We start from the raw sequence: 144,179 nt of genomic DNA, 5'->3' as shown, positions 1-144,179 counted from the left end.
TGATATTACTGATCGCTGTGATATTACTGATCGCTGTGGTGCGCTGTGATATTACTGATCGCTGTGATATTACTGATCGCTGTGGGACGCTGTGATATTACTGATCGCTGTGGGGCGCTGTGATATTACTGATCGCTGTGGGACACTGTGATATTACTGATCGCTGTGGGACGCTGTGATATTACTGATCGCTGTGGGACGCTGTGATATTACTGATCGCTGTGGTGTGCTGTGATATTACTGATCGCTGTGGGACGCTGTGATATTACTGATCACTGTGGTGTGCTGTGATATTACTGATCGCTGTGGGGCGCTGTGATATTACTGATCGCTGTGGGACACTGTGATATTACTGATCGCTGTGGGACGCTGTGATATTACTGATCGCTGTGGTGCGCTGTGATAATACTGATCGCTGTGGTGCGCTGTGATATTACTGATCGCTGTGGGACACTGTGATATTACTGATCGCTGTGGGACGCTGTGATATTACTGATTGCTGAGGGACGCTGTGATATTACTGATCGCTGTGAGACGCTGTGATATTACTGATCGCTGGGAGACGCTGTGATATTACTGATCGCTGTGGGACGCTGTGATATTACTGATCACTGTGGGACGCTGTGATATTACTGATCGCTGTGGGACGCTGTGATATTACTGATCACTGTGGGACGCTGTGATATTACTGATCGCTGTGGTGCGCTGTGATATTACTGATCGCTGTGGGACGCTGTGATATTACTGATCGCTGTGAGACGCTGTGATATTACTGATCGCTGTGGGACGCTGTGATATTACTGATCGCTGTGGGACGCTGTGATATTACTGATCGCTGTGGGACGCTGTGATATTACTGATCGCTGTGGTGCGCTGTGATATTACTGATCGCTGTGGGACGCTGTGATATTACTGATCGCTGTGGGACACTGTGATATTACTGATCGCTGTGGTGCGCTGTGATATTACTGATCGCTGTGGTGTGCTGTGATAATACTGATCGCTGTGGTGCGCTGTGATATTACTGATCGCTGTGGGACGCTGTGATATTACTGATCGCTGTGGTGCGCTGTGATATTACTGATCGCTGTGGTGCGCTGTGATATTACTGATCGCTGTGGTATTACTGATCGCTGTGGGACGCTGTGATATTACTGATCGCTGTGGTGCGCTGTGATATTACTGATCGCTGTGGTATTACTGATCGCTGTGGGACGCTGTGATATTACTGATTGCTGTGGGACGCTGTGATATTACTGATCGCTGTGGGACGCTGTGATATTACTGATCGCTGTGGGGCGCTGTGATATTACTGATCGCTGTGGGACGCTGTGATATTACTGATCGCTGTGGGGCGCTGTGATATTACTGATCGCTGTGGGACGCTGTGATATTACTGATCGCTGTGGGACGCTGTGATATTACTGATCGCTGTGGGACGCTGTGATATTACTGATCGCTGTGGTGCGCTGTGATATTACTGATCGCTGTGAGACGCTGTGATATTACTGATCGCTGTGGGACGCTGTGATATTACTGATCGCTGTGGTGCGCTGTGATATTACTGATCGCTGTGGGACGCTGTGATATTACTGATCGCTGTGGTGCGCTGTGATATTACTGATCGCTGTGGTGCGCTGTGATATTACTGATCGCTGTGGTGCGCTGTGATATTACTGATCGCTGTGGTGCGCTGTGATATTACTGATCGCTGTGGTGCGCTGTGATATTACTGATCGCTGTGGGATGCTGTGATATTACTGATCGCTGTGGTGCGCTGTGATATTACTGATGGCTGTGGGACACTGTGATATTACTGATCGCTGTGGGACGCTGTGATATTACTGATCGCTGTGGGACGCTGTGATATTACTGATCGCTGTGGTGCGCTGTGATATTACTGATCGCTGTGGTGTGCTGTGATAATACTGATCGCTGTGGTGCGCTGTGATATTACTGATCGCTGTGGGACGCTGTGATATTACTGATCGCTGTGGTGCGCTGTGATATTACTGATCGCTGTGGTGCGCTGTGATATTACTGATCGCTGTGGTGCGCTGTGATATTACTGATCGCTGTGGTGCGCTGTGATATTACTGATCGCTGTGGGACGCTGTGATATTACTGATCGCTGTGGTGTGCTGTGATATTACTGATCGCTGTGGTGCACTGTGATATTACTGATCGCTGTGGGATGCTGTGATATTACTGATCGCTGTGGTGCACTGTGATATTACTGATCGCTGTGGGATGCTGTGATATTACTGATCGCTGTGGTGCGCTGTGATATTACTGATCGCTGTGGGATGCTGTGATATTACTGATCGCTGTGGTGCGCTGTGATATTACTGATCGCTGTGGTGCGCTGTGATATTACTGATCGCTGTGGTGCGCTGTGATATTACTGATCGCTGTGGGACACTGATATTACTGATCGCTGTGGGACGCTGTGATATTACTGATCGCTGTGGTGCACTGTGATATTACTGATCGCTGTGGGACGCTGTGATATTACTGATCGCTGTGATATTACTGATCGCTGTGATATTACTGATCGCTGTGATATTACTGATCGCTGTGATATTACTGATCGCTGTGATATTACTGATCGCTGTGGTGCGCTGTGATATTACTGATCGCTGTGGTGCGCTGTGATATTACTGATCGCTGTGGTGTGCTGTGATATTACTGATCGCTGTGGGACGCTGTGATATTACTGATCGCTGTGGTGCGCTGTGATATTACTGATCACTGTGGTGCGCTGTGATATTACTGATCGCTGTGGTGCGCTGTGATATTACTGATCGCTGTGGGACGCTGTGATATTACTGATCGCTGTGGGACGCTGTGATATTACTGAACGCTGTGGTGCGCTGTGATATTACTGATCGCTGTACGACGCTGTGATATTACTGATCGCTGTGGGATGCTGTGATATTACTGATCGCTGTGGTGTGCTGTGATATTACTGATCGCTGTGGGGCGCTGTGATATTACTGATCGCTGTGGGACGCTGTGATAATACTGATCGCTGTGGGACGCTGTGATATTACTGATGGCTGTGGTGCGCTGTGATATTACTGATGGCTGTGGTGCGCTGTGATATTACTGATCGCTGTGGTGTGCTGTGATATTACTGATCGCTGTGAGACGCTGTGATATTACTGATGGCTGTGGTGCGCTGTGATATTACTGATCGCTGTGGGACGCTGTGATATTACTGATCGCTGTGGGACGCTGTCATATTACTGATCGCTGTGGTGCGCTGTGATATTACTGATCGCTGTGGTGCGCTGGGATATTATTGATCGCTGTGGGACGCTGTGATATTACTGATCGCTATGAGACGCTGTGATATTACTGATCGCTGTGGTGCTCTGTGATATTACTGATCGCTGGAGACGCTGTGATATTACTGATCGCTGTGGTGCGCTGTGATATTACTGATCGCTGTGGTGCGCTGTGATATTACTGATCGCTGTGGTGCTCTGTGATATTACTGATCGCTGGAGACGCTGTGATGTTACTGATCGCTGTGGTGCGCTGTGATATTACTGATCGCTGTGGGGCGCTGTGATATTACTGATCGCTGTGGTGTGCTGTGATATTACTGATGGCTGTGGGACACTGTGATATTACTGATCGCTGTGGTGTGCTGTGATATTACTGATCACTGTGGTGCGCTGTGATATTACTGATCGCTGTGATAAGACTGATCGCTGTAGTGCGCTGTGATATTACTGATCGCTGTGGTGCGCTGTGATATTACAGATCGCTGTGGGACACTGTGATATTACTGATCGCTGTGGGGCGCTGTGATATTACTGATCGCTGTGATATTACTGATCGCTGTGATTTTACTGATCGCTGTGGGGCGCTGTGATATTACTGATCGCTGTGATATTACTGATCGCTGTGATATTACTGATCGCTGTGGGGCGCTGTGATATTACTGATCGCTGTGGGACGCTGTGATATTACTGATCGCTGTGGGGCGCTGTGATATTACTGATCGCTGTGATATTACTGATCGCTGTGATATTACTGATCGCTGTGATATTACTGATCGCTGTGATATTACTGATCCCTGTGATATTACTGATCGCTGTGATATTACTGATCGCTGTGGTGCGCTGTGATATTACTGATCGCTGGAGACGCTGTGATGTTACTGATCGCTGTGGTGCGCTGTGATATTACTGATCGCTGTGGTGCGCTGTGATATTACTGATCGCTGTGGGGCGCTGTGATATTACTGATCGCTGTGGTGTGCTGTGATATTACTGATGGCTGTGGGACACTGTGATATTACTGATCGCTGTGGTGTGCTGTGATATTACTGATCACTGTGGTGCGCTGTGATATTACAGATCGCTGTGGGGCGCTGTGATATTACAGATCGCTGGAGACGCTGTGATGTTACTGATCGCTGTGGTGCGCTGTGATATTACTGATCGCTGTGGTGCGCTGTGATATTACTGATCGCTGTGGGACGCTGTGATATTACTGATCGCTGTGGTGCGCTGTGATATTACTGATCGCTGTGGGGCGCTGTGATATTACTGATCGCTGTGGTGTGCTGTGATATTACTGATGGCTGTGGGACACTGTGATATTACTGATCGCTGTGGTGTGCTGTGATATTACTGATCACTGTGGTGCGCTGTGATATTACAGATCGCTGTGGTGCGCTGTGATATTACTGATCGCTGTGGGGCGCTGTGATATTACTGATCGCTGTGGGACGCTGTGATATTACTGATCGCTGTGGTGCGCTGTGATATTACAGATCGCTGTGGGACACTGTGATATTACTGATCGCTGTGGGACGCTGTGATATTACAGATCGCTGTGGGGCGCTGTGATATTACTGATCGCTGTGATTTTACTGATCGCTGTGGGGCGCTGTGATATTACTGATCGCTGTGATATTACTGATCGCTGTGATATTACTGATCGCTGTGATATTACTGATCGCTGTGATATTACTGATCCCTGTGATATTACTGATCGCTGTGATATTACTGATCGCTGTGATATTACTGATCGCTGTGATATTACTGATCGCTGTGATATTACTGATCGCTGTGATATTACTGATCGCTGTGATATTACTGATCGCTGTGGGACACTGTGATATTACTGATCGCTGTGGGACGCTGTGATATTACAGATCGCTGTGGGGCGCTGTGATATTACTGATCGCTGTGATATTACTGATCGCTGTGATTTTACTGATCGCTGTGGGGCGCTGTGATATTACTGATCGCTGTGATATTACTGATCGCTGTGGGGCGCTGTGATATTACTGATCGCTGTGATATTACTGATCGCTGTGATATTACTGATCGCTGTGATATTACTGATCGCTGTGATATTACTGATCGCTGTGATATTACTGATCCCTGTGATATTACTGATCCCTGTGATATTACTGATCGCTGTGATATTACTGATCGCTGTGATATTACTGATCGCTGTGATATTACTGATCGCTGTGATATTACTGATCGCTGTGATATTACTGATCGCTGTGATATTACTGATCCCTGTGATATTACTGATCACTGTGATATTACTGATCGCTGTGATATTACTGATCGCTGTGGGACGCTGTGATATTACTGATCGCTGTGATATTACTGATCGCTGTGATATTACTGATCGCTGTGATATTACTGATCGCTGTGATATTACTGATCGCTGTGATATTACTGATCGCTGTGGTGTGCTGTGATATTACTGATCGCTGTGGTGTGCTGTGATATTACTGATCGCTGTGGGACGCTGTGATATTACTGATCGCTGTGATATTACTGATCGCTGTGATATTACTGATCGCTGTGATATTACTGATCGCTGTGATATTACTGATCGCTGTGATATTACTGATCGCTGTGATATTACTGATCGCTGTGATATTACTGATCGCTGTGATATTACTGATCGCTGTGGGGCGCTGTGATATTACTGATCGCTGTGGTGTGCTGTGATATTACTGATCGCTGTGGGACGCTGTGATATTACTGATCGCTGTGGGGCGCTGTGATAATACTGATCGCTGTGAGACGCTGTGATATTACTGATGGCTGTGAGACGCTGTGATATTACTGATCGCTGTGGGGCGCTGTGATATTACTGATCGCTGTGGTGCGCTGTGATATTACTGATCGCTGTGGGACGCTGTGATATTACTGATTGCTGTGGGACGCTGTGATATTACTGATCGCTGTGGGACGCTGTGATATTACTGATCGCTGTGGGACGCTTTGATATTACTGATCGCTGTGGTGCGCTGTGATAATACTGATCGCTGTGGTGCGCTGTGATATTACTGATCGCTGTGGGACGCTGTGATATTACTGATCGCTGTGGTGCGCTGTGATATTACTGATCGCTGTGGGGCGCTGTGATATTACTGATCGCTGTGGTGCCCTGTGATATTACTGATCGCTGTGGTGCGCTGTGATATTACTGATCGCTGTGGGGCGCTATGATAATACTGATCGCTGTGGTGCGCTGTGATATTACTGAACGCTGTGAAACGCTGTGATATTACCGATCGCTGTGGTGCGCTGTGATATTACAGATCGCTGTGGGATGCTGTGATATTACTGATCGCTGTGATATTACTGATCGCTGTGATATTACTGATCGCTGTGATATTACTGATCGCTGTGATATTACTGATCGCTGTGGGACGCTGTGATATTACTGATCGCTGTGATATTACTGATCGCTGTGATATTACTGATCGCTGTGATATTACTGATCGCTGTGGTGCACTGTGATATTACTGATCGCTGTGGGATGCTGTGATATTACTGATCGCTGTGGGATGCTGTGATATTACTGATTGCTGTGGTGTGCTGTGATATTACTGATCGCTGTGGTGCGCTGTGATATTACTGATCGCTGTGGGACGCTGTGATATTACTGATTGCTGTGGTGTGCTGTGGTATTACTGATTGCTGTGGTGCGCTGTGATATTACTGATCGCTGTGGTGTGCTGTGATATTACTGATCGCTGTGGTGCGCTGTGATATTACTGATTGCTGTGGGACGCTGTGATATTACTGATCGCTGTGGGACGCTGTGATATTACTGATCGCTGTGGTGCGCTGTGATATTACTGATTGCTGTGGTGCGCTGTGATATTACTGATCGCTGTGGTGTGCTGTGATATTACTGATCGCTGTGGTGCGCTGTGATATTACTGATTGCTGTGGGACGCTGTGATATTACTGATTGCTGTGGGACGCTGTGATATTACTGATCGCTGTGGGACGCTGTGATATTACTGATCGCTGTGGTGTGCTGTGATATTACTGATCGCTGTGGTGCGCTGTGATATTACTGATCGCTGTGGTGTGCTGTGATATTACTGATCGCTGTGGGACGCTGTGATATTACTGATTGCTGTGGGACGCTGTGATATTACTGATTGCTGTGGGACGCTGTGATATTACTGATCGCTGTGGGACGCTGTGATATTACTGATCGCTGTGGGACGCTTTGATATTACTGATCGCTGTGGTGCGCTGTGATAATACTGATCGCTGTGGTGCGCTGTGATATTACTGATCGCTGTGGTGCGCTGTGATATTACTGATCGCTGTGGGGCGCTGTGATATTACTGATCGCTGTGGGACGCTGTGATATTACTGATCGCTGTGGTGCGCTGTGATAATACTGATCGCTGTGGTGCGCTGTGATATTACTGAACGCTGTGGGACGCTGTGATATTACTGATCGCTGTGGTGTGCTGTGATATTACTGATCGCTGTGGGACGCTGTGATATTACTGATCGCTGTGGTGCCCTGTGATATTACTGATCGCTGTGGTGCGCTGTGATATTACTGATCGCTGTGGGGCGCTGTGATAATACTGATCGCTGTGGTGCGCTGTGATATTACTGAACGCTGTGAAACGCTGTGATATTACCGATCGCTGTGGTGCGCTGTGATATTACAGATCGCTGTGGGATGCTGTGATATTACTGATCGCTGTGGTGCGCTGTGATATTACTGATCGCTGTGATATTACTGATCGCTGTGATATTACTGATCGCTGTGGTGCGCTGTGATATTACTGATCGCTGTGGTGCGCTGTGATATTACAGATCGCTGTGGGACGCTGTGATATTACTGATCGCTGTGGGACGCTGTGATATTACTGATCGCTGTGGGACGCTGTGATATTACTGATCGCTGTGGGACGCTGTGATAATACTGATCGCTGTGGGACGCTGTGATATTACTGATCGCTGTGGTGCGCTGTGATATTACTGATCGCTGTGGTGTGCTGTGATATTACTGATCGCTGTGGTGCGCTGTGATATTACTGATCGCTGTGGTGCGCTGTGATATTACTGATCGCTGTGGGACGCTGTGATATTACTGATCGCTGTGGGACGCTGTGATATTACTGATCGCTGTGGGACGCTGTGATATTACTGATCGCTGTGGGACGCTGTGATATTACTGATCGCTGTGGGACGCTGTGATAATACTGATCGCTGTGGGACGCTGTGATATTACTGATCGCTGTGGTGCGCTGTGATATTACTGATCGCTGTGGTGCGCTGTGATATTACTGATCGCTGTGGTGCACTGTGATATTACTGATCGCTGTGGGACGCTGTGATATTACTGATCGCTGTGGTGCGCTGTGATATTACTGATCGCTGTGAAACGCTGTGATATTACTGATCGCTGTGGGACGCTGTGATATTACTGATCGCTGTGGTGCGCTGTGATATTACTGATCGCTGTGGTGCGCTGTGATATTACTGATTGCTGTGGTGCGCTGTGATATTACTGATCGCTGTGGTGCGCTGTGATATTACTGATCGCTGTGGGACGCTGTGATATTACTGATCGCTGTGGTGCGCTGTGATATTACTGATCACTGTGGGACGCTGTGATAATACTGATCGCTGTGGTGCGCTGTGATATTACTGATCGCTGTGGGGCGCTGTGATATTACTGATCGCTGTGGGACGCTGTGATATTACCGATCGCTGTGGTGCACTGTGATATTACTGATCGCTGTGGTGCGCTGTGATATTACTGATCGCTGTGGTGCACTGTGATATTACTGATCGCTGTGGTGCGCTGTGATATTACTGATCGCTGTGTGACGCTGTGATATTACTGATCGCTGTGGTGCGCTGTGATATTACTGATCGCTGTGGGGCGCTGTGATATTACTGATCGCTGTGGGACGCTGTGATATTACCGATCGCTGTGGTGCACTGTGATATTACTGATCGCTGTGGTGCGCTGTGATATTACTGATCGCTGTGGTGCACTGTGATATTACTGATCGCTGGAGACGCTGTGATGTTACTGATCGCTGTGGTGTGCTGTGATATTACTGATCGCTGTGGTGTGCTGTGATATTACTGATCGCTGTGGTGCGCTGTGATATTACTGATCGCTGTGGTGCGCTGTGATATTACCGATCGCTGTGGTGCGCTGTGATATTACTGATCGCTGTGGTGCGCTGTTATATTACCGATCGCTGTGGTGCGCTGTGATATTACTGATCGCTGTGGGGCGCTGTGATATTACTGATCGCTGTGGTGCGCTGTTATATTACTGATCACTGTGGTGCGCTGTTATATTACTGATCGCTGTGGTGCGCTGTTATATTACTGATCGCTGTGGTGCGCTGTTATATTACTGATCACTGTGGTGTGCTGTGATATTACTGATCGCTGTGGTGTGCTGTGATATTACTGATCGCTGTGATATTACTGATCGCTGTGATATTACTGATCGCTGTGATATTACTGATCGCTGTGGTGCGCTGTGATATTACTGATCGCTGTGGGGCGCTGTGATATTACTGATCGCTGTGGGACGCTGTGATATTACTGATCGCTGTGGGACGCTGTGATATTACTGATCGCTGTGGGACGCTGTGATATTACTGATCGCTGTGGGACGCTGTGATATTACTGATCACTGTGGTGCGCTGTTATATTACTGATCGCTGTGGTGCGCTGTTATATTACTGATCGCTGTGGTGCGCTGTTATATTACTGATCACTGTGGTGTGCTGTGATATTACTGATCGCTGTGGTGTGCTGTGATATTACTGATCGCTGTGATATTACTGATCGCTGTGATATTACTGATCGCTGTGATATTACTGATCGCTGTGGTGCGCTGTGATATTACTGATCGCTGTGATATTACTGATCGCTGTGGGGCGCTGTGATATTACTGATCGCTGTGGGACGCTGTGATATTACTGATCGCTGTGGGACGCTGTGATATTACTGATCGCTGTAGACGCTGTGATATTACTGATCGCTGTGGGACGCTGTGATATTACTGATCGCTGTGGTGCGCTGTGATATTACTGATCACTGTGGGACGCTGTCATATTACTGATCGCTGTGGTGCGCTGTGATATTACTGATCGCTGTGGGACGCTGTGATATTACTGATCACTGTGGTGCGCTGTGATATTACTGATCGCTGTGGGGCGCTGTGATATTACTGATCGCTGTGGTGTGCTGTGATATTACTGATCGCTGTGGTGTGCTGTGATATTACTGATCGCTGTGGGACGCTGTGATATTACTGATCACTGTGGTGCGCTGTGATATTACTGATCGCTGTGGGGCGCTGTGATATTACTGATCGCTGTGGTGTGCTGTGATATTACTGATCGCTGTGGGATGCTGTGATATTACTGATCGCTGTGGTGCGCTGTGATATTACTGATCGCTGTGGTGTGCTGTGATATTACTGATCGCTGTGGTGTGCTGTGATATTACTGATCGCTGTGGGACACTGTGATATTACTGATCGCTGTGGTGTGCTGTGATATTACTGATCGCTGTGGGGCGCTGTGATATTACTGATCGCTGTGGGGCGCTGTGATATTACTGATCGCTGTGGTGCGCTGTGATATTACTGATCGCTGTGGTGTGCTGTGATATTACTGATCGCTGTGGGGCGCTGTGATATTACTGATCGCTGTGGTGCGCTGTGATATTACTGATCGCTGTGGTGTGCTGTGATATTACTGATCGCTGTGGTGTGCTGTGATATTACTGATCGCTGTGGGACGCTGTGATAATACTGATCGCTGTGAGACGCTGTGATATTACTGATCGCTGTGGGACGCTTTGATATTACTGATCGCTGTGGTGCGCTGTGATATTACTGATCGCTGTGAGACGCTGTGATATTACTGATCGCTGTAGGACGCTGTGATCTTACTGATCACTGTGGGACGCTGTGATATTACTGATCGCTGTGGGACGCTGTGATATTACTGATCGCTGTGATATTACTGATCGCTGTGGTGCGCTGTGATATTACTGATCGCTGTGGTGTGCTGTGATATTACTGATCGCTGTGGTGCGCTGTGATATTACTGATCGCTGTGGTGTGCTGTGATATTACTGATCGCTGTGGTACGCTGTGATATTACTGATCGCTGTGGTACGCTGTGATATTACTGATCGCTGTGGTGCGCTGTGATATTACTGATCGCTGTGGGACGCTGTGATATTACTGATCGCTGTGGGATGCTGTGATATTACTGATCGCTGTGGTGCGCTGTGATATTACTGATCGCTGTGGTGTGCTGTGATATTACTGATCGCTGTGGGATGCTGTGATATTACTGATCGCTGTGGTGCGCTGTGATATTACTGATCGCTGTGGGACACTGTGATATTACTGATCGCTGTGGGGCGCTGTGATATTACTGATCGCTGTGGGACGCTGTGATATTACTGATCACTGTGGTGCGCTGTTATATTACTGATCGCTGTGGTGCGCTGTTATATTACTGATCGCTGTGGTGCGCTGTTATATTACTGATCACTGTGGTGTGCTGTGATATTACTGATCGCTGTGGTGTGCTGTGATATTACTGATCGCTGTGATATTACTGATCGCTGTGATATTACTGATCGCTGTGATATTACTGATCGCTGTGGTGCGCTGTGATATTACTGATCGCTGTGATATTACTGATCGCTGTGGGGCGCTGTGATATTACTGATCGCTGTGGGACGCTGTGATATTACTGATCGCTGTGGGACGCTGTGATATTACTGATCGCTGTAGACGCTGTGATATTACTGATCGCTGTGGGACGCTGTGATATTACTGATCGCTGTGGTGCGCTGTGATATTACTGATCACTGTGGGACGCTGTCATATTACTGATCGCTGTGGTGCGCTGTGATATTACTGATCGCTGTGGGACGCTGTGATATTACTGATCACTGTGGTGCGCTGTGATATTACTGATCGCTGTGGGGCGCTGTGATATTACTGATCGCTGTGGTGTGCTGTGATATTACTGATCGCTGTGGTGTGCTGTGATATTACTGATCACTGTGGTGCGCTGTGATATTACTGATCGCTGTGGGGCGCTGTGATATTACTGATCGCTGTGGTGTGCTGTGATATTACTGATCGCTGTGGGATGCTGTGATATTACTGATCGCTGTGGTGCGCTGTGATATTACTGATCGCTGTGGTGTGCTGTGATATTACTGATCGCTGTGGTGTGCTGTGATATTACTGATCGCTGTGGGACACTGTGATATTACTGATCGCTGTGGTGTGCTGTGATATTACTGATCGCTGTGGGGCGCTGTGATATTACTGATCGCTGTGGGGCGCTGTGATATTACTGATCGCTGTGGTGCGCTGTGATATTACTGATCGCTGTGGTGTGCTGTGATATTACTGATCGCTGTGGGGCGCTGTGATATTACTGATCGCTGTGGTGCGCTGTGATATTACTGATCGCTGTGGTGTGCTGTGATATTACTGATCGCTGTGGTGTGCTGTGATATTACTGATCGCTGTGGGACGCTGTGATAATACTGATCGCTGTGAGACGCTGTGATATTACTGATCGCTGTGGGACGCTTTGATATTACTGATCGCTGTGGTGCGCTGTGATATTACTGATCGCTGTGAGACGCTGTGATATTACTGATCGCTGTAGGACGCTGTGATCTTACTGATCACTGTGGGACGCTGTGATATTACTGATCGCTGTGGGACGCTGTGATATTACTGATCGCTGTGATATTACTGATCGCTGTGGTGCGCTGTGATATTACTGATCGCTGTGGTGTGCTGTGATATTACTGATCGCTGTGGTGCGCTGTGATATTACTGATCGCTGTGGTGTGCTGTGATATTACTGATCGCTGTGGTACGCTGTGATATTACTGATCGCTGTGGTACGCTGTGATATTACTGATCGCTGTGGTGCGCTGTGATATTACTGATCGCTGTGGGACGCTGTGATATTACTGATCGCTGTGGGATGCTGTGATATTACTGATCGCTGTGGTGCGCTGTGATATTACTGATCGCTGTGGTGTGCTGTGATATTACTGATCGCTGTGGGATGCTGTGATATTACTGATCGCTGTGGTGCGCTGTGATATTACTGATCGCTGTGGGACACTGTGATATTACTGATCGCTGTGGGGCGCTGTGATATTACTGATCGCTGTGGGACGCTGTGATATTACAGATCGCTGTGGGACGCTGTGATATTACTGATCGCTGTGGGACGCTGTGATATTACTGATCGCTGTGGGGCGCTGTGATATTACTGATCGCTGTGGGGCGCTGTGATATTACTGATCGCTGTGGGACGCTGTGATATTACTGATCGCTGTGGTGCGCTGTGATATTACTGATCGCTGTGGTGTGCTGTGATATTACTGATCGCTGTGGGACGCTTTGATATTACTGATCGCTGTGGGGCGCTGTGATATTACTGATCGCTGTGGGACGCTGTGATATTACTGATCGCTGTGGTGTGCTGTGATATTACTGATCGCTGTGGGACGCTTTGATATTACTGATCGCTGTGGGGCGCTGTGATATTACTGATCGCTGTGGGGCGCTGTGATATTACTGATTGCTGTGGGGCGCTGTGATATTACTGATCGCTGTGGGACGCTGTGATATTACAGATCGCTGTGGGGCGCTGTGATATTACTGATCGCTGTGGGGCGCTGTGATATTACTGATCGCTGTGGGACGCTGTGATATTACTGATCGCTGTGGGACGCTGTGATATTACTGATCGCTGTGGGACGCTGTGATATTACTGATCGCTGTGGTGTGCTGTGATATTACTGATCGCTGTGGGACGCTGTGATATTACTGATCGCTGTGGGACGCTGTGATATTACTGATCGCTGAGGGACGCTGTGATATTACTGATCGCTGTGGGATGCTGTGATATTACTGATCGCTGTGGTGCGCTGTGATATTACTGATCGCTGTGGTGCGCTGTGATATTACTGATCGCTGTGGTGCGCTGTGATATTACTGATCGCTGTGGTGCGCTGTGATATTACTGATCGCTGTGGGACACTGTGATATTACTGATCGCTGTGGTGCGCTGTGATATTACTGATCGCTGTGGTGCGCTGTGATATTACTGATCGCTGTGGGGCGCTGTGATATTACAGATCGCTGTGATATTACTGATCGCTGTGATATTACTGATCGCTGTGATATTACTGATCGCTGTGATATTACTGATCGCTGTGATATTACTGATCGCTGTGATATTACTGATCGCTGTGATATTACTGATCGCTGTGATATTACTGATCGCTGTGATATTACTGATCGCTGTGATATTACTGATCGCTGTGATATTACTGATCGCTGTGGGACGCTGTGATATTACTGATCGCTGTGATATTACTGATCGCTGTGATATTACTGATCGCTGTGATATTACTGATCGCTGTGATATTACTGATCGCTGTGATATTACTGATCGCTGTGATATTACTGATCGCTGTGATATTACTGATCGCTGTGATATTACTGATCGCTGTGGTGCACTGTGATATTACTGATCGCTGTGGGATGCTGTGATATTACTGATCGCTGTGGGATGCTGTGATATTACTGATTGCTGTGGTGTGCTGTGATATTACTGATCGCTGTGGTGCGCTGTGATATTACTGATCGCTGTGATATTACTGATCGCTGTGATATTACTGATCGCTGTGATATTACTGATCGCTGTGATATTACTGATCGCTGTGATATTACTGATCGCTGTGGGACGCTGTGATATTACTGATCGCTGTGATATTACTGATCGCTGTGATATTACTGATCGCTGTGATATTACTGATCGCTGTGATATTACTGATCGCTGTGATATTACTGATCGCTGTGATATTACTGATCGCTGTGATATTACTGATCGCTGTGATATTACTGATCGCTGTGATATTACTGATCGCTGTGATATTACTGATCGCTGTGATATTACTGATCGCTGTGGTGCACTGTGATATTACTGATCGCTGTGAAACGCTGTGATATTACTGATCGCTGTGGGACGCTGTGATATTACTGATCGCTGTGGTGCGCTGTGATATTACTGATCGCTGTGGTGCACTGTGATATTACTGATCGCTGTGGGACGCTGTGATATTACTGATCGCTGTGGTGCGCTGTGATATTACTGATCGCTGTGAAACGCTGTGATATTACTGATCGCTGTGGGACGCTGTGATATTACTGATCGCTGTGGGACGCTGTGATATTACTGATCGCTGTGGTGCGCTGTGATATTACTGATCGCTGTGGTGCGCTGTGATATTACTGATTGCTGTGGTGCGCTGTGATATTACTGATTGCTGTGGTGCGCTGTGATATTACTGATCGCTGTGGTGCGCTGTGATATTACTGATCGCTGTGGGACGCTGTGATATTACTGATCGCTGTGGTGCGCTGTGATATTACTGATCGCTGTGGGACGCTGTGATAATACTGATCGCTGTGGTGCGCTGTGATATTACTGATCGCTGTGGGGCGCTGTGATATTACTGATCGCTGTGGGACGCTGTGATATTACCGATCGCTGTGGTGCACTGTGATATTACTGATCGCTGTGGTGCGCTGTGATATTACTGATCGCTGTGGTGTGCTGTGATATTACTGATCGCTGTGGTGCACTGTGATATTACTGATCGCTGGAGACGCTGTGATGTTACTGATCGCTGTGGTGTGCTGTGATATTACTGATCGCTGTGGTGTGCTGTGATATTACTGATCGCTGTGGTGCGCTGTGATATTACTGATCGCTGTGGTGCGCTGTGATATTACCGATCGCTGTGGTGCGCTGTGATATTACTGATCGCTGTGGGGCGCTGTGATATTACTGATCGCTGTGGTGCGCTGTTATATTACTGATCACTGTGGTGCGCTGTTATATTACTGATCGCTGTGGTGCGCTGTTATATTACTGATCGCTGTGGTGCGCTGTTATATTACTGATCGCTGTGGTGCGCTGTTATATTACTGATCGCTGTGGTGTGCTGTGATATTACTGATCGCTGTGGTGCGCTGTTATATTACTGATCGCTGTGGTGCGCTGTTATATTACTGATCACTGTGGTGCGCTGTTATATTACTGATCGCTGTGGTGCGCTGTTATATTACTGATCGCTGTGGTGCGCTGTTATATTACTGATCGCTGTGGTGCGCTGTTATATTACTGATCGCTGTGGTGCGCTGTGATATTACTGATCGCTGTGGGGCGCTGTTATATTACTGATCGCTGTGGTGCGCTGTTATATTACTGATCGCTGTGGGGCGCTGTGATATTACTGATCGCTGTGGGACGCTGTGATATTACTGATCGCTGTGATATTACTGATCGCTGTGATATTACTGATCGCTGTGGTGTGCTGTGATATTACTGATCGCTGTGATATTACTGATCGCTGTGGTGCGCTGTGATATTACTGATCGCTGTGGGGCGCTGTGATATTACTGATCGCTGTGGGACGCTGTGATATTACTGATCGCTGTGGGACGCTGTGATATTACTGATCGCTGTGGGGCGCTGTGATATTACTGATCGCTGTGGTGCGCTGTGATATTACTGATCGCTGTGGGACGCTGTGATATTACTGATCGCTGTGATATTACTGATCGCTGTGATATTACTGATCGCTGTGATATTACTGATCGCTGTGGTGCGCTGTGATATTACTGATCGCTGTGATATTACTGATCGCTGTGGGGCGCTGTGATATTACTGATCGCTGTGGGACGCTGTGATATTACTGATCGCTGTGGGACGCTGTGATATTACTGATCGCTGTAGACCCTGTGATATTACTGATCGCTGTGGGACGCTGTGATATTACTGATCGCTGTGGTGCGCTGTGATATTACTGATCACTGTGGGACGCTGTGATATTACTGATCGCTGTGGTGCGCTGTGATATTACTGATCGCTGTGGGACGCTGTGATATTACTGATCGCTGTGGTGCGCTGTGATATTACTGATCGCTGTGGTGTGCTGTGATATTACTGATCGCTGTGAGACGCTGTGATATTACTGATCGCTGTGGTGCGCTGTGATATTACTGATCGCTGTGGGACGCTGTGATATTACTGATCGCTGTGGGACGCTGTGATATTACTGATCACTGTGGTGCGCTGTGATATTACTGATCGCTGTGGGGCGCTGTGATATTACTGATCGCTGTGGTGTGCTGTGATATTACTGATCGCTGTGATATTACTGATCGCTGTGGGGCGCTGTGATATTACTGATCGCTGTGGTGTGCTGTGATATTACTGATCGCTGTGGTGTGCTGTGATATTACTGATCGCTGTGGGACGCTTTGATATTACTGATCGCTGTGGGGCGCTGTGATATTACTGATCGCTGTGGGGCGCTGTGATATTACTGATCGCTGTGGTGCGCTGTGATATTACTGATCGCTGTGGGGCGCTGTGATATTACTGATCGCTGTGGTGCGCTGTGATATTACTGATCGCTGTGGTGTGCTGTGATATTACTGATCGCTGTGGGACGCTGTGATATTACTGATCGCTGTGGGACGCTGTGATAATACTGATCGCTGTGAGACGCTGTGATATTACTGATCGCTGTGGGACGCTGTGATAATACTGATCGCTGTGAGACGCTGTGATATTACTGATCGCTGTGGGACGCTTTGATATTACTGATCGCTGTGGTGTGCTGTGATATTACTGATCGCTGTGGGACGCTGTGATATTACTGATCGCTGTGGTGTGCTGTGATATTACTGATCGCTGTGGGACGCTGTGATATTACTGATCGCTGTGGTGTGCTGTGATATTACTGATCGCTGTGGGACGCTTTGATATTACTGATCGCTGTGGGACGCTGTGATATTACTGATCGCTGTGGGACGCTTTGATATTACTGATCGCTGTGGTGCGCTGTGATATTACTGATCGCTGTGATATTACTGATCGCTGTGGGGCGCTGTGATATTACTGATCGCTGTGGTGCGCTGTGATATTACTGATCGCTGTGAGACGCTGTGATATTACTGATCGCTGTGGGACGCTTTGATATTACTGATCGCTGTAGGACGCTGTGATATTACTGATCGCTGTGGGGCGCTGTGATATTACTGATTGCTGTGGGGCGCTGTGATATTACTGATCGCTGTGGGACGCTGTGATATTACTGATCGCTGTGGGACGCTGTGATATTACTGATCGCTGTGGGACGCTGTGATATTACTGATCGGTGTGGGACGCTGTGATATTACAGATCGCTGTGGGGCGCTGTGATATTACTGATTGCTGTGGGACGCTGTGATATTACTGATCGCTGTGGGACGCTGTGATATTACTGATCGCTGTGGGACGCTGTGATATTACTGATCGCTGTGGTGTGCTGTGATATTACTGATCGCTGTGGGACGCTGTGATATTACTGATCGCTGTGGGACGCTGTGATATTACTGATCGCTGTGGTGCGCTGTGATCTTACTGATCGCTGTGGGACGCTGTGATATTACTGATCGCTGTGGTGCGCTGTGATATTACTGATCGCTGTGGTGCGCTGTGATATTACTGATCGCTGTGGGACACTGTGATATTACTGATCGCTGTGGTGCGCTGTGATATTACTGATCGCTGTGGTGCGCTGTGATATTACTGATCGCTGTGGGACGCTGTGATATTACTGATCGCTGTGGTGCGCTGTGATCTTACTGATCGCTGTGGTGCGCTGTGATATTACTGATCGCTGTGGTGCGCTGTGATAGTACTGATCGCTGTGGGACGCTGTGATATTACTGATCGCTGTGGTGCGCTGTGATATTACTGATCGCTGTGGTGCGCTGTGATATTACTGATCGCTGTGGGACGCTGTGATATTACTGATCGCTGTGGTGCGCTGTGATATTACTGATCGCTGTGGGACGCTGTGATATTACTGATCGCTGTGGGACGCTGTGATATTACTGATCGCTGTGGTGCGCTGTGATATTACTGATCGCTGTGGTGCGCTGTGATATTACTGATCGCTGTGGGATGCTGTGATATTACTGATCGCTGTGGGACGCTGTGATATTACTGATCGCTGTGGGACGCTGTGATATTACTGATCGCTGTGGTGTGCTGTGATATTACTGATCGCTGTGGGACGCTGTGATATTACTGATCGCTGTGGTGCGCTGTGATATTACTGATCGCTGTGGGACGCTGTGATATTACTGATCGCTGTGAGACGCTGTGATATTACTGATCGCTGTGGTGCGCTGTGATATTACTGATCGCTGTGGGACGCTGTGATATTACTGATCGCTGTGGGACGCTGTGATATTACTGATCGCTGTGGGACGCTGTGATATTACTGATCGCTGTGGTGCGCTGTGATATTACTGATCACTGTGGGACGCTGTGATATTACTGATCGCTGTGGGACGCTGTGATATTACTGATCGCTGTGGGACGCTGTGATATTACTGATCGCTGTGGTGTGCTGTGATATTACTGATCGCTGTGGGACGCTGTGATATTACTGATCGCTGTGGTGCGCTGTGATATTACTGATCGCTGTGGGACGCTGTGATATTACTGATCGCTGTGGGACGCTGTGATATTACTGATCGCTGTGGTGCGCTGTGATATTACTGATCACTGTGGGACGCTGTGATATTACTGATCGCTGTGGTGCGCTGTGATATTACTGATCACTGTGGGACGCTGTGATATTACTGATCACTGTGGTGCGCTGTGATATTACTGATCGCTGTGGTGTGCTGTGATATTACTGATCGCTGTGGTGCGCTGTGATATTACTGATCGCTGTGGGACGCTGTGATATTACTGATCGCTGTGGGATGCTGTGATATTACTGATCGCTGTGGTGCGCTGTGATATTACTGATCGCTGTGGGACGCTGTGATATTACTGATCACTGTGGGACGCTGTGATATTACTGATCGCTGTGGGACGCTGTGATATTATAGGTTGGGAACATTGCCAGATTTGGTATATAGTTAGCGAATGAAGTCTACAATCAAGATACTGGAATTATGATAAAAGACTTCAATGTGTAATAAAGATTTAGACTATTTCTAAAGCCTGCTTTACACGTTGCAATTAGTTGTACAATCGCATTTGCGATGTGAGACGCCCAGATTGCATACGGGATCTTAAGAGATTGCACGTAGGTCGTTCATTTGCTGTCACACGAGCGTTAGTAGTCTATCAATTTTGTGTGTGATCCTTTAGATCATGTGTTCTGTGACGTATGCATTGGGCACCCTTTTTTTATTTTTTATTTATTAACTTGCCAAGCGTGTGTAATGTGTAGGGATGCGTTTTTACTATGTCATCTGCCATTCAGCTCTGCTACATGGCCGCTGACAGCAGACACAGACAGCCATGTAGCAGAGCTGAATGGCAGATGACAGCAGACACAGACAGAGCCGCACAATCAGAATGAACTCGGGTTAACTTAACCCGACTTCATTGTCATGCTGCGGCTCTGTCTGTGTCGCGCCCTGATTAGCGGTCACCTGTGAAGGATTCACCGGTGACCGCTAAACTCCTGAGTAACTGAATTGAGCAGCCCTCTCTCATATACTCTCCGATCCCCGGCCCGGCGCTGCACGGCATTCACACTGCTCCGGTGGCTTTTACTATTTTGAAAAAGCCGGCCGCCCATTAAACAATCTCGTATTCCCTGCTTTTCCCGCCCACCGGCGCCTATGATTGGTTGCAGTGAGACACCCCCTCCTCGCTGAGTGACAGGTGTCTCACTGCACCCAATCACAGCAGCAGGTGGGCGTGTCTATACTGTGCAGTGAAATAAATAATTAAATAATTTAAAAAAACGGCGTGCGGTCCCCCCCCCAATTTTAAAACCAGCCAGATAAAGCCATACGGCTTAAGGCTGGTATTCTCAGGATGGGGAGCCCCCCAGCCTAACAATATCAGTCAGCAGCCGCCCAGAATTGCCGCATACATTAGATGCGACAGTTCTGGGACTGTACCCGGCTCTTCCCGATTTGCCCTGGTGCGTTGGCAAATCGGGGTAATAAGGAGTTAATGGCAGCCCATAGCTGCCAATAAGTCCTAGATTAATCATGTCAGGCGTCTTCCCGAGATACCTTCCATGATTAATCTGTAAGTGACAGTAAATAAACACACACACACCCGAAAAAATTCTTCATGCAGCAGAGCTGGAAGCGACGCTGGAGCATCCTGGATTACGCCGGACATGGAGGGCTTTTTCGGGCTTATTAAAGTGGTGAACAAGGGTATAAGTTTGTGTTTTTTATTTCTAGTAAAGAATTTTTTCGGGTGTGTGTGTGTTTATTTACTGTCACTTACAGATTAATCATGGAAGGTATCTCGGGGAGACGCCTGACATGATTAATCTAGGACTTATTGGCAGCTATGGGCTGCCAATAACTCCTTATTACCCCGATTTGCCAACGCACCAGGGCAAATCGGGAAGAGCCGGGTACAGTCCCAGAACGGTTGGATCTAATGTATGCAGTAATTCTGGGCGGCTGCTGACTGATATTGTTAGGCTGGGGGGCTCCCCATAACGTGGAGCTCCCCATCCTGAGAATACCAGCCTTCAGCCGTATGGCTTTATCTGGCTGGTTTTAAAATTGGGGGAAACCGCACGCCGTTTTTTTTTAATTATTTAATTATTTATTTCACTGCACAGTATAGACACGCCCACCGGCTGCTGTGATTGGGTGCAGTGAGACACCTGTCACTCAGCGTGGGGGCGTGTCTCACTGCAACCAATCATAGGCGCCGGTGGGCGGGGAAAGCAGGGAATACGAGATTGTTTAATGGGCGGCCGGCTTTTTCAAAACAGTAAAAGCCGCCGGAGCAGTGTGAATGCCGTGCAGCGTCGCGCCGGTGATTGGTGAGTATGAGAGAGGGGGTAAGAGGGATAGACTGACATGGACAGAGAGAGAGGGACAGAGATAGTGACCGACTGACAGAGATTAGTGAATGACAGACATTGTAAGGCGCTTCAGAACGCAGCTTTTCAGCTGCGCTCTGAAGCGGACCTTTTTTAAGCTGCGGTGCAGAGCGCACACCTGCGCACATAGCCTCAGACACCAAAATCGTATGAGGGATGTCACACGTTTCAATTGACTAGGTTCGTGCAACAAAATGCTCAATTCTAGACAAAGATACGATGTGTTTGCGATCAACGGTTTTGCGTTCAATCCTGATCGCACGTAGATGCCACACGCAGATACCTCACAAACGATGCTGGATGTGCGTTACTTACAACTTGACCCCAACGACGGATTGTGAGATATATTGAAGCGTGTAAAGCGGGCTTTAGTCCAACTGATTCTACAAAAAGGTGCCAGAACAAAAAGCCGCTATCCAGACGTCCTAGAGGTAAAGTCCTAAATCAGATTGTCACTCAACACCTCAGGACTGCAGCGGATGATGATCCTATGATGCCAAGATGGACGATGCTATTATCAAGTCCCAGTGATTTGTATCACTTGTAAGGGTTCACAATAAGGTAGTCGGGAATCTGTAACCCTGATACCTGTTCTGTGTATTACGGCTATTCTAAGCTATGGTTGCTGCCGGAAACAGGGAAGTGTCAGTTAACCCCTGCCATACTAACCAAAGTCGTCACAACACCTGTTCCAGAACTGACACTAGGAGGCACGGAGGATGCCAGAAATATCCAAGCCAAAACAATCACTGATATTGGGGAGACCAGCCAGAGAAAACACTGCCGGCAGCCAAGAAGGGCGCTCAATACCGTGAAATCCTAGGTGCATTGCCCCCTGGGAAATATGCAAATCAAAAAAGTCTGTGGAGCCTCTGTTAGGAGTCTCGACACAGAAACCAGCCAGATATCCCTCTGGGAAGGACCCAGCCAAGGAGTGGTTTTTTTTAGGAAACCACCATATGAAGTGGCCCTTTTTCCCCGAGATTTGTGATTGTTTTGTCTTGTTGGTCTACTAGGCATTGCTCCCACCTGGCCAGAATCCTACTCCACACTGATGAGGGGCAATACCCCGAAATAGCTGTCTGTGGGTGGATACCTGGCCTTGGTATTTCCCTTGTCATATCTTTAAACTTGTCAAAGAGTTGGATATTGACTAGAAGGGCCACTTCATATGGTGGTTATGGTGGTTTCCTAAAAAGAGCCACTCCTTGGCTGGGTCCTTCCCGGAGGGATATCTGGCTGGTTTCTGTGTCGAGACTCCTAACTGAGGCTCCACAGACTTTTTTGATTAGAAATATCCAAGCGACCAGTGTACGTCCATCTGACACTGCACAGATACCAGAAGCTACAATATGTTTCATTTATGGAATCTGCTTTCTTGTCAACATTTGATTTATGAACTTTGATTAAAAATATAGACTTTTCCATAAAAAATAAAGTTTGTGGAGTGAACAATAATGAACGCAATAATGGACTGTATCATATCTGTACGCAATCATCTATTCCAAAGGATTTATTATCTAAAGATTGTGTTTATGCTGAAAATAATCAGACATCAGATGAAGATGAGAAGACGCCACATGACGACCAGATGTCATCTGGTCGTCATGTGGCATCTTCTTATCTTCATCTGATGTCATCTGGTCGTCATGTGGCATCTTCTTATCTTCATCTGATGTCATCAGATGAAGATGAGAAGACGCCACATGACATCAGATGAAGATGAGAAGATGCCACATGACGACCAGATATCAGATGAAGGTGAGAAGACGCCACATGACGACCAGATGACATCAGATGAAGATAAGATGTCACATGACTACTAGATGACATCAGATGATAAGACTCCACATAACGACCAGATGACATCAGATGAAGATAAGAAGATGCCACATGACGCCCAGATGACATCAGAAGATGAGAAGATGCCACATGATGAGCAGATGACATTAGATGAAGATAAGAAGATGCCACATGATGACCAGATGAAGATGAGAAGATGCCACATGACGACCAAATGACATCAGATGAAGATAAGAAGATGCCACATGACGCCCAGATGACATCAGATGAAGATCAGAAGATGCCACATGACGACCAGATAAAGATGAGAAGACGCCACATGACGACCAGATGACATCAGATAAAGATGAAAAGATGCCACATGACATCAGATGAAGATGAGAAGACGCCACATGACGACCAGATGACATCAGATGAAGATTAGAAGACACCACATGACGACCAGAGGACATCAGATGATGATCGGAGCTGTTTGCATCGTTTTAGATTTAGGGAAGTATAATTATGTATTTTATATGATTAGCAGTCATGGCTTACCATAACATGAATCTATGTTATTATATTACTGAACATATAACAATAATGGAATATTGATTATCATTATGGACATTTAAACACTATTGCCAAAGAAGGAAGCAGATCTATTATTTGAATGATGAATTTATCCACTTTGAGGGTTCCATTCAATATACAGTACAGACCAAAAGTTTGAACACACCTTCTCATCTCTAGAACAACTATTAAGAGGAAACTTTGTGCAGCAGATCTTCATGGTAAAATACCTGCTAGGAAACCTCTGCTAAGGACAGGCAACAAGCAGACGAGACTTGTTTGGGTAAAGAACACAAGGAATGGACATTAGACCAGTGATAAATCTTTGCTTTGGTCTGATGAGTCCACATTTGAGATCTTTGGATCCAACCACCATGTCTTTGTAGAAAAGGTGAATAGATGAACGCTACATGCCTGGTTCCCACTATGAAGCATGGAGGAGGAGGAGGAGGAGGAGGAGGAGGTGTGATGGTGTGGGGGTGCTTTGCTGGTGATACTGTTGGAGATGTATTCAAAATTGAAGGCATACTGAACCAGCATGGCTACCACAGCATCTTGCCGCGGCGTGGTATTTCATACGGTTTGCGTTTAGTTGGACCATCATTTATTTTTCAACAGGACAATCACCCCTCCAGGCTGTGTAAGGGCTATGTGACTATTAAGGAGAGTGATGGGGGCTACGCCAGATGACCTGGCCTCCACAGTCACCAGACCTGAACCCAATTGAGATGGTTTGGGGTGAGCTGGACCACAGAGTGAAGGCAAAAGGACCAACAAGTGCTAAGCATCTCTGGGAACTCATTCAAGACTGTTGGAAAACCATTTCCGGTGACTACCTCTTGAAGCTCATCAAGAGAATGCCAAGAGTGTGCAAAGCAATAAGCAAAGCAAAAGGTGGCTACTTTGAAGAACCTGAAATATAAGACATATTTTCAGTTGTTTCACACTAAGTATTTCATTCCACATGTTTTCATTCATAGTTTTGATGTCTTCAATGTGAATCTACAATTTTTAGTCATGAAAATAAAGAAAACTCATTGAATGAGAAGGTGTGTCCAAACTTTTGGTCTGTACTGTATGTGTTACTCACAACAGGGGGCATGTTAGGCTGTGAAATCCTAGTTTTCATGGTTAATACACCTTACATATATAGATATTAGCTGAAATTGTGGATATATGTGTCTTGTGTGTATAATTTTGGTAAAGGGTTGCATCATGCAAGGACAGAACTTCCTAAGATGGACAAAAGCAGCTGCAACTAAACATATAAATACTCCATCACATGACACTCAGGGGGGCCACACTTACTGGGGGGATTTCAAGAACACAACACATGCTGTCAGGGCTCCGGCATGACACACTTTGACTTAAACCCATTCAGATCCAAGCAAAGATGGATGATGAAAGGAAAACCTGTACTGGTTTAGTAGAGAAATGGACTATTGTCTTCTAGAACCTCCAAAGAAGCCATCAGATAAGATCAAGGGAAATACTTTTGTCTTCAGTTTTTGTAACCTAATTTTTATTCTATATAAAATAGTTTTTTATTTATAAACCTTGAAGTCTATCTTTCCTGCACCTCATCGCATTCTTAAAAAAATATATATCGGGGGGCATGGCCAGCAGACAGCATGAGCGGTCGCATCTGAGAGCAGCTCTGCAGTCCAACGCCTGTTATCGGAATTAATCCTGCCGTAATCGGTAACCAAACGTATCATCAGATTCCCCCCGGTGCGGTGAACATTTTGATCTGTGACATAAGTAGGAATCGCAGCGCAGCGGCGACAGAGAAGCTGAGAAAATTCGCTAGCGACCCCCAACAAGATGGCGCCAGCAAGCATGCAGCGCGGGACGCCAACGGGACGGAGGAGGAGGATGGCATGGATGCCGAACCCGAGGGAGAGCAGGAACTGACCCTGCAACATGTCTCTGCACGACTCCTCGCGGCAATCCAGGACTCTAAAGTGTCGCTAACGGGGAAGATCGAGGAGGTGAAGATCGATGTGGGCCTCCTCAGACTGGACCTGCAAAACCTCCGAGAGCAGGTCAAGGAGACGGAACAGAGGATCTCCACTCTGGAGGACGACGCAAGAGCGACGCCCGGTAGGCTATCGTCCCTGGAGCAAGCGGCAAATAACTGGGAGCAGAGGGCTGACGACCTGGAAAATCGTTTACTTCGCAACAACTTGAGAATCCTGGGGATGCCTGAGAGAACGGAAGGGAGCGACCCATGTAAGTTCATGGAAGCTTGGCTTACAGAAACCTTCCCTGATGCGACGTTATCCGCGGCCTTTGCCATAGAGAGAGCCCATCGGGTCCCAGATAAACCTCCTCCCCGGGTGCGCAACCTAGGCCACTCCTGGCTCGGCTGCTGAGCAGCAGAGATAGAGACGCTATCCTGAGTGCTGCGAGACGCACGGGACCGATATCGCACAATAATGCATCTATATCGATCTTCCCAGATTTCTCTGCTTCCCTTCAGAAAATGAGAGCTTCTTTCATCCAAGTGAAGAAGCGCCTCAGGGAGCACCAGATGGCCTATTCCATGATTTTTTCCAGCCCGCCTTAGAGTGGTTCATCAGGATCGCTCCCTGTTCTTCACCTCTCCTGCGGAAGCGGAGGACTGGATTAAATCACTGAAGCTTGGAAGGAAACGCTGAAGAGGACCGGGTTCTTGTGACGTCTTGGGGATCGCTATTGAGTGTAGTTTGCGACTCTCCTGACCTGCAACCCCACAATCTTGTTATTCAGGATGACAGCGAAGATGCAGATCCGGTTTCTGTGCGAGGGGATCAAGGTCGTTATTGCGGATGGCTTGCGCTTGGTTTGCGACTCCTTTATTTTGAAATACCATAGCCTTGAGCACCGGAAAGGGAGCTCAGATGCGGGCTGGATTCCTGGATCGCTGCTGCGTTCGGCTAGCGTCTCCCTGGATACAGATGCCTCATTCGTCGGGAAGGAAGCGCTGTTGTGGATCTGGTCCCTGCAATGCTTTAAGGAACATTACTGCGTCCAGTATACAACTCCGTTAGGTTGGAACGCCACAGCCTTCAACGTTTGAAAGGAAATGTGGGTGAGGTCCCGGCTCATGGGATGTTTGCGGTTGATGCTGCGCCTGGGTTGCGATCCCGCTGATCCGGAACCCTGCGGCCGCGGTCGTTGCTGAGTCGTCCTAGACGCCCATGCTACAGAGATCCTTGGCTCCTGACCGGGAAGCTCGGAGTCTCACCCTCCGGAAGGGACTCTGGCCCGATCGCTATTTCGTTGCGCGGCAGCGGAGCACGGAGGACTCGAGATATTTTTTTCAAATCATAGGCTGGACTGGATCCTTACTTTGGAATGTTATAGCTTGCATCGCAGTTAAGTCTAATATTGCGTTCTAATAATAGGACTTTATTAAGTTTATGGTTACCGTATATTATTGTTATACATGCCTTATTGCTTTCCTCATACCTCTCCCCTTCCCCCCCTTCCCACTTTCCCATCCCCCCAATCTCATCTAACATCCCAATATCCTTCCCCCTCAACCTCCATCCATCACCTAATCCTATCAGTTCACACTCACCCCACCCCACCCCATCCCCTCTCCATTCCGTGGCCTTTGGGCCTCTTCTATCATCTCCTTCTAATCCATATCATGTACCCCCTAGTTATCCTCTCACACCCCCAGCCCCAACTCTTACTCATTTTTCTTCCTTTCCCTTTACATACCCTATCCCCAGCCACTTCCCCATCTCCCCCACTCTACATTTCCCCCTCTGCCCCTTGCCACGCATTCCGATACCTTTTTTCCTATCCCCCATCCCTCTTCCTCTCCTTAATCCTCCTTAAATCCCCTTTCTCCCCACTACCCTCCCCCCTCTTCCTTACCAATCCCTTTATCCAATCTCTACCACCTCCCCCTCCCCCCCATTTTTTTTTCTCTCTACTCTCTTTCTCCCTCATCTTTTTCCTTCTCCTCTCCTCCCCCTCTCTCTCTCTCGTTTTGCTTCTTACCTCCTCTCTTGGCCCTTTACTCCCCCACTTTTATAATTTCACATTTCATTTAATTTGGTTAATAGATAGTTGTAATAAGTTGGACTGCAAGAGTGGCTCAGGTCCTTGATTGAGGACTCCCCCATACAACACCGAGCCACGTTAGTTAACCCTGGACGTTTCTAGGGGAATTTCTCTTCTGGTCACACTACTGAATCTTTTCTTGGCGTCTGCGTTGGGCAGCAAAGTGTCTAGTGTTTAGGGGTACGTTTACCCAAGTTAAGCTGTAGGTTGAGAACTTGACATACGTTATTCAGTTTCACAGGTGATATTTACTAATGGTTATAAATTTAATGACATGGAACGTTAGGGGACTGGGCACGGCCAGGAAGAGGGCGGCAGTGTTCTCACACATCAAAACTTCCAAAGCTCAGATTGTATGCTTACAGGAGACTCATCTGCTGTCTGAGATAGTTAGATTTCTTAAAAAGCCATGGGTTCAGTGGTCAGCTCACTCTACTCATTCCTCATTTTCCAGAGGGGTATCGGTATTGGTTCATAAATCACTGCGTTGAGATCTGGGAAAGGTAGTAAAAGATCCTGAGGGTAAATATGTATTTGTTCAAGCCCACATAGACGGATCAATGGTGGTGATCCTAGCCATCTACATTCCTGCCACGATGGGCACTTCACTTCTATATGAGGCGGCTAAGTTTGCTTCTCAGTACCCTCAGGCACTGGTATTCTGCATGGGTGACTTTAATTTGATCAATAACCCCGGACTGGATAGATTCAGTACCCAACAGGCCTCTATCCCTCAAATGATACAAACCAGATTGAGTGCATTCCTCCAAGAGGTGGGGTGGTGTGATATGTGGCGACTCCATAACCCAGCTTTGAGGGAATATACCTGCTACACCCCTAGGAAACACTCCCTATCCAGGATTGACTACATATGTGGGAATGAGAGGGTTTGCTCTTATATACAAAAGGTATGCCATTTACCTAGATCAGTTTCAGACCATTCTCCGGTAGTTGTGAGCATTCAATGGGAGGGATGCACGGCACATAGATTATCTCGGAAAATTAACCCCTGGTGGCTTTCACTCTTTGGAGCCAATGATAGGATTCCTGACCAAATGAAGGCATGCACTGAGATGAATTCTATTGAGGAAAATCACTCAGCTTATTGGGACGCATTCAAGGCATACCTAAGGGGCTGTTGCCAATCTTCCATCTCATACACCAAGAAACAAGCGGCCAAGTAAGAGCAGGACTTGGCTGCTCAAAATAAATTATTGGAACATAGATTTATCTCTGACCCGTCTGAGGAAAATAAAACCCGTTGGCTACAGGCTGGAAGGCAATACCTTCTATTCCTACAGGACAAGGCCAAAAGACATGTCTTCTTCACGAACCAGAGATACTTTAAGCAGGGAAACCAGTCTAGTAGCCTATTGGCATTCCTGGTGCACCAATCCAATAGCTCACCCATGGTTCTCAGGATCAGAGCTTCGAATGGTGAAATTGTCACCTCCGTCAATGACATTTTGGAGGTGTTTTCGGCCTTTTACAGGAGCTTGTATGAGTCCAGGCTGACTTCCTCGAGGGAGGAGATCTCTGAATATCTGCGAGACCTTAGGCTTCCCAGATTGACTTCGGATCAGAGACTGGTTTTGGATGAGATCATTAGTCTGGAGGAATTGCAGGAAGCGATGGGGGTCCTTAATAAAGGTAGGGCATCTGGTCCTGACGGACTCCCGATAGAGATTTATACTAAATACCAGGGGGAGATTACCTCAGCCCTCTTGGAAACGATTGAGGCTTCATTCTGGATGGGTCGGTTGCCCGACTCCTTGTACGAGGCCACCATCGTTCTATTGTTGAAACCGGATAAGGACCCCCTGGACTGTGGCTCATACAGACCAGTCTCATTGTTAAATTCTGATTACAAAATACTTATGAGAATTCTGGCTACTAGACTCAATAAAGTGATCTCCTCCATAATACACAGAGATCAATCTGGATTCATCCCGGGCAGGAGCACCTCGGATAATCTGAGGAGGGCGCAGGTGATCTTAAAGACCGGTGCAAAGATGGATGAGGATTGGGCGTTGCTCTCATTGGATGCGGCTAAGGCCTTCGACTCCATAGAGTGGCCTTATCCGCTGGAGGTGTTGCGAGCATTTGGATTCGGCAATAATTTCATTCGATGGGTTGAAATTATATATAAAGCGCCGACGGCCAACATTCAGGTGGGTGGTGGCGTGTCCGAAACCTTTTCCCTGGGGAGGGGAACCAGGCAGGGGTGCCCTCTGTCTCCCCTCTTATTCGCCTTGGCCATGGAACCATTGGCGGTGCGCATTCAGGCGGACCCAGTGTACAAGGGATTGAGGCATGGAAAGGGGGAGGAACGTCTGTCACTATATGCGGACAACCTCCTGCTTTTCGCTTCCAATCCGGACTCCTCCATTCCTAGAGCCGTGGAACTAATTGATCAGTTCAGGGAGTTCTTGGGCCTGGTGATAAATTGGTCAAAATCATATCTCCTATTCTTATCCAACAGTAGAGATGATTCGATAGATACATACATATGTAGAATACCGGTAGTCGACCAGTTTAAATACCTGAGGATTATATTAACGAAAAGCCCAACAGAGATGATTGCTAGAAATGTTGCTCCTCTCCTAACACACTTTGGGGACAAATTTAACAGGTGAAGCCAACTCACCCTTTCCGTGGCGAGAAGGATTAACCTCCTTAAAATGATAGTACAACCGAAGTGTCTGTATATTACCCAGCATATCTTTGTACAGAATCCCCGGTCCTTTTTTCGCTCCATGGATTCCTTAATGATTACCTTTGTCTGGGGCTCTTGTAGATCTAAAATCCAATTAGCTAAACTGCAAAAGCCGAAAGACCTGGGGGGTATGGCCCTTCCTGACCTATATATATATATATATTATTTAGCTGGACAGTTAAAATATCTGGGGTACTGGACATTGCCTGGTGCGGGTAGCTCCCCGGAGGGATTCCTGGCGGATCTCGCGGGGGTGGATTTCCTATGACCCCTACTATCAGACTACAAGCGAGCCCCTGAGGGCCGGATTCTTCCCCTTCATAAACTGGGGGCCAAGATTTGGAAGGAAGCTAAATCCATCTTTGGATTTCAGGATGTGCCCATTGAGACCCCTTTATGGGGCAACTTGGACCTCCCGCATTTCTGTGGATTGCCGGGCTTTGCGGGGTGGAGTCGTCGTGAAATAATCTTCCTGAGCTCAATAGTCCATGATAATGAGCTCTGTCCCTTTGCGCAACTGCAGGCTGAATATGATTTGCCGGACTCTCATGGGTTCCAATACCTTCAGGTCAGACATGCTTTCCGTGCTCAATTCTCTGGTTGTGGAGTTAGATTTTCCTCATTCCCGATTATAGGAATCATTAGATCACAGGGCCCCGGGGGCCTAATCTCCAAATTATACTCATTCCTTATCCAGGCCAAGGCCATGAATAATCCTCTATCCGTTATGGGGAAATGGAAAGCCAAAATTCCTGAGTTAGATGATATATCTTGGGACGACATTGTCGAATCTCACACCTTGGTTTCTCCTGCAATTAAAGAGGTGGTGCACCCATATTTTTTTTATTGTCTAGATCGATATTATATTGAGAAACAATGTTTCTCTCAAATACCTTGTGTTGGCAATACTGCCTGTGAGAGGCGCTATTGCAGACCGCTGTTCCCCGTCCAGTGTCGTACCCGTCACATCCATGCAGCCGGCTGCATTCTGAGCCCATCTGCTCCCTGCTCCTCCTCCCTCTTCCCTCCCAGCACAGCGCGTCTCTTGCTTGCAGCGTTCTGCGAGGAGGGAGGGGGAGCAGGAGACGTGCTGTGCTGTGAGGGAGGAGGGAGGAGAAGCAGGAGACGTGCTGTGCTGTGAGGGAGCAGAGAGCAGATGGGCTGTGATAGCAGTGAAACACCGCTCAGAGTCTGGAAGACTGCAGCCGGCTGCATGGATGTGACGTGTGTAGCGTTTGACGGTGACGTCACTGGACGGGGATCAGCGGCCTGCAATAGCGCCTCTCACAGGCACTATTGCCAACACAAGGTATTTGAGAGAAACATTGTTTCTCAATATAATATCAAACTAGACAATAAAAAATATGGGTGAACCACCCCTTTAACAATAGACTTATTCAACTATATCAGAGCTATATCACTCCTGTAAGATTAAACAAAATGAATAGTACGGTTACGGACATGTGTGGGAGAGGTGGTGCAGATTTTTGGCACATGATATGGGAATGTTGTTTTGTCTACTCCTATTGGAGAGAGGTTACCTTTGCGCTTTCCTCAGTGTTGGACAAAGTGGTCCCCATGAGCCCGATCTCTTGCTTGTTTGGAGTATTGAATGCTAACTCCTGGTCCCAATCCGAGAATCTGCTAATTAAGAAGGTCCTGTTCCTGGCCCGAAAGGGCATAATACTAAATTGGATGAATCCCCGACCCCCATCTAGAGTTTCTTGGATTGCCCTTGTGAATGCTATAATCCCTCTAGAACAATTTGTGTTCAAGAACAAGGGCTCCTTAAATAAATTTGAGAAGATTTGGGGCGGGTGGATGAGATCACCCTTGACTGGGGGTTTGCCCGGTTCCCTGGCTACCAACTTACAAGGCCTTTTGTCTTAAAATCCTCTTTCTAGCAGGCTACACACTCGGGCGGTCGAACCCTATGGAGGGTATGGGTTTCCAAGCTAGTGGTGTGACACAATCCCCAACACTCGGTATATGTGCACTGTGTACATACATTACATTACTGATCCTGAGTTACCTCCTGTATTATACTCCAGAGCTGCACTCACTATTCTGCTGGTGCAGTCACTGTGTACATACATTACATTACTGATCCGGAGTTACCTCCTGTATTATACTGCAGAGCTGCACTCACTATTCTGCTGGTGCAGTCACTGTGTACATACATTACTGATCCGGAGTTACCTCCTGTATTATACTCCAGAGCTGCACTCACTATTCTGCTGGTACAGTCACTGTGTACATATATTACTGATCCTGAGTTACCTCCTGTATTATACTCCAGAGCTGCTCTCACTATTCTGCTGGTGCAGTCACTGTGTACATACATTACTGATCCTGAGTTACCTCCTGTATTATACTCCAGAGCTGCACTCACTATTTTGCTGGTACAGTCAATGTCTACATACATTACTGATCCTGAGTTAGATCCTGTGAGAGGAACCCCACAAAGTTGGGTGTGACTAAAGTACAAGACAATGTAACAGCAGAATAGAGACTGCAGCTCTGAAGAGGACTGGATGATAAGAAGTGATGTAAGAGCAGAATAGTGACTGCAGCTCTGGAGGTGACTGGAGAAGAAGGTGTAAAGTTAATGTTGGCCAGGACAGAGGAAGGAGTACATAAAGTTTCAGATCTGGGAGAGGGGGCTTTTATTCTGCGGCTCCACCTTTATTTTCTAGGGCACACAGCACACGGGAGTCCGAAACGTTATACACACTGTACACCACCAGACAATGAGAAGTGCCTATGGATCCGCTCGTATCGCTGCAGCTCTTTCTGTGACACAGACGGCTGGAGACGCTCAGCTGCTTGCACCAAATGCTCCAGACGAAGGACAAGCTCCGTGGCCTCTGCACCTGCAGAGAGGATGGAGCGAGAAGTGAGAACAGAACAGCTGCGGCCTCCGCACTGAGGAGACAGCACCGACCGGTAAATATACAACTCCTTCATGAAGTAACACCAGCATCACACACCGGCCCGCTCACACAGCTGAGGGCTCTGGAGGCACAGACTGGAAGTACATCAGCAGCTGTGTGCACAGGAAGAAGACACAACACACACGTCCCCCTATAGGTGGGGGTCTCAGGTGACACAACACACGTCCCCCCCATAAGTGAGGGCACATCACACACCGACCCGCTTACACAGCTGAGGGCTCTAGAGGCCAGTTCTGGAAGTACATCAGCAGCTGTGTGTACAGGAAGAGGACACAACACACACGTCCCCCTATAGGTGGGGGTCTCAGGTGACACAACACACGTCCCCCCCATAAGTGAGGACACATCACACACCGGCCCGCTTACACAGCTGAGGGCTCTGGAGGCCAGTTCTGGAAGTACATCAGCAGCTGTGTGCACCGCACGAGGACACAACACACACGTCCCTCCATAGGTGGGGGTCTCAGGGAGGACACATCACACACTGGCCCGCTTACACAGCTGAGGGCTCTGGAGGCCAGAACTGGAAGTACATCAGCAGCTGTGTGCACAGGAAGAGGACACACCACACACGTCCCCCCATAGGTGGGGGTCGAGCACACACCTCTCCCCATAGGTGGGTGTCTCAGGTGAGGGTCGGCTAATTTTAACAGTGAGAGATATAATATCAAAAATAAAATCCAGAAAATCACATTGTATAAATTGAATACATTTATTTGAATTTTGCAGAGAGAAATAAGTATTGGATCCCTCTGGTAAAAAAAAGACTTAATACTTGGTGGCCGTCCCCTTGTTGACCCCCAGCAGTCAGGCGGTTTTATAGTTGATGATGAGGTTTGATGTCAGGAGGAATTTTGCTCCGCTCCTCATTGCAGAACATCTGTAAATCATTAAGATTTTGAGGATGTTGCTTGATAACTCAAAGCTTCAGCTCCTCCATAAGTTTTCCAAGGGATGAATGTCTGGAGACCGGCTAGGCCACTCCATGACCTTAATGTGCTTCTTATTGAGCCACTCCTTTATTGCCTTGGCTGTTTATTTTGGGTCATTGTTGTGCTGGAAGACCCAGCCACAATCCATTTTTAATGTCCTGGCGGAGGGAAGGAGATTGTCACTCAGGATTTTACGGTACATGGCTTCATCCATTGTCCATTGATGGGGTGAAGTCGTCCTGTGCCCTTAGCAGAGAAACACCCCCAAAACAATGTTTCCACCTCTATGCTTGACAGAGGGGATGGTGTTCTTTGAGTCATAGGAAGCATTTCTCTTCCTCCAAATGCGGTGAGTTAATGCCAAAAAGCTCAATTTTTGTCTCATCTAACCCCAGCACCTTCTCCCAATTACTCTCAGAATCATCCAGGTGCTCACTGGCAAACTTCAGGCGGGCCGGCTGCACATGGGCCTTCTTCAGGCGGGCCGGCTGCACATGGGCCTTCTTCAGGCGGGCCGGCTGCACATGGGCCTTCTTCAGGCGGGCCGGCTGCACATGGGCCTTCTTCAGGCGGGCCGGCTGCACATGGGCCTTCTTCAGGCGGGCCGGCTGCACATGGGCCTTCTTCAGGCGGGCCGGCTGCACATGGGCCTTCTTCAGGCGGGCCGGCTGCACATGGGCCTTCTTCAGGCGGGCCGGCTGCACATGGGCCTTCTTCAGGCGGGCCGGCTGCACATGGGCCTTCTTCAGGCGGGCCGGCTGCACATGGGCCTTCTTCAGGCGGGCCGGCTGCACATGGGCCTTCTTCAGGCGGGCCGGCTGCACATGGGCCTTCTTCAGGCGGGCCGGCTGCACATGGGCCTTCTTCAGGCGGGCCGGCTGCACATGGGCCTTCTTCAGGCGGGCCGGCTGCACATGGGCCTTCTTCAGGCGGGCCGGCTGCACATGGGCCTTCTTCAGGCGGGCCGGCTGCACATGGGCCTTCTTCAGGCGGGCCGGCTGCACATGGGCCTTCTTCAGGCGGGCCGGCTGCACATGGGCCTTCTTCAGGCGGGCCGGCTGCACATGGGCCTTCTTCAGGCGGGCCGGCTGCACATGGGCCTTCTTCAGGCGGGCCGGCTGCACATGGGCCTTCTTCAGGCGGGCCGGCTGCACATGGGCCTTCTTCAGGCGGGCCGGCTGCACATGGGCCTTCTTCAGGCGGGCCGGCTGCACATGGGCCTTCTTCAGGCGGGCCGGCTGCACATGGGCCTTCTTCAGGCGGGCCGGCTGCACATGGGCCTTCTTCAGGCGGGCCGGCTGCACATGGGCCTTCTTCAGGCGGGCCGGCTGCACATGGGCCTTCTTCAGGCGGGCCGGCTGCACATGGGCCTTCTTCAGGCGGGCCGGCTGCACATGGGCCTTCTTCAGGCGGGCCGGCTGCACATGGGCCTTCTTCAGGCGGGCCGGCTGCACATGGGCCTTCTTCAGGCGGGCCGGCTGCACATGGGCCTTCTTCAGGCGGGCCGGATGCATGAGCAGTGGGACTTTGCGGGCATTATGGTGTAATGTGTTACCAATGGTTTTCTTGGTGACAGTGGTCTCCGCTGCCTTGAGATCAGTTACAAGTTCCCCCGTGCAGTTTTCAGGTGATCTCTCACCTTCCTCATGATCCTGGAGACCCCACAAGGTGAGACTTTACATTCAGCCCTAGATCGATAGCGATTGTCAGTCATTTTGTATTTCTTCCATTTTCTTACTATTGCACCAGCAGTTTCTCCTTCTCCCCCAGAGTCTTTATACAGGGGACAATATAAGCACTGTCTGTAATGCAGGTAACAAAGTGATTAGGAGCGACTAAGTGTCTGTAGCCAGAACTCTTAATGGTTGGTAGGGGATCTACTTATATTGGTATATTGGTAGGGGAATACTTATTTCTCCCTGCAAAATGCAAATTTATATAATTTATACAATGTGATTTTCTGGATTTTATTTTGGATAGTCTATCTTACTGTTAGAATTAACCGACCCTTAAAATTATAGACTGTTCATGTCTATGTCAGTGGGCAAACTTACAAAGTCAGCAAGGGATCAAATACTTATTTCCTTCACTGTAGGTGTGGATCTCACTGGTGAGGGCACATCACACACATCTCCACATAGGTGGAGTCTCAGTGGTGAGGGCACACTACATAAGTCTCCCTATAGGTGGGGGTCTCAGGGGTGAGGGCACACTACACACATCTCCACATAGGTGGGGGGTCTCAGTGGTGAGGGCACATCACACACATCTCCACATAGGTGGGGGTCTCAGGACTGAGGGCACATCACACACACATCTTCACATAGGTGGGGGTCTCAGTGGTGAGGGCACATCACACACATCTCCACATAGGTGGGAGTCTTAGTGGTGAGGGTACACTACACACGTCTCCATATAGGTGGGGGTCTCAGTGGTGAGGGCACATCACACACATCTTCACATAGTTGGGGGTCTCAGTGGTGAGGGCACATCACACACATCTCCACATAGAAGGGGGTCTCAGTGGTGAGGGAACACTACACTCTTCTCCCAATAGGTGGTTATCTCAGTGGTGAGGGCACACTACAAACGTCTCCACATAGGTGGGGGCCTCAGTGGTGAGGGCACACTACACACGTCTCCCTATAGGTGGATATCTCAGTGGTGAGGGCACACTACACCCGTCTCCACATAGGTGGGGGTCTCAGTGGTGAGGGCACACTACACACGTCTCCCTATAGGTGGATATCTCAGTGGTGAGGGCACACTACACACGTCTCCACATAGGTGGGGGTCTCAGTGGTGAGGGCACACTACACACGTCTCCCTATAGGTGGATATCTCAGTGGTGAGGGCACACTACACCCGTCTCCACATAGGTGGGGGTCTCAGTGGTGAGGGCACACTACACACGTCTCCCTATAGGTGGATATCTCAGTGGTGAGGGCACACTACACACGTCTCCACATAGGTGGGGGTCTCAGTGGTGAGGGCACACTACATATGTCTCCACATAGGTGGGGGTCTCAGTGGTGAGGGCACACTACACGTCTCCACATAGGTGGGGGTCTCAGTGGTGAGGGCACACTACACACGTCTCCACATAGGCGGGGGTCTCAGTAGTGAGGGCAAACTACACACGTCTCCCTATAGGTGGATATCTCAGTGGTGAGGGTACACTACACGTCTCCACATAGGTGGGGGTCTCAGTGGTGAGGGCACACTACACACATCTCCACATAGGTGGGGTCTCAGTGGTGAGGGCACACTACACGTCTCCACATAGGTGGGGTCTCAGTGGTGAGGGCACAACTACAAATGTCTCCCTATAGGTGGATATCTCTCAGTGGTGAGGGCACAGTACACACGTCTTCACATAGGTGGATATCTCAGGGGTGAGGGTACACGACACACACGTCTCCATATAGGTAAGGGTCTCGGAGTTGAGAGCACACCACACATCTCCACATAGGTGGGGGTCTCAGGGGTGAGGACACATCACACAAGTCTCTACATAGGGGGATGTCTCAGGGGTGAGGGCACATCATACAAGACTCTAAATAGGGTGGGTATCAGGGGTGAGGACACACCACACACACACACACACACACGTCTCCACATAGGTGGGGGTCTCAGGGGTGAGGGCACACTACACACGTCTCCACATAGGTGGGGGTCTCAGAGGTGAGGACACATCACACAAGTCTCTACATAGGGGGGGGGGGTCTCTGGGGTGAGGGCACACCACACACACAGGTCTCCCACTTATAAGCTAAAACCTGACCTCTTTCCACTGTCCCCTGCTGCAGAAGATGTTCCTCACCTTCCTGTAGGTGGCGGACCTGGTCTTTGATGGCGCTCATCATGGCGTCTGCGCACAGAGCATACAGGTCGGCCCCAGTCAGTGCAGCAGGACAGGATTGTAAGACATGAGTGAGGTCCACTGCGGGGTCCAGAGAGAACCTGCCAGAAACTGAGTCATTAGTAGGGATGAGCGAAACTGAACTGTAAAATTCGGTGTCTGTAGAGAACACCTTGTGTCCGATGCTGAACAGCAAACACCGGATTATTACTGTACGTCCAAATCCTGTTCAGATTTGTCACCCGAATAAAGCTTGTTAAAAGACTGCAGTGCACTATTAGTAAGATTTTAGAAAGTGGGCACTTCAAGAGCCGTGGCAGCCATGCTAAGTATTGGCTATATAGAATAGGGAGAGTGCGACGTAAGAGTGACTCACAGTGATAGGTGCAGTGAGGAAAAAGAAAATACATTGTAGGGATAGGGCGGTGTGGGAGTGGCGGACAGTGATAGGTGCAGTGAGAAAAAAGAAAATACACTGTAAGGATAGGACGGTGTGGGAGTGACAGACAGTGATAGGTGCAGTGAGGAAAGAGAAAATACACTGTAGGGATAGGACGGTGTGGGAGTGAGGGACAGTGATAGGTGCAGTGAGGAAAGATAATACATTGTAGGGATAGGACGGTGTGGGAGTGAGGGACAGTGATAGGAGCAGTGAGGAAAAAGAAAATACATTGTAAGGATAGGACGGTGTTGGAGTGAGGGACAGTGATAGGTGCAGTGAGGAAAAAGAAAATACACTGTAAGGATAGGACGGTGTGGGAGTGAGGGACAGTGATAGGTGCAGTGAGGAAAGAAAATACATTGTAAGGATAGGACGGTGTGGGAGTGAGGGACAGTGATAGGTGCAGTGAGGAAAAAGAAAATACACTGTAAGGATAGGACGGTGTGGGAGTGAGGGACAGTGATAAAAGCAGTGAGGAAAGAAAATACACTGTAAGGATAGGACGGTGTGGGAGTGAGGGACAGTGATAGGAGCAGTGAGGAAAAAGAAAATACATTGTAAGGATAGGACGGTGTGGGAGTGAGGGACAGTGATAGGAGCAGTGAGGAAAAAGAAAATACACTGTAGGGATAGGACAGTGTGGGAGTGAGGGACAGTGATAGGAGCAGTGAGGAAAAAGAAAATACATTGTAAGGATAGGACGGTGTGGGAGTGAGGGACAGTGATAGGAGCAGTGAGGAAAAAGAAAATACATTGTAAGGATAGGACGGTGTGGGAGTGAGGGACAGTGATAGGAGCAGTGAGGAAAAAGAAAATACACTGTAGGGATAGGACAGTGTGGGAGTGAGGGACAGTGATAGGAGCAGTGAGGAAAGAAAATACATTGTAGGGATAGGACGGTGTGGGAGTAAGGGACAGTGATAGGTGCAGTGAGGAAAAAGAAAATACACTGTAAGGATAGGACGGTGTGGGAGTGACAGACAGTGATAGGTGTAGTGAGGAAAAGAAAATACATTGTAAGGATAGGACGGTGTGGGAGTGAGGGACAGTGATAGGAGCAGTGAGGAAAAAGAAAATACATTGTAGGGATAGGACGGTGTGGGCGTGACGGACAGTGATAGGAGCAGTGAGGAAAAAGAAAATACATTGTAGGGATAGGACGGTGTGGGAGTGACGGACAGTGATAGGTGCAGTGAGGAAAAAAGAAAATACATTGTAAGGATAGGACGGTGTGGGAGTGAGGGACAGTGATAGGTGCAGTGAGGAAAGATAATACATTGTAGGGATAGGACGGTGTGGGAGTGAGACAGTGATAGGTGCAGTGAGGAAAAAGAAAATACATTGTATGGATAGGACGGTGTGGGAGTGAGGGACAGTGATAGGAGCAGTGAGGAAAAAGAAAATACATTGTATGGATAGGACGGTGTGGGAGTGAGGGACAGTGATAGGAGCAGTGAGGAAAAAGAAAATACATTGTAGGGATAGGACGGTGTGGGAGTGACGGACAGTGATAGGTGCAGTGAGGAAAAAAGAAAATACATTGTAAGGATAGGACGGTGTGGGAGTGAGGGACAGTGATAGGCACAGTGAGGAAAAGAAAATACATTGTAGGGATAGGACGGTGTGGGAGTGAGGGACAGTGATAGGTGCAGTGAGGAAAGATAATACATTGTACGGATAGGACGGTGTGGGAGTGAGACAGTGATAGGTGCAGTGAGGAAAAAGAAAATACATTGTATGGATAGGACGGTGTGGGAGTGAGGGACAGTGATAGGAGCAGTGAGGAAAAAGAAAATACATTGTATGGATAGGACGGTGTGGGAGTGAGGGACAGTGATAGGAGCAGTGAGGAAAAAGAAAATACATTGTATGGATAGAACGGTGTGGGAGTGAGGGACAGTGATAGGTGCAGTGAGGAAAAAGAAAATACACTGTAAGGATAGAACGGTGTGGGAGTGAGGGACAGTGATAGGTGCAGTGAGGAAAGAAAATACACTGTAAGGATAGGACGGTGTGGGAGTGAAGGACAGTGATAGGAGCAGTGAGGAAAAAGAAAATACATTGTAAGGATAGGACGGTGTGGGAATGAGGGACAGTGATAGGTGCAGTGAGAAAAAGAAAATACACTGTAAGAATAGGACGGTGTGGGAGTGAGGGACAGTGATAGGTGCAGTGGGGAAAAAGAAAATACATTGTAGGGATAGGACGGTGTGGGAGTGACGGACAGTGATAGGTGCAGTGAGGAAAAAGAAAATACATTGTAGGGATAGGACGGTGTGGGAGTGAGGGACAGTGATAGGTGCAGTGAGGAAAAAGAAAATACACTGTAGGGATAGGATGGTGTGGGAGTGACGGACAGTGATAGGAGCAGTGAGGAAAAAGAAAATACATTGTAGGGATAGGACGGTGTGGGAGTGAGGGACAGTGATAGGTGCAGTGAGGAAAAAGAAAATACACTGTAGGGATAGGATGGTGTGGGAGTGACGGACAGTGATAGGAGCAGTGAGGAAAAAGAAAATACATTGTAGGGATAGGACGGTGTGGGAGTGAGGGACAGTGATAGGTGCAGTGAGGAAAGAAAATACATTGTAGGGATAGGGCGTTGTGGGAGTGACAGACAGTGATAGGAGCAGTGAGGAAAAAGAAAATACATTGTAGGGATAGGACGGTGTGGAAGTGACAGACAGTGATAGCTGCAGTGAGGAAAAGAAAATACATTGTAGGGATAGGACGGTGTGGGAGTGAGGGACAGTGATAGGTGCAGTGAGGAAAAGAGAAAATACATTGTAGGGATAGGACGGTGTGGAAGTGACAGACAGTGATAGCTGCAGTGAGGAAAAGAAAATACATTGTAGGGATAGGACGGTGTGGGAGTGAGGGACAGTGATAGGTGCAGTGAGGAAAGAAGGGAATTTTGTTACTTACCGTAAATTCCTTTTCTTCTAGCTCCTATTGGGAGACCCAGACGATTGGGTGTATAGCACTGCCTCCGGAGGCCACACAAAGCAATTACACTAAAAAGTGTAAGGCCCCTCCCCTTCTGGCTATACACCCCCAGTGGGATCACTGGCTCACCAGTTTTAGTGCAAAAGCAAGAAGGAGGAAAGCCAATAACTGGTTTAAACAAATTCACTCCGAAGTAACGTCGGAGAACTGAAAACCATTCAACATGAACAACATGTGTACCCGAAAAACAACCAAAAATCCCGAAGGACAACAGGGCGGGTGCTGGGTCTCCCAATAGGAGCTAGAAGAAAAGGAATTTACGGTAAGTAACAAAATTCCCTTCTTCTTCGGCGCTCCATTGGGAGACCCAGACGATTGGGACGTCCAAAAGCTGTCCCTGGGTGGGTAAAGAAATACCTCATGTTAGAGCTGCAAAGACAGTCCTCCCCTACTGGGAGGCAACTGCCGCCTGCAGGACTCTTCTACCTAGGCTGGCGTCCGCCGAAGCATAGGTATGCACCTGATAATGTTTGGTGAAAGTGTGCAGACTCGACCAGGTAGCTGCCTGGCACACCTGTTGAGCCGTAGCCTGGTGTCGTAGTGCCCAGGACGCACCCACGGCTCTGGTAGAATGGGCCTTCAGCCCTGATGGAACCGGAAGCCCAGCAGAACGGTAGGCTTCAAGAATTGGTTCTTTGATCCATCGAGCCAGGGTGGCCTTGGAAGCCTGCGACCCTTTGCGCTTACCAGCGACAAGGACAAAGAGTGCATCCGAACGGCGCAGGGGCGCCGTGCGGGAAATGTAGATTCTGAGTGCTCTCACCAGATCTAACAAATGTAAATCCTTCTCATAACGATGAACTGCATGAGGACAAAAAGAAGGCAAAGAGATATCCTGATTAAGATGAAAAGAGGATACCACCTTCGGGAGAAACTCCTGAATGGGTCGCAGCACTACCTTGTCCTGGTGGAAGACCAGGAAGGGAGCCTTGGATGACAGCGCTGCTAGCTCAGACACTCTCCGAAGAGATGTGATCACTACCAAAAAAGCCACTTTCTGTGATAGTCTAGAAAGTGAAACCTCCCTCAGAGGCTCGAAGGGCGGCTTCTGGAGGGCAACCAGTACCCTGTTCAGATCCCATGGATCTAACGGCCGCTTGTACGGGGGTACGATATGACAAACCCCCTGCAGGAACGTGCGTACCTTAGAAAGTCGTGCCAGACGCTTCTGAAAAAAGACGGATAGCGCCGAGACTTGCCCTTTAAGGGAGCCGAGCGACAAACCTTTTTCTAACCCAGATTGCAGGAAAGAAAGAAATGTAGGCAATGCAAATGGCCAGGGAGACACTCCCTGAGCAGAGCACCAGGATAAGAATATCCTCCACGTTCTGTGGTAGATCTTAGCGGACGTGGGCTTCCTAGCCTGTCTCATGGTGGCAACGACCCCTTGGGATAATCCTGAAGACGCTAGGATCCAGGACTCAATGGCCACACAGTCAGGTTCAGGGCCGCAGAATTCCGATGGAAAAACGGCCCTTGGGACAGCAAGTCTGGTCGGTCTGGTAGTGCCCACGGTTGGCCGACCGTGAGATGCCACAGATCCGGATACCACGCCCTCCGTGGCCAGTCTGGGGCGACGAGTATGACGCGGCTGCAGTCGGATCTGATCTTGCGTAGCACCCTGGGCAAGAGTGCCAGAGGTGGAAACACATAAGGGAGCCGGAACTGCGACCAATCTTGCACTAAGGCGTCTGCCGCCAGAGCTCTGTGATCGCGAGACCGTGCCATGAAGGTTGGGACCTTGTTGTTGTGCCGGGACGCCATTAAGTCGACGTCCGGCCTTCCCCAGCGGCGACAGATTTCCTGAAACACGTCCGGGTGAAGGGACCATTCCCCTGCGTCCATGCCCTGGCGACTGAGGAAGTCTGCTTCCCAGTTTTCTACGCCGGGGATGTGAACTGCGGATATGGTGGAGGCCGTGGCTTCCACCCACATCAGAATCCGCCGGACTTCCTGGAAGGCTTGCCGACTGCGTGTCCCCCCTTGGTGGTTGATGTATGCCACCGCTGTGGAGTTGTCCGACTGAATTCGGATCTGCCTTCCTTCCAGCCACTGCTGGAAGGCTAGTAGGGCAAGATACACTGCTCTGATTTCCAGAACATTGATCTGAAGGGTGGACTCCTGCTGGGTCCACGTACCCTGAGCCCTGTGGTGGAGAAAAACTGCTCCCCACCCTGACAGACTCGCGTCTGTCGTGACCACCGCCCAGGACGGTGGTAGGAAGGATCTTCCCTGTGATAATGAGGTGGGAAGAAGCCACCACTGTAGAGAGTCCTTGGCCGTCTGGGAAAGGGAGACTTTCCTGTCCAGGGATGTTGACTTCCCGTCCCATTGGCGGAGAATGTCCCATTGAAGTGGGCGCAGATGAAACTGCGCAAACGGAACCGCCTCCATTGCCGCCACCATCTTCCCGAGGAAGTGCATGAGGCGTCTTAAGGAGTGCGACTGACTTTGAAGGAGAGCCTGCACCCCCGTCTGTAGTGACCGCTGCTTGTCCAGCGGAAGTTTCACTACCGCTGAGAGAGTATGAAACTCCATGCCAAGATACGTCAGTGATTGGGTCGGTAACAGATTTGACTTTGAGAAGTTGATGATCCATCCGAACGTCTGGATAGTCTCCAGTGCAACGTTCAGGCTGAGTTGGCATGCCTCCTGAGAGGGTGCCTTGACAAGTAGATCGTCCAAGTAAGGGATCACAGAGTGTCCCTGAGAGTGCAAGACTGCTACCACTGCCGCCATGACCTTGGTGAACACCCGTGGGGCTGTCGCCAGACCAAATGGCAGAGCTACGAACTGAAGATGGTCGTCTCCTATCACGAAGCGTAGAAAGCGTTGGTGCTCTGTAGCAATCGGCACGTGGAGATAAGCATCTTTGATGTCTATTGATGCTAGGAAATCTCCTTGAGACATTGAGGCAATGACTGAGCGGAGGGATTCCATCCGGAACCGCCTGGCGTTCACATGCTTGTTGAGCAGTTTTAGGTCCAGAACAGGACGGAATGAGCCGTCCTTTTTTGGCACCACAAAGAGATTGGAGTAAAAACCTTGTCCTTGTTCCCGAAGAGGAACAGGGACCACCACTCCTTCTGCTCTTAGAGAATGCACCGCCTGCAGAAGGGCATCTGCTCGGTCGGGATGTGGGGAAGTTCTGAAGAACCGAGGCGGAGGACGAGAACTGAACTCTATCCTGTACCCGTGAGACAAAATGTCTGTTACCCACCGGTCTTTGACCTGTGGCAGCCAAATGTCGCAAAAGTGGGAGAGCCTGCCACCGACCGAGGATGCGGAGGGAGGCGGCCGAAAGTCATGAGGCAGCCGCCTTGGAAGCAGTACCTCCGGTTGCTTTCTTGGGGCGTGAGTGAGACCGCCAGGAATCTGAACTCCTTTGCTCTTTCTGAGTCCCTTTGGACGAGGAGAATTGGGACTTGCCCGAGCCTCGAAAGGACCGAAACTTTGACTGCCACTTCCTCTGTTGAGGTTTGCTTGATCTGGGCTGGGGTAAGGAAGAGTCCTTACCTTTGGACTGTTTAATGATTTCCGCCAATTGCTCACCAAACAGTCTGTCTCCAGATAATGGCAAGCTGGTTAAACATTTTTTAGAAGCAGAATCTGCTTTCCATTCTTTTAACCACAAGGCTCTGCGCAAAACTACAGAGTTGGCGGATGCCATTGAGGTACGGCTCGTAGATTCTAGTACCGCATTGATAGCGTAGGTCGCAAACGCAGTCATTTGCGTAGTTAAGGACGCCACTTGCGGCACTGCTGGACTTAAGAAAGAGTCCACCTGTGCCAGACCAGCTGAAATAGCTTGGAGCGCCCACACGGCCGCGAATGCTGGAGCAAACGACGCGCCAATAGCTTCATAGACAGATTTCAACCAAAGGTCCATCTGTCTGTCATTGGCATCTTTAAGTGAAGCCCCATCCTCCACTGCAACTATGGATCTAGCCGCAAGCCTGGATATTGGAGGGTCCACTTTTGGACACTGGGTCCAGCGTTTGACCACGTCAGGGGGAAAGGGATAACGTGTATCCTTCAGACGTTTGGAAAAACGCTTGTCCGGATAAGCATGGTGTTTCTGGATTGATTCCCTGAAGTCAGAGTGGTCCAGAAAAGTACTCAATTTTCGCTTGGGATACAGGAAATGGAATTTCTCCTGCTGTGCAGCTGCCTCCTCTGCAGAAGGGGCTGGGGGAGAAATATCCAACAGTCTATTGATGGCCGCTATAAGGTCGTTTACCATGGCGTCACCATCTGGCGTATCCAAATTGAGTGCGGTGTCAGGACCAGACTCCTGATCACCCACCTCTGTCTCATCATATAGAGACCCTTCTCGCTGAGACCCTGACCCGCGTGACGACGTGGAGGGTCTCTCCCAGCGAGCTCTCTTAGGCGGCCTGGGACTGTCATCAGAGTCAGAGCCCTCAGCCTGTGATGCCTGGGACCCCCTTGAAGTACGGATTAGTTCCAACTGAGGGGGACCTGGGAACATAGCCACAGCAGTGTCCATGGTCTGAGCAACTGGCCTGGACTGCAAGGTCTCCAGGATTTTTGTCATAGTCACAGACATTTTATCAGCAAAGACTGCAAATTCTGTCCCCGTCACCGGGGCAGGGTTCACAGGCGCCTCTGCCTGGGCTACCACCACCATATGCTCTGGCTGACGAAGTGCCACTGGGACTGAACATTGCACACAATGAGAGTCGTTGGAGCCTGCTGGTAGATTAGCCCCACATGCTGTACAAGCAGTGTATACAGCCCGTGCCTTGGCACCCTTGCGTTTTGTGGATGACATGTTGCTGTCTCCTCAGAGCAATATAGGGGTATACAGCCAAGAAGCGACCGTACAGTGCAGTATATATATATATATATATATATATCTGGTACAGGAAAAAGTACACCAATACACACTGTGGCACTAGTGGGGCCAGCACTAATGTGCTGCTTACCGCCCGCTAAACGCGGGTGTGTGGTCGCCAGAAATCCCTAGTCTGGGTCTCCCAGAGCCTGTGTCCGTCCTCCAGCCAGACTGCATGCAGGAATGGCTGCCGGCGTCCTGTGGAGGGGGGGGCGGGCCCTGGGCGTGCTCAGACCAAAAGCGGGAAACCTGCGTCCCACTGTGCCTAGTGAGAGGGCTGGAGCATGTAAATAAGGCTCCAGCCCTCGGCGCTGACGATTGCACAGCGTCTGTCCCATTCCCTGATTGACAGGGAGGGGGCGGGAACGAAGCGGAGCTAGGCCGCAAAAGCCGGGGACTAAATTTATAAGCGCCGCCGCCGTAAAAGCGCGGTCGGCGCTAAGTCCCCGGCGCACTACAAGTCCCAGCCGCGCCGCCGCTCCGAGAGTGGCCGGCGCGGTAGTTCCCAGCACATGAATCCACACAGCTAAGCTGCTGTGACTCAAACCCCAGCGTGGAGCGCTACTGTCCCCGGCGCACTAACACACCCAGCAAGTCTGGCGTGTACGTGCCTGTCTGTACGGGGACACAGAGTACCTGAAAGTTGCAAGGCCTTGTCCCTGAACGGTACCCCGGCTCCTTATCCAGCAGGTTCAATGGGTCTGTGGACGGAGCCCGGCCTCAGGGCTTGGAGGCCGGTAAGATCCCACTTCCTCAGAGCCCCTCAGGGGGATGGGGAAGGAAAACAGCATGTGGGCTCCAGCCTCCGTACCAGCAATAGGTACCTCAACCTTACGAACCACAAGTGGGGTAAGAAGGGAGCATGCTGGGGGCCCCATATGGGCCCTCTTTTCTTCCATCCGATAAAGTCAGCAGCTACTGCTGACTAAACAGTGGAGCTATGCGTGGATGTCTGACCTCCTTCGCACAAAGCAGAAAACTGGTGAGCCAGTGATCCCACTGGGGGTGTATAGCCAGAAGGGGAGGGGCCTTACACTTTTTAGTGTAATTGCTTTGTGTGGCCTCCGGAGGCAGTGCTATACACCCAATCGTCTGGGTCTCCCAATGGAGCGCCGAAGAAAAGAAAATACATTGTATGGATAGGACGGTGTGGGAGTGAGGGACAGTGATAGGTGCAGTGAGGAAAAAGAAAATACACTGTAAGGATAGGACGGTGTGGGAGTGAGGGACAGTGATAGGAGCAGTGAGGAAAAAGAAAATACATTGTAAGGATAGGACGGTGTGGGAGTGAGGGACAGTGATAGGTGCAGTGAGGAAAAAAAAATACACTAAGGATAGGACGGAGTGGGAGTGAGGGACAGTGATAGGTGCAGTGAGGAAAGAAAATACATTGTAGGGATAGGGCGGTGTGGGAGTGACAGACAGTGATAGGTGCAGTGAGGAAAAAGACAACACACTGTAGGGATAGGACGGTGTGGGAGTGAGGGACAGTGATAGGTGCAGTGAGGAAAAGAGAACATACATTGTAGGGATAGGACGGTGTGGGAGTGACGGACAGTGATAGGTGCAGTAAGGAAAAAGAAAATAAATTGTAGGGATAGGACGGTGTGGGAGTGAGGGACAGTGATAGGTGCAGTGAGGAAAAAGAAAATACATTGTATGGATAGGACAGTGTGGGAGTGAGGGACAGTGATAGGTGCAGTGAGGAAAAAGAAAATACACTGTAAGGATAGGACGGTGTGGGAGTGACAGACAGTGATAGGAGCAGTGAGGAAAAAGAAAATACATTGTAGGGATAGGACGGTGTGGGAGTGACATACAGTGATAGGTGCAGTGAGAAAAAGAAAATACACTGTAAGGATAGGACGGTGTGGGAGTGAGGGACATTGATAGGTGCAGTGAGGAAAGAAAATACATTGTAGGGATAGGACGGTATGGGAGTGAGGGACAGTGATAGGTGCAGTGAGGAAAAAGAAAATACACTAAGGATAGGACGGAGTGGGAGTGAGGGACAGTGATAGGTGCAGTGAGGAAAAAGAAAATACATTGTGGGGATAGGACGTGTGGGAGTGAGGGACAGTGATAGGAGCAGTGAGGAAAGAAAATACACTGTAGGGATAGGACGGTGTGGGAGTGACAGACAGTGATAGGTGCAGTGAGGAAAGAAATACAGAGCAGAGTCCCCCAGATTTCTGAGACTAGATGAGGATGAAAGCAGGATGATGGGAGTATTACTCACCTGCAGGATGATGGGAGTATTACTCACCTGCAGGATGATGAGAGTATTACTCACCTGCAGGATGATGAGAGTATTACTCACCTGCAGGATGATGAGAGTATTACTCACCTGCAGGATGATGAGAGTATTACTCACCTGCAGGATGATGAGAGTATTACTCACCTGCAGGATGATGAGAGTATTACTCACCAGCAGGATGATGAGAGTATTACTCACCTGCAGGATGATGAGAGTATTACTCACCTGCAGGATGATGAGAGTATTACTCACCTGCAGGATGATGAGAGTATTACTCACCTGCAGGATGATGAGAGTATTACTCACCTGCAGGATGATGAGAGTATTACTCACCAGCAGGATGATGAGAGTATTACTCACCTGCAGGATGATGAGAGTATTACTCACCTGCAGGATGATGAGAGTATTACTCACCTGCGTGTTATGGCTTCCAGGACTCTCAGCTGGGAGTTACGGTTCTCATTTAACCCAACATAGACCAACTTATCAAATCTGTGGGGGAGCAAAAAAAATCAGATCAGGACGCCTCCCACACTATACAACAGCACATACCAGGACAAACAGCAGTCTGAAGACACCTTTCACCCCCATACTGAACAATGGTACATCCCAATAATGACTGTAGCCTCAGGACACCCCCATACCGAACAATAGTATATCCCAGTTATAATTGCAGTCTAAGGACACCCCCACCCCCCATATTGTACAATAGTACATCCCAGTAATTACTGCAGCCTCATGACACCCCCCAGACTATACAATAGTACATCCCAGTAATGACTACAGCCTCAGGACACCCCCAGACTATACAATAGTACATCCCAGTAAAGACTGCAGCCTCAGGACACCCCCCAGACTATACAATAGTACATCCCAGTAAAGACTGCAGCCTCAGGACACCCCCCAGACTATACAATAGTACATCCCAGTAAAGACTGCAGCCTCAGGACACCCCCCAGACTATACAATAGTACATCCCAGTAATGACTGCAGTCTCAGGACACCCCTCAGACTATTCAATAGTACATCCCAGTAATGACTGCTGTCTCAGGACACCCCCTGTGAGGTAAATCCTGGGATATGAAGAGGAATTATGACTAGAAGTCATAATTGCTCTCATCACTCCCTGGCAGTGCCCCCCTCCCTTCTTGTGCTCAAATGTCCAGCATCTGTGAAGGTGTCACATCCCACTTACACCTCCAACAGCCATCTCCTCTGATATGGAGATGAGATGATGTGAGGACAATGGACCCAGGATGACTCCCTGCCGTCACCCTGTAACAAGAGTTGTATCTCATTAGCAAGGCTTGGAAGTAGCCAGACAGAACGACTCCAGTAAAAAATGGTTCATATCTCGCAAGCCATATCTCCGATAAATATGGCAACCATAAAAATGGTGTTTGCGCAGGCGGACGATGCTGGCACACCTTTTTTATGGAAGGGGGAGCTTGGGAAATACCCCAGGCGTGATATCAGCCATATGGAAACTCGTAGACAGGTCATGAGTCCCCTCGTTCTGTAGCTAAATTCATAACTGTCACAATGAGAGCATTGGCGTCTGCCTACGACGCTCCCAGGCAAAGTTATGGCCAATATCCCCTTTGCTGGATAATTCTGATCCATGCAGGGGGAGTGGCAGTGCTTCCCTGTGAGGTCACTAAGGTAGGAGGGGACCTGGATCTGCCCAGGTTGATAACCCTACTTCGGCCATTTTCCAGTGTTCTTCTGCTCGGGGGCCTGGTTGGGAAACATCTGTGGGAAGAATCCTAGAAACCTGGTCTACAGCGCCCCCCTGTGGCCAGACACACAAGGTAACTGATGTAATTGTATACCTGTTTGTAACCCATGCTTTATCTGTAACTGTACTCTGACATATGTATATTCTGTAGATTCCCTATTGTATATATTGTAGTTCTAGTGTGCTTTAGGCTGATTAAATTATATAATTAATCTTGGGCTGTTCTGTTATCTCGATCTTGAATCCCACGTCTGTGTGTTCGGCTAATAGTTACCGTGAAGCGGTTGGTGGCAGCGAGTTGTGCCAAGGATTATTGTGGGGAGGCCAGTGAGACTCGGGAAGATATTATATATTCCGCCCGCGGAGGTCGGGGGAATATATACCTTACTCTCACCGGGGACCCTTCAATAATCGGCATAAGTAGTATAGCGGCCTCCTTGCTTATTGTCGGGCAATTCCATAATTGGCCTGACTATAAGAGGGGCGCTAGAGAGCGCGTCACGTGCTCTGTCTGTCGGTCGGGAGGTATAAAGGAGGGGTGACCCCACTTGTTACCCCCCGATTGTGACGTACTGGTAGCCAGCGCGGGGGACTTCTGAGTGACCCCCCCGGTGGTTTGTGACATATTGGTGGCAAGCGGTGGGATCGAGATAATAGTGTGTGTGAGTGTGAGACCCATACTCCCAGACACTAAAGACTGCCTGCAGCAGCTGTGGCTGCTGGGGTCTTCAGACTAGCTCAACACTAGAGTGTCAGAGTGCAGATACTGTAAGGTGTGTGGAGGCATCAGGTGTCAGTTCTTTGTCAGTGACCAAAAGTCTGCAAGAATGGCTGAGAGCACCAGGAGCAAAGCCAAAGGAATGGCCGATGCTCAGGCCAGAGACGATGAGGAGGTTGTCCACGAGTCCTCCAGGAGCTCGACGCCAGAAAACAGCTCTGCAGAGGACATTGCACAACCGGGCACTGCTGGACAAGATGAGGAGCAGCTCGCCCAAGGGTCCTCAACGAGCCAGACGCCAGCCCTCCGCTCTGCAATGGACAGTGAAGCACCAGGCTCCGCAGCGGGCCGCAGATCACCACGTGCCATTCCACCGAGCCTGGGAGGCTCGGATAGCCTTCTTCAAATGGCTATGGCCCTACGCCAGGCTGGAGACCGGGAGGGCTACAAGGAACTCATGGCCGAGCGTGAGCGGCAAGCAGCGCGTGAAGAGCGCCAGGCAGAGCGTAACTACCAGCTGCAGCTAGCTCAGCTCCGGCCCTCATCAGCCACCCGTGACCTTCCAGACACCAAACTTCCAAAGGTCCGTGTTGAGGACTTCCCAGTGCTGGAGAAGGATGGAGACTTGGACTCTTTCTTGACTGCTTTTGAACGGACTTGCTTGCAGCATCATCTGAACAAGGACCAGTGGGCCAAATACCTGACCCCCCGTTTAAGGGGTAAGGCCCTGGATATCCTTGGGGACTTGCCTGCTGAGGCGGATCAGGGCTACGACACCATCAAGCGGGCCCTGATCCAACAGTACAACCTCACCCCGGAGTCCTACCGCAAGAAGTTCCGGACGCTGCAGAAGGGACCAAAGGACTCCTGGGCTGACCACCGGCGGGCACTTGCCCGAGCTGCCGACCACTGGACCCAAGGCCTGCAGCTTTCCACCGGACCGGAGATCCTGGACTTGTTCATCACGGAGCAACTCTTGTGGAACTGCCCTGAGGATCTCCGCCAGTTCATCCGAGACCAGAAGCCAAAGGGATCCACGGCTACAGCTGCCCTGGCCGATGACTACACCAACAATCGGGCTCCTGAAGCCAGGAGAGCAGCCACCAGCAGCACCTGGAGAGGGGGTAAGATGAACTCTGCGACTGCCCCACCTGCCCCTAGACTGCAGGGGGTGTCCCCCTCAACTCCCCTCTCCAGGCCCGTGGCAGAGCCAAGACGGTGCCACCAGTGCAACCTACCTGGACACTTCAAGGCCATGTGCCCTCAGCGTCCCAAGGCCCCGGCTCCGTCCCCGTCCCAAGGGCCGCCCAAGGTGTATTGTGTGGGTGGGGGTGGTGGTAGGTCCCTGGACAGCTTCCAACCTGTCACCGTCGGCCAGTCTGTGACCATAGGACTGCGAGACAGCGCCTCGGAGGTGACTCTGGTGCGGCCTGAGATGGTGTCCCCCCAAGACTTGATCCCTGGGAAAACCCTCGCTGTCTCCGGGATTGGAGGCATTGACCCGGCGCTGCCTGTTGCTGACATTTATGTGGACTGGGGCGCAGGGCGAGGGGTGAGGGAGGTGGGGGTAACTGATCGGATCCCTGCAAACGTGCTACTTGGGACAGATTTGGGGCAAATAACCTCCCAGTTTGGCCCCGCCCCAAAGGCTGAACCTTCAGCCAGTGCTGACATGACTCCTGACAATGTTAATGTGTTATCTATGAATGATGTAAGGGAGGAGGGAGTGAACTCTGATATTTCTGCTTGCACAGACACCATAGACACACACGCAGCTGCAGCTGTGACAGGAGGGGAGGGGGTCAGAGAAAGGTGTGACAATGCCTCTACAAGTAATCAGCCTGTGAGCTGGGATCTGTTGCCCTCTGCAGGGATAAGCAGAGAGCAGGGTGCTGCAGGGGGAGGACCAGTGTGTGGGGTGGGGGCTACCACAGCAAATGTGGGGTCCCCAGAGATTTCACAGCGGGGTTCTGTTGCTGCAGGAGGGGAACAGGCAGGTGAGATTGGGGCCGGTCCAGGAGCGGAAGTGCTCCCAGGTAAAATCTCGGTGCATGGTTCCCCCACAACCGGGGTGTCAGGAAGCCAGGTAGGTCTGCCTGAACCGGCGACTTGGTCAGGAACGGAGGAGGAGCAGGCACGACCCACGGTCGCAGCGGCTGTGGCCGCTGTCACCCGCAGTGGGAGTGCTGGAAGCCAAGGGGCCTCCCGGAGGTCCGATAGCTCTTCCCCTTCTGACCAAGTGGCAGCCGAGTCAGGTGGAGGCCAGGACACAGGTCCCGGGGTACTGACTGAAGATGTGACAGTCTCGTCGATTCTGGCCACATCTAGTCAGGAGTTTCAGGCAGCGTTAGAAGCTGACGACAGCCTGAAAGCTCTAAAGGAGCAGGCGGCACAGCCTCCCTCGGACTCGGACCCGGAGCGAGTGGTCTGGGACCAAGGACGGCTGTACCGGGCCACGGTCCAGCAGGGTTCACCGGAGGCGTGGCCCAGGGACCGACAGTTGGTGGTACCCTATCCGTTCCGGACGGAGTTGTTGCGGATCGCACATGAGATTCCGATGGCCGGACACCTAGGGATCGCTAAGACCAAGGCCAGGTTAAACCAGCATTTCTACTGGCCAAAAATGGGGGCCGATGTGGCTGCCTACTGCCGTTCGTGTGAAACCTGTCAGAGAGTGGGGAAGGCGGGGCCACGCCCCAAAGCCCCACTGGTATCTCTGCCAATCATCGATGAGCCTTTCAGGAGGGTGGCTGTGGATCTGGTCGGCCCGCTGGCCATCCCCAGCAGCTCCGGGAAACGCTTCATACTGACGGTAGTGGACTATGCCACCCGGTACCCAGAAGCAGTGGCCTTGTCGTCCATTCGGGCTGACAAGGTGGCCACCGCATTGCTGGAGATTTTCTCCCGAGTGGGTTTTCCCCAGGAAATGCTCACTGACCGGGGGACCCAATTCATGTCCCAGCTGATGGAGACCCTCTGTAAGCAAGTCCAGGTGCGACATCTGGTGGCCAGCCCGTACCATCCACAGACTAATGGCCTGTGCGAGCGGTTCAATGGCACCTTAAAGCAGATGCTTAAGATGTTGGTCGACTCCCATGGGCGTGACTGGGAGCGGTATCTCCCACACCTGTTATTTGCTTACCGGGAGGTTCCACAGGCCTCAACAGGATTCTCACCGTTTGAGCTCCTGTACGGGCGACGTGTGCGGGGCCCCCTGGCTCTGGTGAAAGAGGCTTGGGAAGGGGATTTGGCCACCCCTGGAGTGTCGGTCATCGAGTATGTCATGCGCTTCCGGGACAAAATGCAGGCCTTGACGCAACTGGTACACGACAATATGGCTCAAGCCCAGGCCGATCAGAAGCGTTGGTACGACCAGAACGCTTGTGAGAGGACCTACCAAGTGGGTCAAAAGGTGTGGGTACTGGTCCCCGTACCACAGGACAAGCTTCAGGCAGCCTGGGAAGGCCCATACCTCGTGTACCAGCAGCTCAACCCTGTAACGTACCTGGTCACCCTGGACCCCGCCCGTGGAAGGCGAAAGCCCTTCCATGTGAACATGATGAAGGCACATCATGAGCGGGAGGCATGTGCGCTCCCCGTGTGCAACCTGCCCGAGGAGGGAGAAGCGGAAACCCTCTTGGATATGCTAGCCCAGGTTAGGGCAGGCGGATCCATTGAGGATGTGGAGGTTGGCCACCAGCTCTTGGAGGACCAACGGTCCCAGCTGTGGGCCACCCTCCTCCCCTTCCGGGGGTTGTTTACCAACCAGCCCGGAAGGACTGACTTGGCTGTCCATCACGTGGACACTGGGGATCATGACCCGATCCGGCGTTCAGCATATCGGGTTTCCCTGGAGGTGCAGCAACACATGCGCCAGGAGATTGACGAGATGCTGAAGCTGGGGGTGATCCAGGCATCCAACAGCGCTTGGGCCTCGCCTGTAGTCCTCGTCCCTAAGAAGGACCGAACCACTCGGTTCTGCGTGGACTACAGGGGGCTCAATGCTGTCACGGTCGCCGATGCGTACCCAATGCCACGCATCGATGACCTGCTCGATCAGTTGGCCGGGGCTCAGTACCTGACCATCATGGACCTGAGCCGGGGATATTGGCAGATCCCCCTGACTCGCAAGGCCAGGGAACGCTCTGCCTTTATTACCCCATTTGGACTGTACGAGTCCACGGTGATGCCATTCGGGATGAGGAATGCCCCTGCCACTTTCCAGCGGATGGTCAACACCCTGCTCAAGGGACTTGAAGGGTACGCGGCCGCGTACCTGGATGACATTGCCGTCTTCAGTCCCACCTGGGAGGACCACCTAGAGCATCTAGCACAGGTGCTCAGGCGGATCCACCGGGCAGGTTTGACCATCAAGCCGGGAAAGTGTCAGCTGGCCATGAGCGAGGTCCAGTACCTCGGTCACCGGGTAGGTGGGGGAACGCTGAAGCCCGAGCCTGAGAAAGTGGAGGCCATCGCATCCTGGCCCACCCCCAGGACCAAGAAGCAGGTGATGTCCTTCTTGGGGACCGCTGGGTACTATAGGAGGTTTGTTCCATGCTATAGTAGCCTGGCAAAGCCCTTGACGGACCTCACCAAGAAGAAGCTGCCCTCTGCAGTCGATTGGACAATGGACTGCGAGACAGCCTTCCGGGCCCTAAAGGACGCCCTGTCCAGCCCGCCCGTGCTACAGGCAGCCGACTTCACGCGGCCGTTTGTAGTACAGACCGACGCCAGTGACTTCGGCCTCGGTGCGGTGCTCAGCCAGGTGGACTCTGCGAGCCAAGAGCACCCAGTCTTGTACCTGAGCAGGAAGCTGTTACCAAGGGAAGTGGCCTATTCTACAATGGAGAAGGAGTGCCTGGCCATAGTGTGGGCCCTGCAGCGTCTGCAACCCTATCTATACGGGCGCCACTTCATCGTGGAGACGGACCACAATCCCCTCAGCTGGTTGCACACCGTCTCTGAGACGAATGGGCGATTGTTGCGATGGAGCCTTGCGCTCCAGCAATACGACTTCACCATTCGCCACAAAAGGGGCCGTGACCACGGTAACGCAGACGGGCTGTCCCGACAAGGAGAGGTCGCGGACGGGCGCACGGGGGAACACCGGAGTGTGCTGCCCCCTAGCGCCCTCAAAAGGGGGGAGGTGTGAGGTAAATCCTGGGATATGAAGAGGAATTATGACTAGAAGTCATAATTGCTCTCATCACTCCCTGGCAGTGCCCCCCTCCCTTCTTGTGCTCAAATGTCCAGCATCTGTGAAGGTGTCACATCCCACTTACACCTCCAACAGCCATCTCCTCTGATATGGAGATGAGATGATGTGAGGACAATGGACCCAGGATGACTCCCTGCCGTCACCCTGTAACAAGAGTTGTATCTCATTAGCAAGGCTTGGAAGTAGCCAGACAGAACGACTCCAGTAAAAAATGGTTCATATCTCGCAAGCCATATCTCCGATAAATATGGCAACCATAAAAATGGTGTTTGCGCAGGCGGACGATGCTGGCACACCTTTTTTATGGAAGGGGGAGCTTGGGAAATACCCCAGGCGTGATATCAGCCATATGGGAACTCGTAGACAGGTCATGAGTCCCCTCGTTCTGTAGCTAAATTCATAACTGTCACAATGAGAGCATTGGCGTCTGCCTACGACGCTCCCAGGCAAAGTTATGGCCAATATCCCCTTTGCTGGATAATTCTGATCCATGCAGGGGGAGTGGCAGTGCTTCCCTGTGAGGTCACTAAGGTAGGAGGGGACCTGGATCTGCCCAGGTTGATAACCCTACTTCGGCCATTTTCCAGTGTTCTTCTGCTCGGGGGCCTGGTTGGGAAACATCTGTGGGAAGAATCCTAGAAACCTGGTCTACAGCGCCCCCCTGTGGCCAGACACACAAGGTAACTGATGTAATTGTATACCTGTTTGTAACCCATGCTTTATCTGTAACTGTACTCTGACATATGTATATTCTGTAGATTCCCTATTGTATATATTGTAGTTCTAGTGTGCTTTAGGCTGATTAAATTATATAATTAATCTTGGGCTGTTCTGTTATCTCGATCTTGAATCCCACGTCTGTGTGTTCGGCTAATAGTTACCGTGAAGCGGTTGGTGGCAGCGAGTTGTGCCAAGGATTATTGTGGGGAGGCCAGTGAGACTCGGGAAGATATTATATATTCCGCCCGCGGAGGTCGGGGGAATATATACCTTACTCTCACCGGGGACCCTTCAATAATCGGCATAAGTAGTATAGCGGCCTCCTTGCTTATTGTCGGGCAATTCCATAATTGGCCTGACTATAAGAGGGGCGCTAGAGAGCGCGTCACGTGCTCTGTCTGTCGGTCGGGAGGTATAAAGGAGGGGTGACCCCACTTGTTACCCCCCGATTGTGACGTACTGGTAGCCAGCGCGGGGGACTTCTGAGTGACCCCCCCGGTGGTTTGTGACACCCCCATACAGAACAATAGTACATCCCAGTAATGACTGCAGTCTCAGGACACCCCCATACAGAACAATAGTACATCCCAGTAATGACTGCAGTCTCAGGACACCCCTCAGACTATTCAATAGTACATCCCAGTAATGACTGCAGTCTCAGGACACCCCCAGACTGTACAATAGTACATCCCAGTAATGACTGCAGTCTCAGGACACCCCTCAGACTATTCAATAGTACATCCCAGTAATGACTGCAGTCTCAGGACACCCCTCAGACTATTCAATAGTACATCCCAGTAATGACTGCAGTCTCAGGACACTCCCCAGACTGTACAATAGTACATCCCAGTAATGACTGCTGTCTCAGGACACCCCCATACAGAACAATAGTACATCCCAGTAATGACTGCAGTCTCAGGACACCCCCCCCATATTATACAATAGTACATCCCAGTAATGACTGCAGTCTCAGGACACCCCTCAGACTATTCAATAGTACATCCCAGTAATGACTGCAGTCTCAGGACACCCCCAGACTGTACAATAGTACATCCCAGTAATGACTGCAGTCTCAGGACACTCCCCAGACTATACAATAGTACATCCCACTAATGACTGCAGTCTCAGGACACCCCCCAGACTATACAATAGTACATCCCAGTAATTACTGCAGCCTCAGGACACCCCCCAGACTGTACAATAGTACATCCCAGTAATGACTGCAGTCTCAGGACACCCCCAGACTGTACAATAGTACATCCCAGTAATGACTGCAGTCTCAGGACACTCCCCAGACTATACAATAGTACATCCCACTAATGACTGCAGTCTCAGGACACCCCCCAGACTATACAATAGTACATCCCAGTAATTACTGCAGCCTCAGGACACCCCCCAGACTGTACAATAGTACATCCCAGTAATGACTGCTGTCTCAGGACACCCCCATACAGAACAATAGTACATCCCAGTAATGACTGCAGTCTCAGGACACCCCCCCCATATTATACAATAGTACATCCCAGTAATGACTGCAGCCTCAGGACACCCCCAGACTGTACAATAGTACATCCCAGTAATCCCTGTGGATTGGGGGTTGGGGCTTCGAGCACACCCCTGCCAGTCAGTGGACTCCACATCAGTAAAAGTAACACAATACGACCCTTTGTGTCCTTTACGCAGATTACCACTCAAAAAGCTGAATATTTGCAATGAGCAGAGTTCAAAGAATATAAAGAACCAAATAGGAGATGTTTGTCGGAATGTGCTTCACCCTTGTTAAAGGGAAGGTGTCGCGGTTTTTTATTTTTGTATTAAAAATAGTGATTATTGCTAAAACTAAAGGATGTGAATAAGCTCAACTCCGCGTATACAGAATTTCTGTGGAGGGGAAGGAAACCCAGAATAAAGCTGCGTACGCTGATGAAGTCAGCAGAGGAGGGAGGTCTAAACTTTCCAGATGTCCAAGGGTATAATCTTGTATGTATCATGAGGCATGTAATTGATTGGGTGAGAGGAACGAGTAGGCACTCAGATCATGCGATGGAAACTAAATATGCGTCACCGTGGGATCTGACGTCCATTCTGCACTCCCCACTATCCAGGGTTGAAGGGCACATGAGGAACTCAATTATATTCCGAGACACCATGCTAACATGGAAGTCGGTAAGGAAAAAACTGGGGCTCTCATGGAAAGTGTCCAAGTACTTGAACCCCTGGGCATTCCCAAATTTTCCCCTGGGACGAGAAAACAAGCTATTTACTAGATGGAAAGAGAGGGGAGTCAGGAGAATGATAGATGTTATGAATGTGGAGGACAGGAGGTGGATGACAGGTCGGGAAGTGCTGGATAAGTACAACCTTAATAGCTCACATGTCATCCAGTATGAACAATTGAAACATGGAATAATAGGAGACCTGGGTGTGGTTGGAAGAGAGCTGAACAGAAGTTCGATTGATGAGTTACTGGAATGTGATGTAACAAGTATAAATGTCTCTAAAATTTATCGATCGCTAAGGGGGGTGCTTATCTCTCGGGAGGATAGTCGGACTTTAAAAGCGTGGGGGAAACAATTGGGAAGGGAAGAAGTGGTGGATGATATACTGAGAGGATGGGTACAAGTGCGGAAACACATTACCAATGAGAGATGGAGAGACACTCAATTCAGAATTCTACATAGGGCCATTATAGGTTTCAACATACCAGGTAGGGATAGGTGGTGTCCTAAGTGTCAAAAAGAAAAAACGGATATGCTGCATGGGCTATGGGAATGTGAGACAATCGCTAGGTTCTGGAACCAAGTCAGACTATTTGCCCAGTCAACATGGGGAATTTTCAGCAAACTAGACTTAATGGTGTGGATTTTCCACTCCTTTGAGGGAGGAGTAGGAGGAGGACCGAGCACGCAGGAAAAGAGGAAATACGCAATAACGCATGACATAGCCTTGATAGCTAAGCGTTGCATCTTAAAACACTGGATTCAAAGGGAGGGCCCATCCATAAAGGAGGTTGTGGGCGAACTACACAACCTTCTGAAGTGGGAAAAACTAGAAGCGGAGAGGGATAAAGATGGGTTGACAGCCAAGTTTTTTGTGAGATGGAGACATTTTATTGAAAGCCAATTCACACAGGGAGAAATAATTAACCTGATGGCACCTTTTGTTCACTCGGAGTGGTATATCCTGAGCGATATCCAGGACAGCCTGGGTAAACTGAGAATCACCTAGGAGGGGGCTCTGGCGGGAGGGGGAGACGAGACGGTTGGGAATACCAAGACACGCTAGCAAAATTGAAATCATTCAGGGACGACACAGAGATTTAACGAATTGTATTGCATATGTTATATTATATTTCATTACCTATGTTTTGGTTTAATGTTACTGTATACTATCTTAAATCGAACAGCAACATGGAACTCCAAATTGGGGTATCACCCACCTCTATGTCACATTTTGTCAGACGAATGTTCTTCTTTTGCAATGATACTTGTCATGTTTTTACAAATTTGAAAAATCAATAAAAAACGTTTTGGAAAAAAAAAAAAATAGTGATTATGAAATCAAGTATTTCTAATACAAAATGAAAATCGCTGCTTATTTAGTTTTTATGTAATTCTTATTTTACTGGAGGCACTGGGGGCGGCCATGCTGGATTTGCCGTGTGTGTAACGACAGTAACTCCTTCCTTTATGGCAGCCCCTGTGCATAGACTCTGATAGTCGGGATCCGACCCCATGAAGTACGTTACAGTGGGCGTCTGCTGTGACCTGGACGCGCCCCCTGGAGGAGTTCAGCGCCATTATTGTGGAGCTCACAGCGTGTACTGTTTGCTCCACTTTACCCCTGTCACCCGCCAGGATGTGTGAGTATGGGCCGCCTCCCCTCCCCTCGTTACTGTCTCTGATGCAATCCCATCCCTCCGTTCTCCCCAGCCCCTGCTCTGCCCCAGCTACTGCCGCCGCCCCTCCTCCCCACCGTTACCGTCTCCAATGACACCCCCCTCCCTCCGTTCTCCCAAGTCACCGCTCTGCCCGCTGCCGCAGCTCCCCCAGCTCTGCCCGCCGCTGCTGTGTGTGTGTGTGTCACAAGGTCCCCATCAGGGGTGATTGTGAGTGTGTGTCGGCGCTTGCGATGCTGTGCAGTGAGCTTCCAGGACCTGCGAGAGGATCACATGGGAAGCATGTGAGTGTGTGCGCGCGATTGTACAGGTATGTGCGATATCGTGAGTGTGTGTGAGTGTATGCGATCGGATGTGTGAGTGTATGCGATCGGACGTGTGAGTGTATGCGATCGGATGTGTGAGTGTGTGCGATCGGATGTGTGAAATGTCGGCCGGACGCAGGGGAGGATGGCATGCAGCACAGCTGCCTGGAGTGCCCACCGGAGGTCACAGAGAGGAATGATGTGAAAGGTGTGTGTGTGTGACACAAGGTCCCCATCAGGCGTGATTGTGTGTGTGTGTGTGTGGCACAAGGTCCCCATCAGGGGTGATTGTGTGTGTGTGTGTGTGTGTGTGGCATAAGGTCCCCATCAGGGGTGATTGTGTGTGGCACAAGGTCCCCATCAGGGGTGATTGTGTGTGTGTGTGTGGCACAAGGTCCCCATCAGGGGTGATTGTGTGTGTGTGTGTGGCACAAGGTCCCCATCAGGGGTGATTGTGTGTGTGTGTGTGTGTGTGTCACAAGGTCCCCATCAGGGGTGATTGTGTGTGTGTGTGTGTGTCACAAGGTCCCCATCAGGGGTGATTGTGTGTGTGTGTGTGTGTGGCATAAGGTCCCCATCAGGGGTGATTGTGTGTGTGTGTGTGTGTGTGGCACAAGGTCCCCATCAGGGGTGATTGTGTGTGTGTGTGTGTGTGTGTTTGTGGCATAAGGTCCCCATCAGGCGTGATTGTGTGTGTGTGTGTGTGTGTGTGGCACAAGGTCCCCATCAGGGGTGATTGTGTGTGTGTGTGGCACAAGGTCCCCATCAGGGGTGATTGTGTGTGTGCGTGTGTGTGTGTGTGTGTGTGTGTGTGGGGGGCACAAGGTCCCCATCAGGGGTGATTGTGTGTGTGTGTGGCACAAGGTCCCCATCAGGGGTGATTGTGTGTGTGCGTGTGTGTGTGTGTGTGTGTGTGTGTGTGTGTGTGTGTGTGTGTGTGTGTGTGTGTGTGGGGCACAAGGTCCCCATCAGGGGTGATTGTGTGTGTGTGTATATGTGTGTGTGTGTGTGTGTGCACGCGCGCGCACCACTGCATGTGTGTACCGGTGATACTGTCTGCAGGGTTGTGTATTTAATCCTCTCCTGTGTGATACTGTCTGTACGGCTGTGTATCTAATCCTGTCGTGTGATACTGTCTGCTGAGCCGTGTATCTAATCCTATGTTGTCTGATACTGTCTGCAGGGCTGTGTATCTAATCCTCTCCTGTGTGATACTGTCTGCTGAGCTGTGTATCTAATCCTATCGTGTAATACTGTCTTCAGGGCTGTGTATCTAATCCTATTGTGTGATACTGTCTGCTCAGCTATGTATCTAATCCTATCCTGTGTGATGTCTGCAAAGCTGTGTATCTAATCCTCTGCTGTGTGATATGGTCTGCACGGCTGTGTATCTAATCCTATCCTGTGTGATACTGTCTGCAGAGCCGTGTATCCAATCCTATCGTGTCATACTGTCTGCTGAGCTGTGTATCTAATCATGTCCGGTGTGATACTGTCTGCTTAGCCGTGTATCTAATACTCCTGTGTGATACTATCTGCTGAGCCGTGTATCTAATCCTATCCTGTGTGATACTGTCTGCTGAGCTGTGTATCTAATCCTATCCTGTGTGATACTGTCTGCTGAGCTGTGTATCTAATCCTCCCCTGTGTGATACTGTCTGCACAGCTGTGTATCTAATCCTATCCTGTGTGATATGGTCTGCACGGCTGTGTATCTAATCCTATCCTGTGTGATACTGTCTGCAGAGCCGTGTATCCAATCCTATCGTGTCATACTGTCTGCTGAGCTGTGTATCTAATCATGTCCGGTGTGATACTGTCTGCTTAGCCGTGTATCTAATACTCCTGTGTGATACTATCTGCTGAGCCGTGTATCTAATCCTATCCTTTGTGATTCTGTCTGCTGAGCTGTGTATCTAATCCTATCCTGTGTGATACTGTCTGCTGAGCTGTGTATCTAATCCTATCCTGTGTGATACTGTCTGCTGAGCTGTGTATCTAATCCTCCCCTGTGTGATACTGTCTGCACAGCTGTGTATCTAATCCTATCCTGTGTGATACTGTCTGCTGAGCTGTGTATCTAATCCTATCCTGTGTGATACTGTCTGCAGAGCAGTGTATCCAATCCTATCGTGTCATACTGTCTGCTGAGCTGTGTATCTAATCCTATCCTGTGATACTGTCTTCTGAGCTGTGTATCTAATGCTATCCTGTGGGATACTGTCTGCAGAGCCGTGTATCCAATCCTATCATGTCATACTGTCTGCTGAGCCGTGTATCTAATCCTATCCTGTGATACTGTCTGCACAGCTGTGTATCTAATCCTATCCTGTGATACTGTCTGCACAGCTGTGTATCTAATCCTATCCTGTGTGATACTGTCTGCAGGGATGTGTATCTAATCCTATCCTGTGTGATACTGTCTGCTGAGCTATGTATCTAATCCTATCCCGTGTGATACTGTCTGCTGAGCCGTGTATCCAATCCTATCCTGTGGGATACTGTCTGCAGAGCCGTGTATCCAATCCTATCGTGTCATACTGTCTGCTGAGGTGTGTATCTAATCATGTCCAGTGTGATACTGTCTGCTTAGCCGTGTATTTAATACTCCTGTGAGATACTATCTGCTGAGCCGTGTATCTAATCCTATCCTGTGATACTGTCTGCACAGCTGTGTATCTAATCCTATCCTGTGATACTGTCTGCACAGCTGTGTATCTAATCCTATCCTGTGTGATACTGTCTGCTGAGCTGTGTATCTAATCCTATCCTGTGTGATACTGTCTGCTGAGCCGTGTATCTAATCCTGTCCTGGGCGATACTCCTGCTGTCCTTGGTGACACTTTAGACATTTCTGGTCACCAGGAAAATGGCTGTGCACTGTGTCCTTACATGTCATTCTCTGTTATCTGTTGTAAACACTCAGATTGGGAGGAGGAGGCGCCATCACACACAGGAGAGCAGACTCCGCCCACTTTACGGCAGGCTGTAATCTGAGCTTTTTATACAGTGGAAATTCAGTAGGATTTCAGAAGCTGCTCCCCCTAGTGTTTAACAGTGGAAAATATCAAACTTTTTAATTTTTTTTTTTATATTTTGCACAATTAAAAAAACAAAAATATTTAAACAAAAACATTTAAACATTATTACTTTACATTTTGTCAGTTATTATTTTTTTTTTTTTTTTGACGATACCTTCCCTTTAAGGTGCTTCGGCCGTCGCGTCCTTGGTGAGGGTGCGCTTTACAGCATCAATCCAATATCATTCCAGGGACTTCTGGCTCCAGCCAGTCTAGAAGTGACGGGGTTAATCCTTTTTTTTGGGTTTCTATCTGCTGTCAGCACTGGATGGGGCTGTTCACTATACAGCTGTGCTCAAAAGTTTACACACCCCGGCAGATTTTTTTGCTTTCTTGGCCTTTTTCAGAGAATATGAATAATAAGTCTTTTTTTCCGCTCATGGTCAGTGTCGGGTGAAGCCATTTGTCATCATCTTCTGTGTTTACTCTTTATAAATCCGAATTACAACCCAAAACATCCAAATGACCCTGATGAAAAGTTCTCACACCCCAGTGATTTTGGCTGATAACATGCACAGAAGGTGACACATGGGTGTGAATGGCTAATAAAGGTGACATCCTCACCTGTGACCTGTCTGCTTGTAATGAGCGAGTGCAGAAAAGCTGAGTGAGGTTCTGGGATCCAGACAGACTCTGGCATCTGTCCTCCAGCCACTGACGTTTCTGGATTGTGAGTCATGGAGAAAGCAAAAGAATTGTCAACGGATCTATGGGAAAATATAGTTGAACTGTATAAAACAGGAAAGGGATACAAAAAGATATCCAAGGAATTGATAATGCCAGTCAGCAGTGTTCAAACTGTGATTAACAAATGGAAATTCCGGGGCTCTGTGAAAACCAAACCCCGATCAGGTAGACCAACAAAAATGTCAGCCACAACTGCCAGGAAAAGTGCTCAGGATCCAAAGAAAACCCCACAAATAACATCAGCTGAAATCCAGGACTCACTGAACACTAGCGGTGCGGCTGCTACAAGAGGCACAATATGGAGGCACTGGAAGAAAAATGGGCTGCATGGTCGAGTCGCCAGAAGAAAGCCATTACTGCGCAAATGCCACAAAGTATCTCCCCTACAATACGCCAAACAGCCCAGAGACAAGCCCCCAAATGTCTGGAACAAGGGAATTTGGAGTGATGAGACCAAAATCGAACTTTTTGGCCACAACCATAAATGTTACATTTTGAGAGGTTTCAACAAGGCCTATGAAGAAAAAAACACCAATCCTACAATAAAGCATGGCGGTGGATCGCTGATGATGGGGCTGTGTGAGCTACAAAGGCACAGGCAACTTGGTCAAAGGAGAGGTGAATGCAGCACATTATCAGCAAATACTGGGGGCAAATTTGCACTCATCAGCCCGGAAGCTGCACATGGGTCGTACTTGGATGTTCCAACATGACAACGATCCAAAACACACAAGGACAAGATGACCTGTCATTGGCTACAGCAGAATGAAGTGAAGGTTCTGGAGTGGCCACCTCAGTCTCCTGACCTTAATGTCACTGAGGTGCTCTGGGGAGCACTCAAGCAAAGCGCAGTTCATGCAAGAAAGCCCAGGAATTTACAGGAACTGGTTGCGCCAAGAAGAATGGGCAGCTTCACCATCTGAAAAAATAAAGAGCCTCATCCACAACTACCACAAAAGACTTCAAGCTGTCACTGATGTTAGAGGGGCTAATACACGGTATTAAGAACCAGGGTGTGTGAACTTTTCATCAGGGTCATTTGGATGTTTTTGGTTGTCATTATGATTTAAAAAGAGAAAACACAGTAGATGACAATAAATGGCTTCACCCGACCACTAACAATGAGTGGAAAAAAGATTGTGTGTGATCATTCATAATATCTGAAAAAAGGCCAAGAAAGCAAAAAAATCTGCTGGGGTGTGTAAACTTTTGAGCATAACTGTATAAACCCCTGAGAGCCAGTCCCCACCGCCAGTCAATATTGGCGCTTCCTGGCTCTACTTGTGCATCTGCTGATTCTGTTCCCGGATCTTCGCAAGTTGATTGATCGCTCTACTGCCTGATGATTTTGTACCTCCCATACCTCCTGGACCAGATCAGGTGTGACTCTAGGATTTCTTTCATCTCCCATTCAGCCAGTTCTGGGGCAATGCAGAATATCTGGCATGTCTGCAGCCTCCTCTAGGCTGCCTGGTGTGACGCCCTGCGTGAGAAGACACATTAGGGTGTTACCTTCCAGGGCGAAGCAGAGCGGGATCCAGCAGATCCGGACGATTCGTGGCTCCAATCACAAACACGTCACTAGAGGAGTGCAGCCCGTCCATCTCCGCCAGCAGCTGTGAGACCACCCTGAAGACAGACAGCAGAGTGGCGGGGTCACATCTTACCTGAGTGGACGCAGCTCTCCAGCTGCATGAGGACAGACCCCTGCCCCGAATAGGATATATTCAGAATGACACACAATTCATGGGATTTTTACAATACTCAAACATCCCTAAAATAATCCGTGCCCCAAGTCTGTTATAGTGTATGAGCAACCTGTCCCCAGCGTGCTCTAACTGGAGAAACAATAAGGGGTCCCGGGGCAATAGCCCATCATGGCCGTGCTCCCTGTCCCCAGCGTGCTCTAACTGGAGAAACAATAAGGGGCCCCGCAGCAATAGCCCATCATAGCCATGCTCCCTGCCCCCACCAGAGCCGGCACAATCACCTCCATCATGCCCGTGCTCCCTGTCCCCACCAGAGCCAGCACAATCACCTCCATCATGGCCATGCTCCCTGTCCCCAGCGTGCTCTAACTGGAGAAACAATAAGGGGTCCCGGGGCAATAGCCCATCATGGCCGTGCTCCCTGCCCCACCAGAGCCGGCACAATCACCCCCATCATAGCGGTGCTCCCTGCCCTCACCAGAGCCGGCACAATCACCTCCATCATGGCCGTGCTCCCTGTCCCCACCAGAGCCAGCACAATCACCTCCATCATGGCCGTGCTCCCTGTCCCCAGCGTGCTCTAACTGGAGAAACAATAAGGGGTCCCGGGGCAATAGCCCATCATGGCCGTGCTCCCTGCCCCACCAGAGCCGGCACAATCACCTCCATCATGGCCGTGCTCCCAGCCCCCACCAGAGCCGGCACAATCACCCTCATCATGGCCGTGCTCCCTGCCCCCACCAGAGCCGGCACAATCACCCTCATCATGGCCGTGCTCCCAGCCCCCACCAGAGCCGGCGCAATCACCCCCATCATGGCCGTGCTCCCTGTGCCCACCAGAGGTGTGTTTTGAGCTTTCATTTGCTCCCTTTAATTTTGCATGGACAGGCGTCTCAGACATTTGTGCTTTTTGCAAGATGAGTTTTAGTTTTGAATGAAAAAATGTATGTTACTATAATGGGAAGACTGGAAAAAGCTCCAGAGAAATGGATAAAAACAACTTCATTCTGACTTTTTTAAATTAATTTCTTTTGTAAAATTAAGTATCAGAAAGCTTTTTCCTGCGGTCACCGAGACGAGGCGGCATCAGACGCGTCTATCTCTCTGGGAGGAGGCGGCACCAGACGCATCTCCATCTCTCTGGGAGGAGGCGGCACCAGACGCGTCTCTTTCTCTCTGGGAGGAGGCGGCATCAGACGCGTCTCTATCTCTCTGGGAGGAGGCGGCACCAGACGCGTCTCTATCTCTCTGGGAGGAGGCGGCACCAGACGCGTCTCTATCTCTCTGGGAGGAGGCGGCATCAGACGCGTCTCTATCTCTCTGGGAGGAGGCGGCATCAGACGCGTGTCTCTCTCTCTGGGAGGAGGCGGCATCAGACGCGTCTCTATCTCACTGGGAGGAGGCGGCATCAGACGCGTCTCTCTCTCTGGGAGGAGGCGGCATCAGACGCGTCTCTATCTCTCTGGGAGGAGGCGGCATCAGACGCGTCTCTATCTCTCTGGGAGGAGGCGGCATCAGACGCGTCTCTATCTCTCTGGGAGGAGGCGGCATCAGACGTGTATCTCACTGGGAGGAGGCGTCACCAGACACGTCTCGATCTCTCTGGGAGGAGGCGGCATCAGATGTGTCACTATCTCTCTGGGAGGAGGCGGCATCAGACGCGTCTCTATCTCTCTGGGAGGAGGCGGCATCAGACGCGTCTATCTCTCTGGGAGGAGGCGGCATCAGACGCGTCTCTATCTCTCTGGGAGGAGGCGGCATCAGACGCGTCTCTATCTCTCTGGGAGGAGGCGGCATCAGACGCGTCTCTATCTCTCTGGGAGGAGGCGGCATCAGACGCGTCTCTATCTCTCTGGGAGGAGGCGGCATCAGACGTGTATCTCACTGGGAGGAGGCGTCACCAGACACGTCTCGATCTCTCTGGGAGGAGGCGGCATCAGATGTGTCACTATCTCTCTGGGAGGAGGCGGCATCAGACGCGTCTCTATCTCTCTGGGAGGAGGCGGCATCAGACGCGTCTATCTCTCTGGGAGGAGGCGGCATCAGACGCGTCTCTATCTCTCTGGGAGGAGGCGGCATCAGACGCGTCTCTATCTCTCTGGGAGGAGGCGGCATCAGACGCGTCTCTATCTCTCTGGGAGGAGGCGGCATCAGACGCGTCTCTATCTCTCTGGGAGGAGGCGGCATCAGACGCGTCTCTATCTCTCTGGGAGGAGGCTGCATCAGACGCGTCTCTATCTCTCTGGGAGGAGGCTGCATCAGACGCGTCTCTATCTCTCTGGGAGGAGGCGGCATCAGACGCGTCGCTATCTCTCTGGGAGGAGGTGGCACCAGACGCATCTTTATCTCTCTGGGAGGAGGCGGCACCAGACGCGTCTCTTTCTCTCTGGGAGGAGGCGGCACCAGATGCGTCTCTTTCTCTCTGGGAGGAGGCGGCACCAGACGTGTCTCTATCTCACTGGGAGGAGCAGCACCAGACGCGTCTCTATCTCTCTGGGAGGAGGCGGCACCAGACGCGTTTCTGTTACGCTCACCGAGGAGCGGCCGGAGGTGGACCCACTGGATCGTGCACCGGACTCCCCTGAGAAGGCGACCAGCAGCGAACCCCTATACAGGGACTGTGCGGCGCCTCACCAGGAGGCCTAAATGCACGGCAGCCAGGAACCGGTAGTAGGAGTCTCTGTAGGGCCAGGTGTAGCAAGGTTGTGACGTCCACAGCCGGCAGGACACGGAAACTGCACCGGAAATGTTCACAGCAGGTGACGTCCGCCGCAGGTACGGCACGGATAATGTCCACGGCAGGTAGGGCACGGTGACGTCCACTGTCAGTATGAGCGGTGACGTCCCCAGCCGGAATTGTACGGATGGCACTATGGTGAGACAAGGGATTAGAACCAGGTATCAAAGCACAGAAAACAGATAACAGCACAAGGGGTCTGGACACTGGCAAGGCTCTAATGGAAGCGTTGCTCGGGCGCCTGCTGCTGGGGGAGGTGAACCTAAATACCTATTAGGTAACAGGTGACCTCTGAGGTCACTTCCAGAAAACGGGGCATACCGCTTTAAGAAAGGGGGTGTGGCCTCGCGCGCAGCCTAGAGTCACTTACTGTAGCCCTGTGTAAAGAAGGGAGACAGGAAGAGGCTGCAGAATGCCTGGGAGCAGGAGCAACATCTGCAGAGCCATGGGACCGGTAAGAGGAAGGCCGTCGCTGCCTGGGGCTATAACTGGGAGTGCTAGTGGGAGCCATGCTGGGACTGGGCACATGTGAAGGAGCGCGCCCCCCACGGGGTCTGGTGGGACCAGGCGCTACAGTTTCTATCTCTCTGAGAGGAGGCGGCATCAGACGCATCTCTATCTCTCTGGGAGGAGGCGGCACCAGACGCGTCTCTATCTCTCTGGAACAAGGCGGCATCAGACGCGTCTCTATCTCACTGGGCGGAGGCGGCATCAGACACGTCTCTATCTCTATGGAACAAGGCGGCATCAGACGCGTCTATCTCACTGGGAGGAGGCGGCATCAGACGCGTTTCTATCTCACTGGGAGGAGGCGGCACCAGACGAGTTTCTATCTCTCTGGGAGGAGCAGCACCAGACGCGTCTCTATCTCTCTGGGAGGAGCAGCACCAGACGCGTCTCTATTAGGGATGATCGAATACCCTATTATTCGCTTCAACGGATATCCGGCGAATACCTCGCCACTATTCGAGTATTCGCGAATATTCGACCCCCAATGTAAATCTATGGGAAACCGGAATAATTTTACGTTGAACCTGTCGATGACTTGTGGTGACTGAGGAAAAGGCTGAAATGGAGAGGAAAAGGCTGAAATGGATGGGAAAAGGCTGAAACAGTATGGGCAAAGCCTGTAGAAGGTGCCTGACTGCATTTCTGGTGTCTTTGAATAACGTGGTCAGAGCAGCACATGGCGTTTATGTAGTTTCCAGAACAGCTCTCAAACCAAAGTAAAAAAGAGGGGAAATTGCTAAGAAACAGTTTCTAGTGCCTAATAACTAATAAAACGTCAAATCAAGCCCCGACCGCCACAAAAAAAAAAAAAAACACTTTAGCATATGTTCACACGTTTCGTTTTTTATATTTTTCCTTCTTTTTCGATTAGAATATTCATTATATTGGTGTCTGTCTCGCGCCTCCTTTTTTGGGACATATTTGACAGAACTTTAAAAGGCCAGCTATAATGTGCCCGTTGGGATGTTGACCTTGCCCTCCTCCTCCACCAGCACCACCGGCTCCAGTGGCCCTCTACTCAAATGTAGGAAGGGCCACTGGCTGTCCTCAAATCTCATACTTGTTAGGCTCAGGTGGGCCCTGTAACATACATTGGGGAATGACAGCAGTCATTTGTAGTTTTCTGCATCCTCTATATCATTAGTGTGAAAGTTGGAATACGTACTCCATAACACTTTACGGTGCTATTGCCAATGTGGCCATTTGGGTGTTGGCCTTGTCCTCCTCCTGCTCCACTAACACCACCGGCTCCAGTGGCCCTCTATTCAAATTCTATTGAAATGATTCAGTAATGTATGTTTTATGGACAAATGAACTCCACGCTGGGACATCGAAGCAGATGTTGTTGATGATGATTACATCTGACCAAAAGCAGGTTGGGAGCAGGAGGCATCATCGCCAGCTTCCTAGACCGCAGTTTGTGAAGCATGCAGCACCGTGGAAGTGGCAGTTGTTTCACTCTGAAACTCAGGCTTTATTCCACTAGCTAACACCAAGGATTTAAAAAAATTCAGTTTCCCCAAGGGGGAATGGTTCAAACACCATGGAGCACTGCATTAGTAGCTACTCCCAACAGCTTTTTTTTAAAAAATTGGTAGGATTTGCAACAGGACATAACATGCCAAAATGTTTAATCAATTCAGTTCCCCCAGGGGATAATGGTTCAGACACCATGGAGCACAGCATCACAAGGTACTGCCAACAGCTCCCAAAAGCTTATATTAAAAAAATTGGTAGGATAAGCAATAGGGCATAACATGCCAAGGATCTAAAATAATTCTGATTTTGCAAGGGGCCATGTGTAACACACCGTGGAGCACAGCATCAATAAAGAACACAAATAGAGACTGCCTGACCAATTGTTCTAGACAGTGCAGCCTCGACAGTGCTTGTACCAGTGCATAATGTACAAAGGATTGAAAAATATTGCCCTGGGTGATTGGGCCAAACAATTACATGGCAGCAGCATAACAAGTTACATTAGTTATGCGGTGTCATTAGATGATAGAAGATAAAATAGTCTTGAACGAGAAGCAATGGAACTTATTTAAACTTAAGAAATCCACATTTTGGGGCTACACTTATTATTGGGTACTGTTAACAGGCGGCCTGAGATACTCTGGGGAAATCCATCTATGGTACATGTTGATCATGGTCAAACGGTCTGCACTTTTCGTGGATAGTAGTGTGCGAGTATCTGGTATTATTGACACCGCTGAGCTGAAAACACGCTCAGACAACACACTCGCAGCAGGGCAAGCTAGCACTTCTAAAGCGTATAAGCCGAGGTCTGGCCAAGTGTTGAGCTTGGAAACCCAATAGTTAAAGGGAACAGTAGACTCGGAAAGCACGCTGATACAGTCACCTACATAGTTCCTCACCATCTTACTTAACTGCTCCCTCCTTGTCATAGTTCCCCCAACCGGTATCTGATTCGCAGTTGACGGTTTGTGGAAAATGGACCAGTTTTGGCACATTAGTCCCCCGCCTGTGTTGCTCCTACTATGCGTAGCCCTCTCTTGTAATCCTGTTGTGTAAGATGACATGCTACATCTAACACCAGCGTGATCTGAGGGTAATCGTTTCATCAACTGCTCCACTACAGCCTTCTTGAATGTTTCCGTAGTACAATCCTTATTTGCCTCCACAAGTAGCGAAGCAAATTTGTTTATGTAGTGTGGGTAAAGGAAGGTACATAACAAGTATTTGTTGTCTGCCAAAATGTGGACTAGCCGACAGTCATGAGAAAGGCAGTGTGACATGAACTGTGCCATGTGTCCCAGACTCCGAACTGGAAACCTTTGTGTGTCACTGCTAAGAATACATTCTGTCTCCCTAAACCTCCTCTCCTCCTCAGTCTGTCTCTCCTCCTCCTCCTCAGGCCATCCATGCTGGATAGCCCTGAAGCTTGGGTTGTCAATCCCTTGGTTACCAACTTCAAAGCATTCCTGTTCTTCATCATCCACCTCATCCTCATGATGCTGAGCAAAGGTGCCTGAGCTTGTTGGCCGAGGTTGTGTGGATTACTAGCAACCATTGTGAAGTCTGGATCCACAGACAACTTGGGTGCATGATCATCCAGAGAGCGTTTCAATAAACAAATCAGTGGAATGGTAATGTTGATAACAGCATCCTCACAATGTTGGTACAGTAATCAAAATTCTCCAAGACCTGACAAATGTCTGCAATCCACACCCACTCGGCAGTACTTATGTCTGGCAGCTTCCTCACACCCCTTGAGGAAGAACATCGAAACACGTGTCAGGTGTGAAACTGTCTAAACGGTAACTGGTTATTGTGTTGCTATATGTGGGAATGTTGTGTATTGCACATTTATCTAATTGCGCTGTATATGTGGGAAAGTGACAGCATTGGGTATTCAATTGTGCACCTATATTGATTGATTCCTCTTTCAATATGCATATGTGTGGTTTAGATCCATGTGGCAGGCAGGATGCTTTATTTGTTTAAAAGAGCAACAGTGACCCCTAGTGGTCCGTGTTATAAGTCACTGTTTGGGTCAGTCATGCAATGGTGGAATATGGCAATTACGCCTCCTACTCCTTTTGTACCTATTGCATGACTGCATTTGGAAAGAGTATGTCTTGCTAATCTGGTCTGCCACGTGTGCTCTAATATAAAATACACAGCGTTTACTGGCACAGCAATATAGATATATTTATAGCAAATCAATGTGTACACAATTGTGAATAATATCTACAGTTCCGTTTTTATGGATTTAATTATGATGCATTGCAGTTGTCCCTAAAAAACACTTGTATTCACTGTAATAAATGTGTGATAATAAAATCAATTTTTGTTACAACCTCATTTCTGCATGATTGGGCTCTTTCATCGCTTTGTCCTCCTTTCTCTTGTTGTTTAGTCTTGCGATTTTTTGCCCATATATAGTCCTTGATAATACTTAAATAGAATGCACTTTATCTTGGTGTTATATGTATTTAAAAGCAGTGATTATTAACATACTTGTCTGGCAGCTGCGTCTGACACTGCCCTCTGCTGCTCATGGATCCTGGCCAACATATGATAGGTTGAATTCCATCTCGTAGGGAGGTCACATATCAGTCTGTGACGAGGCAAGTGTAAGCGCTGCTGCAGCACTGCCAGGCCAGCAAAAGAGGGAGATGGCTTGCGGAATGTGCGCTAATACGTGGTATCTTGGTAAGTAGGTGTGGTATCCCAGGGTATTTCTTCAGAAAGTGCAGAACCAATAAATTTACAACGTGGGTCATACAAGGAACGTGTACAAGCTTTCCAAGCTTTAAAGCGCCACCAGATTACGACCATTATCATCACTACCATCCCTGGACGGAGGTCCAACTGCTCAAGCCACTCATCTGTCTGCTCAGTTATTGCTTTCAAAAGCTCAGGTGCCGTGTGAGATTTGTCACCGATACAGATGAGCTTCAGTAGAGCATGTTGCCTCTTAGCTGAGAAAAAGTGCTGCAGAGATCCCAGCTGGGGAATGATGTCAACGGTTGGACACCGGCGGATGTTGAGGAGGATGCACAGGAGCCAGATGAAGAGTAGGAAGAGGTGGGAGTTGTTGCTGTGTAGGAGGCTACTGAAACTGTGATTCCGCTGTGACACCGCTATTCTGGGTGTGGGAATTATATGGGATGTTGCCGGCTCAGACTCTTTACCAGCCACCACCAGGTTCACCTAGTGTGCAGTCAGTGAGATGTAGCGTCCCTGTCCACTTCCGCTTGTCCATGTGTCTGTGGTTAAGTGGACCTTCCCTGTTATGGCGTTGGTGAGAGCCCGTTTGATATTTACAAACACGTGATTGTGGAGCGCAGGAACGGCACAACGAGAAAAATAGTGGCGGCTAGGCACAGAGTACCGATGTTCTAACACCACCAAAATGTCGCGGAAAGCCTCTGTTTCCACAAGCCGATACGGCAACATCTCAAGAGCTATCAATCGTGCAATCTGTGCAGTTATGGTTTCTGCCCTTGAGTGCATAACGGGGGTATTTTCGCTTTTTTTCGAAGGTCTGTGGTAAGGACAACTGAACGGAACGCTGGGACATCGAAGCTGATGTCGTTGATGATTGAGTTTGGCCAACATCAGGTTGGGAGAAGGAGGTATCTGCGCCACCTTCTTGCACACCAGTTTGGGAAGCAGGCAGCCCAGGGGAAGTGGCAGAGTTTTGAGCCTGGAAATCGTGTTTTTCACCTAGAGATGTCAATCCCCTAGTGGTGTGATTGGATAACATATGGTTTCTCATGCTGGAGGTGCCCAAGCTGGAAGTACTTCTGCCTCTGCTAAGCTTGGTCTGACAGATTTGACAAATGGCAACCGTTTGGTCCGAAGGACTCTTGGAAAAAAACTCCCACACAATCGCACCACGGACCCTTGGACTCTGAGATGGCTGAGGTGGTGCACAGACCCTTGGACTCTGAGATGCCACAGGTGGTGGTGTCATGTGCACAGCTGATTGACTTCTGGCAGTGGTCGAAACCCTATGTCTTACAGCCTTTTTGCGGACTATGGGCACATGCTCCTCTGCACTGCTGCTCTCGCAATCCATGCCACCCGTCCATGTTGGATCAGTCACCTCATCATCAACCTGGTCGTCTTCAAATTCCTGAAGGTCAACATCTTCAGGAATGGAGGTTTCAGGCTGACCTGAGGGCAACTGTGTCTCATCATCCTCCAACACTTCCACCTGATTACCCAGCATGTCACGGCCAACAACATGGCTTTCTTCTGGCCTTGGGTGCTCAAAGATCTGTGCATCACTGCACACCACGGCCTCACCTGCGTTGGTGGTGTTGTGCGGTGAGAAGCAAAAAGGGTTCCGTAAACAGTTCCTTGGAGTAACCTGCTTTGGTATCATGTTTCCTTAGAATACTGATGTTGTGAGGAAGGAGGACCAGGCTGAGGATTCGATGGACCAGCCTCTGGGCTACTCAAGTCTGTCTTTGTGGACCCTTGGGATTTGCTACTCGACAAGTAACTGGAGGCATTTCTGCTAGCCAACTCGTTACCTGTTCGCACTGTTCAGGGCACAAAAGTGCTTTCCCACGTGGACAAGAAAATTGGGATAGGAAGGCAGAGGTAGATAAACGAGGAACCTTTTTCTTTGGCTTGATCACACTGCTTGGGCGACCACCACTGTCACTACCACCTCGTCCGCTGCCCTTACCCCCTCTTTTTCCAATATTTTTGGTTTGATTACTTGAAGGTGAATACTGTAACGTGACCTTTTCTACAGGCAGTGGAACAACACTTATGCCGGGTTGTTAAACATGTGTTAATAGTTTCTCACGATAGCCGTTTCTGTAAGTCTAGAAACCAAAAGGTACCTTTATTGGACAAACTACCACTTGGAGGAGTCGACAAAGATGTTGTGAATGTCTTTCAGCCCCAAAAGAAAACAGGGTTTGACAACACTTTTCTTTTAGTATTGGTTTTTGGTACTCAGACTGTTTTAGTAAGAGCAAGCCACTATGTACAGTCAGGGCCAGAAATATTTGGACAGTGACACAAGTTTTGTTATTTTAGCTGTTTACAAAAACATGTTCAGAAATACAATTCTATATATAATATGGGCTGAAAGTGCACACTCCCAGCTGCAATATGAGAGTTTTCACATCCAAATCGGAGAAAAGGTTTAGGAATCATAGCTCTGTAATGCATAGCCTTCTCTTTTTCAAGGGACCAAAAGTAATTGGACAAGGGACTCTAAGGGCTGCAATTAACTCTGAAGGTGTCTCCCTCGTTAACCTGTAATCAATGAAGTAGTTATAAGGTCTGGGGTTGATTACAGGTGTGTGGTTTTGCATTTGGAAGCTGTTGCTGTGACCAGACAACATGCGGTCTAAGGAACTCTCAATTGAGGTGAAGCAGAACATCCTGAGGCTGAAAAAAAAGAAAAAATCCATCAGAGAGATAGCAGACATGCTTGGAGTAGCAAAATCAACAGTCGGGTACATTCTGAGAAAAAAGGAATTGACTGGTGAGCTTGGGAACTCAAAAAGGCCTGGGCGTCCACGGATGACAACAGTGGTGGATGATCGCCGCATACTTTCTTTGGTGAAGAAGAACCCGTTCACAACATCAACTGAAGTCCAGAACACTCTCAGTGAAGTAGGTGTATCTGTCTCTAAGTCAACAGTAAAGAGAAGACTCCATGAAAGTAAATACAAAAGGGTTCACATCTAGATGCAAACCATTCATCAATTCCAAAAATAGACAGGCCAGAGTTAAATTTGCTGAAAAACACCTCATGAAGCCAGCTCAGTTCTGGAAAAGTATTCTATGGACAGATGAGACAAAGATCAACCTGTACCAGAATGATGGGAAGAAAAAAGTTTGGAGAAGAAAGGGAACGGCACATGATCCAAGGCACACCACATCCTCTGTAAAACATGGTGGAGGCAACGTGATGGCATGGGCATGCATGGCTTTCAATGGCACTGGGTCACTTGTGTTTATTGATGACATAACAGCAGACAAGAGTAGCCGGATGAATTCTGAAGTGTACCGGGATATACTTTCAGCCCAGATTCAGCCAAATGCCGCAAAGTTGATCGGACGGCGCTTCATAGTACAGATGGACAATGACCCCAAGCATACAGCCAAAGCTACCCAGGAGTTCATGAGTGCAAAAAAGTGGAACATTCTGCAATGGCCAAGTCAATCACCAGATCTTAACCCAATTGAGCATGCATTTCACTTGCTCAAATCCAGACTTAAGACGGAAAGACCCACAAACAAGCAAGACCTGAAGGCTGCGGCTGTAAAGGCCTGGCAAAGCATTAAGAAGGCGGAAACCCAGCGTTTGGTGATGTCCATGGGTTCCAGACTTAAGGCAGCGATTGCCTCCAAAGGATTCGCAACAAAATATTGAAAATAAAAATAATATTTTGTTTGGGTTTGGTTTATTTGTCCAATTACTTTTGACCTCCTAAAATGTGGAGTGTTTGTAAAGAAATGTGACAATTCCTACAATTTCTATCAGATATTTTTGTTCAAACCTTCAAATTAAACGTTACAATCTGCACTTGAATTCTGTTGTAGAGGTTTCATTTCAAATCCAATGTGGTGGCATGCAGAGCCCAACTCGCCAAAATTGTGTCACTGTCCAAAGATTTCTGGACCTAACTGTAGGTTCTGTAAGATATGAAGCCCCCAAAATTACACTAGATTGCGGATAGGAAGGTACTGGCCTTGAGGCACAAGTAGTGCCACTGACACAAAGTATTAATAAAAATTGGGTAACACGGAGACTGTGTTTTAGTAAGAGCAAGCCTCTATCTAATTTGTGTGAGATATTAAGTCCCCAAAATTAGGCTAGTTTGGTGCTATGAAGGTATTTTGATTCAGGCACAAGTTGTGCCACTGACACCAAGTATTAATAAAAGCCACTAGGTAGGTTCTGTAAGATATGAAGCCCCCAAAATTATACTAGGTTGCTGATAGGAAGGTACTGGCCTTGAGGCAGAAGTACTGCCACTGACACCAAGTATTAATAAAAATTGGGTAACACTGAGACTGAGACTGTGTTTTAATAAGAGCAAGCCGCTATGTAGGTGCTGTAAGATATGAGGCCCCCAAAATTAGGGTAGTTTGGTGCTATGAAGGTATTTTGCTTCAGGCACAAGTTGTGCCACTGACACAGAGTATTAATAAAAATTGGGTAACACTAATGCCTGCTTTACACGAGTCGGTCTATGGTGCGATAGCACGAGCGATCGTACCCGCCCCTGTCGTTTTTGCATCACGGGCAAATAGCTGCCCATGGTGCACAAACTCGTTTAACCCCCGTCACAAGCACTTACCTTCTGGACGACCTCGCTGTGGGCGACGAACATCCTGTTCCTGAAGTGGGAGGGACGTTCGGCGTCACAGCGACGTCACACAGCGGCCGGCCAATAGAAGCGGAGGGGCGGAGATGAGCGGGATGTAAACATCCCGTCCACCTCCTTCCTTCCGCATTGCTGGCCGGGAGCCGCAGGATGCAGGTAAGCTGTGTTCATCGTTCCCGGGGTGTCACACGGAGCGACGTGTGCTGCCACGAAAATGATGAACAACCGGCGCCATTAAAAATAAACGATATTTTGAAAGTAAACGACGAGTACACGACTCACGATTTGTGAGCGATACTGCGTCGCTCGGAGGTGTCACACGAGACGACATCGTGCGCTATGCCGGATGTGCGTCATGAAAACCGTGACCCCGACGACACATCGCACGATAGCTCGTCTCGTGTAAAGCAGGCATAAGACTGTGAATTGAGATGGTGACTGACAGGCACTACACTACGACTGAACCCCGTTGTTTTTACAATTTTGTGACCTTTTTTTTGCAAATTGTAATACCTATTGCAAGTATAACAGACACAAGGGATGTAACAGTGCTTAGATTGTTATTAGCAGCAGATGTCAGGACAGCTTTAAATCTCTCCCTGCCTGTGAATAAGCTCTCCCCATATCACACACTGCATTAACAGACCGTATGCACCACTAATAAGAGGATTTTTTTTTTTGGCAGGTTTAAAACAGGAACGGCTGTCATCTAACTAGGCAATGCAGTAACACTGTCCCTATACCTGGTTCTATGATTTACACAGCTGCTAACACAGAGTGGACACTGTCTTCAGCCCTTAGAAGGACTATTTTGGATTCTGCAGCAGGAACATTATCTCATAGAACACACTGCACTGTCCCTATACCTGTTTCTATGATTTACACAGTCGCTAGCAGCTAATGCCAAATATCTTCAGCCCTTAGAAGGACTAATATTAGTTGGCATGAGAAACGCTGTCCCGCACATAGTACAGTCTAGCTACATCGGCAGCTCAGGAATGAATGCGTGCACAAAATGGTGGCAGCCTTATATAGCCCCTATGACGCTGTGAGGCCAAGCCAATCACAGTAACACCAGAACAAAGATGGATGTGGCGTTACTGTGAGGGCAAGCAACGTCAGATGTGTTCATTGGCTGGAAAAAGGCGCCAGGAAGTCCAGAAACTAAAATGAAAGTATCGGAGCAAATACCATATTAGCCGTCTGATACTGAATACCTTGAATACCCCATTATCCGCCGGATACCGAATAGTGGCGAATACATTCGCTCATCCCTAGTCTCTATCTCTCTGGGAGGAAGCGGCATCAGACACATCTCCATCTCTCTGAGAGGAGGCGGCACCAGACGCGTCTCTATCTCTCTGGGAGGAGGCGGCACCAGACGCGTCTCCATCTCTCTGAGAGGAGGCGGCACCAGACGCGTCTCTATCTCTCTAAGAGGAGCGGCACCAGACGCGTCTCCATCTAAGAGGAGCAGCACCAGACGCATCTATCTCTCTGAGAGGAGGCGGCACCAGACGCGTCTCTATCTCTCTGGGAGGAGGCGGCACCAGACGCGTCTCCATCTCTCTGAGAGGAGGCGGCACCAGACGCGTCTCTATCTCTCTAAGAGGAGCGGCACCAGACGCGTCTCCATCTAAGAGGAGCAGCACCAGACGAGTCTATCTCTCTGAGAGGAGGCGGCACCAGACGCGTCTGTATCTCTCTGGGAGGAGGCGGCACCAGACGCGTCTCTATCTAAGAGGAGCGGCACCAGACGCGTCTCCATCTAAGAGGAGCAGCACCAGACGCATCTATCTCTCTGGGAGGAGGCGGCACCAGACGCGTCTCTATCTCTCTGGGAGGAGCGGCACCAGACGCGTCTGTATCTCTCTGGGAGGAGGCGGCACCAGTCGCGTCTCTATCTCTCTGGGAGGAGGTGGCACCAGACGACCCAGGCGCGGGATTCCGGCTGCACGATCCGCAATCGGCAATTAATAAAAATTAAAAAAGAAGGGAATTTTGTTACTTACCGTAAATTCCTTTTCTTCTAGCTCTTATTGGGAGACCCAGACGATTGGGGTATAGCTACTGCCCTCCGGAGGCCACACAAAGCACTACACTAAAAAGTGCAAGGCCCCTCCCCCTCTGGCTATACCCCCCCGTGGTATCACGGGTTCTCCAGTTTTAGTGCCAAAGCAAGAAGGAGGAAGCCAATAACTGGTTTAAACAAATTAACTCCGAATAACGTCGGAGAACTGAAAAACCGTTCAACATGAACAACATGTGTACCCGCAAACAACCAAGAAATCCCGAAGGACAACAGGGCGGGTGCTGGGTCTCCCAATAAGAGCTAGAAGAAAAGGAATTTACGGTAAGTAACAAAATTCCCTTCTTCTTCAGCGCTCTATTGGGAGACCCAGACGATTGGGACGTCCAAAAGCTGTCCCTGGGTGGGTAAAGAGATACCTCATGTTAGAGCTGCAAAACAGCCCTCCCCTACGGGGATGTCACTGCCGCCTGCAGGACTCTTCTACCTAAGCTGGCATCCGCCGAAGCATAGGTATGCACCTGATAATGTTTGGTGAAAGTGTGCAGACTCGACCAGGTAGCTGCCTGGCACACCTGTTGAGCCGAAGCCTGGTGTCGTAGCGCCCAGGACGCACTCACGGCTCTGGTTGAATGGGCTTTCAGCCCTGAAAGAACCGGAAGCCCTGCAAAACGGTAGGCTTCCCGAATTGGTTCTTTGATCCATCGAGCCAGGGTGGCTTTAGAAGCCTGCAACCTCTTGCGCGTACCAGCGACAAGGGCATCGGAACGGCGTACGGGCGCCGTGCGGGAAATGTAGATTCTGAGTGCTCTCACCAGATCTAGCAAACGTAAATCATTCTCATACCGGTGAACCGGATGAGTGCAAAAAGACGGTAAGGAGATATCCTGATTAAGATGAAACGAGGATACTACCTTAGGGAGAAACTCCGGAATGATGCGCAGCACTACCTTGTCCTGGTGAAACACCAGGAAGGGAGCCTTGGATGACAGAGCTGCCAGCTCAGACACTCGCCGAAGCGATGTGATCGCAACGAGAAACGCCACCTTCTGTGACAGGCGAGAAAAGGAAACTTCCTTCAGAGGCTCGAAAGGCGGCTTCTGGAGAGCAACTAGAACCCTGTTCAGATCCCATGGATCCAACGGCTGCTTGTACGGGGGTACGATATAACAAACCCCCTGCGGGAACGTGCGCACCTTAGAAAGACGTGCTAGACGCTTCTGAAAAGACACGGATAGTGCTGAGACTTGCCCTTTGAGGGAGTCTAGCGACAAGCCCTTTTCTAACTCCTATTGTAGGAAGGAAAGAAAGATAGGCAATGCAAATGGCCAGGGAGACACTCCCTGAGTAGAGCACCAGATTAAGAAAATCTTCCACGTTCTGTGGTAGATCTTAGCAGACGTGGGCTTCCTAGCCTGTCTCATGGTGGCAACGACCCCTTGGGATAATCCTGAAGACGCTAGGATCCAGGACACAAAGGCCACACAGTCAGGTTCAGGGCCGCAGAATTCCGATGGAGAAAACGGCCCTTGAGACAGTAAGTCTGGTCGGTCTGGTAGTGACCCCGGTCGGCCGACCGTGAGATGCCACAGATCCGGGTACCACGATCTCCTCGGCCAGTCTGGTGCGACGAGTATGACGCGGCTGCAATCGGATCTGATTTTTGCGCAGTACTCTGGGCAAGAGTGCCAGAGGTGGAAACACATATGTGAGCCGGAACTGCGACCAATCTTGCACTAAGGCGTCTGCCGCCAGAGCTCTGTGATCGCGCGATCGTGCCATAAATGCCGGGACCTTGTTGGTGTGCCGAGACGCCATTAGGTCGACGTCCGGCCCCCCCCAGCGGCAACAGATTTCCTGAAACACGTCCGGGTGAAGGGACCATTCCCCCGCGTCCATGCCCTGGCGACTGAGGAAGTCTGCTTCCCAGTTTTCTACGCCCGGGATGTGAACTGCGGATATGGTGGATGCTGTGTCCTCCACCCACATGAGGATCCGCCGGACTTCCTGGAAGGCTGCTGACTGCGTGTCCCTCCTTGGTGGTTGATGTATGCCACCGCTGTGGAGATGTCCGACTGGATTCGGATCTGCTCCCTTCTAGCCACTTTTGGAAAGCTAATAGGGTAAGATACCCTGCCCCGATTTCCAGCACATCGAACTGAAGGGTGGACTCCTGCTGAGTCCACGTCCCCTGAGCCATGTGGCGGAGACAAACTGCTCCCCACCCTGACAGACTCGTATCTGTCGTGACCACTGCCCAGGATGGGGGCTATGGCAATGAGGTGGGAATAAGCCACTATTGCAGAGAGTCCTCGGCCGTCAGGGAAAGGGAGACTTCCCGTCCAGGGAGGTTGACTGCCCATCCCATTGGCGGAGAATGTCCCATTGCCGTTGGCGCAGATGAAACTGCGCAAAGAGAACTGCCTCGATGGCTGCCACCATCTTCCTTAGGAAGTGCATGAGGCGCCTTAAGGGATGCGACTGGCCTTGAAGGAGAGACTGCACCTCTGTCCGCAGTGAACGCTGCTGGTTCAGCGGAAGCTTCACTATGGCTGATAGAGTATGAAACTCCATGCCGAGATACGTTAGTGATTGAGTCGGAGACAGATTTGACCTTGCCAAATTGATGATCCACCCGAAAGTCTGGAGAGTCTCCAGCGTAACATTCAGGCTGCGTTGGCATGCCTCGAGGGAGGTTGCTTTGACGAGTAGATCGTCCAAGTACGGAATCACCGGGTGTCCGTGAGAGTGCAAGACTGCTACCACTGCTGCCATGACCTTGGTGCCCACCCGTGGGGCTGTCGCCAGACTGAATGGCAGAGCTACGAACAGAAGATGTTCGTCTCCTATCACAAAACGTAGAAAACGTTGGTGCTCCGTAGCAATTGGCACGTGGAGATAGGCATCTTTGATGTCTGTTGAGGCAAGGAAGTCTCCTCGAGACATTGAGGCAATGACGGATCGGAGGGATCCCATCCGGAACCGCCTGGCGTTCGCATGCTCGTTGAGCAGTTTCAGAACCAGAACAGGACGGAAGGAACCGTCCATTTTTGGAGCCACAAAGAGATTGGAGTACAAACCCTCGCCCTCGTTCCTGAGGGGGGACAGGGATCACCACTCCTTCTGCTCTTAGAGCGTCCACCGCCTGCAGCAGGGCATCTGCTCGGTGGGGAGGTGGGGCCGTTCTGAAGAATGGAGTCGGAGGACGAGAACAGAACACTGTCCTGTGCACGTGAGCACAATGTCCGTCACCCACCGGTCTGTGACCTGTGGCAGCTAAATGTCGCCAAAGGCGGGGGAGTCTGCCATCAACCGCGGATGCGGAGAGAGAGAGAGAGAGAGCTGAGAGTCCTGAGGAGACCGCCTTGGTAGCGGTTCCTCCGACTGCCTTCCTTGGGCGAGATTGAGCCCGGCCGGAATCTGAGCCCGTCTGAGGTTTTGTAGCCCTTTTGCACGAGGACAATTGGGACCTGCCGGAGCTTGGGAAGGACCGAAACCTCGACTGTACTTTTAGGACAGTATTAACAGGGTAAGTCGCAGTGCAGACATTGCGGGGTTACGGACGCCTCTGCGGTACAGACGTCCCTGCTCAAGGTCAGCTGCGCAAGAACAGCAGAAAAGGTTAGGTTGCCAATACGGCTGTGGATGCCGGAGCAACCGACACGCCGATAGCCTCCTAGACAGATTTCAACCAGAGTCCATCTGTCTGTGAATGGCATCTTGAAGTGAAGCCCCATCTCCAGTGCAACTATGGCTCTATATGCAAGCCTGGAGATTGGAGAATCCACCTTTGGACCCTGGGTCCAGCGCTGACCACGTCAGGGGAAAAAAGGGATAACGTGTATCCTAAAAACGTTTGGAGAAGACGCTTATCTGGTAAGCGTGGTGTTCCTGGACTGCTTCTCTGAAGTCAGCGTGGCCAGAAAAATACTCAATATCTGCGTGAGACACTGAAAAGGAACTTCTCCTGTTCGTCTCCCATCTCCACTGGGGGAGCTGAGGGAGAAAGATCCAACCTTCCATTGATGGACGGTATAGGATCATTCCGTATGGCGTTACCACCCGGTGTATCCGGATTGAGAGCGATGTCAGTATCAAAGCCCTGAAGAGCTGCCTTTTGGTCAAGTAGATTGCCCATGGATGCAAGTCTCTATATTATGACTACTCCGTCCCTGTCCATGGACAGGGTTGACAGGAGGTTTCTTTGGCCACAACTAGTAGAGCCCCGGCAGACGAAGTGCTAGAGACCCCGGCAGACGACGTGCTACAGGGGAGCATGCACACAATGGGACGGAGTCATGAACGGCATCCCATGTAGTAAAAACAGCACTGAAATCTGTGTTGCTATATGTATAGCATACAGGCATAAAGTACAAATGACCACTGCAGCACAAGCAATACAAGCAGCATAGAAGCCTGTGCCCTGGCACCTCTGCTCTTCTGCTGCTGTAGACTAGTCATCTAGGGGAATATAGCCCAGAAGAGTGACCCTACAGTGCAATGTATAGCATACAAGCACAAGTACAAATGAACACTGCAGCACATGCAATCCAAGCAGCATAGAAGCCTGTGCCCTGGCACCTCTGCTCTTCTGCTGCTGTAGACTGGTCATCTAGGGGAATATAGCCCAGAAGAGTGACCATACAGTGCAATGTATAGCATACAAGCACAAGTACAAATGCACACTGCAGCCCATGCAATACAAGCAGCATAGAAAAAAACCTGTGCCCCAGCACCCCTGGTTTTCTGCTGCTGTAGTCTAGCCATTCCAGAAGAATATAGCTAAGACTAGCGACTGTACAGTGCAATGTTATAGCATATCAGCCTAAACACAAATGAACACCTCAGTCGTGCAAAACAAGCAGCCTAGAAAGCCTGTGCTTTAGCACACCTGCTTTCCTGCTGCTGATGTGTCGCTCCCCAAGCGGGCATATAGCGACCTATGTAGTTAAAAACAACACATGTATACACTGCAGTTATATCGTGGTCAGCACTATGTGTGCCTCTTACCGCCCGCCTATAAGCGGGTGTATGATCGCCACCGTCCTGCCTTGGTGCCGAAAGTCCGAGCTCTGCAGTAATGGCTGCCGGCTTCTTCCCCAGCTCGTGTGAGTAGGGGCGGGCCGTGGGCGTGCCCCCAAGGCAGAGCGGGAATCCGGCGTCCGACAGTGTGCAGTGAGAGGGCTGGAGCATGTAAAAAGGCTCCAGCCCTCGGCGCTGCTGATTGCTCAGCGCCTGTCCCCTTCCCTGAGTGACAGGGAGGGGGCGGGAACGAAGCGGCACTAGGCCGCAGAAGCCGGGGACTGGAGTTATAAGCGCCGCCGCCGTAAAAGCGCGGTCGGCGCCCAGTCCCCGGCGAACTACAAGTCCCAGCCGCGCCGCCGCTCCCGGAGCGTCCGGCGCGGTAGTTCCCAAAACACAAAGTCACTCAGCAAAGCTGCAGTGACTGTAACCCTTTACTGTCCCCGGCGCACTAGCACACCCAGCAAGTCTGGAGTGTGCTGTGCCTGTGTGTACGGGGACACAGAGTACCTGTAATGGTGCAGGGCCATGTCCCTGAACGGTACTCCAGCTCCGTATCCAGCAGGTTCAAATGGGTCTGTGGATGGAGCCCGGCGTCAGAGCTTTGAGGCCGGCAGGATCCCACTTCCTCAGAGCCCCTCAGGGGGATGTGGAAGGAAAGCAGCATGTGGGCTCCAGCCTCCGTACCAGCAATAGGTACCTCAACCTTACAACACCATCCAGGGGTGAGAAGGGAGCATGCTGGGGGCCCTATATGGGCCCTCTTTTCTTCCATCCGAAATAGTCAGCAGCTACTGCTGACTAAAATCTGTGGAGCTATGCGTGGATGTCTGACCTCCTTCGCACACAAAGCTAAAACTGGAGAACCCGTGATACCACGGGGGGGTATAGCCAGAGGGGGAGGGGCCTTGCACTTTTTAGTGTAGTGCTTTGTGTGGCCTCCGGAGGGCAGTAGCTATACCCCAATCGTCTGGGTCTCCCAATAGAGCGCTGAAGAAAAAAAAATAAATAAATAAGTGAGCGTTTCATACTTACCGAGACTCTTTCATGGCGGCACACTGCTTCCCGGTCGCGCTTTCACTTTGTGCTGTGTACGCAATCACACAGCTTTCCGTGTTTTCCCCGCCCACCGGCCATCCTCTCATCTGTGATTGGTTCCTGGCTGACGCGCCCCCAGCCTGTGACAGCTCTGCCATGCAGTCATTGCTTATCGCGGTCAGTAATAGGCTGCACTCAGAGCGGGCAGCCGTACTCTATGGCTGCTCGCTCTGAGATGTAGCAGAGCTGGATGTGTCTTCGCTGGATCTCGTGTGGATTACGCCGGAGCACGAGGGGTGTGTTGGGGTAATAAAGTGGTGAAGGAAGAGGCTGCTTATCCCCCTACATCATAGTACCGCTCCTATCCCACTACATCATAACGCCGCACCCATCACCTACATTGTAGCACCGCTCCTATCCCCCTACATCATAACGCTGCACCCATCACCTACATCGTAGCGCCGCTCCTATCCCCCTACATCATAACGCTGCACCCATCACCTATATCGTAGCGCGGCTCCTATCCTCCTGCAGTACTCTCTTTTATATATCATCTTCCCTCAGCCCCATCCTCAACTTGTCAGCCATCTACATTTATGTCGTATTACTTATGCGGTGGGGCTGGGGAGAGGGTAACTGTACACACACAATGTACACACAGACACACTGTACACAGTGTTCACAATGTACACACTGTACACCGTATACATACTGTACATACTGTACACACACTGTACACACAACATAAACGTACACACACACTGTATGGGTGCACCGTGCCACTAGAGCAGGGTAAGGGGTGCACCGTGCCATCCACTAGAACAGGGGTTTACCAAAGATCCAAAGTTTATCAACATAAAACCTTTATTTTACCCAAAACGTGATGCTGATAATTAGAGAGCAGCAATATCTGTAGAGAGATGATCAGTAAATGTTCTGCAGGTAACAACAGTCACGATCAGTAGGACGTGCACCGGCCGTCGCTGGGAATGACTTCATCTGCGGCCACAGGACATCACTCGTCTCTCACACTGCTCTGGAGGAATTTTGGCCCACTCTTTTTTCAGTCTCTTCCACAGGACATCGCTAGTCTCTCATACTGCTCTGGGGGATTTTGGCCCACTCGTCTTCCAGGCTCTTCCACAGGACATCACTAGTCTCTCACACTGCTCTGGGGGATTTTGTCCCACTCTTCTTCCAGTCTCTCCACAGGACATCACTAGTCCCTCACACTGCTCTGGGGGGATTTTGGACCACTCGTCTTCCAGTCTCTTCCACAGGACATCACTAGTCCCTCACACTGCTCTGGGGGGGATTTTGGTCCACTCGTCTTCCAGGCTCTTCCACAGGACATCGCTAGTCCCTCACACTGTTCTGGGGGGGATTTTGGTCCACTCTTCTTCCGTCTCTTCCACAGGACATCACTAGTCCCTCACACTGCTCTGGGGGGGATTTTGGTCCACTCTTCTTCCAGTCTCTTCACAGGACATCACTAGTCTCTCACACTGCTCTGGAGGATTTTGGCCCACTCGTCTTCCAGTCTCTTCCACAGGACATCACTAGTCCCTCACACTGCTCTGGGGGATTTTGTCCCACTCGTCTTCCAGTCTCTTCCACAGGACATCACTAGTCCCTCACACTGCTCTGGGGGGATTTTGGTCCACTCGTCTTCCAGGCTCTTCCACAGGACATCGCTAGTCCCTCACACTGTTCTGGGGGGGATTTTGGTCCACTCTTCTTCCAGTCTCTTCCACAGGACATCACTAGTCTCTCACACTGCTCTGGGGGGATTTTGGTCCACTCTTCTTCCAGTCTCTTCCACAGTTCTGTGACTGTTATGGGTTTCTTAGCCCTAACTTTGTCACCAAGTATTTTCCAGAGGTTTTCTATTTAGTTTAGATCAGGACTCTGGGCTGTGGCCATTTCATTGTTTCCAGGACCTGCTTTCCCCATTTTGCTGTGTAACAGGGGACACATTGTCCTGCATGAAAATTGCTGGCTGATTGAGTAATGGACACAAGTAAGGAACCACGTGTTGTGAAGAAGGTTCTAATCCACACTTGCATTCACTCTGCCATGTAGCTGTATGAGGTTCAACTCCTGCTGCAGAAAAAAAGTCAGCAAACCATGCCCCTTCCTCTACTGCCTTTCATTGACTTCTTAACACACTTTGGATTCAGTCTTTCCCCAGTTTGTGGATGAACATAATGTTTCCCATCAGCCCCAAATAATTTAAAACTTGCTTTCATCACTAAAATGACCTGTGGACACTTCTCCTCTGTCCACACAACACGATCCTCACCAAAGGGGAGTCTAGCCTTGTGATTCTTTCTGCTTATAAGAGGATTTGTCACTGCAGAGTTGGCTTTTAGTCCAATTGCCCTTACACGTCGTGACACTGTATGACAAGACCAGATCCTTACCCAGTTCAGTGCTGAACTGGCAGCAATTCCAGCTGCAGTGTGGAAGTGATTACCCATGGAGATTCTCCACATTATCTTGTCCTCTCTTGCATTTTTCTTTCGAGGGTGACCAGCCTTCTTCGGGGACTTGAAAGAGTTTGTGATGTAAAGATGCAATATTCTCGAAATCGCAGATGTGGAATTACCAACTTCTCTTGCTATGGCTGATAGGGTCACCCCTTTAGCCTTCATCTGGACAACCTACTGCTGAAGGGTTTCAGTCACTTTGGAACAGTAATGTCAGTGCAAACTGGAAAGTTCGGTGCCAGTTACATAGGGTTTGAAAGATAATTAAGGAAAGTAGCACCAGGTGCAGATTAACACCAATAACTTACAGAGTTCTGAAAGTGTCTCTAATTGTGATCCATGTTCTCTAATTGTGATCCATGTTCTCTAATTGTGATCCATGTTCTCTAATTGTGATTCATGTTCTCTAATTGTTAGTGTTCTTTTTCATTTATCTCATTTAAAATTATAATTATGTGCTTTACAGGTACAATCTGTCCTCACCCCTCCCCCACACACGGGTACAATCTGATGTCATCCCTTTCCCGTCCCCCAACAATCTGTTGGGGTAAGTTATTATCACTGTTAAAATGTTAAGTTATTAAGGAGAAGGAAGATAATTTTATAATGATGTGCAGGTATTGCAGCAGATATGATATAATATATGACTTTATACTTTAAATGTTTATTAAAGTTTTAAAAAAAAAAAATACAATAAATTCAATTTACGAAAGACGCTTAAAATCCTGCGAGTTTCCTGATGTTAGGAAATAATTACAGAGGACGACACAAGGACCCCAACATTTAGGAAAGTGTGTGTTGTCTCTAATTTTGATCTCCAATATCCAAATATATAGCTAGAAATATCCACACTGCCCCATGGACAATGATATCCTCCCTTCCTCCAGACTTCGGTGCAGACTCTGCGCCTGTACTCTGCGCTTGTACTCTGCGCCTGTACTCTGCGCCTGTCAGTGTCTCAGGGTGATTACGGGCCATTTTTGTTTTCTGTTGGCAGAGTAGTAAACAGGATTTTTTTTATCCATATTTTTAAAAATGTTATTATTCTGCATGTTAGGGCATTTGTCGCTGAGGCCTCTACTATACACAGCAATGCCACTGTACTGCTGGAAATATATACACTGGAGAGACCACATGAGCGGCCTGTGGGCCTTTACCCGGCCCTCGGCTGTCATAGCTCAGACACCCCCCAGCCCTCCCGCAATGCTGACTTCCAGGCCAAAACACAGTCAGCAATGAAGAGGTTAACATCATGGCTCGGTGGCGCCAGATCACTGCTGTTATAGGCATAATATAATATGGGCATGTGATAAATCCAACACAGAGCGTGAAGGGGTTAAGTGTGTGTGTGTGTGTGTGTAGAACACCAGGATGGCGCACAAAGCAGGTGATGCACAATGCCAACAGGTGGGTGCGCCACCCCAACACGACTGGCGGGAGCTGCAACCACGCACCACTCCGATATAACAGCGAGAGCCTCAACAAACCGCGCGTCTGTCCGACACGACTGGTGAGAGCCGCAACAAACCGCACGTCACCCTGACATGAGCGACAGGGGCCGCAACAAATAACATGCCACTCCAACACAACCCACGGGAGCCGCAACAAACGGCGCCCCACTCTCACAAGACGGAGGAGAGCCGCAACAAACTGCATGCCACGCCAACACAACCCAAGGGAGTTGCAACAAATTGCGAGCCACTCTGACACAACTGACGAGAGCCGCAAAAAACTGAGTGCCACTCTGACAAGACGCAGGGGAGCCGCAACAAACCAAAATGATTGGAAAAATAAGAAAACCGTAAATAAGCAAGGAATTCTCACTGCAGAATTCTATAAAGCGGGTTATAGAGGATAGTTACTACTATTATCTAAATATGACAACAAAATTGTTATTGACTCAGTAATGGTAGGTGGGGGATAGTCTTACCGGTCCATCACTCCTCCAGAATCTCCGCTCTTTCCCCGGTTCGGAGCTAAAGAGTCCAACTCATCAAAGAAAATAATGCAGGGAGAAGCCGCCTGAGCCCGGGAAAAGACTGCAAAGAGAAGACAAAAAGGTGGACATACTCGATAGGGATGGAACAGAGAAAGAGCCTCGAGGAGCAGAGGCGGGAAAGGACAGAGCACGGCGGGCGGGCGAGTGGCAAGGGGCAGAGCACGGCGGGCGGGCGAGTGGCAAGGGGCAGAGCACGGCGGGCGGGCGAGTGGCAAGGGGCAGAGCACGGCGGGCGAGTGGCAAGGGGCAGAGCACGGCGGGCGAGTGGCAAGGGGCAGAGCACGGCGGGCGAGTGGCAAGGGGCAGAGCACGGCGGGCGAGTGGCAAGGGGCAGAGCACGGCGGGCGAGTGTCAAGGGGCAGAGCACGGCGGGCGAGTGTCAAGGGGCAGAGCACGGCGGGCGAGTGTCAAGGGGCAGAGCACGGCGGGCGAGTGTCAAGGGGCAGAGCACGGCGGGCGAGTGTCAAGGGGCAGAGCACGGCGGGCGAGTGTCAAGGGGCAGAGCACGGCGGGCGAGTGTCAAGGGGCAGAGCACGGCGGGCGAGTGTCAAGGGGCAGAGCACGGCGGGCGAGTGTCAAGGGGCAGAGCACGGCGGGCGAGTGTCAAGGGGCAGAGCACGGCGGGCGAGTGGCAAGGGGCAGAGCACGGCGGGCGAGTGGCAAGGGGCAGAGCACGGCGGGCGAGTGGCAAGGGGCAGAGCACGGCGGGCGAGTGGGAAGGGGCAGAGCACGGCGGGCGAGTGGGAAGGGGCAGAGCACGGCGGGCGAGTGGGAAGGGGCAGAGCACGGCGGGCGAGTGGGAAGGGGCAGAGCACGGCGGGCGAGTGGGAAGGGGCAGAGCACGGCGGGCGAGTGGGAAGGGGCAGAGCACGGCGGACGAGTGGCAAGGGGCAGAGCACGGCGGGCGGACGAGTGGCAAGGGGCAGAGCACGGCGGGCGGACGAGTGGCAAGGGGCAGAGCACGGCGGGCGGACGAGTGGCAAGGGGCAGAGCACGGCGGGCGGACGAGTGGCAAGGGGCAGAGCACGGCGGGCGGACGAGTGGCAAGGGGCAGAGCACGGCGGGCGGACGAGTGGCAAGGGGCAGAGCACGGCGGGCGGACGAGTGGCAAGGGGCAGAGCACGGCGGGCGGACGAGTGGCAAGGGGCAGAGCACGGCGGGCGGACGAGTGGCAAGGGGCAGAGCGCGGCGGGCGAGTGGAAAGGGGCAGAGCACGGCGAGCGGGCGAGTGCGAAAGGGCAGAGCACAGCAGGCGGGCGAGTGGGAAGGGCAGAGCACAGCGAGTGGGAAGGGGCAGAGCACGGCGGGCGAGTGGGAAGGGGCAAAGCACGGCGGGCGAGTGGGAAGGGGCAAAGCACGGCGGGCGAGTGGGAAGGGGCAGAGCACGGCGGGCGAGTGGAAAGGGGCAGAGCACGGCGGGCGGGCGAGTGGGAAGGGGCAGAGCACGGCGGGCGGTGGGAGTGGCAAGGGGCAGAGCACGGCGGGCGGTGGGAGTGGCAAGGGGCAGAGCACGGCGGGCGGGCGAGTGGCAAGGGGCAGAGCACGGCGGGCGAGTGGCAAGGGGCAAGGGGCAGAGCACGGCGGGCGGACGAGTGGGAAGGGCCAGAGCACAGTGAGTGGGAAGGGGCAGAGCATGGCGGGCAGGCGAGTAGGAAGGGGCAGAGCACGGCGGGCGAGTGAGAAGGGGCAGAGCACGGCGAGCGGGCGAGTGGGAAGGTGCAGAGCACGGCGGGCGGGCGAGTGGGAAGGGGCAGAGCACGGCGGGCGAGTGGGAAGGTGCAGAGCACGGCGGGCGAGTGGGAAGGGCCAGAGCACGGCGGGCGAGTGGGAAGGGCCAGAGCACGGCGGGCGAGTGGGAAGGGCCAGAGCACGGTGGGCGAGTGGGAAGGGCCAGAGCACGGCGGGCGAGTGGGAAGGGCCAGAGCACGGCGGACGGGCAAGTGGGAAGGGGCAGAAAAAGTACGGCGAGCGGGAAGGGACAGAAAGTATGTCAGCCATGCTTGGGATAGGGAAATTACAGGGAGCAGAGCCGGGGGGCAGTAGGGAGAGAGGGAAGGGACAGAGCACAGCGGGGGTCTTTGAGACTCACTTTCTCTGACGTTCTCTTCACTCTGTCCTACGTACATGTTAATTAATTCAGGTCCCTTTACGCTACAAAGAAAGAATATGGATTATACAAATACACAAGTCCAGGTGCTGTGCTAACAAGAAAGCATTGCAGGGATCACACCCCCAGGAGATCACTGATTACCACAGAGATCAGGCCATTACTAATTAACACTGAAGCAGCTGGAGAGGAGCCAGGAGGGTCGCGCAAAGGCTTGGCACTGGATGATCCCCACCACAGACCCGCGGAGCACTCCCTACCTGAGGAACGTCATCGCACATTCTGTAGCAACTGCTTTGGCCAGCAAGGTTTTTCCAGTTCCTGGAGGCCCATAAAGCAAAATCCCCGACCTACAGATCCCAAGGGACAGCATCTCTGGGTGCTCTAGGGGAAATTGAACTGTGTCCAAGAGCTGACGCTTTGCATCTTCTAATCCACCCACATCAGCCCAGCGAACACAGGGAACCTGGGAAAACAAATGGGACAAGGTTACACAGAATCCCTGCAGACAACATAGTGACCGAATACAGCCACATACAAGAGAGAAATACCGCCACACTATAATCAGATAACATATTACCAACATATAGTGATCAAATACCGCCACACCGTGACTAGACAACAGATTACCACTACATAGCGACTGAATACATCCATATACAAGAGAGTAATACTACCACACCATAATTAGACCCCGTAGTAACCAAATATTACCACATACAAGGGAGAAATAACACAACACTATGATCAGACTACATAATGACCAAATAATACCACACACAAGAGACAAATACCACGACACCGTGACCAGACCACATATTACTACCACACAGGGACGTATAATACTACAATACTTATCATGAATAAAAACCACACAAATATTATCATCAGCGCCATTTTACACAAGAGCTCTGTATATAGAGTATAGTGTGTGTGTGTGTGTGTGTGTGTGTGTGTGTAAGTGTACACACTGTCTTACCAGTGACCTCTCTAGCTGAAGTTACTCGTCTTCGCTTCTCCTCTTCATCCATCGCTGACCGCCATCACATCTTCCTGCCATGACTCGACTCTGCAGAAAATAACACTCAGTTGCCTCTAGCTGATCACTCCCAGAGCACTTTTTCACCAATTTCTACACTAAATCAGACTTTTGTTCCCGAATGGAAGACCGTATCCTCAAAATTAAATATTTTATCAGTAATAATGTCCCCTAATTTGCCCCTACAGCAATTATGCCCCAGTTGCCACCATAAACCAATAATTTCTGTCCCTCATTCTGGCCCCATATAGTAATTATGTCCCTCATCCTGACCCACTTTATTTAATAATGTCTGGGGAAACAAGTGGAATTAGAAGGGGTTGTTAATTGATTCCAGCACAAAATATCCCCTACACACTGCTCCTCTCCAAAATATCCCCACAAAGTGCCCTTTTCCATAATGTACCCCCAAAACGTGCCCTTTCAATATCTCCCCCACACTACAATTCTGCACAACACCCCCCGATCCTCATTATACTATGTTTTTCACAATCCCCTTCCTAATTGACTCATAATGACCTACATTACCCCATAATTTCCCCCATTGGTCCATTATGTCCTAATTAGCTTCATAATTTCCTCCATTGCTCCATAATGTCCCAATTAATTTGCTCCATAATACTACCATTGCCCCCAAATGTCCCTCATTGACCCACAATGTGCCAATTTGCCTCATAATGTCCCCATTACCCCATAATGCTTCTTATTCCCCCACAATGTCTCAATTTACTCTATAATGTCCCCCACTGCCCTATAATGTTCCAATTTGCTTCCTAAGGACCTCCATTTCCCCAAAATGTTACAATTTGCTCCATAATGTCCCTCATTGCCCCACAATATCCCAATTTAGTCTATAATGTCCCCATTTCACCAGAATGTCCCAATACGCTTCATAATGTCTCTCATTGCCCCATAATGTCCCCCACTCACTCATAATGTCCCTCATTGCCCCATAAAAGTCCCCCACTGCCCTTGTAATGCAACAAATCTCCTCCCCATCACAGCCCCCTCATCTAAAATTATTGTACATGTCCTTTTTGGCTCTCTTGGAGCGCTTACCTGAGCCTGCATGTCCTCCTCGTCTCTGCAGCTGCGGCCCCAGTGATGACGTCATTTCGGTGCAGTGCTCTCCTCTGCTTCAGTCCTACTGCCGCACTGTTCAAATGTATGCACGCCTGAAAGACTCACATACATTTGAATAGTGGCGTGGCCTCCAGGTCCTTGACACCGCATATGTGCAGGCCTGGACTCTTGCAGTGTAGCGCTTGGACCTTAGGGGAGTCACATGACTGTGATGTCACCAAAGTTCGTTTTGTAACTGCGGAACTTGTACTATCGCTGAAGTGTATGATTGAAAGGCTGGGGGGCCCTCAGAGTGTGGGGGCCCTGGATCAGCTGCCATGTCTGCCCTCCAATAACTGCCGGCCCTGAGAAACAGATGGTCCTGCGGCCCTGTACATTCCCAGTGACCGACGGTGAGCCACATGTGAGGAGCAGGCGAGCGACGGGTTGGGGACCCCTGTTTACCGGTAAAAAAGGTCATTTTGTTGGTGCCTGCCCTTCTGTACGTAACTAAAAAAATTGTCTGAAAAACCTCTGATCCCAGGATGTGTGGAGGATTACAGCCAGGGAGTGTATCTCCTCCACATGTGTGTCTCCGGGTGTCCTACCTGCAGAGGTTGTTATAGGTGCAAAGATTGAGAATATTTCTGTTCTTTTGCATAGTGTGGCAGGGCCAATATGGTGGACGTTCAATTTACCCAGACTCATGGTCACAAAGTATTCTGGTGAAACCCATCTCCATAACAACTGCCATCATCTTCACTGAATACAGAAGACATGGCAAGTGCTACAGAAGAGATTGTACTACAAATGGGAGGAGAGAGGAGCCAGAGGCCGAGAGAGGAGCCAGAGGCCGAGAGAGGAGCCAGAGACAGAAAGAGGAGGCCAAGAGAGGAGCCAGAGGCCAGAGAGAGGAGCCAGAGGGAGGAGCCAGAGGGGAGGAGAAGGGCCAGAGGGGAGGAGAAGGGCCAGAGAAACTGGAGGCAGAATCAGGGGAGCCAGAGGGAGAGGCAGAGAGAGGAGCCAGAGGCCAGAGAGAGGAGCCAGAGGGGAGGAGAAGGGCCAGAGAAACTGGAGGCAGAATCAGGGGAGCCAGAGGGAGAGGCAGAGAGAGGAGCCAGAGGCCAGAGAGAGGAGCCAGAGGGGAGGAGAAGGGCCAGAGGGGAGGAGAAGGGCCAGAGAAACTGGAGGCAGAATCAGGGGAGCCAGAGGGAGAGGCAGAGAGAGGAGCCAGAGGCCAGAGAGAGGAGCCAGAGGGGAGGAGAAGGGCCAGAGAAACTGGAGGCAGAATCAGGGGAGCCAGAGGGAGAGGCAGAGAGAGGAGCCAGAGGGAAATGGAGGAGGCAGAGGAAAGAGCCAGAGGGATGAGCCAGAGTGAGGACCAGGGGCACAGAGAGGAGCTGGAGGGTGGAGCCAGAGGGAGAATCCAGGGGCCGGGGGATAGAGCTAGGGGCAGAGGGAGACTCAGAGAGGAGGCAGAGGCAGAGAGAGGAGGCAGAGGCAGAGAGAGGAGGCAGAGGCAGAGAGAGGAGGCAGAGGCAGAGAGAGGAGGCAGAGGCAGAGAGAGGAGGCAGAGGCAGAGAGAGGAGGCAGAGGCAGAGAGAGGAGGCAGAGGGAAGAGTCAGAGAGAGGAGAGAGTGAGGAGCCAGAGGGATAGGGAAGAGCAAGAGGAAAGAGGATCTAAAGGCAGGAGGAGTTAGAGGGAGGGGCTAGAGGCAGAAGGGACTAGAGGCAGGAGGGGCTAAAGGCAAAAGGAGGGGCTAGGTGCATAGTTCCTCCCCCTCCATCATCAGTAACATCTCCTATCTCAGTAATGGGAAAGTCGTCACTGAATGCAGATTTTGTGTGTAAATTGATAATTTTGACAATGTCTGATCCATTTTGGCAGAGAAAGAAGCAGATTTGTCTGATAAGATTATTACAGAGTTACTTATTTTTATGTGAACTATTCATTTATGAAATAAAATTTAAAGACGGTTACAATGTAAGTTAAAAAACAAACAAGATTGGGAAATTTACCAAAATCGCGAAGCCCAATCTGCTGCGTGAATTTCCCCAGGTGACCTGCTGCCAACAACAAAAGTGTATTGGAGGCAAAGAACACAGCGCCCTGCAGACAGCGAGCCCAAATATCAGAGGCAAAGAAAACGCTAATGGCCAAACATGGCCTTGGGCTTCAGAAGCTACAAGTTTAGACTCCTCCGATTCAGGAAAACCTTCCTGTCAGCCTCGAAGGACGCCCCCAGGAGCAGATCCTGCAGGAGGAACTCACCTTTGGGGCCCCAATGGCTTTAGAATGAGCCTCCTGCAGCTCAGCCAGAGCACAATCCAAATCCTGAGAGGTGACGGGGAAACCAGCAGCCAAGAGACCGTCCTCATCCTCCTCCGACAAAGCGCTGCAGAGACATACAGAGTAAGGACAGAGTCAACAGAGAAAGGGAGGAACCAGGAAAACTAGCAGCAAAGAGGCCGACATCATCCTTCTCCGACAGATTGCTGCAAAGACATACAGAGAGAGGACAGAGTCAGCAGAGAAAGGGAGGAATCAGGAAAACCAGCAGCCAAGAGGCAGTCCTCATCCTCCTCTGACAGAGCGCTGTAGAGACATACAGAAAAGATGAAGGGAAGATAAGAGGAAGGGTACAGTCAGAGAAAGGACGGAGAGGGGGAACCAGCAGCCAAGAGGCCGTCCTCATCCTCCTCCGACAGAGAGCTGCAGAGACATACAGAGTAAGGACAGAGTCAACAGAGAAAGGGAGGAACCAGGAAAACTAGCAGCAAAGAGGCCGACATCATCCTTCTCCGACAGAGTGCTGCAAAGACATACAGAGAGAGGACAAAGTCAGCAGAGAAAGGGAGGAATCAGGAAAACCAGCAGCCAAGAGGCCATCCTCATCCTGCTCCCACAGAGAGCTGCAGAGACATACAGAGAGAGGACAGTCTCTGCAGAGAAAGGGAGATACCAGGAAAACCAGCAGCCAAGAGGCAGTCCTCATCCTCCTCCGACAGAACGCTGTAGAGACATACAGAGAAGATGAAGGGAAGAGAAGAGGAAGGGCACAATCAGAGAAAGGAAGGAGAGGGGGGAACTAGCAGCCAAGAGGCCGTCCTCATCCTCCTCCGACAGAGCGCTATAGAGATAAAACAGAGTGAGGGCACACCAGAGAAAGGGTAGAAGACTGAAATGGAAGTGGTTGGAGTTTGAGAAATGTAGAAGGGAGAAGAGGGAGCAGGAGGGGCCTTAGGAAACGTATAGGGAAGATGGGAAGGAGGAAGCAGAAGACCTAGTATAGAAGATGTCTGATGGGACAATAACAGCAGTAAAAACAACAGAAATCCACAAGAGATACGAGAAATGACTAACCAGGAACTGCGAATTCTGGTGCAAGAGATGCGGCCAGCTCTGGACAGCAAAGCACAGAGATCCCCAACCACAAAGCCCTGTGGAGGACAGAAGGACGGTTACAGTGACTGCTTTCCATGAGGCCACAGCAGATGCAGCAGTGCTGACAACCACCAGGATCCCATGGCTAGCCAGGATCATCTTCTGGCCTGTGGGTAACACTATTGTATAAACTGGGGCATAAACTAGAAAAGTAAAATAAGACTCAGCTCTTCTACATCAATGCATGTCTCTATTGCCACCAGTCTTGGCTTCTGCTGTGGGGACACCATCTTCACATCTCTAGAATCACCCCAAAACTCACCGCAGTCCTGTTGGCTAGGTGAATGAGATCCACATCTCTACTGAAAGGGAGTGGAGCGGTCAGCACTGTGAGAAGAGACAGACGCTGCTCTTCCGTGGGGGTGTTCATGGAAACCTCATGAAGAAAGCAAGACTGAAGGTCCAGAGGGACATCTTGTACCTGAGAGGTAGTGGCCACAACCAGAAAAGGAAGCTCCCTGTAAAGACAGAGCTTGGATGATGACGCACTCCATAAAAGAGGGTGATTATAAACCTCGACTCATGATAGCCAGAAGACATACCGCTTTGTGTGACTTGTCTGAAGCAGAAGGCTGCACAGAGCAGAGATGACTCGTGTGTCTTCTCCAGATCCATCTCTGTCTTTTCCCAGCAGATCCAGGTGACAGAGCAGCAGGACACAGGCTCCACAGTCTTGGGCATGAGAGAAGACGGATCGCAGACATGCAATGCTGCTGACGCTGCTGTCCCGGCATATTCTTGCGCATTCAACCTGAAAAACACATGGAAAGTCTCATGGACAGGATCTGAGGATGTTCTAGAAAACAAAATCCACAAGACATGGGCACCCACCTGAAAGAGGTGTAAATTCAGTCGACTGCAGGTGGCACGCATCACCGTCATTTTACCACTGCCTTTAGGACCTGTGAGTAGTACACAACCTCCATCTCCAAGAATGTCACTTCTGTGAGGGATGAAGGACCCTGTGAGGGTTGTCAGGAGCAGAGCACAGTATCACAGTGGATGAGAACTTACGTATTCTGCAAATGAGGCAGGAGAATCCGACATACTTCATCCACGGAGTGCGAGAGGCCTGCCGGGAACATACTGCTCCAGAACACGTGACCGTCACGGGATGGAAAGGAGGGGACAAAACTACAGACACTGCCCACCTGTCATTGGACAAAGAGGTCAGTGTGAGGAGACCACCTGTCATCAGCCAGCTGCCTCACATTATAAACCTGTGTCATACATATAGTGCCGTGAAAAAAATAGAATTGGAATTACTGGTTGTAGCGCCGGTGTTCCTGTTAGGACGCAGACTTACTCACTGCCTTGGCCTGGTTGCATACTCCCCTGCACTTCCATGACCGTCCATGTGGGCTCCTGCTCTCTCCTCTCCCCGGGACCTGTGCACGCCACACAGGTTCCCCGGGAATGTGCTTGGGGCACGCGTACTGGCCCTTCTCTTAAAACGGCCAAAGCGCAATTTCACAGAAGTGCCTTTGTTTATGGCACTATGTATTTAAGGCAACCTTCCATTAGTCTGCTAGCTAGTTGTCAGGTCCTGTACTTCTGTCCCATCACCCATACCTGTGTCCATCTTCCCATACCTATCTGTTCCCACCATGCCCACTGTACCTGTTCATATCGGCCTGCTTGTCTGCCTCAACCATCCAGCTTATACCTGCCTGCACCCGAGTCCGTACCCGAGCCCGCCTCCTGTCCTGGGAAGGGGGGGGGGGGGGATGTCAGCTGCCACAGTTCCGTTCACTTCCCTGGGAGTGGTACCTGTCATTCTGCCTCATGGTCGGGTACTTAGCTACGCCCCTCCCTCTAAAAGGATAAGCCCAGGTCCCCTACTCCCGCTCGCCTCCTCATCACCACTGACGGGGAGCGTTAGTTTGTGCAAGCCATGAACGCCGCTGACTCCCACACCCCTTCACTGCCAGCGATGTACTGGGAAATGTGGTAGATTCTGTGAACCCGTCAACACCCATATAAAGAAGCTGGTACTGCTGTTTCATTGGCATCAGTCTAGCCTGTAGATCCGGCACTGACAGAATCCTTGTTTGTCTGCTCCACAACGTTTTGATGGTGATTCCAAGCAATGCCGAGGGTTCATTAATCCGTTTTCTTGAACTGTGGCCACATCCTCACTCCTGCAGTTACGTCAAGGTGTGCAGACTGTCTGCCAATATGCAGTTTTGCACCCACTCTTCAGAACTACATTGGAATAATCAGGCGCTGGTGGCCGACTTTTGGGAAAGTTTATCTGGGAGATAAAAGGATGAACTGGCTGGCCGCGATATTCCAGCTATGTTGCATGACCGCCGGATTTCCTTGGCTACCTGGGTCGACCTCAGGTTCCAGGAGCGATCCATGGATGTGAAACATTATAGGGGTCTTACACATCTGGCTCCATCCCATCAGAGGCCTCTGGTGCCCCAGCTACCAGTTTCCGCTCCTGCTTCCGAAACCATGGAGGTCGACCACGTCAAGATGTCTGAACATAGAGACCCCCCGTTGACACATGGGACTGTGTTTCTACTGCGGAGGTGTGGAACACTTCACCCATGCATATTCAGTGAGGCCAGGACTCCTCTGCCTAGGGTCAGTTGGAGAGGTGATCTTTGACAAGAACAAATCTTCGTTAACCCTTCCCGTGTCTGTTGTGCAAAAAGGTATTCGGTTCTCTAAGATGGCCCATCTTGATCCAGATCTGTGGGTACTTTATCCAACAAACTGTGGTTGGTCTTTACCAGATCCCGTCCAACACCTTCGAAGTCCATTGACATTGTTTGCCGTGGAAGGAACACTCTGGATGGAACCTATACGTTTCATTTCCCAACAGGTGGAACTTCAAGTGGAAGCTTTGCATACGGAAACGATGTCCTTCCTGGTGCTTTTGAACTTCTCCTGTCCACTTGTCTTGGGTCTGCCTTGGCTCCATGCACACCAGCCTGCAATAGACTGGGAATCTAGAGAGATGCTTTATTGGTGGCAGAAATGTCAAAAAAAGATATCTGGTTCCTGAAGCCCCAGTGTTGACTATCCTGAAGACCGTTTCCATCTTCCTTTCAGGGTCCAGGAAGAAGCCCCTCAAGCAGCAGTCATGAAGTCTATGCTGAAATTACTCATTGTCCTGGCCGGACTGCGTCCTCCCTGCCGCCCTGCAGCTGTCCATGTGAGCTCCTGCTCTCCTCCCTCGGGGGCCGTGCACTCCACACAAGCGCCCCAGGAACGTGCTTAGGGCACGCACGCACACTGGCCCTCCTCTTAAAGGGCCAGCGCACCATTTCACGGAATGTATTTAAGGCAATATTCCATCAGGTCCAGTGTTTCTGTCCTGTCACCTGTATCTATGTTCGTCTTTCCATCCCTATCCTTCCCAGTCGTGTCCTCCATACCTGTCCGTACCCACGTGCTTGTCTGCCTCAGGCATCCCGCCTGTACCCTAGTCCACACCTGAGTCAGTCAGTCCATCTCTTGTCCTGGGGATCAGCAACCAAAGTCCCGGTCACTGCTCTGGGATAGGTACCTCACACTGGGTGTTTAGTTATGCCCCTCTCACTAAAGGGTAAGCTTGGGTCCCTCCTGTAGTCCAGTGGGTCCACTCCTGCTCGCCGCCTCATCACCATCGTTACACCAGTAATTGGGCTTCTTAGGACCCTCCCCGACAGCACCATAGGGGGTTGCCTCTCTATCCTAATAGGGACAGGAAACACAAAGAAGTTAAATAGCGCCTCCCCACCTCTGTCCTCAGTGTTTTTCTAAAGAACCACACAGTTATGAATGCTTCTAACTCAGGAATAAAAGAATAAAAAGGGCAGAAAACAACCTGTGCTGTCATTGAGGGTTCTTAGAAAAAAAAACAAAAAAACAGAATTAGACTTACCGTTAATTTGGTTTCTAATTCCCTCCACGACAGCACCACAGGAGGAATGCCAAAGAATAATGCTAGGGAAGCACGATTGCCTGGAGGACATTCCTTCCAAAGGCAAAACCTTTATTAGACATCTATAGTGATCAGAGAAGGTAAAGACCAAGGGCCAGGTGGCAGCTTTATAGATCGGCTCGATAGAGGCATCAGCCCTTTAGTCCCAGGAGACGGACATGGCTTTTGTGGAATGATCTTAACGATCTTTCAGACCTTCAGGAGGAGACAGATTCTGCCTTTTATATGATGCCTTTTTAAGTTTCTTAAAAGTTCTTTCTGAAAACATCTTCGGTTTATTTGGTCCTCAGTACTGAACACAGATTTTGACCATTTCTCCAGCACTCTGTTACAGCTAATAGAGGATAGTTCTCCAGACGTCCATAGAATGAAATTGCTCCTCTCTCCTGTCTGATGGATTTTGACAAAAGGAAGGCAGGACTATTTTCTGAGACATCTGGAACTCTGTTGCCACTTTGGGCAAGAATGATGGGTTTCGGTGCAGCACCAACCTATCTTCTTGGAGCCTCAGAAATGGTTTCCTAATACAGAGGGCCTGGAGCTCACGGAGTCACCTAGCCATTGTTATGGCTACTAAGACAGATGCCTTCGAGGATAATCTATCAATATGAACTTGGGACACTAGTTCAATGGGAAGCATAGTCAGACCTTTGAGTGCAATATTAAGCTTCCAAGATGGGCTTACATTGCACTTCCTTGGGTGCATCCAAGAGGCTGCCATCATAAATCTTATTATCCATCAATGATCTGCCAAATTCTGGTCAAAAAAAGGTGCTTAAGGCTGATACCTGGACTTTAGGTTTTAATTATCTTTTAAAAAGATGAATATCTAAGTTATATCCAGGCGAAACAGATCCAGGGGTATAGACTGTACCATAAAAATATAGGCTTTATATATTTTACCATACATGGCATTTGTAATCTGCTTCCTGCTCTTCTGAAGGGTATGTATGAAATAGAGAGGCCTCTAGCTTCCAGAATTGAGGCTTTAAAAGCCAAGCTGCCAGACATAGATTCTGGTGGGCTGGATAATAGATTGGACCTTGATGCAGAATGTCATGGATAGGGAGAAAAGATAAGAAGATCCTCCAACTTCAAGCTATTTAATGTCACAAACCAAGTGTCTTTACCTGTTGTCGGTGGGAGTGGAGTCAGCATCCCTGCCAGTCCAGGAGAGATGGAGGCACCTGATCCCTTCTTTACAGGGGAGGAGTGGTAGGAGATATTAGAATCGCCAATCACAGTGTCCCCATCTGCCAATAACCGGCTGATTCAATGTTACATTATTCATCAGGCATTCCTCACTCGTCTGTTTAATATGGGCCGCTTACGCACGTGGAGTGCCCACATTGTCACCTTTCAGGGGCCAATGTTACACACATGATATGGAGCTGCCCTACTATTTAGGCGTTTTAGCAAGAGGTGACTTCCCTACTATCATCTGTTGTGTCAATTCCTATTCCGTGCAAACCTTTATTGTGTCTGTTTGGGGTGGTGGAGTCGTCGTCGTGTCCACTACATGAAATTATTCCTTAGGGAAACCTTGTTTATGGCCAGGAAGTTGATAGCTTTAAGGTGGATGGGTGGTTCGGACCCGATGATGCGGCCCTGGGTCAAACTGGTCAACGCAATTATACCCTATGAACAAGTAGTATATTACAATAGGGGGCGTCCAGAAAAATTCGATAAAATTTGGGGCCTATGGAACTCCCAAAGTCTCCCATATCTGGAGGACCTGCAGTGATGTAATGAGGAGGCGGGGCACTGTGCTGTTCTGTGCTGTTCTGGCCCACCCCTCATCATTACATCACTGCAGGTCCTGCTGTTACGGGAGACTGTTTCTAGTGCAGAGGCAGGAGCAAAGTGAAAGTAATGTGAGCACTCAGTACAGAGACTGCGGGCTGTGCTGTGATTATTTGCCATGCTCTGGCCCCGGACACTGCAGTGATCTGCACTTCCTCCGGGCCAGACATGACTGCAGCGGCACCCTGCTCTTGCCTCCTTCACAGCAGACACACAGTCTCCCCGGCCTCTGCAGGAAGCTGGCGGCTGGAGCTCCCACGTGTGTCCACTGTTTACATTAAACAAGTATTGATTTGCCGCTACTCACACCCGCTTCTAGTCACTGACTGAAGAGAGCGGAGAGCAGGGAGCAGCTAATGAATATTCCTTTACTTGTGAGGCGGGCACACGTGGTTTCTGCAGCCGCCGGCTTCCTGCAGCAGCGACCCTCCCTGCCTCCTGTGATCCCACTACATAGTGCTGACTCCCCACAGCTCCCTACCCCGCAGGCATTCAGACCATAAGACACACCCCACACTTTCATCCCAAATTTGGAGGGAAAAAAAGTGCGTCTTATGGTCCGAAAAATACGGTACTTTGACATTATGTACAGTTAGGTCCAGAAATATTTGGACAGTGACACAATTTTCGCGAGTTGGGCTCTGCATGCCACCACATTGGATTAGAAATGAAACCTCTACAACAGAATTCAAGTGCAGATTGTAACGTTTAATTTGAAGGTTTGAACAAAAAACGAAGGGAATTTTATAACTTACCGTAAATTCCTTTTCTTCTAGCTCTTATTGGGAGACCCAGACGATTGGGGTATAGCTACTGCCCTCTGGAGGCCACACAAAGCACTACATTAAAAGTGCAAGGCCCCTCGCCCTCTGGCTATACCCCCCCCGTGGTATCACGGGTTCTCCAGTTTTAGTGCCAAAGCAAGAAGGAGGAAGCCAATAACTGGTTTAAACAAATTAACTCCGAATAACATCGGAGAACTGAAAAACCGTTCAACATGAACAACATGTGTACCCGCAAACAACAAAAAAACATCCCGAAGGACAACAGGGCGGGTGCTGGGTCTCCCAATAAGAGCTAGAAGAAAAGGAATTTACGGTAAGTAACAAAATTCCCTTCTTCTTCAGCGCTCTATTGGGAGACCCAGACGATTGGGACGTCCAAAAGCTGTCCCTGGGTGGGTAAAGAAATACCTCATGTTAGAGCTGCAAAACAGCCCTCCCCTACGGGGGTGTCACTGCCGCCTGCAGGACTCTTCTACCTAAGCTGGCATCCGCCGAAGCATAGGTATGCACCTGATAATGCTTGGTGAAAGTGTGCAGACTGGACCAGGTAGCTGCCTGGCACACCTGTTGAGCCGAAGCCTGGTGACGTAATGCCCAGGACGCACCCACGGCTCTGGTTGAGTGGGCTTTTAGCCCTGAAGGAACCGGAAGCCCCGCAGAACGGTAGGCCTCTAGAATTGGTTCTTTGATCCATCGAGCCAGGGTGGCTTTAGAAGCCTGCAACCCCTTGCGCGGACCAGCGACAAGGACAAAAAGTGCATCGGCACGGCGCATGGGCGCCGTGCGGGAAATGTAGATTCTGAGTGCTCTCACCAGATCTAGCAAACGTAAGTCCTTTTCATACCGGTGAACCGGATGAGGACAAAACGAAGGCAAGGATATATCCTGATTAAGATGAAAAGAGGATACGACTTTAGGGAGAAACTCCGGAATAGGGCGCAGCACTACCTTGTCCTGGTGGAACACCAGGAAGGGAGCCTTGGATGACAGAGCTGCCAGCTCAGACACTCGCCGAAGCGATGTGATCGCAACAAGAAACGCCACTTTCTGTGACAGCCGAGAAAAGGAAACTTCCTTCAGAGGCTCGAAGGGCGGCCTCTGGAGAGCAACTAGTACCCTGTTCAGATCCCATGGATCTAACGGCCGCTTGTACGGGGGCACAATATGACAGACCCCCTGCAGGAACGTGCGCACCTTAGAAAGACGTGCTAGACGCTTCTGAAAAAACACGGATAGTGCCGAAACTTGCCCTTTAAGGGAGCTGAGCGACAAGCCCTTTTCTAACCCCGATTGCAGGAAGGAAAGAAACTTGGGCAATGCAAATGGCCAGGGAGACACTCCCTGAGCAGAGCACCAGGATAAGAAAATCTTCCACGTTCTGTGGTAGATCTTAGCCGAATTCGACTTTCTAGCTTGTCTCATTGTGGCAACGACTCCTTGAGATAATCCTGCAGATGCTAGGATCCAGGACTCAATGGCCACACAGTCAGGTTCAGGGCCGCAGAATTCTGATGGAAAAACGGCCCTTGGGACAGTAAGTCTGGTCGGTCTGGCAGTGACCACGGTCGACCGATCGTGAGATGCCACAGATCCGGATACCACGACCTCCTCGGCCAGTCTGGAGCGACGAGTATGATGCGGCTGCACTCGGATCTGATCTTGCGTAGCACTCTGGGCAAGAGCGCCAGAGGCGGAAACACGTATGGGAGCTGAAACTGCGACCAATCTTGAACCAAGGCGTCTGCCGCCAGAGCTCTTTGATCGCGCGACCTCGCCATGAATGCCGGGACCTTGTTGTTGTGCCGGGATGCCATTAGGTCGACGTCCGGCACTCCCCAGCGGCGACAGATTTCCTGAAACACGTCCGGGTGAAGGGACCATTCCCCTGCGTCCATGCCCTGGCGACTGAGGAAGTCTGCTTCCCAGTTTTCTACGCCTGGGATGTGAACCGCGGATATGGTGGATGCTCTGTCCTCCACCCACATTAGAATGCGCCGGACTTCTTGGAAGGCTTGCCGACTGCGCGTTCCTCCTTGGTGGTTGATGTATGCCACCGCTGTGGAGTTGTCCGATTGGATTCGGATCTGCTTTCCTTCCAGCCACTGTTGGAAGGCCAGTAGAGCAAGATACACTGCTCTGATCTCCAGAACATTGATCTGAAGGGTGGACTCCTGCGGAGTCCACGTCCCCTGAGCCCTGTGGTGGAGAAATACTGCTCCCCACCCTGACAGACTCGCATCTGTCGTGACTACTGCCCAGGATGGGGGCAGGAAGGATCTTCCCTGAGACAATGAGGTGGGAAGGAGCCACCATTGTAGGGAGTCCTTGGCCGTCTGGGAAAGCGAGACTTTCCTGTCCAGGGACGTTGACTTCCCGTCCCATTGGCGGAGAATGTCCCATTGAAGTGGGCGCAGATGAAACTGCGCAAAGGGAACTGCTTCCATGGCTGCCACCATCTTCCCTAGGAAATGCATGAGGCGCCGCAAGGGATGCAACTGGCCCTGCAGAAGAGATTGCACCCCTGTCTGTAGTGACCGCTGCTTGTTCAGCGGAAGCTTCACTATCGCTGCTAGAGTATGAAACTCCATGCCAAGATACGTTAGTGATTGAGTCGGTGATAGGATCGACTTTGGAAAGTTGATGATCCATCCGAAAGACTGTAGGGTCTCCAGCGTAGCATTCAGGCTGTGCTGACATGCCTCTTGAGAGGGAGCTTTGACCAATAAATCGTCTAGGTAAGGGATCACCGAGTGTCCCTGAGAGTGCAAGACTGCTACCACCGCCGCCATGACCTTGGTGAAGACCCGTGGGGCTGTTGCCAGACCAAATGGCAGAGCTACGAACTGAAAATGGTCGTCTCCTATCACAAAACGTAGAAAACGTTGATGTTCTGTAGCAATTGGCACGTGGAGATAAGCATCTTTGATGTCTATTGAGGCAAGGAAGTCTCCTCTGGACATTGAGGCAATGACAGAACGCAGGGTTTCCATCCGGAACTTCCTGGCGTGCACATGTTTGTTGAGCCGTTTTAGGTCCAGAACAGGACGGAACGAGCCGTCCTTTTTTGGAACCACAAAGAGATTGGAGTAAAACCCTTGCCCTTGTTCCTGAGGAGGGACTGGGATCACCACTCCTTCCGCTCTTAGGGAGCCCACCGCCTGCAGCAGAGCATCTGCTCGGTCTGGATGTGGGGAGGTTCTGAAGAACCGAGCTGGAGGACGAGAATTGAACTCGATTCTGTACCCGCGAGACAAAATGTCCGTCACCCACCGGTCTTTGACCTGTGACATCCAAATGCCGGAAAAGCGGGAGAGCCTGCCCCCGACCGGCGATGCGGAGGGAGGGGGCTGGAAGTCATGAGGTAGCCGCTTTGGAAGCGGTACCTCCATTTGCTTTCTTGGGGCGCGTGTGAGCCCGCCACGAATCTGAGTTTCTTTGCGTCCTCTGAGTCCCTTTGGACGAGGTAAATGGTGTCTTGCCCGAACCTCGAAAGGACTGAAACCTCTGCTGCCACTTTTTCTGCTGAGGTTTGGTTGTTCTGGGTTGTGGTAAAGAGGAGTCTTTACCCTTAGACTGCTTAATGATATCAGCCAATGGCTCGCCAAACAGTCTATCTCTAGATAAAGGCAAACTGGTTAAACATTTTTTGGAACCAGCATCTGCTTTCCAGTCCTTTAACCACAAGGCTCTGCGCAAAACTACCGAATTGGCGGACGCCATTGAGGTGCGACTGGTAGATTCTAGGACCGCATTGATAGCGTAAGACGCAAACGCCGACATCTGCGTGGTAAGGTGCGCCACTTGCGGCACTGTTGGATGTATGATAGCATCCACTTTTGCTAAGCCAGCTGAAATAGCCTGGAGTGCCCATACGGCTGCGAATGCCGGAGCAAACGACGCGCCGATAGCTTCATAGACAGATTTTAACCAAAGGTCCATCTGTCTGTCAATGGCATCTTTAAGTGAAGCGCCATCCTCCACTGCAACTATGGACCTAGCTGCGAGTTTGGAAACCGGGGGGTCTACCTTTGGACACTGTGTCCAGCGCTTGACCACCTCAGGGGGGAAAGGGAAACGCGTATCTTTAGATCGTTTAGAGAAACGCCTTTCTGGGTGAGCGTCGTGCTTCTGGATTGATTCTCTGAAGTCAGCGTGATCCAACAAAGCACTCAATTTACGCTTGGGATAAAGGAAACGAAACTTCTCCTGCTCCGCAGCCGCCTCTTCTGCTGAAGGGGCTGGGGGAGAAATATCCAACAGCCTATTGATGGCTGAGATAAGGTCGTTTACCATGGCATCCCCATCAGGGGTATCCAGGTTGAGAGGGGTTCCAGGAATGGATTCCTGATCACTCTCATCAGACACATCACAGGGAGACTGATTGCGCTGAGACCCTGAGCAGTGTGATGACGTCGAGGGTCTTTCCCAGCGAGCTCGCTTAGGGTGGCTGGGGCTATCATCTGAGTCATAATCCTCGGCCTGTGAAGCCGGGGACTCCCCTGTGGGCTGGATTAATTCCAAGTGAGGGGGACCTGAGGACAGAGGCCTCGCCGTGCCCAAAGACTGAGCCCCATGCATAGAATGCAAGGTTTCAAGGATTTTTGCCATAGAGACAGACATATTATCAGCAAAAACTGCAAAGTCTGTCCCTGTCACCGGGGCAGGACTTACAGGCGTCTCAGCCTGGGTCACTCTCCCTCCTGACTCCGGCTGGCGAAGCAGCACCGGGTCGGAGCATTGCACACAATGGGGGTCATCGGAGCCTGCTGGTAGATTAGCCCGACATGCAGCACACGCAGTATACACAGCCCTAGCCTTGGCAGGCTTGCGTTTTGAGGATGGCATGTTGTTGCTTCCACAGAGTGATCTGGGAGATGCAGCCAGAAGCGACCTCACAGTGCAAGAAATACAATATCTCTATATCCTACACAGTACACCGATACACCGTGAGGCACTAGAGGGACCAGCACAGAAAAATCGCTTACCGCCCGCTTAAAAAGCGGGTGTGTGGTCGCCAGATAGCCCCTAGTCCAGGTCTCCCAGAGCCTTGCGTCCTTCCTCCAGCCAGACTGCAAGTAATGGCTGCCGGCGTCCTGAGAGAGAAGGGGGGCGGGCCCTGGGCGTTCCTGGCTAAGAGCGGGAAGCCTGCTTCTCTCTGTGCCTAGTGTGAGGGCTGGAGCATGTAAATCAGGCTCCAGCCCTCGTCGCTGCTAGCGAACAGCGTCTCTCCCCTACCCTGAATGACAGGGTGGGGGCGGGAACGAATCGGAGCTGCCGGCGTCCTAGGCCCAAAAAGCCGGGGACTCAATTTATAACCGCCGCCGCCGTAAAAGCGCGGACGGCGGATCCCCGGCGCACCACAAGTCACAGCAGCGCCGCCCGGTCCAGAGGGGGTCGGCGCTGCGTTCCCATACACAAACAATCCCCCAGTAATCTGTAGGGACACTAGCTCCAACGTTGCGGTCCCCGGCGCACTACAACACCCAGCCAGCCCGGAGTGTGTCTGTGCCTGCCGGGGACACAGAGTACCTGTATGATGCAGGGCCTGTCCCTGATCGTACTCCTGCTCCGTCTCCATCAGGTTCTAATGGGTCTGTGGATGGAGCCCGGCGTCAGAGCTGAGAGGCCGGCAGGATCCCACTTCCACAGAGCCCTACCAGGGGATGTGGAAGGAAAACAGCATGTCAGGCTCCAGCCCTGTACCAGCAATAGGTACCTCAACCTTACAACACCATCCAGGGGTGAGAAGGGAGCATGCTGGGGACACTATATGTGTCCTCTTTTCTTCCATCCGAAATAGTCAGCAGCTACTGCTGACTAAAATCTGTGGAGCTATGCATGGAATGTCTGACCTCCTTCGCACACAAAGCTAAAACTGGAGAACCCGTGATACCACGGGGGGGGTATAGCCAGAGGGGGAGGGGCCTTGCACTTTTAATGTAGTGCTTTGTGTGGCCTCCAGAGGGCAGTAGCTATACCCCAATCGTCTGGGTCTCCCAATAGAGCGCTGAAGAAATATCTGATAGAAATTGTAGGAATTGTACACATTTCTTTACAAACACTCCACATTTTAGGAGGTCAAAAGTAATTGGACAAATAAACCAAACCCAAACAAAATATTTTTATTTTCAATATTTTGTTGCGAATCCTTTGGAGGCAATCACTGCCTTAAGTCTGGAACCCATTGACATCACCAAACGCTGGGTTTCCTCCTTCTTAATGCTTTGCCAGGCCTTTACTGCCGCAGCCTTCAGGTCTTGCTTGTTTGTGGGTCTTTCCGTCTTAAGTCTGGATTTGAGCAAGTGAAATGCATGCTCAATTGGGTTGAGATCTGGTGATTGACTTGGCCATTGCAGAATGTTCCACTTTTTTGCACTCATGAACTCCTGGGTAGCTTTGGCTGTATGCTTGGGGTCATTGGCCATCTGTACTATGAAGCGCCGTCTGATCAACTTTGCGACATTTGGCTGAATCTGGGCTGAAAGTATATCCCGGTACACTTCAGAATTCATCCGGCTACTCTTGTCTGCTGTTATGTCATCAATAAACACAAGTGACCCAGTGCCATTGAAAGCCATGCATGCCCATGCCATCACGTTGCCTCCACCATGTTTTACAGAGGATGTGGTGTGCCTTGGATCATGTGCCGTTCCCTTTCTTCTCCAAACTTTTTTCTTCCCATCATTCTGGTACAGGTTGATCTTTGTCTCATCTGTCCATAGAATACTTTTCCAGAACTGAGCTGGCTTCATGAGGTGTTTTTCAGCAAATTTAACTCTGGCCTGTCTATTTTTGGAATTGATGAATGGTTTGCATCTAGATGTGAACCCTTTGTCTTTACTTTCATGGAGTCTTCTCTTTACTGTTGACTTAGAGACAGATACACCTACTTCACTGAGAGTGTTCTGGACTTCAGTTGATGTTGTGAGCGGGTTCTTCTTCACCAAAGAAAGTATGCGGCGATCATCCACCACTGTTGTCATCCGTGGACGCCCAGGCCTTTTTGAGTTCCCAAGCTCACCAGTCAATTCCTTTTTTCTCAGAATGTACCCGACTGTTGATTTTGCTACTCCAAGCATGTCTGCTATCTCTCTGATGGATTTTTTCTTTTTTTTCAGCCTCAGGATGTTCTGCTTCACCTCAACTGAGAGTTCCTTACACCGCATGTTGTCTGGTCACAGCAACAGCTTCCAAATGCAAAACCACACACCTGTAGTCAACCCCAGACCTTTTAACTACGTCATTGATTACAGGTTAACGAGGGAGACGCCTTCAGAGTTAATTGCAGCCCTTAGAGTCCCTTGTCCAATTACTTTTGGTCCCTTGAAAAAGAGGAGGCTATGCATTACAGAGCTATGATTCCTAAACCCTTTCTCCGATTTGGATGTGAAAACTCTCATATTGCAGCTGGGAGTGTGCACTTTCAGCCTATATTATATATATAATTGTATTTCTGAACATGTTTTTGTAAACAGCTAAAATAACAAAACTTGTGTCACTGTCCAAATATTTCTGGACCTAACTGTAGCTATTATAGTTATCCTATGTTTTATTTTGTTTTTTAGGCCATACTGTTAGACTTGTCTATATGCTGAGTATAAATCCGTTGAATGTATAAATGTCTGGATGTATAGACAGTATTGTTATTCTGTTTCAGGTATAGCTGGCGCCATGGAAGCCACATAACAGCTCATTACTATGTTTAAGGTTGATATACAAGTCCGACACATGGAGGCCACAACACTGCTGACAATGTCACCTGTACCGTGTTTGATTTGATTATATTAATAAAAAGTCAAGATAAAAAAAAAAACAAGTGTCTTTGATAGTAAAGGAATCGGGGGAAACAAACACATTGGCCTATACTTAAGAGTTCAGACTGGCCTATGTGTCTACCTTTGCCGAATCGTCGTTTGGATCCAGGGACAAGTATAGTTCTGATGATCTGCAAACAGGTCTATTTCTGGATAGCCCCATTACCTGGTTACCATTTGGAACATTTCGGTATTTAGACTACATTCGTCTTGATGTATATCAGTCCTGGTTAGACTTCCTTGAATGCTGGTGGAGCCTCGAAGGTGGAGAGCCGATAAGGACTGGTGGTGATGCTATGCCCAAAAAAAAAAGATTCTCACGGAGACTGCTCACAGATTCCCGAATTTTGTGCTCCCCTGATGCCGCAGGTGAGCCACTGTGGTCATGTTGTCTGAAAACACCATGACGTGGGTCCCCTAAAGTAAAGATCTTGCTGATTTGAGGGCTTCCTCTACAGCCCTTAACTTTCTGAAGTTTGATGAATGACTGCCAATCTCTTGTGGCCATATTTCCTGGAAGGCGACCTAGGAGACCGCAGCTCCCCAATCCCTCTTGCTGGCATCAGTCATCACTGATGTTGGGGGATGTTGAATCCAAGGTGTTCCTTTTGGCAGATTCCCTGGATAGACGAATGCTCTTAGACTATATGTACACACTGTAGAGAATTTCTGCACCTCAAAACTACACCTTGTGGCAGAAAAAACGCACCTCTGGCCGAAAAACACAAAAAAACACGCATGCGTTTTTGTCGCGTTTTCGGTGAGGTTTTGCCTGTGTTTTTTTAAGATTGTCAATGGCAAAACGCAGAAAAGAAGTGACATGCTGCTTCTTTTTTCTGCAACCAAAACAGCAGGCAAAATCTGAAATCTCAGATTGCTGGGGGAAGGACTGCATGCAGTTTAGAGCCACAAACTACACCCAAAAAAAACACACAAAGCACACAGGCCTTACATGGTGTCACGAACCACCGGGGGGGGGTCACTCAGAAATCCCCCGCGCTGGCTACCAGTACGTCACAATCGGGGGGTAACAAGTGGGGGTCGCCCCTCCTTTATACCTCCCGACCGACAGACAGAGCACGTGACGCGCTCTCTAGCGCCCCTCTTATAGTCAGGCCAATTATGGAATTGCCCGACAATAAGCAAGGAGGCCGCTATACTACTTATGCCGATTATTGAAGGGTCCCCGGTGAGAGTAGGGTATATATTCCCCGACCTCCGCGGGCGGAATATATAAAACCTCCCCGAATCTCACTGGCCTCCCCACAATAATCCTTGGCACAACTCACTGCCACCAACCGCTTCACGGTAACTATTAGCCGAACACACCGACGTGGGGATTCAAGATCGAGATAACAGAACAGCCCAAGATTAATTATATAATTTAATCAGTCTAAAGCACACTAGAAACTACAATATATACAATAGGGGATCTACAGAATATACATATGTCAGAGTACAGTTACAATCAAAGCATGGGTTACAAACAGGCATACACAGTTCCAGCAGTTACCTTGTGCGTCTGGCCACAGGGGGGCGCCGTGGACCAGGTTTCTAGGATCCTTCCCACAGATGTTTCCTACACGTGACCCCCAGCGAAAGAACCCTGGAAAATGGCCGAAGTAGGGTTATCAACCTGGGCAAATCCAGGTCCCCTCCTACCTTAGTGACCTCACAGGGAAGCACTGCCACTCCCCCTGCATGGAGTCAGAGTAATATCCCAGAAGGGGCTATTACCTGCAACTCCGGACTGGGAGGTCCGATCGGGATGGTTCTGGTGCCATCAGATCCGCCCGGGTCCCCTCTGCATTTTGAGTCCAAGCACGACTCATTTACCGGACTCCTACTAGCAGTGCTCTATATCTCGCCGCCCCAGGGTGCCATATAGACGTCGAGGATATGCACAGATTCGGCTCGAAGTCCCGATTTTAACGATGTAGGGGGTGTATGGCTGAGACGCACGGTAATATCATAACTGGGTATGATATTACGGAGCCAGCAGTATGCTCTCCTGTGGTGATTAGCTTCCTTTTGGTTTTGCCAGGTCACTGTCCACTTTCTTTGATGAGCGGACACAGCTCCCAGGGGCTCTTCCTCTCTCTCTTTGTTTTAGAGGCCTGAGAGAACACTAATCTCCATATCAGAGGAGATGGCTGTTGGAGGTGTAAGTGGAACACAGACCAGTTCCTTTGACACCTATCTGCTAAACAAACCGTTTATCCCTGTGGTAAATTTTCTGATTGAAGGAGTTGTGTGAAGGAAAGGGGGGGTGACACCAGGAGAGGGCTTCCTGACATAACTTGAATATCATGATTTATCGTCATATCTCCGGATTTACCTCACACCTCCCCCCTTTTGAGGGCGCTAGGGGGCAGCACACTCCGGTGTTCCCCCGTGCGCCCGTCCGCGACCTCTCCTTGTCGGGACAGCCCGTCTGCGTTACCGTGGTCACGGCCCCTTTTGTGTCGAATGGTGAAGTTGTATTGCTGGAGCGCCAGGCTCCATCGCAACAACCTGCCATTCGTCCCGGAGACAGTGTGTAACCAGCTGAGGGGATTGTGGTCCGTCTCCACGATGAAGTGGCGCCCGTATAGATAGGGTTGCAGACGCTGCAGGGCCCACACTATGGCCAGGCACTCCTTTTCCATCGTGGAATAGGCCACTTCCCTTGGTAACAGCTTCCTGCTCAGGTACAAGACTGGGTGCTCTTGGCTCGCAGAGTCCACCTGGCTGAGCACCGCACCGAGGCCGAAGTCACTGGCGTCGGTCTGTACTACAAACGGCCGCGTGAAGTCGGCTGCCTGTAGCACGGGCGGGCTGGACAGGGCGTCCTTTAGGGCCCGGAAGGCTGTCTCGCAGTCCATTGTCCAATCGACTGCAGAGGGCAGCTTCTTCTTGGTGAGGTCCGTCAAGGGCTTTGCCAGGCTACTATAGCATGGAACAAACCTCCTATAGTACCAAGCGGTCCCCAAGAAGGACATCACCTGCTTCTTGGTCCTGGGGTGGGCCAGGACGCGATGGCCTCCACTTTCTCAGGCTCGGGCTTCAGTGTTCTCCCGCCTACCCGGTGACCGAGGTACTGGACCTCGCTCATGGCCAGCTGACACTTTCCCGGCTTGATGGTCAAACCTGCCTGGTGGATCCGCCTGAGCACCTGTGCTAGATGCTCTAGGTGGTCCTCCCAGGTGGGACTGAAGACGGCAATGTCATCCAGGTACGCGGCCGCGTACCCTTCAAGTCCCTTGAGCAGGGTGTTGACCATCCGCTGGAAAGTGGCAGGGGCATTCCTCATCCCGAATGGCATCACCGTGGACTCGTACAGTCCAAATGGGGTAATAAAGGCAGAGCGTTCCCTGGCCTTGCGAGTCAGGGGGATCTGCCAATATCCCCGGCTCAGATCCATGATGGTCAGGTACTGAGCGCCGGCCAACTGATCGAGCAGGTCATCGATGCGTGGCATTGGGTACGCATCGGCGACCGTGACAGCATTGAGCCCCCTGTAGTCCACGCAGAACCGAGTGGTTCGGTCCTTCTTAGGGACGAGGACTACAGGCGAGGCCCAAGCGCTGTTGGATGCCTGGATCACCCCCAGCTTCAGCATCTCGTCAATCTCCTGGCGCATGTGTTGCTGCACCTCCAGGGAGACCCGATATGCTGAACGCCGGATCGGGGGATGATCCCCAGTGTCCACGTGATGGACAGCCAAGTCAGTCCTTCCGGGCTGGTTGGTAAACAACCCCCGGAAGGGGTGTAGGGTGGCCCACAGCTGCGACCGTTGGTCCTCCAAGAGCTGGTGGCCAACCTCCACATCCTCAATGGATCCGCCTGCCCTAACCTGGGCTAGCATATCCAAGAGGGTTTCCGCTTCTCCCTCCTCGGGCAGGTTGCACACCGGGAGTGCACATGCCTCCCGCTCATGATGTGCCTTCATCATGTTCACATGGAAGGGCTTCCGCCTTCCACGGGCAGGGTCCAGGGTGACCAGGTACGTTACAGGGTTGAGCTGCTGGTACACGAGGTATGGGCCTTCCCAGGCTGCCTGAAGCTTGTCCTGTGGTACGGGGACCAGTACCCACACCTTTTGACCCACTTGGTAGGTCCTCTCACAAGCGTTCTGGTCGTACCAACGCTTCTGATCGGCCTGGGCTTGAGCCATATTGTCGTGTACCAGTTGCGTCACGGCCTGCATTTTGTCCCGGAAGCGCATGACATACTCGATAACCGACACTCCAGGGGTGGCCAAATCCCCTTCCCAAGCCTCTTTCACCAGAGCCAGGGGGCCCCGCACACGTCGCCCGTACAGGAGCTCAAACGGTGAGAATCCTGTTGAGGCCTGTGGAACCTCCCGGTAAGCAAATAACAGGTGTGGGAGATACCGCTCCCAGTCACGCCCATGGGAGTCGACCAACATCTTAAGCATCTGCTTTAAGGTGCCATTAAACCGCTCGCACAGGCCATTAGTCTGTGGATGGTACGGGCTGGCCACCAGATGTCGCACCTGGACTTGCTTACAGAGGGCCTCCATCAGCTGGGACATGAATTGGGTCCCCCGGTCAGTGAGCATTTCCTGGGGAAAACCCACTCGGGAGAAAATCTCCAGCAATGCGGTGGCCACCTTGTCAGCCCGAATGGACGACAAGGCCACTGCTTCTGGGTACCGGGTGGCATAGTCCACTACCGTCAGTATGAAGCGTTTCCCGGAGCTGCTGGGGATGGCCAGCGGGCCGACCAGATCCACAGCCACCCTCCTGAAAGGCTCATCGATGATGGGCAGAGATACCAGTGGGGCTTTGGGGTGTGGCCCCGCCTTCCCCACTCTCTGACAGGTTTCACACGAACGGCAGTAGGCAGCCACATTTTTGGCCAGTAGAAATGCTGGTTTAACCTGGCCTTGGTCTTAGCGATCCCTAGGTGTCCGGCCATCGGAATCTCATGTGCGATCCGCAACAACTCCGTCCAGAACGGATAGGGTACCACTAACTGTCGGTCCCTGGGCCACGCCTCCGGTGAACCCTGCTGGACCGTGACCCGGTACAGCCGTCCTTGGTCCCAGACCACTCGCTCCGGGTCCGAGTCCGAGGGAGGCTGTGCCGCCTGCACCTTTAGAGCTTTCAGGCTGTCGTCAGCTTCTAACGCTGCCTGAAACCCCTGACTAGATGTGGCCAGAATCGACGAGACTGTCACATCTTCGGTCAGTACCCCGGGACCTGTGTCCTGGCCTCCACCTGACTCGGCTGCCACTTGGTCAGAAGGGGAAGAGCTATCGGACCTCCGGGAGGCCCCTTGGCTTCCAGCACTCCCACTGCGGGTGACAGCGGCCACAGCCGCTGCGACCGTGGGTCGTGCCTGCTCCTCCTCCGTTCCTGACCCAGTCGCCGGTTCAGGCAGACCTACCTGGCTGCCTGACACCCCGGTTGTGGGGGAACCATGTACCGAGATCTTACCTGGGAGCACTTCCGCTCCTGGACCGGCCCCAATCTCACCTGCCTGTTCCCCTCCTGCAGCAACAGAACCCCGCTGTGAAATCTCTGGGGACCCCACATTTGCTGTGGTAGCCCCCACCCCACACACTGGTCCTCCCCCTGCAGCACCCTGCTCTCTGCTTATCCCTGCAGAGGGCAACAGATCCCAGCTCACTGGCTGATCACTTGTAGAGGCATTGTCACACCTTTCTCTGACCCCCTCCCCCGTCACAGCTGCAGCTGAGTGTGTGTCTATGGTGTCTATGCAAGCAGAAATATCAGAGTTCACTCCCCCCTCTCTCACATCATTCATAGATAACACATTCACATTGTCCGGAGGCACGTCAGTACTGGCTGAAGGTTCAGCCCTTGGGGGGGGGCCCAAACTGGGAGGTTATCTGCCCCAAATCTGTCCCAAGTAGCACGTTTGCGGGGATCCGATCAGTTACCCCCACCTCTCTCACCCCTCGCCCTGCGCCCCAGTCCACATAAATGCCAGCAACAGGCAGCGCCGGGTCAATGCCTCCAATCCCGGAGACAGCGAGGGTTTTTCCAGGTATCAAGTCTTGGGGGGACACCATCTCAGGCTGCACCAGAGTCACCTCCGAGGCGCTGTCTCGCAGTCCTATGGTCACAGATCGGCCGACGGTGACAGGTTGGAAGCTGTCCAGGGACCTACCACCACCCCCACCCACACAATACACCTTGGGCGGCCCTTGGGACGGGGACGGAGCCGGGGCCTTGGGACGCTGAGGGCACATGGCCTTGAAGTGTCCAGGTAGGTTGCACTGGTGGCACCGTCTTGGCTCTGCCACGGGCCTGGAGAGGGGAGTTGAGGGGGACACCCCCTGCAGTCTAGGGGCAGGTGGGGCAGTCGCAGAATTCATCTTACCCCCTCTCCAGGTGCTGCTGGTGGCTGCTCTCCTGGCCTCAGGAGCCCGATTGTTGGTGTAGTCATCGGCCAGGGCAGCTGTAGCCGTGGACCCCTTTGGCTTCTGGTCTCGGATGAACTGGCGGAGATCCTCAGGCCAGTTCCACAAGAGTTGCTCCGTGATGAACAAGTCTAGGATCTCTGGTCCGGTGGTAAGCTGCAGGCCTTGGGTCCAGTGGTCGGCAGCTCGGGCAAGTGCCCGCCGGTGGTCAGCCCAGGAGTCCTTTGGTCCCTTCTGCAGGGTCCGGAACTTCTTGCGGTAGGACTCCGGAGTGAGGTTGTACTGTTGGATCAGGGCCCGCTTGATGGTGTCGTAGCCCTGATCTGCCTCAGTAGGCAAGTCCCCAAGGATTTCCAGGGCCTTACCCCTTAAACGGGGGGTCAGGTATTTGGCCCACTGCTCCTTGTCCAGATGGTGCTGCAAGCAAGTCCGTTCAAAAGCAGTCAGGAAAGAGTCCAAGTCTCCATCCTTCTCCAGCACTGGGAAGTCCTCAACACGGACCTTTGGAAGTTTGGTGTCTTGAAGGTCACGTGTGGCTGATGAGGGCCGGAGCTGAGCTAGCTGCAGCTGGTGGTCACGCTCTGCCTGTTGCTGTCGCTCTTCACGTGCTGCTTGCCGCTCCGCAGCCTCACGCACTGCTTGCCGCTCCGCAGCCTCAGCGTCACGCGCTGCCTGTCGCTCACGCTGGGCCATGAGTATCTCGTAGGTATCCCGGTCTCCAGCCATAAGCCTGGCCAAGGCAGCTTGAAGGAGGGCCTCTGCACCTCTCAGGCCGGAGGGATTGGCAAGTGGTGATCTGCGGCACGCTGCAGAGCCAGGTGATTCACTGTCCATTTCAGAGCGGAGGACTGGCATCTGGCTCGTTGAGGACCCTTGGGCGAGCTCCTCCTCATCTTGTCCAGCAGTGCCAGGTTGTGCAATGTCCTCTGCAGAGCTGTTCTCTGGCGTCGGGCTCTTGGAGGGCTCGTGGACAACCTCCTCATCGTCTCTGGCCTGAGCATCGGCCATTCCTTTGGCTTTGCTCCTGGTGCCATCAGCCATTCTTGCAGACTTTTGGTCACTGACACAGAACTGACACCTGATGCACCCACACACCTTACAGTATCTGCACTCTGACACTCTAGTGTTGGTCTGGTCTGAAGACCCCAGCAGCCACAGCTGCTGCAGGCAGTCTTTAGTGTCTGGGAGTATGGGTCTCACACTCACACACACTATTATCTCGATCCCACCGCTATGCCACCAATATGTCACGAACCACCGGGGGGGTCACTCAGAAATCCCCCCCGCTGGCTACCAGTACGTCACAATCGGGGGGTAACAAGTGGGGGTCGCCCCTCCTTTATACCTCCCGACCGACAGACAGAGCACGTGACGCGCTCTCTAGCGCCCCTCTTATAGTCAGGCCAATTATGGAATTGCCCGACAATAAGCAAGGAGGCCGCTATACTACTTATGCTGATTATTGAAGGGTCCCCGGTGAGAGTAGGGTATATATTCCCCCGACCTCCGCGGGCGGAATATATAAAACCTCCCCGAATCTCACTGGCCTCCCCACAATAATCCTTGGCACAACTCACTGCCACCAACCGCTTCACGGTAACTATTAGCCGAACACACCGACGTGGGGATTCAAGATCGAGATAACAGAACAGACCAAGATTAATTATATAATTTAATCAGTCTAAAGCACACTAGAAACTACAATATATACAATAGGGGATCTACAGAATATACATAGGTCAGAGTACAGTTACAGATAAAGCATGGTTTACAAACAGGCATACACAGTTCCAGCAGTTACCTTGTGCGTCTGGCCACAGGGGGGCGCCGTGGACCAGGTTTCTAGGATCCTTCCCACAGATGTTTCCTACACGTGACCCCCAGCGAAAGAACCCTGGAAAATGGCCGAAGTAGGGTTATCAACCTGGGCAAATCCAGGTCCCCTCCTACCTTAGTGACCTCACAGGGAAGCACTGCCACTCCCCCTGCATGGAGTCAGAGTAATATCCCAGAAGGGGCTATTACCTGCAACTCCGGACTGGGAGGTCCGATCGGGATGGTTCTGGTGCCATCAGATCCGCCCGGGTCCCCTCTGCATTTTGAGTCCAAGCACGACTCATTTACCGGACTCCTACTAGCAGTGCTCTATATCTCGCCGCCCCAGGGTGCCATATAGACGTCGAGGATATGCACAGATTCGGCTCGAAGTCCCGATTTTAACGATGTAGGGGGTGTATGGCTGAGACGCACGGTAATATCATAACTGGGTATGATATTACGGAGCCAGCAGTATGCTCTCCTGTGGTGATTAGCTTCCTTTTGGTTTTGCCAGGTCACTGTCCACTTTCTTTGATGAGCGGACACAGCTCCCAGGGGCTCTTCCTCTCTCTCTTTGTTTTAGAGGCCTGAGAGAACACTAATCTCCATATCAGAGGAGATGGCTGTTGGAGGTGTAAGTGGAACACAGACCAGTTCCTTTGACACCTATCTGCTAAACAAACCGTTTATCCCTGTGGTAAATTTTCTGATTGAAGGAGTTGTGTGAAGGAAAGGGGGGGGTGACACCAGGAGAGGGCTTCCTGACATAACTTGAATATCATGATTTATCGTCATATCTCCGGATTTACCTCACACATGGTACATAGTGGATTCTTCTGCTGAGTGAACCCAGAGATCGGTCCCCTTGTGAAAGAAGCTTTGAAGAACTCTTGTATGGGCTTGAGCCCAAGGAACTGCCTAGGTACAAGATATCATGGACCCCAGGATCGACATTGCAAACTTTATAGAAACCGCCTTCTGGTTTCTGAGTATAAATCCTGGAAGTTATCTGCATTTGTTTCTTTTCTGGTAAAGAGGAGGGTCTGTCCACTGGAATTTAGGAGAACCCATAGGAAAACCTTTTTGGTGGAAGTGTTTAACTCTGATTTCTGCAGATTTACTAGCCATCTTAGAGATGCTAGAATTTGGGGATGTTCCGAGTGGTGGGACAGAGGCAACCATAATTAAAAAAAAACCGTTCATATAGGGAATCATACAAATGTCTTCCTTACTGATGACTGCTACCACCTCAGTCATGATATTTGTGAACACCCGCGGTGCTGATGGGAATCCCAAAGGGAAGAACATTGAATTGAATGAACGCAAACCTTAGGAGTTTTCGATAAGCCCTGAAATCAGAATTTCTACTAATCTTGGGGAAGACATGTTATTTCTGGTCTTTGTAGAGGGTAGAAGGATAACTTGATCTGTCCCCACTCTGATGGAATTCTTTGATCTGTAGAGTTTTTTGGCACGGTGTGAAATAACCTGAAACATATTCCTTCCTTTTCCTCCTGCGGGGTAACTCCAGCGTCCTGAATTCCCTTTCCCTCTTAACTGCGAGGTCTGGGCGTGTGATGGACGAAAGGAGATTTTTGGTTCAGGTAGTGATTTGTTATCAGATGCTTTATCTAGAAGATTGCCCAGAGCCAGACCAAAAGACATATTCTCATCTGAAAGGAATAGAAGAACATATTCATTTGGATACAAGATGTCAACCAAAGCACTCTCCTTCTGGCATTTGATAAAACTGAAGATCTCACCGCCATCCTGACCAATTCTGTAGAGGCATCTGCTAGGAATCCTTCTGTAGTAGAGGTAAAGAGGTCAGTAGGTCTTCTCTAGGAGTACCAAAACAGAGATGATCTTCAAGTTAATGTAACCATCAGAACATGGACCTCACTGTAACCATCAGAACATGGACCTCACTACACAGGTGGAAACAACATTTGTCTTTAATGAGGCTGCAGATGTCTCCCACGACTTCCTCAGACTATCCATCTTCATTGGGTCTTTAAGTTGAGCAGAGTCTTCAAATAGTAACGTCGGCGCCATATTGAGAGAAGGAGGTTAGGGAAGGTCAGAAATTCCTGCCGCACCATACCCTTTACTTTTTCCATAAAGGAAAGAGGCTCTTTTATAATATTTTTCAAGCACCCAACATATTGGGTTCTTATGAGAAGATGGGAGCTTCTTAGCACAAATAGCACATTTATGATTTGTAGCTTTATCTCTAACTGTTAGAGCAGGATCTTTGTCCCTCTTGAAGAAATGAAGCGTGGAGATGCCAAACGTTTGGATCCTGACCTAAAAAATAAAAAAGGGACCTTATCCATACCAGTAATACTCACTGGGCCTGGGTTTAGGCTGGGTTCTTCAGAAGCAGATCTTCGGGACACCACATCCTTCATTCTAGTCCTTCCATAGGGTGTATTCCGTCAGGGTCACTTATAACACAGTTACCGTGAATCAGCGTGATGGCATCTAATGGGATGAGACTTCTCCTCCTGCTCCCAAGGATCCCCAGTGTAAGGGCTCCGGGATAGATCCTCTACCTCCAAAGCTCCAATTTTCCAATTTTTCTCTCTAATAATGCCATGCGTTCCATGGTGAAACACATCCGGAAGTGACATCACGCCAGAAGAACCGCAGTGGCTCCCACCACTTCCTGTGCGCGCGTCACAAACCGACATGGAGGGGGAAGGAAGATCAAGGGCTGAGGAGCTTTGGGAGGACCCCATCCTACAACCATTCAGCATAGCTCAGAGCGCAGGAAAATGGCGTGGTGCCGCTCCCGAAGGAGGACAGCGGTGTGATCAACCTCTGCTGCTTAGCCTAGGAAACAGATTTCCACTGGGAACAGAAAAAACACTGAGCACAGAAGGTGGGTGGCTCTATTGAACATCTTTGTGTTTCCTGTGCCATCAGGATGGGGAGGCAATCTCCTCCGGTGTGGTCATGGAGGGAACTAGAGAAGTATTCATACCTTGAGAAAGCTTCTTCTCTCCACTCTTTCAGAAAAGGCAATTTTGTGGAGTCTACAATAAATAGTTGTCCTGTGGTCAGATTCTCCCCCTGAGCTGTGATGTCTGCTCATCCTGAGGAAAGATTCTCTCTCTGAGTTGTGATCTCTGCAGCTCCTCCAGTGATAATGGACCTCTTGGCTGCTTCTCTTAGTGCTCTCCTTCTGAGGATGTGAGTTTTGGTTGACAGCTGTGTCTTGTAGGTTTGCAATTGTGCCATACTCCTATTTTTGGATGATGGACTAAACAGTGCATTGTGAGATGTTCAGAGCTTGGGGTATTTTTTTTTTTTTATATATACCCCAACCCTGTTTTCCTCCTCCTTATGCCTAACCTATCTGATGTGCTCCTTGGTTTTCATGATGCGGTTTTATCCCTAATCATCAAGGTAAAACCCAAGCACTCAAAGGAAATAAGGAGAAATTTGGGGGTGCAAGTGAATTTACTTGCATCCCAAAATTTCACCTTATTTTCTTTGAGTGCTTGCGTTTTACCTATATGATTAGTACTTATTTTACCCTACAGTACCAATTCCTAACAGTAGAGCCAGATCTTATCCGTATTATATATGCTGTTTTATCCCTGACCTGTCTGGTGTGTTCCCTAGTTTTCATAATGTTTTCGCTCTGACCTCGCAAGTGGGCTCCTTGGTTTTCATGATGCTGTTTTATCCCTGACCTGTCTGGTGTGTTCCCTAGTTTTCATGATGTTGTTTTGTCTCTGACCTGTCTGGTGTGTTCCCTGGTTATCATGATGCTATTTTGTCTCTGACCTGTCTGGTGGGCTCCTTGGTTTTAATGATGCTGTTTGATCCCTGATGTTCTCACATAAACCTCTGAGGTCTTCAAAGAGCAGATGTAGTTATACTGCGAATAAGTCACCCAGGAAAAGGCAATGTCTTAATTATGTGACTTCTGGGGGTGACTGATCACTCAGGAGGTTATTTAGGGGGATCAGATCACAGGGGACTGAAAAAATGCAGGTCACAATTTTCAAATTTATATATAAAATATTTGGAGAACAAGGAATCATTTTCTTTACACTTTACATATACTTGTACTTTGTTGTTGATGTCACAGAAAATCCCCCCAAAAATATGTTTGTTGACATAGCGTGGAAAGTTCACAGGGAATTAATACTTTTTCAAGGGACTGTATGTATACCATGTACATTCTTTGTGTAGTTCTACCTGATAGAGTGTGGTGTGAATGCTGTCGGCTATGTAGCAGTCACTGCCGTGATCTCCGCCAATCTTCTGCACCTTAAGGTATAAGTCAGGAAGCCTAGAAGAGGAGAAGATGCAAGATAAGACCAGGAAGAGGGAACACAAAAATGGGCCAGACCAGCACTCGGGTACAGGAGCCCGGCTTACATACACGTGACAGACCAGCACTCGGGTACAAGAGCCCGGCTTACATACACGTGACAGACCAGCACTCGGGTACAGGAGCCCGGCTTACATACACGTGACAGACCAGCACTCGTGTATGTAAGCCGGGCTCCTGTACCCATGACAGACCAGCACTCGGGTACAGGAGCCCGGCTTACATACACGTGACAGACCAGCACTCGGGTACAAGAGCCCGGCTTACATACACGTGACAGACCAGCACTCGGGTACAGGAGGCCGGCTTACATACACGTGACAGACCAGCACTCGGGTACAGGAGGCCGGCTTACATACACGTGACAGACCAGCACTCGGGTACAGGAGCCCGGCTTACATACACGTGACAGACCAGCACTCGGGTACAGGAGCCCGGCTTACATACACGTGACAGACCAGCACTCGGGTACAAGAGCCCGGCTTACATACACGTGACAGACCAGCACCCGGGTACAGGAGCCTGGCTTACATACACGTGACAGACCAGCACTCGGGTACAGGAGCCCGGCTTACATACACGTGACAGACCAGCACTCGGGTACAGGAGCCCGGCTTACATACACGTGACAGACCAGCACTCGTGTATGTAAGCCGGGCTCCTGTACCCATGACAGACCAGCACTCGGGTACAGGAGCCCGGCTTACATACACGTGACAGACCAGCACTCGGGTACAAGAGCCCGGCTTACATACACGTGACAGACCAGCACTCGTGTATGTAAGCCGGGCTCCTGTACCCATGACAGACCAGCACTCGGGTACAGGAGCCCGGCTTACATACACGTGACAGACCAGCACTCGGGTACAAGAGCCCGGCTTACATACACGTGACAGACCAGCACTCGGGTACAGGAGGCCGGCTTACATACACGTGACAGACCAGCACTCGGGTACAGGAGGCCGGCTTACATACACGTGACAGACCAGCACTCGGGTACAGGAGCCCGGCTTACATACACGTGACAGACCAGCACTCGGGTACAGGAGCCCGGCTTACATACACGTGACAGACCAGCACTCGGGTACAAGAGCCCGGCTTACATACACGTGACAGACCAGCACCCGGGTACAGGAGCCTGGCTTACATACACGTGACAGACCAGCACTCGGGTACAGGAGCCCGGCTTACATACACATGACAGACCAGCACTCGGGTACAGGAGCCCGGCTTACATACACGTGACAGACCAGCACTCGGGTACAGGAGCCCGGCTTACATACCCGTGACAGACCAGCACTCGGGTACAGGAGCCCGGCTTACATACCCGTGACAGACCAGCACTCGGGTACAGGAGCCCGGCTTACATACCCGTGACAGACCAGCACTCGGGTACAGGAGCCCGGCTTACATACCCGTGACAGACCAGCACTCGGGTACAGGAGCCCGGCTTACATACACGTGACAGACCAGCACTCGGGTACAGGAGCCCGGCTTACATACACGTGACAGACCAGCACTCGGGTACAGGAGCCCGGCTTACATACACGTGACAGACCAGCACTCGGGTACAGGAGCCCGGCTTACATACACGTGACAGACCAGCACTCGGGTACAGGAGCCCGGCTTACATACACGTGACAGACCAGCACTCGGGTACAGGAGCCCGGCTTACATACACGTGACAGACCAGCACTCGGGTACAGGAGCCCGGCTTACATACACGTGACAGACCAGCACTCGGGTACAGGAGCCCGGCTTACATACACGTGACAGACCAGCACTCGGGTACAGGAGCCCGGCTTACATACACGTGACAGACCAGCACTCGGGTACAGGAGCCCGGCTTACATACACGTGACAGACCAGCACTCGGGTACAGGAGCCCGGCTTACATACACGTGACAGACCAGCACTCGGGTACAGGAGCCCGGCTTACATACACGTGACTGACCAGCACTCGGGTACAGGAGCCCGGCTTACATACACGTGACAGACCAGCACTCGGGTACAGGAGCCCGGCTTACATACACGTGACAGACCAGCACTCGGGTACAGGAGCCCGGCTTACATACACGTGACAGACCAGCACTCGGGTACAGGAGCCCGGCTTACATACACGTGACAGACCAGCACTCGGGTACAGGAGCCCGGCTTACATACACGTGACAGACCAGCACTCGTGTACAGGAGCCCGGCTTACATACACGTGACAGACCAGCACTCAGGTACAGGAGCCCGGCTGAGATACACGTGACAGACCAGCACTCGGGTACAGGAGCCCGGCTTACATACACATGATAGACCAGCATTCGGGTACAGGAGCCCGGCTTACATACACGTGACAGACCAGCTGAGATACACGTGAGACCAGCACTCGGGTACAGGAGCCCAGCTTACATATATGTGACAGAACAGCACTCGGGTACAGGAGCCCGGCTTACATATACGTGACAGACCAGCACTCGGGTACAGGAGCCCGGCTTACATACACGTGACACACCAGCACTCGGGTACAGGAGCCCGGCTTACATACACGTGACACACCAGCACTCGGGTACAGGAGCCCGGCTTACATACACATGATAGACCAGCACTCGGGTACAGGAGCCCGGCTTACATACACGTGACAGACCAGCTGAGATACACATGAGACCAGCACTCGGGTACAGGAGCCCAGCTTACATATATGTGACAGAACAGCACTCGGGTACAGGAGCCCGGCTTACATATACGTGACAGACCAGCACTCGGGTACAGGAGCCCGGCTTACATACACGTGACACACCAGCACTCGGGTACAGGAGCCCGGCTTACATACACGTGACACACCAGCACTCGGGTACAGGAGCCCGGCTTACATACACATGATAGACCAGCACTCGGGTACAGGAGCCCGGCTTACATACACGTGACAGACCAGCTGAGATACACGTGAGACCAGCACTCGGGTACAGGAGCCCAGCTTACATATATGTGACAGAACAGCACTCGGGTACAGGAGCCCGGCTTACATATACGTGACAGACCAGCACTCGGGTACAGGAGCCCGGCTTACATACACGTGACAGACCAGCACTCGGGTACAAGAGCCCGGCTTACATACACGTGACAGACCAGCACCCGGGTACAGGAGCCTGGCTTACATACACGTGACAGACCAGCACTCGGGTACAGGAGGCCGGCTTACATACACGTGACAGACCAGCACTCGGGTACAGGAGGCCGGCTTACATACACGTGACAGACCAGCACTCGGGTATAGGAGCCCGGCTTACATACACGTGACAGACCAGCACTCGGGTACAGGAGCCCGGCTTACATACACGTGACAGACCAGCACTCGGGTACAAGAGCCCGGCTTACATACACGTGACAGACCAGCACCCGGGTACAGGAGCCTGGCTTACATACACGTGACAGACCAGCACTCGGGTACAGGAGCCCGGCTTACATACACATGACAGACCAGCACTCGGGTACAGGAGCCCGGCTTACATACACGTGACAGACCAGCACTCGGGTACAGGAGCCCGGCTTACATACACGTGACAGACCAGCACTCGGGTACAGGAGCCCGGCTTACATACCCGTGACAGACCAGCACTCGGGTACAGGAGCCCGGCTTACATACCCGTGACAGACCAGCACTCGGGTACAGGAGCCCGGCTTACATACCCGTGACAGACCAGCACTCGGGTACAGGAGCCCGGCTTACATACACGTGACAGACCAGCACTCGGGTACAGGAGCCCGGCTTACATACACGTGACAGACCAGCACTCGGGTACAGGAGCCCGGCTTACATACACGTGACAGACCAGCACTCGGGTACAGGAGCCCGGCTTACATACACGTGACAGACCAGCACTCGGGTACAGGAGCCCGGCTTACATACACGTGACAGACCAGCACTCGGGTACAGGAGCCCGGCTTACATACACGTGACAGACCAGCACTCGGGTACAGGAGCCCGGCTTACATACACGTGACAGACCAGCACTCGGGTACAGGAGCCCGGCTTACATACACGTGACAGACCAGCACTCGGGTACAGGAGCCCGGCTTACATACACGTGACAGACCAGCACTCGGGTACAGGAGCCCGGCTTACATACACGTGACAGACCAGCACTCGGGTACAGGAGCCCGGCTTACATACACGTGACTGACCAGCACTCGGGTACAGGAGCCCGGCTTACATACACGTGACAGACCAGCACTCGGGTACAGGAGCCCGGCTTACATACACGTGACAGACCAGCACTCGGGTACAGGAGCCCGGCTTACATACACGTGACAGACCAGCACTCGGGTACAGGAGCCCGGCTTACATACACGTGACAGACCAGCACTCGGGTACAGGAGCCCGGCTTACATACACGTGACAGACCAGCACTCGTGTACAGGAGCCCGGCTTACATACACGTGACAGACCAGCACTCAGGTACAGGAGCCCGGCTGAGATACACGTGACAGACCAGCACTCGGGTACAGGAGCCCGGCTTACATACACATGATAGACCAGCATTCGGGTACAGGAGCCCGGCTTACATACACGTGACAGACCAGCTGAGATACACGTGAGACCAGCACTCGGGTACAGGAGCCCAGCTTACATATATGTGACAGAACAGCACTCGGGTACAGGAGCCCGGCTTACATATACGTGACAGACCAGCACTCGGGTACAGGAGCCCGGCTTACATACACGTGACACACCAGCACTCGGGTACAGGAGCCCGGCTTACATACACGTGACACACCAGCACTCGGGTACAGGAGCCCGGCTTACATACACATGATAGACCAGCACTCGGGTACAGGAGCCCGGCTTACATACACGTGACAGACCAGCTGAGATACACATGAGACCAGCACTCGGGTACAGGAGCCCAGCTTACATATATGTGACAGAACAGCACTCGGGTACAGGAGCCCGGCTTACATATACGTGACAGACCAGCACTCGGGTACAGGAGCCCGGCTTACATACACGTGACACACCAGCACTCGGGTACAGGAGCCCGGCTTACATACACGTGACACACCAGCACTCGGGTACAGGAGCCCGGCTTACATACACATGATAGACCAGCACTCGGGTACAGGAGCCCGGCTTACATACACGTGACAGACCAGCTGAGATACACGTGAGACCAGCACTCGGGTACAGGAGCCCAGCTTACATATATGTGACAGAACAGCACTCGGGTACAGGAGCCCGGCTTACATATACGTGACAGACCAGCACTCGGGTACAGGAGCCCGGCTTACATACACGTGACAGACCAGCACTCGGGTACAGGAGCCCGGCTTACATACACGTGACAGACCAGCACTCGGGTACAGGAGCCCGGCTTACATACACGTGACTGACCAGCACTCGGGTAAAGGAGCCCGGCTTACATACACGTGACACACCAGCACTCGGGTACAGGAGCCCGGCTTACATACACGTGACACACCAGCACTCGGGTACAGGAGCCCGGCTTACATACCCGTGACACACCAGCACTCAAGTACAGGGACCTAAGCAAAATACACAAGCGACACTCAGATTATTTGTGTCTCACTCGTACAGATACATACCTTACTGGCATCTGTGATTTGTTGTGTTGAAATTCAGAATATGAGAAAAACGAGACACAAAGGACATCACCGACCTGAACTGCCCTAAAGAAAGGAGACATGAGCCGTAAACAAAAGGGGAGGAGCAAGCTGAAAGACGAAAAAAAATAGGGGTCAAGGGTCCCAGGCTAAAGCAGGGGTCAGGGGTCTCAGCCTAGAGCCAGACGCAGAGCAGGGGTCCCTGCCTAGAGCAGGGGTCTCAGCCTAAAGCAGGGGTTCCGGCCTAGAGTAGGGGGAAGGGGTCCCGGCCTAGAGTAGGGGTCCTGGCCTAGAGCAGGGGTCTCAGCCTAAAGCAGGGGGTCTCAGCCTAAAGCAGGGGGTCTCAGCCTAAAGCAGGGGGTCTCAGCCTAAAGCAGGGGGTCTCAGCCTAAAGCAGGGGGTCTCAGCCTAGAGCCGGGGGCAGGGGTCCTGGCCTAGAGCGTGAAATAACAGCAGGATTATGTGGGTGATTAAATTCACCTCTAATCTAAAAGAAGACAAATCATTTTGATGAGGTTTCTGCCAGGGTAACAGATAATAATAAAAGGATAAATGAAGAAAACACGGAGGGAGAAGACCAATATAAGAGTGTTTTATAGGATAATGAGGATGTGACCACCCAATGGCATCTTCGCAAGCACGTGCAGCGGATGAGTGGGGTGCCCCTCCAGCTTGTCCATGTACCTTGAGTGTGCGAGGAGCTGACCTGGGTGTGTGGAAGTGCTGGCTCAAGGCTTCCTGGAAAATGCCATCACTACTGTAAGCTGGAGACTTCACTACACTGACATGAAGCAGCGAGGCGACTGGAGGCTCCACCAGAGCGGACCGGCCTTCCTGCGTGGGCTCCGTGTTATAGCGCTGTAATGCAGGGAAGAACAAGGAGATCAGTAAGTGTGTGGCCTGCCGTCTCAGGAGATCAGTAAGTGTGTGGCCTGCCGTCTCAGGAGATCAGTAAGCGTGTGGCCTGCCGTCTCAGGAGATCAGTAAGCGTGTGGTCCGCCGTCTCAGGAGATCAGTAAGTGTGTGGTCTGCCGTCTCAGGAGATCAGTAAGTGTGTGGCCTGCCGTCTCAGGAGATCAGTAAGTGTGTGGTCCGCCATCTCAGGAGATCAGTAAGCGTGTGGTCCACCGTCTCAGGAGATCAGTAAGCGTGTGGTCCGCCGTCTCAGTAAATCAGTTAAGTGTGTGGTCCGCCATCTCAGGAGATCAGTGTGTGGTCCACAGTCTCAGGAGATCAATAAGTGTGTGGTCCGCCGTCTAAGAAGATCAGCAAGTCTGTGGTCCACCATCTCAGGAGATCAATAAGTGTGTGGTCCGCCGTCTCAGGAGATCAGCAAGTCTGTGGTCCGCCGTCTCAGGAGATCAGTAAGTGTGTGGTCCACAGTCTCAGTAAATCAGTTAAGTGTGTGGTCCTCCATCTCAGGAGATCAGTAAGGCGGGCTTTGCACGTTGCGACATCGCAAGCCGATGCTGTGATGTCGCATGCGATAGTCCCCGCCCCCGTCGCAGGTACAATAACTTGTGATAGCTGGCGTAGCGAAAATTATCGCTACGCCAGCTTCACATGCACTCACCTGCCCTGCGACCGTCGCTCTGGCCAGCGACCCGCCTCTTTCCTAAGGGGGCGGGTCGTGCGGCGTCATAGCGACGTCACACGGCAGGCGGCCAATAGCGGCGGAGGGGCGGAGATGAGCAGGATGTAAACATCCCGCCCACCTCCTTCCTTCCGTATAGCCGCCGGCGGCAGGTAAGGAGATGTTCCTCGCTCCTGCGGCTTCACACACAGCGATGTGTGCTGCCGCAGGAACGAGGAACAACATCGTACCTGTCGTACCACCGGCATTATGGAAATGCCGGTGAATGCACCGATGATACAATGACGACGTTTTTGCACTCGTTCACCGTATCATCTAGCATTTACACAGTAAGTGACGCCAGATGTGCGTCACTTTCGATTTGACCCCACCGACATCGCACGTGCGATGTCGCAACATGCAAAGCCGCCCTAAGTGTGTGGTCCGTCGTCTCAGGAGATCAGTAAGTGTGTGGTCCGCTGTCTAGGGAAATCAGTAACATTGTGTGGTCCGCCGTCTACGGAGATCAATAAGTGTGTGTGGTCCACAGTCGCAGGAGATCCACAGTCGCAGGAGATCAGTAAGGGTGTGGTCCGTCGTCTCAAAATATCAGTAATTATGTGGTCCGCCGTCTCAGGAGATCAGTAAGCGTGTAATCCGCTGTCTAAAGGGTACTTTACATGCTGTGACATCGCTAGCAATCTCGTTAGAGATGTGAAATATTAGCTCGCAAGTGCGATCTTTCGAGATCGCACATAGGTCATTTTACGCATGTGCGATCTCGAAAGATCGCACTTGCGATCTAGAATTTCACATCGCTAGCGATATCGCAGCATGTAAAGTACCCTTAAGGAAATCAGTAACATTGATCTCCTGAGATGGCGAACCACACAATGTTACTGATTTCCTTAAGGGTACTTTACATGCTGCGATATCGCTAGCACATGCGTAAAATGACCTATGTGCGATCTCGAAAGATCGCACTTGCGATCTAATATTTCACATCTCTAACGAGATCGCTAGCGATGTCACAGCATGTAAAGTACCCTTTATACAGCGGATTACACGCTTACTTATCTCCTGAGACGGCGGACCACACACACTTATTGATCTCCTGAGATGGCGAACCACACAATAAGTGTGTGTGGTCCACAGTCGCAGGAGATCAGTAAGTGTGTGGTCCGTCGTCTCAAAATATCAGTAATTATGTGGTCCGCCGTCTCTGCTGCAAATGATAAGTTCATTAGATATAATCGTCTCAGTAATTAAATAGACAGCACATCAGATGATTACCCTCATAAAAGATGGACAGATATTCAATAGCAGACATCTCTACACCAGCTGTCCACGGAAGTCTGAGAGGAGCTACCTTTGTTGACAAATTGCTGCAAAAAAGTCACAGCTGAGGACCACAAACAAAGACTTGTATGGACTGGGTAACAAGCAGAGACACGCCGAAACTCACGTTGGGACCTGGTGCCAGCACAGCAGAGGGAAGCCATGACCTCAGGTAACGGTTTCCTGATACCTACACTTGTAAGAAGTATATATTAATATACATGCTACTTTCAGAATCATTACCTGTTTTTTGTCAGCAATCGATATTGTAATTGCCACATACACTGTCACTTTCTTCTGGCCCTGCTAATTTGGTGCAGTAGATTTTTCATATATATTCTGGCCTGATTAAATTTCATCTTTATATTATACTAATGACTATTTCCAGCACTTTATATATCAGTTCAGTGTATTTTTACAAACTTGGTTTATTCTGCTGCCTATTTATTATATCCTTCCGCAGCGCTGCTCCTTCTTTGTTTCACTATTCCTTACACCTTATGTTATACATTTTTGTGTAATTTAATAAAATACATCTGATAATATATATTGGCTTTTTTTCTATCGGAATTATAATTAACTTGTGGTAACCTGTCCACACAACCTGTGTGGGTTTAGTGGCATACACTGGCCACTTGGCATGTTTCTGCTATAACCTTTTTGTTTTTGGCATAAATTTGGTTGTAATTGTGGGTTCGTTCTAGCTGTTGTAGCTGACAATGCTTCACAAGAAGAGTACAATGATGAATTAGAATAATGAATGTGAAGAGCGTCTGGAAGAGATCAACAGCATCACTATGTGTGAGATGGAGCCGCAGTCCTGCTTCTGTAACTGAGGATCAGACATTACTCCAGAAGAACAGCATCTAGAAGAGATCATCAGCTTCACTGTGTGTGAGATGGAGCCGCAGTCCTGCTCCTGTAACTGAGGAACAGACATTACTACAGAAGAACAGCATCTAGAAGAGATCATCAGCATCACTATGTGTGAGATGGAGCCGCAGTCCTGCTCCTGTAACTGAGGATCAGACATTAATACAGAAGAACAGCATCTAGAAGAGATCATCACCATCACTATGTGTGAGATGGAGCCGCAGTCCTGCTCCTGTAACTGAGGAACAGACATTACTCCAGAAGAACAGCATCTAGAAAAGATCATCAGCTTCACTATGTGTGAGATGGAACCGCAGTCCTGCTCCTGTAACTGAGGATCAGACATTACTACAGAAGAACAGCATCTAGAAGAGATCATCAGCATCACTATGTGTGAGATGGAGCCGCAGTCCTGCTCCTGTAACTGAGGAACAGACATTACTCCAGAAGAACAGCATCTAGAAGAGATCATCAGCTTCACTGTGTGAGATGGAGCCGCAGTCCTGCTCCTGTAACTGAGGAACAGACATTACTCCAGAAGAACAGCATCTAGAAGAGATCATCAGCTTCACTATGTGTGAGACGAAGCCGCAGTCCTGCTCCTGTAACTGAGGATCAGACATTACTCCAGAAGAACAGCATCTAGAAGAGATCATCAGCATCACTATGTGTGAGATGGAGCCGCAGTCCTGCTCCTGTAACTGAGGATCAGACATTACTACAGAAGAACAGCATCTAGAAGAGATCATCAGCTTCACTATGTGTGAGATGGAGCCGCAGTCTTGCTCCTGTAACTGAGGAACAGACATTACTCCAGAAGAACAGCATCTAAAAGAGATCATCAGCATCACTATGTGTGAGATGGAGCCGCAGTCCTGCTCCTGTAACTGAGGATCAGACATTACTACAGAAGAACAGCATCTAGAAGAGATCATCAGCATCACTATGTGTGAGATGGAGCCGCAGTCCTGCTCCTGTAACTGAGGAACAGACATTACGACAGAAGAACAGCATCTAGAAGAGATCATCACCTTCACTATGTGTGAGATGGAGCCGCAGTCCTGCTCCTGTAAGTGAGGAACAGACATTACTCCAGAAGAACAGCATCTAGAAAAGATCATCAGCTTCACTATGTGTGAGATGAAACCGCAGTCCTGCTCCTGTAACTGAGGATCAGACATTACTCCAGAAGAGCAGCATCTAGAAGAGATCATCAGCATCACTATGTGTGAGATGGAGCCGCAGTCCTGCTCCTGTAACTGAGGATCAGACATTACTACAGAAGAACAGCATCTAGAAGAGATCATCAGCATCACTATGTGTGAGATGGAGCCGCAGTCCTGCTCCTGTAACTGAGGAACAGACATTACTCCAGAAGAACAGCATCTAGAAGAGATCATCAGCTTCATTATGTGTGAGACAAAGCCGCAGTCCTGCTCCTGTAACTGAGGATCAGACATTACTGCAGCAGAACAGCATCTAGAAGAGATCAACAGCTTCACTATGTGTGAGATGGAGCCGCAGTCCTGCTCCTGTAACTGAGGATCAGACATTACTGCAGAAGAACAGCATCTAGAAGAGATCATCAGCTTCACTATGTGTGAGATGGAGCCGCAGTCCTGCTCCTGTAACTGAGGAACAGACATTACTCCAGAAGAACAGCATCTAGAAGAGATCATCAGCTTCACTATGTGTTAGATGGAGCCGCAGTCCTGCTCCTGTAACTGAGGATCAGACATTACTACAGAAGAACAGCATCTAGAAGAGATCATCACCTTCATTATGTGTGAGATGGAGCCGCAGTCCTGCTCCTGTAACTGAGGAACAGACATTACTACAGAAGAACAGCATCTAGAAGAGATCATCAGCATCACTATGTGTGAGATGGAGCCGCAGTCCTGCTCCTGTAACTGAGGAACAGACATTACTCCAGAAGAAAAGCATCTAGAAGAGATCATTGGCTTCACTATGTGTGAGATGGAGCCACAGTCCTGCTCCTGTAACTGAGGAACAGACATTACTACAGAAGAACAGCATCTAGAAGAGATCATCACCTTCATTATGTGTGAGATGGAGCCGCAGTCCTGCTCCTGTAACTGAGGATCAGACATTATTACAGAAGAACAGCATCTAGAAAAGATCAGCTTCACTATGTGTGAGATTGTAAAAACCTTAAAATTAATACATCTAGTTATCAAATATTTTATAGTAGGACATATAAGTTCATAGTTCTGTTTATGTTGGAGGGCATAGGTTATTAATAAAGTTTATAAGGAATAAATATTAAGATGCCCATATTGAATATACTTGAGTACTGACATGGAAGGATATATATAAATCCTCTGGTAGCTTCTAGAAGATTATGTCATATGAACTATATTCAACTAGAACACCCTATATGGACTGAACAGCTGGTATATAATACACGATGGAGGGGGCCACTGGTCGCTCCTCCACATTGCCTGCTGTCAGAAGACTCGAGGCTGCAAGATGAAGACACGCTAAGAGATGACACCCCCTGCTTTGCCATTCAGGACCCAAAGAGAGATGGGTAAAGTTTTCCCATTGATCAGTATGGACTAAATGAACTCTTTTTACATAAGCTGACAAAGTATATTATTTTTCCTTTCTGTAACTGAACCCTGGCAACCATTTTTAAATAGATAAAATACATTTATTTTTTTTACATTTTTGAAGTTCTTTCTTTCATGCGCTTTTACGTATTTGAAAAAAAATATATTTAAGAGTATATTTTTTAACAGAGATGGAGCCGCAGTCTTGCTCCTGTAACTGAGGAACAGACATTACTCCAGAAGAACAGCATCTAGAAGAGATCATCGGCTTCACTATGTGTGAGATGGAGCCACAGTCCTGCTCCTGTAACTGAGGATCAGATATTACTGCAGAAGAACAGCATCTAGAAGAGATCATCAGCTTCACTATGTGTGAGATGGAGCTGCAGTCCCGCTCCTGTAACTGAGGAACAGACATTACTACAGAAGAACAGCATCTAGAAGAGATCATCGGCTTCACTATGTGTGAGATGGAGCCACAGTCCTGCTCCTGTAACTGAGGATCAGACATTACTACAGAAGAGCAGCATCTAGAAGAGATCATCGGCTTCACTATGTGTGAGATGGAGCCGCAGTCCTGCTTCTGTAACTGAGGATCAGACATTACTCCAGAAGAACAGCATCTAGAAGAGATCATCAGCATCACTATGTGTGAGATGGGGCCGCAGTCCTGCTTCTGTAACTGAGGATCAGACATTACTACAGAAGAACAGCATCTAGAAGAGATCATCAGCTTCACCATGTGTAAGATGGAGCCGCAATCCTGCTCCTGTAACTGAGGAACAGACATTACTCGAGAACAACAGCATCTAGAAGAGATCATCAGCTTCACTATGTGTTAGATGGAGCCGCAGTCCTGCTCCTGTAACTGAGGAACAGACATTACTGCAGAAGATCAGCATCTAGAAGAGATCATCAGCTTCACTATGTGTGAGATGGAGCCACAGTCCTGCTCCTGTAACTGAGGATCAGACATTACTACAGAAGAACAGCATCTAGAAGAGATCATCAGCTTCACTATGTGTTAGATGGAGCCGCAATCCTGCTCCTGTAACTGAGGATCAGACATTACTACAGAAGAACAGCATCTAGAAGAGATCATCAGCTTCACTATGTGTGAGATGGAGCCGCAGTCCTGCTCCTGTAACTGAGGATCAGACGTTACTCGAGAACAACAGCATCTAGAAGAGATCATCAGCTTCACTATGTGTGAGATGGAGCCGCAGTCCTGCTCCTGTAACTGAGGATCAGACATTACTCGAGAACAACAGTATCTAGAAGAGATCATCAGCTTCACTATGTGTGAGATGGAGCCGCAGTCCTGCCCATGTAACTGAGGAACAGACATTACTACAGAAGAACAGCATCTAGAAGAGATCATCAGCTTCACTATGTGTGAGATGGAGCCGCAGACCTGCCCATGTAACTGAGGAACAGACATTACTACAGAAGAACAGCATCTAGAAGAGATCATCAGCTTCACTATGTGTGAGATGGAGCCGCAGTCCTGCTCCTGTAACTGAGGAACAGGCATTACGACAGAAGAACAGCATCTAGAAGAGATCATCAGCTTCACTATATGTGAGATGGAGCCGCAGTCCTGCTTCTGTAACTGAGGATCAGACATTACTACAGAAGAACAGCATCTAGAAGAGATCATCAGCTTCACCATGTGTAAGATGGAGCCGCAATCCTGCTCCTGTAACTGAGGAACAGACATTACCGGAGAACAACAGCATCTAGAAGAGATCATCAGCTTCACTATGTGTGAGATGGAGCCGCAGTCCTGCTCCTGTAACTAAGGATCAGACATTACTGCAGAAGAAAAGCATCTAGAAGAGATCATCAGCATCACTATGTGTGAGATGGAGCCGCAGTCCTGCTCCTGTAACTGAGGAACAGACATTACTGCAGAAGAACAGCATCTAAAAGAGATCATCAGCTTCACTATATGTGAGATGGAGCCGCAGTCCTGCTCCTGTAATTGAGGAACAGACATTACTGCAGAAGAACAGCATCTAGAAGAGATCATCAGCTTCACTATTTGTGAGATGGAGCTGCAGTCCCGCTCCTGTAACTGAGGATCAGACATTACTACAGAAGAACAGCATCTAGAAGAGATCATCGGCTTCACTATGTGTGAGATGGAGCCACAGTCCTGCTCCTGTAACTGAGGAACAGACATTACTACAGAAGAACAGCATCTAGAAGAGATCATCAGCTTCACTATGTGTTAGATGGAGCCGCAATCCTGCTCCTGTAACTGAGGATCAGACATTACTAGAGAAGAACAGCATCTAGAAGAGATCATCAGCTTCTCTACGTGCGAGATGGAACCGCAGTCCTGCTCCTGTAACGGAGGATCAGACATTACTACAGAAGAACGGCATCTAGAAGAGATCATCAGCTTCTCTACGTGCGAGATGGAACCGCAGTCCTGCTCCTGTAACGGAGGATCAGACATTACTACAGAAGAACGGCATCTAGAAGAGATCATCAGCATCGCTATATGCGAGATGGAGCCGCAGTCCTGCTCCTGTATCTGAGGAACAGACATTACTACAGAAGAACAGCATCTAGAAGAGATGATCAGCTTCACTATGTGTGAGATGGAGCCGCAGTCCTGCTCCTGTAACTGACGAACAGACATTACTCCAGAAGAATAGCATGTAGAAGAGATCAACAGCATCACTATGTGTGAAAAGGAGCCGCAGTCCTGCTTCTGTGAGGAAAAAACAGACTTTACTCTAGAAGTTACAATGAGATGATCTTGAAGCAGCTTAACAACTCTCATATTCATCACATGCGCTGTGTTGTGCACACGCTGCTGCCAGCAATAAGAGATCGTCTGGAGGAGGGACATGCTGGAACTCTGAATTGGAAGTAAGGAAATTGGTTATTGCTGCCAGAACCCATAAAACTGCTCTATATCTTCAGCCTCATCACATGAGTTGTGTCATCCAGAGCTACTGGTCCATATCTTTAGCCTCATCAGATGAGTTTAATTTTGAAAAGTATTTGTAAGACATGGAGCAGCAAAGCGTTGCTGCAGGGAAAAAGATTTCACTTCTATAGCAAACAGATTGACCAGATTTCAGCAAAATGTTTCACTTGCTCTCAAAAGATAAGTTAAATTGTTGAGGAGAGCCATAAGATGAAATACTTAATTAACTTCTTGACAAGGGATTGTGGGAAATATGTCGATTTGCCTTACATAATTTAGGTTTCAGATCATATACATGACACAGATATAAAGATGGCTGCCATTTCCTGGTCTCCACACCTTGCTTGGAATGCAAGGAATGTCCAGATTAAATAAGATACCATATAAGGGAAGACCCCTGGTCAAGCTAGAAGACCAACCCACAGATCAGACGACATCACAGACCAAACCATCAGCATGGATGCACCAGATGACGTCCCTCCCATCACCATGGTTTCATCCACTGAAGTCAGACCCGCCCATCAACAGCAACACGGATCTCCCCATTGGCTAGCTCATGAACTGTCCCACTAAATGGGCATATCTGAACTTGTGTACGCCCCTAGCCTATATCAAGAGGATGCATGCTTCTCCTCAGTCTGTTCGGTGCCATCTTTACTGTGACCAAGAAGAGATATCATATCCGACCGTGTCTGGTGTGAATTCTTTTACGCATGCACTTGGTTCATACCAATTCAGCCAGGCAGTAGGCAACTAGTGATCTCTGGTTAAGAGTTCACCCTAACATTATTGGTGCCAAACGTGGGGCCAATAGACGGAGACACCTGAAATCCTGATGAACCGGCAACTGGAATGGCATGACGTGCTGGACACCCCAGGAATTTGATCACTTCCTAACGAGAGTACGGTAGGTCTGCTAATTTTTCATAATCTGTAGTTGTCCCGTGGTCTCGGTGGGGTTGTGGCACTGATTGCCTGACTGTGTCCGGTTTGTTGGGGGTATCTGTTGATGGGCAGACAGGTCTCACGGTTATTGGCCATATTAATCTCAGAAGAACCGTCACATATTCAGTTGCCTGCTGTCTGTTGTGTGTATTTGTCTTGAGGGGAGATTGACTGGTAGTTAGGAGAGCAAGTAGGTTTTTGAGCAGTGTTTGGAAACGTGGAGGACGCTCCATGTGGTACGGTTTTTGGTTGTTGCCTGTCATATGTTTTGCGGTTCTGGTGGAGATTTAAATAGAGTTGTGGCTCGAGGCCTAGAGTGAATGACTCGGCGAGAGGCCTAGTGATATAGCGCGGTTTTAATTGGCCAGGTTAGGCACATGTTTTCCACGGACTCACGAGCCTGTGTTAGAGAGGCTAGTTACAAGTCCTCCAAAGAGGAGCTTGTTAACGGGAGCCTGTGTTAGAGAGGTTAGTTACAAGTCCTCCAAGAGAGGCTGGTTAACGGGAGCCTGTGTTAGAGAGGCTAGTTACAAGTCCTCCAAAGAGGAGCTTGTTAACGGGAGCCTGTGTTAGAGAGGTTAGTTACAAGTCCTCCAAGAGAGGCTTGTTAACGGGAGCCTGTGTTAGAGAGGCTAGTTACAAGTCCTCCAAAGAGGAGCTTGTTAACGGGAGCCTGTGTTAGAGAGGTTAGTTACAAGTCCTCCAAGAGAGGCTTGTTAACGGGAGCCTGTGTTAGAGAGGCTAGTTACAAGTCCTCCAAAGAGGAGCTTGTTAACGGGAGCCTGTGTTAGAGAGGTTAGTTACAAGTCCTCCAAGAGAGGCTTGTTAACGGGAGCCTGTGTTAGAGAGGCTAGTTACAAGTCCTCCAAAGAGGAGCTTGTTAACGGGAGCCTGTGTTAGAGAGGTTAGTTACAAGTCCTCCAAGAGAGGCTTGTTAACGGGAGCCTGTGTTAGAGAGGCTAGTTACAAGTCCTCCAAAGAGGAGCTTGTTAACGGGAGCCTGTGTTAGAGAGGTTAGTTACAAGTCCTCCAAGAGAGGCTTGTTAAAAAAAAAAAAAAAAAAAAAAAGTCTGGGTTAAAAAGGCTGGGTAGAAGACATCCAAATGGGGCTTATTACAGGAGCCTGGGTGTTATAGAGACCGGGTACAAGGGTAGATTGAGGCAATTAGAGACCAGGTAGAAGAAGTGTTTTGTAGAGTTCAGAACAAGGACTGGTTTGGAAGTGCATGCTGCAAACCTTAGGTTTTCTTTAGTGTTTCAGTTATTTGTCATCTCCCCCGTCTATTTGTCTGTTCTTA

At 50.2% G+C, this 144,179-nt stretch overlaps 1 protein-coding gene across 1 annotated transcript; it reads right to left on the bottom strand.

Annotated features, from left to right (window-relative positions):
• Positions 1-34,070: 34,070 nt before the first annotated feature.
• On the bottom strand, positions 34,071-135,538 carry PEX6 (peroxisomal biogenesis factor 6). The gene is made up of 17 exons (XM_075338916.1): positions 135,502-135,538; positions 133,342-133,567; positions 132,618-132,701; positions 126,890-126,983; positions 101,141-101,277; positions 100,958-101,069; positions 100,669-100,877; positions 100,389-100,584; positions 100,046-100,122; positions 98,954-99,077; positions 94,841-95,046; positions 94,563-94,624; positions 92,405-92,513; positions 67,616-67,732; positions 50,154-50,231; positions 39,138-39,277; positions 34,071-34,301 (listed from the first exon to the last, which is right to left on the bottom strand). The coding sequence occupies exons 1-17, from the start codon at positions 135,536-135,538 to the stop codon at positions 34,153-34,155; spliced, it is 2,157 nt and encodes a 718-aa protein (XP_075195031.1). The 3' UTR covers positions 34,071-34,152.
• Positions 135,539-144,179: the final 8,641 nt, after the last annotated feature.

Source organism: Anomaloglossus baeobatrachus, chromosome 3, assembly GCF_048569485.1.
Source record: "Anomaloglossus baeobatrachus isolate aAnoBae1 chromosome 3, aAnoBae1.hap1, whole genome shotgun sequence".
Taxonomy (NCBI): Eukaryota; Metazoa; Chordata; class Amphibia; order Anura; family Aromobatidae; genus Anomaloglossus; species Anomaloglossus baeobatrachus.
This window is presented reverse-complemented; position numbering and strand designations above follow the sequence as displayed.

What these genes read in the sequence shown, in the direction of transcription:
- PEX6 (XM_075338916.1), bottom strand. Translation starts at nt 135,538, where the DNA reads ATGTCTGCTATTGAATATCTGTCCATCTTTTATGAGG. An exon ending in ACCAGAATTCGCAGTTCCTG is followed by an intron (nt 99,078 to 100,045) that starts GTTAGTCATTTC and finishes ATGTCTCTGCAG; the next exon opens with CGCTTTGTCGGAGGAGGATG. An exon ending in GCTCTGCTTCGCCCTGGAAG is followed by an intron (nt 50,232 to 67,615) that starts GTAACACCCTAA and finishes GCTCCCCCACAG; the next exon opens with ATTTGATAAGTTGGTCTATG.